The sequence below is a fragment of the Theropithecus gelada genome, chromosome 9, assembly GCF_003255815.1.
Source record: "Theropithecus gelada isolate Dixy chromosome 9, Tgel_1.0, whole genome shotgun sequence".
Classification (NCBI taxonomy): Eukaryota; Metazoa; Chordata; class Mammalia; order Primates; family Cercopithecidae; genus Theropithecus; species Theropithecus gelada.
Window position 1 is genome coordinate 72,333,660 of NC_037677.1, and position 144,179 is coordinate 72,477,838.

The 144,179-nt window shown below is 35.8% G+C and overlaps 1 protein-coding gene across 2 annotated transcripts; it reads right to left on the reverse strand.

Moving 5' to 3' along the window:
• Positions 1 to 12,055: 12,055 nt before the first annotated feature.
• CABCOCO1 (ciliary associated calcium binding coiled-coil 1) lies at positions 12,056 to 116,368 on the reverse strand. 2 transcript variants are annotated; one of them, XM_025397150.1, is made up of 8 exons: positions 116,265 to 116,368; positions 106,965 to 107,068; positions 98,914 to 99,083; positions 93,480 to 93,624; positions 88,784 to 88,856; positions 18,661 to 18,783; positions 17,839 to 17,979; positions 12,056 to 12,888 (listed from the first exon to the last, which is right to left on the reverse strand). In XM_025397150.1, exons 1-8 carry the CDS (start codon positions 116,337 to 116,339, stop codon positions 12,814 to 12,816), a joined length of 906 nt encoding a protein of 301 aa, XP_025252935.1. In that variant the 5' UTR covers positions 116,340 to 116,368; the 3' UTR covers positions 12,056 to 12,813. The 2 variants fall into 2 exon arrangements, with proteins under 2 accessions (XP_025252935.1, XP_025252936.1); XM_025397151.1 differs by lacking the exon at positions 106,965 to 107,068 and having other exon boundaries at positions 12,494 to 12,888; positions 116,132 to 116,351.
• Positions 116,369 to 144,179: the final 27,811 nt, after the last annotated feature.

Below are 144,179 nucleotides of genomic sequence, written 5' to 3' on the forward strand. Positions count from 1 at the left end.
TTTTAGGGTTTTGTATTCTGTTTCATTAACTAGGTTTCTATTTTTTTGCACTAATATCATACTTTTAAGTGTTTTAGCTTTATAATGGTTTTAAAACTGAAAGCTGCCACACTTTATTACTCTTGAGCTTTTCAAATATTGAACTCTCACTGGTTCAATATTCATGTTCACCTCAGACTAACATCAGCAAATACAAAAATGCTTCCTGAGATTTTCAGTGGAGTTACTTTTAAAACTTGACATCTTTCCTATATTTAAACTTTGCATCTAGCAAAATGTCCTTTAGAAGAGTTTTATAATTTTCTTCAAACAGGTCCTTTACATCTTACTGCCACTTTAAGTATTCTGTATGTTTGTCACTCTTGTAAGAGATTTCTTTCCATTATATTTTCTAACCATTGTTAATTTATAATCTATTTTTTTTTGAGATGGAGTCTCACTTTGTCACCCAGGCTGGAGTGCAGTGGCACGATCTCGGCTCACTGCAACCTCCACCCACTGGGATCAAGCAATTCTCCTGCCTCAGCCTCCTGGGTAGCTGGAATTACAGGTGTGCACACCATGCCCGGTTAATTTTTGTATTTTGGGTAGAGATGGGGTTTTGCCATGTTGGCCAGGCTGGTTGCAAACTCCTGACCTCAAGTGATCCTCCCATCTTGGCCTCCCAAAGTGTTGGGATTACAGGCGTGAGCCACCAACCAAGCCCGGCCAGATAATCTATGTTTTAATATTTATTTTCTCATTTGGCTTCTTACTGAAATGTTTAGAGTGATTTTCTCATGGGTTTTCATTGTAGATAGTCTTACAGTCTACAAACAATAATGATTTTGGCTTTGTGTTAATTATACTTTTAAGTCCTACACGCTGTCTTATGGCAGTGGTAGAAAAATCAAAATACTGTTGGTGAAAACAGCCAACCAACCAGTGTATCAGTCTGCCTTCTGCACTTTCTTTCACAAGAGATTTACAAAGTACCTATTCTGCACCAGACACCGTGCTCGACCTTGGAGATAGAGCACCAAATGAGATAGAAACAGTTTCTGTCCTTCCAGAGCTACAGCCTAAGCTGGAGACAGACATTAAACATGGAATGATACAATTACTTCAAATCACAACCCTTATCTCATTCCTGATTTTAATGGGAATGCATCTGGTGTTTCAATTTTTAGTCAATTTGAGATATTCTTTAAGATGCATTCTTCTAAGACTAGTTTTCTAGTTCTTTTTTTTTTTTTTTTTAAACTAAAGTCAGTATGTCTCTTGACTTTTAGGAAAAGATTTCTCAGTGTTGCCTCCTTTCACCTGTTTTCAACTTCATGCATTTTATAAACAATAAACCTGAAGCTTAGTTGGGGCGATGTGACAGGCCCACCATTATGAAATTGATTTCGACTGAATCCTTGCTGGAATCCATCTTTAGAATTTATCTCAGTACTGCAAAGGCAATGTGCCTATTTACCAGATGTCATGAGCCTGTCAATGTGTCTAACTTAGATTGGAAGCTTTTCCAGAACAAAACTGTTTCTGGGATGCTCTTTGGGCTTCCCTGGGTCAAAACAGTGCCTGCTGCATTCTAATGATTGCTACTTTTAATCTCCAAGCTTCCAGTGGATTGATCTGGAGGCTGGCAAATGACACTGAAGGCTGGGATGCAGCATACGCCTGTCAGAAGCAGTGGTTAATTTTTCTTATTCATAAAAAGTCAATATAGAATGCATGAAAAACACAAAAAGATTTTTTAAAAATCACCTGTAGTTTCACCACTAACAGATAACCCTCCAATTTGTTTGAATTCTTTTTCTTTGCCTATCAATGTTCCCCCACAAACACAAGTCATATTAAATGATAGATTTCACCCTTTTATCATTTGATAGTAGATTATAAACAATTTCCCAAATCTGTAATTGTCTTATTATTTTGTTTGTTTTATTTCTTCCATTTAGTGCTGTGCAGTGCCCTGGTGATTCATCTGTCTATTCATTTTGAAATAGTTCTAACAAATAAAGGAGCCTATGAGGACACCTTGAATAAAGACACTTAACTAAATCTGAAATAGCCACACTTGGTTGAATGAGTGATGACCATGTCATCAAAATTTCAGCAGAAAGGAAATGGCAATAATAATTCAATATGAGGCCAGCACCCTAAGAACTGAATAGACTTGGTTTCAAAAATTTCTAGCTATTTTTCACAGACATGTTAGAATGCAGTAGGTTTTTCTATGACAATTATTTTTAAACCACACCCACACATAGAGATAATAATTAGCACCAGTAGCATAATCTTTGAAAAAGAAGAAAATTTCTATCTATTTATTTATCTATCTACCTATCTATTATCTATATCTAAATTTGGAAATGAAGAATGAAGAGAATGTTAGGTCATTTCAAGATATGAAATATTATAACGGGAAGATCACTTTGTGGAGTAGAAATGGCAATTACCTGCCCAATAGCTGTTCTTTTTTTTCTCTCTCTAACAGAATCCCAGTTTTGTTCAAGTATTGGCTGACTCTGTTTTTCAGGGCCATCCTCTAGTCCTGGTTAGCAAATGTTAACCCACCTAAATCTATCATGAGAATTCTACTTCGCTTATCAATATCTGGTTTAGGGTTCACCATGTGACACAATTCTGGCCAAAGGGACACAGAAAATTCTCTTGGCAGGCTTTGGGAAGTTTTTCTTGTTCTTAAGAAGAGATATAAAAGAAGAAAAAAAGTTTCTTAAAAAGAATTTTTTTTTTTGAGTATTTAGTCCTTTTGAGAGGATATTGCTGCCATTTTTGGACTGTAAAGGAACAATACTGGGGACAAAAGCCAAGGTGCTGGTGAGGGCACCACAGATAGAGAAATGATCTGGGTCCTCCATGACGTCATGAAGGGTCTCTACATCTTTTTTTTTGTTATTTTTTGAGTCATTTTAGGTTTAGAATTTTGCTTACTTGCAGCCAAGAATATGCCAGCTGATTCAGGTGGTACCCATCACAAGTGGACAACTACTAACTGAGCATGTTTGCAGGAGGGAAAAACAAAGTTCTGTTTCTCTTTCCAACTCTGTGTATGATCTCACTGTGCCTTTTATTTTAACCTATGGAACTGTCTACTATCCAAGCCAGATTAATACTTCAGAAATACATACTAGTGTTTAGAACTGGATGTAGTTAATATCCGTAGCAGTCAACACATCAATATTGGCTCTGCTGAGGGACTTAGCTGGGTTCTTGGAGTAGGTATTTAGTAAATAATTTTTAGTGAATTAAAGACTATATCAGCTGAAAATATGACCTTGGCCTAAGGGGAAAATTACTAGCAAATTAATAATTTAGGGCCTTGTTTTTTACATTTCTTATTGGAGAAATCCCAAGCCAATCATAGACATTTTAAAAATTACTAGCCTCACTTGAAGGAGAAAGTAGTTAAGGTGTGGACCCTGGTAGAAAATTCCTAAGTGTGCAATTCATCATACTTGTGAAGCTCAGTCAACTATTTCATAGAATGCCAGTTTAGGAGGGACTGTGGGCTTATATAAACTAAGAAGTAATTACCTTATATAATAAAACTATAAGCAGATCCCTAGTTAATGAATTTGCTAGTTGTTTTTCCAGTTTATAGACATTGACCCATATGAGACATATTATGTATGCATAACATAGAAAGACATATCGATTGAGTTAATTAGAACAGGCTAAATTGTTGTAAAGAATAGACCCAAGAATGAAGTGGCTCTAAGACGTGGAAGTTTATATTTATTGCTTGTCAGACAGTCTGGATGTGTGCTCCAGGTTGGTGAGTTTCTCCTGTCATGTGTTTATTCAGGAACTGAGGCTGGTAAGCGCACTGTTACCTTCAAATTCTCATTGTCCTCACTGCTATGCAGCCAGCAGAAGATGAGAGAAGAGAACATGCAGGAGGTGTTGCCTGGTCTTGAGCAAAGCCCTTAACATAGCCAATTTCACTTCTGCCCACATTCCACTGGGTAGAACTTCATTACATGGCCATACCTAACTGCAAAGGGATCTGGGAAATGGAGTCCAGCCACATGGTTAGGGAGAATGGGAAAATGGATTTTGGTGGGCAGATTCTGACACATATGTAGGGTAATAGAAAGAGCACTGGGCTGGAAAATATCCTAATTGGGGTGACCCCATCCTCCCAGGTCTCTTCTTCATTCTCCCCACTGCAGCTAGAATAATCCTTGCATAGTGCAAAATGCCTGTCCTTCACCAACCACCTCCAAGTTCTGCTTAAAATCTTTTAGTAACTTCTGATTGTATTTAGGACAAAGACAAAACTCTTTACTCTGACTTACAAGGTTCTGCATTATCTAATCTCCACTTACCTATTCATCCTCAACTTTGAAAATGCTCTTACTTAGAGACTTCAGCCACACAGGCCTCCTTTCACACGCTCTGCCTTCCATATTTTATTTCCACAGGGATTTGCACTTGCTGTTCCCTTCGCTTAAAAACTTCCTCCTCTCCTTAATGAGTGCCCAATTCATCCTTGACATGTGCCTCTTCATTAGAACCTTCCTTGATTTAGTCAAATTTCTCTATGTGAGCTCTTGCTGCAGGGTATACCCTTTTTCATAGAATGCATTATAGTTTTTAAAAACTAATTGTTTATGTGATTGATTAAAATCTACCTCTCTCAGTAGACTATAAACTCCATGAGGCAGTGGTTTTATTTGTTTTGCTGATGTATGCTTAGCATAGCTTCTGACACACAGAAGACACCCAGTAAACATTTGTTGAATATAACCATGTTTGAATGAATGAATGATAAGGTGGATGCTAATTTGGACTTTGCCATAAATTACTTGTGTTATTACAGTGTCTTTTCACTTTCCTGGCCCTCAGTTTCTTTATTGTGAAAGGGTTAAACTAGAAGATGTTTAGGACTTTTACCACCATGGTCCTACGGTAGTACTATTTTTAAATCGAATCTTGTTGGTCATGGATTTTGTTCGATCATTCAGTTATGCATACTAAGCAAATGGAACAATTCTGGCTCTGGCAAAATCAAGTGAGAACACTTTTTATTTGGAATTTTTGACTATTGCAAATTCAATGCAAACTTTAAATTTATCCTAATCCATAAAGTCCAATAACAACCCAAAAAGGGACTGGGTAGAGTTAATGAAAAATTATCATATCAATTTTTATACTAAAAAGGAAAAAAAATCCATATTTTGTTGGTCATTGTAACAGTTTAACAACTCCCATGTGAGGTTGGAAGATGAGTACTATGTTACTTTTATTCTGGTTGAATTTGGGCCTTGGTTTTGTGAAAGCTATACATGTATTGACAATGCATTAATATAAAATGTCACTGGTATAAAAACAGGGCCTAGGGGCCGGGCGCAGTGGCTCACGCCTGTAATCCCAGCACTTTGGGAGGCTGAGGCAGGTGGATCACGAGGTCAGGAGATCGAGACCATCCTGGCTAACACGGTGAAATCCCATCTCTACTAAAAACACAAAACATTAGCTGGACGTGGTGGTGGGTGCCTGTAGTCCCAGCTACTCAGGAGGCTGAGGCAGAAGAATGGCGTGAACCTGGGAGGTGGAGCTTGCAGTGAGCCGAGATCTCGCCGCTGCACTCCAACCTGGGGGACAAAGCAAGACTCCATCTCAAAAGAAAAAAAAGACAAACAACAACAACAACAAAAACAGGGGCTACTTTTTTCCTCTTTTTGATTTTGAGATGAATATTCAATGAAAATATTAATAACCAGGCTATTTTGATCTCTTTTTTTTTTTGGTGCCAGGATGGCAGGTGATATGATTATTACCAGGCTTGATTTTAAGTAGCTGGATAGCATTTATTTGTTTATGTATTTACTGTGTTTTCCATGTTATATAAAACAAGGACTGCTCATTTAGAGAAATCTTAGCAGAATCTAAAGAAGCCTTACCTCATTGTGAGCTGCTTGAGAGACTGGGGCCATTCTATAAATGGTTGATTTCTCTCTCTGTCTCTCTCTCTCTCTTTTTGCTTTAGAGATGGGGGTCTCACTCTGTCCCCCAGGCTGGAATGCAGTGGTGCAATCATAACTTACTGCAGCCTCGAATTCCTACGCTCAAATGATCCTCCTACTTCAGCCTCCCAAGTAGCTGGGACTACAGGCATGTGCCACCAGGCATGAATAATTTTTAAGTTTCTTTTGTAGAGATGAGGGTCTCTCCATGTTGCCTAGGCCGGTCTTGAATTCCTGGCCTAAAGCAGTTCTCCTGCCTTGGCCTCCCAAAGTGTTGGGATTACAGGCGTGAGCCACTGTACCCAGCCTGGTTGATCTCTCTATTTAAGATCAGCTGATAGAACACATTATAATGTTGTGTTATACAACAAGTTTGGTACTAAAAGAAATCTATGTTCTCTGCTTTTATAAAGTATGCATATTTTTGGAAAAGTTTCAAATTCTACTATGGAACTAAGAAGGTATGAATAAGTCCAGAACGGTTGAAATTTACAATTACCTCTTTAAAATGGGATGTATTACTTTCTCTTTTTTCTGAGCATATTTTTTCTAATTTGCAAGATGACTATATTTGATTTTCCATGTGACATTTGCAAAGGGGTATCATTTTATCAATAGTGACATCTGACTGTGGGCATTTTTTCTTCTAATTAATTTTGTTTTGACTAAGATTCTTTTAAAAAATTAATAGATTTTATTCTTTTAAAACAGTTTTAGATTTTTTTAAGGATAGTTGTAGATTTGTAGAATAATTGGGCAGATAGTACAGAATTCCCCTATGCTGTCCCCACTCCAGCACTGCACAGTTTCCTCTTAGTATTATTATTACTCTTACGTTAGTATAGTACATTTGGTGCAGTCCATGAACTACTATTGACACATTTTTATTAATTGAGATTCATAGTTTATTCATATTTTTTAAGATTTCCTTTTTCTGTTCCAGAATCCCATCCAGGATACCTTATTACATTTTAGTTGTCATTCTCTTTAAGCTCCTCTTGGCTGTGACATTTTCTCACACTTTCCTTGTTTTGATGATTTTGGCAGTTTTGAGGAGTACTAATCAGGTATAGACTGTTCCTTTTTTGGAATTTGCCTGATGTTTTCTTCATGATTAGACCGGGGTTTTAGGTTTTTGGCATGACGATCACAGAGATCTTCAACATTTTCACCTCATATCAAGGGTACATGAATTAACATGATTTATTGACTGTTGATGTTGACCTTGATAACCTGGCTGAAGCAGTGTTTGTCAGGTTTCTCAACTATAAAAGCATTATTTTTTCCATAGTATATTCTTTGGAAGTCACTATGTACAGCCCATACATCAGTGGAGTTACACTCCTCCTCCTTTGAAGTGGAGTATCCACATAATTTTTTTGGAATTCTGCAAAGAAGATTTGGACCAACATTATTTTAAGTAAGTGGGTTTATATGGGTTTGAAGATTATCCTTATAAACATTTTGTGATTATAATTCTGCATGTTATTTTGAAAAAATAATTCACTTGCGTGTCTTCTGTCTCTAGATTATAAACGTCATTAATTCCATGGACTCTCTCAAGTTAAGGACCTTAATTGTCTTCTTTCATTGTGGTACTTAGAAAGCCCAGAATAAATTACAAGCTAGATTAAAAGGAAGAAACAAACACCAAAATGACCGTTGAAGACATTTTCAATGAACATTCTCTGAAGCTAAAAATTATATTAACATAAAACACTTTGGCAGCTCTGACAAATAAAATATGATAAACCAATCTTCTTCACTGAAGGTACTTCTGTGAAAAGGAAAGTCATCCTGAAAGCAAAAGGAATTTTTAGTATTCTCTCTTTGGTTTGAAATTATTTTGATCTGGATGGAATTATTTTGATCTGGATTCGTTTTTCTTTGGAAACTTAAATTAATAGGTATTTTGGCTGTCACGAGGGGGTCTTGACTTCTCTTATTTAACAAATGAATGTCCAGGAAACAAATGACTTTCATGTCCAGAAGAGGGACATCTTCCAGAGGCTGAAATTTGAGATGTCAGAAGTATTTCTCTTCTACAATTGTTGGGAAAAGGAGCACATTTATTCTCTAGGGGAACTGAAACATAATGAAATGCAATCTAAGAACATGCAAACTTATTATCTACCAGGATGATTGAATGGTTCCAATCAAATGAAGGATAGAAACAGGGGCTTTATATTCAGATTTTGGAAAAATGACTCCACAGTTATATTTAGGCACAACAGTGCCTGCAAATACCTGAAATAGTGGCAGTCTGTGGCTTGTTTATAACATAATGAATATATTTGCTCTTTGAAACTTATCATGGGATCTATGCAAAAAGTTTTCCAAATTATTCCTGCAAATAGAAGAAACATACTTTATCGTGGATGACGAGAGAAAAGCTGCTCCTAAGTGATAGGTTGGTATTATTTTTAAACTGGCTCTTCAGAGGGCAACCTTTATGCCAAAGAGTGCTTAGAGTAGGTGGACTCTGTCACTTTAAAAAAGTCAAACATTTTCTTTATTTCTCCCTCTCTTAGAAACTGCTATGAAGTGTTGCTATGACATCATTAGCAGTAGGACTCTTTTTATAAGAATATTCCCTTTTCCAGGTCTCCACGGCTAGAAGTCTTGGTACCAGAGAGATGACCTTTTTAAAAACACAAATCTGATGTCACTTGCTACTTAAGGTTTGTCAACAATGAGTCATTGTTTTTAAGTTAAAAATAAAAATCTGTGGCCAGGCACGGTGGCTCACGCCTGTAATTCCAGCACTTTGGGAGGCCAAGGTGGGCAGATCACGAGGTCAGGAGATCGAGACCATCTTGGCTAACATGGTGAAACCCTGTCTCTACTAAAAATACAAAAAAATTAGCCGGGTGTGGTGGCGGGCTCCTGTAGTCCCAGCTACTCGGGAGGCTGGGGTGGGAGAATGGCGTGAACCCGGGAGCGGAGCTCGCAGTGAGCTAAGATCACGCCACAGAACTCCAGCCTGGGTGACAGAGCCAGACTCTGTCTCAAAATAAATAAATAAATAAGTAAAATAGAATAAAAATAAAAAATAAAAATAAAAATCTGTAATGTGCTCCACAACCCCACAACAGCGTTGGCTCTGGACAATTCTTCAGCTTCAGCTTGTGTCCCAGGGACTTGGCACATGCCTCGTTCTGTCAGAAACACATCTTCCTTCACCTTCTCTTTGGTTAAATTTTCTTGGGCCCAGCCCTGATGTTGATACCCATAGGAAGATTCTGTGACCTTTTAGATGCCACCAAGCTCCTTTGCCCTATATTCTCCTAACTCCCTGAGCTTGTCTTTATCACAGTTACTATTAACTGCCCCCACTAAGTTATTAGGGCAGATACCATGTCTATTTGGCTCACCACTAAATGCCCAGGCAAATAGAAGGTGCTCAACGAATACATCACAATGAATAGATGAATGGAAATGAGTTATATATTCTATCCTTGGATACATTTTTCAAAAACTTAATACACTCATTAGCAAAGCAAGTTTGTTCCCTTATTATAGTAATAAGGGAACAGCAACAAACTTGCTTATTCTAATACTACTATCATATAGTAAGGAAAAGGAAAGGTCAGCTTTCTCTTTATTTCATGTCAACTACGAGATGGCTAGATGAAGATAAAGGTTAAGCACTTGGGTTTTGTGATCATACTGGCCCAAGTTCCAAACTTTATTCTACCACCTGCAGGCAGTATGATCATGGAGAGTTACCTAAACTTTCTCTGTATTCCAGTTTCGTCATCTGTAAAGTAGGTCAGACTCGGTTTGGAAGCCCCATCCCACCAATCATTAAATGTGTAACTCTGTTTAGGTTAATAATCCCTCTAAGCTTCAGGCTCCATAACTATAAAATGAGGCTAACTATTAAAGACTAATAGTATCTATCTATCTATCTATCTATCTATCTATCTATCTATCATCTCTCTCTCTCTCTCAGGGTTATTAGGAAGACTAAATGAATATAGTCTTCCTAATAACCATAATATATATATATTATTATCACACATTATATATGTTAAATGAATATATATATATATTTTCTTATAAATATATGAAAAGGTATTCAACCCATGTGGAGTAAAACAATAAAAGCAAATTAAAGCAATAGTGTGACATTATTTTCTATCAGAATATCAAAGACAAAAAATTGACTAATGTATGTTGTTGGTAAAATGTAGAGAAAGAGGTATTCTTTTTTTTTTTTGAGACGGAGTCTCGCTCTGTCGCCCAGGCTGGAGTGCAGTGGCCGGATCTCAGCTCACTGCAAGCTCCGCCTCCCGGGTTCACGCCATTCTCCTGCCTCAGCCTCCCGAGTAGCTGGGACTACAGGCGCCCGCCACCTCGCCCGGCTAGTTTTTTGTATTTTTTAGTAGAGACGGAGTTTCACCGGGTTAGCCAGGATGGTCTCGATCTCCTGACCTCATGATCCGCCCGTCTCGGCCTCCCAAAGTGCTGGGATTACAGGCTTGAGCCACCGCGCCCGGCCGAGAAAGAGGTATTCTTACACACTGTTGGTGGGCATACAAAATCGTGAAATATCTTTGACAATGTCTAAGAATATTGGAATGCACATACAATTGGACCTAGGAATTCCACCTCTAGAGTTTTGTCCTACAGGTATAATCACACACATTCACAAAGATGTGTGCGCAAGGGTGGCCATGCAGCATGGCGATAACAAACTGCTGGAAACCAAAAAGTTCAGCAGGAGGACCCATCAAAAAATCATGAAATTGATATAATGAAATATTACATGGTTGCTAAAATGTACTGATAGGAAATTCTCTCTCCGATATATTACTTGCTGAAAAGGAATGTAAAGAGCAATATTAAAAAAAGACCACTTATGCATGTATCCAATTGTTTGAATGGGCAAAAAATACTTTTGCAAGTTGTGGTTGCTCTTACTCCTATTATTATTATATCTTCAAGTTGGGTTGCCAGAGAGATCCCTGGGCTTCTCCACCATGGAAAATACAGGAGAGCAGAGTGGCAGGGTGGCTACCATGGGATGACTTCAACAGAGGGAGAGGACATGCTGCCCCACAGGTGCCAGTGGAGAGACAGAGAAGGCTCGGAATTCTGGCAGACAGCCTAATCAAGCAACTGGGCAATGGCTATTAGGGATGGGCAGTGGCATATTGAGTCCTCATAACCACTTCAAAAAAAGTATTACTTCCAATTAACAGATGAGCAAATAGAAGTTGAGTAGCCTGTCCAAGGTCACACACTCACCAGTGTGAAGCCAGTATCACACTGTGGGAGTCTCAGTCTAGAGACCACAGCTTTAGGCATGCTTACATATATTGTCTCTATATGGTGTTTAGGGATCCTAGTGCTATTTTGGTTCAGTCTTAGAGTCCTGATACTTCTGACTGATATCCTTGCTCAGATAAGCACTCTTTATTGGAGATGCAGGTCTATTCTGTGCCAACGATTGCACGTGAAGCTGTTTTTGGTGATTTCTGGAAGCTCCTTTATTCCACATTTGCAGTCTCCCCAGTTTCAGTTTGTTCTGGAGAAAACACCGCCTGATGGAATCCAGACTTCATGAGCCCTCCTACTGATCTGCAGCCATCAACGTTTTCATTTAGGAAGGACAGCTCAGAGAAGAAACACATCTCCAGGCCTTTTAGTCTTGGAACTGCAGGAACAATAAACATTGTTTTACCTTAAAAGGTACTCTTACTTCGCTGATCAGTGTAGTTAGAAAATTACCAAATGCTGTCAGATCTGCCTGTGCCCCCAGTGAATATATTTTGGGCAGTTTCTTTGAACTGATGGAGAAAGTAGGGTTAAAGCTGATATTCAATAAAGTGTCACCCCGACCAAAGTACTGTATAACCTAGAAAATTTTTGAGGAAACTGCTCTCCATTCCAGCATACTCTGACGTATAAGAACTTTGGAAAAGAGTTTGGTAGTAATTAATTAATTTGTCCAACTGGGGACAATCAGCTGGCAAGTTGATATTTTTTCTTTTGAAATTATATTTTAATAAAGGTATTTAAAGACTTGAGATTTTAAAAAAATCATTCCACTGCAATATAATGGTTAATTTTGGGAACTCTATGAGTTTGATTTGTATTTAAGATTTTTACAATCTATATATAGGTTGGTCTTTAATAACCATTTATACATTGCTTCTTTTTATATAGGTCATGTATTCTCCTGGGAGAGTAACAAGATTAGAAATAACAAATACAGTACAGAATAAATTAAAGTGCTTCAAACTGCATTATATAATTTCAGAAAATTGGTTTCACACTGAAACGTTTAAATAAGAAAAACAAATGATTTCAGTAAAAAAAAAAAAAACAAAAAACCCTCGTATATGCACTTGAATTGCTATTGTTTAACAAATTTTATCCTCAGTAGTGTGGTACTGGTATCTTTTCACAGTGTTCCAGTAATGTGGCAGTTCATTTGGGTCAAAATGGATAAAGTTATTATCATTTTTCTTTATTTCTGGTTATTTAAAAAGTTGGCTTCATTCTCCTTGAAGATGAATAGCATTTATTAGTCAAAACGTCAAAGGACTATCATAAAAGTAATTGTATTTTTATATATAATTCTCCAAACTCTTGTATACAAAATATTCTTATTACACTTGGTGCAATAAATTCAGAGGCTGTTATGGGATGGGAGACAGCAAAATTGGGACCAATACTTTCCTAATTACTTAGGAAAATAAAAAGTGGGGCTTGGTTTTCCTTTCACAACTAAGTGACGGAGATACGACGCTCCAGAGAGTCTATTATTCTGACTGGTTTTGTTTGTTTCTGTGAAGTTTAGCATCACTCTCCTTGTACCGAGTCCTCAGGCCTTTTTCAATTTTTCTATTCGTGCGTTAAAGGCCTCTTCCTGTATTTGCAGTTTTTCGTTTATCTCGGTCTGTGAAGACAATCATAAAAAACGTGGTTATGATGGAGCTATCTTTTGCTGCACATTGTCTTTGTGGTTTTGACATACTATAGTGCCTAAAGACAGACATTATCCCTCACACACCTTCCTGTTTTGCAGACATAGCTGTGTTTCAGCCTGTAGTGATGTGATAACACTTTATCATATTTCTCTGCACATTTCCAATGTATAGCATGTCTGCTATGAACAGGAAGTGGTATTTGGACGGCCATTTTTCACATAGCCTTGTGTTGGAAGATAGGATAATTTATCTGTATTTTCAGACAGACTTTACCAATAAGCACCGAATCAGAATAACTGCTTTGGGCTCAGTTATTGCAGTGCTGTGGGTCCCTCCACCCATCTGCAATGGATGTCTGTGTCTTCTGTGTAATACATTCTAAATGAGATCCCAGGAAGCTTCTGTTGCGAAAAAACAACACAAATAATCTTACAATTAGAACAATTCCCATAATTAAGAGTATTCATCATACATTAGAACTCTTGGAATGATGCCACTTTGTGGTATATTTTTGGTAAAAAAAGTAAGCAATTACTCTCAGGTTTTGTGATTGCCGAGGTGGTGATAGCATTTTGCCTCTGGCAGTGATCTTCTGTGGACTCATATTGCTACCTGCACAATTCCATAAATACTTTCACATTATCTAAACATTAGTAGCCCTGGAAATGTCTTCCCTTTTTCACAAGGAATAATAAAATTAGGTACAGAAAAACCAGTGGTGGTTGACGTGGCAAAATTGGTGTTTTTGTTCTTGTTTAGGTGATTTAAAAAATGTCTACCACTGTATAAGGAGTAGCTTATACACATCTGTGTTAATAAACTAAAAAAGTTACATTTCTAATAACTGTAACATTATTTGAGGGCTTCAGGGTAACTGTACTTTGCAAACCTTTTATTATTTTAATTTAAATAGGAGACATTTAAAAAAATCAAATACTGTTTTAAGCCCAGATATAATTTTTCATATTTATTTACAAGAGGGTAACTATAAAAGATAGTTTTGAAATGTCCATGCTGCCTTATCTGATGAGATTTGATCTCATCTCACAGTAAGATATGATATTTCTGGAAAGATCATATATGTGCCAACAATTCTGGGTTCAGAATTCTCATAAGTTTGAGTCTTTTCTGATTCAAGCTTTAGTAAGCCTTGGGATCAAGCTCTGGCCTCTAGTTTCTTATCTTTTCCTTTCTTGGTGGTTGGGTGGAGGAGGCAAGGAGGGATGGAACTGTCCTCCAGGTCACAGAGGAACTTTTTCTTTAGGGTGTACTGACTCTAAAGAAATCATCATCTACGCATGATTTTAGGTAGGGTCGAAAGGAGCACTGGTCTCGGACTGGGACGATCTAGGTACTAGTTCAGCTATGTCGCCTTAGGTAACTCACTTCACCACCTGGATTTTAGCTCTTACCTTAAAAATTAAGTAGGGTAATAGGATTATGTTAACATCACACTTTAGTTTTTGGATTCGTAATTCCAACTTCCAATTTTGTGATATACTTCACCAATGTTATCTTTCATTGTTATGATGTCATGAAATACTTAAAAATCTGTTACTCCTGCCTCATTAAAATAAATTTATGGCATACAACATATTGGACCACATAGGGATTAAAACGGTTTGAAATAATTTTACCACAATTTCAAGGGATTGGGAAGAATTGCTCCACTCAAACAATTGATTCTTCCCACTTTCAATTAATGTCCCTCTATGCCCACCAGTAATCTCATTTCTTTTCAGCTAAGGATTAATGTGCTTATCATCTACCAGTTTCTGTTTCACTACTGCATAGAGATTTTACATTCACTTGGAGGCCTTTCTGGTATTTTACTGAGACAGAAATTATCAAAACAAGTGTAGGCCTTGGGAAAAGGTTCATGAAGGTGCACCTAAAAGAGTGGCATACTGACAAAGGTGAATAATGTTTCAGATCTCCAGACTTTAGTGCTTAGTACTTTAGTTCAGTCACAACCAGCGGAGTTTGGATCTAAAGGCTCTACTTCTAGTCAAGAACAGGCTGCCATTAGCCACTTTTCTTTATCATTCTTCAGAACCTTGCTGAACAGACAAACAATCCTGCAAATACTGTGGTTGGGTCTGGTTCTACTTTTTTTTTTTTAAGGAAAAAAAAAAATAGGTTCAGTAGTCTCTCATTGACCACTTCTTTGAGATGATCTCACGCTCAGCTTTTCTAACCTGGAAAATTCAAGTTGACCTAAAAACATCTAGCGTCCCAAGATGGCAAACTTCCCTCAAAGTTTTTACATTATTTTACCCTATTGCTTAGACAGGGCCAACAGCCAACATGTAATGTAAGAATTTAGTGTTAGCATTCATATTTCTCTGAAACGTAGTTCTTTAAATATATTTAAGTTTGCTCCATTGGGTATAATTTTTATTACACAACTCAGGGCCAAAATAATTTCATTTTGAATGTATCTTTAAAAGTAAAATACCTAAACTATACAGGCTTAAAATGTTTGCTCTATTCAGTATAATTTTAATTAACATCTCAGGGCCAAGATAACTTCATTCTTAATAAATCTCTAAAACCATAAAATGAGTCAATGGGAAAATAAGTGCATTAACATAAAAAACTTATGGATTCATACTACATTTTCAGAAATTTCTATATTAGAGAAGGTCAAATATGCCTGAAACCACATAGAAAAGGAGTTTTGAAAAAAACTGTACTTAAAACATGAATTATTTACTGCCAGTTTTTTTTTTTTTTTTGCAAAAATTGTAATAACAGTATGACCTTTACACAAAGAAGGAGAAAAAAAAAACTGTGGGAAAATTTAAAACATCTCACAAGCAGTAATTCATTAAATGTTCCTACAGCAGGTCAATGTATTCAAATGGCATATATACACTGACCACTGACACATAGCTACCTTTGAAAAGGGATATGGCAGTTCTTAGAGCAAGGAACACTGGAAGGCAGGTTTTAGAAGTGGAAAATAACTTATACATCTAAAATAGGAGGAGGAATTTAGGTAAGCAGAGAGTAATTACCCAACTTGGAATCTGACCAAGACGCAAGGGTAAACACGGAAAAAGTGCCACACCACGGGAGTATTAACATCCAAAGTAGTCTGGTTGTGATATTAGAAGTTATGTGGTTTTTGTGGATAGCACTGGAATTAGAACTAGAACCCAGGTCACAGCTCCCATTCAGGGTCTTTCATCAGTTGTCGACCCTGGGAACTCTGCACAAATAACTTAAGTCTTTCTGTGTCCCATTTTTCAATTTATCAGGGGAAGTGTCTGCCTCACTCACATGGAGTTTACTAGGATTACTGAGAAAAAATACATAAAGGGGTTTGCCATCTCGAGCCATTGTATAATTCCACATCATCATGCTATTTCATTGAAAAATTGGCAGTAATTTGGCCCAGGCTGATATCTACAAATCCACTTACTATGGAAATGATTGTGGCACCTAGCGGATCTGCATCCCTGTCCTCTGGTCCATGTCCTCTCCGTGCTTAATTACATTTAGGTGAGCAAGCTATTGAACCTCCAGGATGGCTTCAGGCCAATGGGAAGATAACATACAGACACACAGCTATCATACAGAGTAGGGGTATAAATGCTGTAGACTGTAATATTTAAAATAATTTCAATGAATAGTTAAAAACATACTGTTCACTGCATGGAAGACAGCTTTGGTAAAGACGTTTTCGATTTTTTGGGCCTGCAAACAATTCAGTTACTGTCTAGTAGTTCCTCGGCAATAATTTCAGAGCTGCAGGATTGCAAAGGAGCCCAGAGCCATGATTATACATAAACTATATTTAGATGAAATGTTATCAAATCTAAAAAGGAGATATGTTCTGAACTCAGCTTAATTCAACTGCACTCTGCCCTTCTACACAATAACCAGTTATTACATTCATGGGGTTGTTAACAATAAAGCTTTGTGTAAAACGTGTTCTTCCACTATTTCTGGTAAACACTAAACACCCCTTATTAAGCTGAGGACTTTGGCTGAGCCTGTTGGCACCAAATCATTAAATGTTCGTGTAAATAGTGCAATAACATTTGATGATTAAACAAGTAACAAGGTATGTTTATGCCAAGCTAATCTTGTGCTCTTTTTAAATTAGTTGTTAATACAGTGGGCTTTTAATATATGGTCTCATGTTCAGATGACAACTAAATCTTCTCCGGAGGTGCATTAATATTTTAAATATGCACTAGGTTGCCCTCCTGATTTATAGTCATTTCTAAAGAAATTGCAAGTGTACTCAGAATATGCATTTTACTTATTTAATCATTTGGCCTGAAAAATTATGTGAATTCCTGTAAGTCTTTGAGTTGGGGTAGAAATGGCTGTTTGTTTTTTGAACAGAAATGAGAAAGAACTAAGCATAAACCTAAGCCAGTTAATAAATCATTGGCAGCTGCTATTCATATGGCTGCTGCCATCACTATGTTCGTGTAGTTATTGGTGTAAACTGCTTAGCCATTAATGATAGGTGAAAAGGAACAAACTGTCTGAGAGGCAGTTCAAAGATCTGAAAGTCTTTAGAAATTTGGGGAGAACACTTAGCTAAGGATTAAGGTTTGATCTTCAGTGTTTACCATTTAGAAATGCACTCCAATTCCTTTTGCATGAGCAACATTTACAGTTTGACAAGATATAAAGCCTTTACCATGTTATTTTTCGGATTTTGTCGTTGATTTTGTTAACTGATAACATGCACCACACTAGATGCTGTTGGAAAATCTATTTTGTGATCTTACTGAATCTCTGATGACGCAACTGAGAATTACGTGAAGCTGTTAAATTGAACTTCACCATAAGCATCACTCGTGCTGGCCGTGTGGGAAGTGTTTATAGACATTAAAGTTAAGGTTGGCTAATTAACCAGTAATAAAGTAAGTGAGCATACTATCAATACTGAGTACCTGAATGCTGATTAAAATGTCATCTGTGACTTGATCCAGCACTGATTTTATATCTTCAATGGTGAATCCAACTAAAGGATCCATGTTTGAGGTGTCAGTTTCTGGCTGAGACTCCTCAGGACTTTGTTCTTGATCCAACCCCTAGAATATTGAAGGTAAACAACACTCAGGTGATTTCTAGAGCATTCATTGATTTATATGGAATGTAAAACTTCTTGTTTTAAATTTATTTTATTTTACTTTAAGTTCCAGGATACAAGTGCAAAATGTGTAGGTTTGTTACGTAAGTATACGAGTACCATGGTGGTTTGCTGCACCTATCAACCTGTCATCTAGGTTTTAAGGCCCGCATGCATTAGCTATTTGTCCTGATGTTCTCCCTTCCCTTCCTTGCCCACCCTCCAACTGGCCCACATGTGCGTTGTTCCCCTCCCTGTGTCCATGTGTTCTCACTTGAACCTCAAATTTCTATTGGATACTTTTCTAGCAGAAACAATGTCAATCTGGAGGGAGATTTTGATTTGATGTTACTCTGCATTTATATTCCTATTCATAAGGATTATGACAGATCAAGTCATGGTATCAACGTGGTGCCTAGGGGAAAGTGAAGGTGGAGATTAGGAAGGGTGGGGTGCAAAGGATTAAAATTGCTGAACTACCATCAGCGGACTCATCTTTGAATTGACACTTTGAGAAATATTTGTATTTGGTTGGGAAAAATCAGAGGCAAAGAAAATGAAGAAAACCTTTAGTTCGTTTCCTCCCACCCCAAGAGAATATAATGATGAGGTAGGGTGAATGAAAAGACAAAAAGAAACATACCTTCATTTCTGTATCCAATGTTGTGGGGGGCTCTATGAATGCTGAATAAATATCAGATGAGATTCCTTCTTCCAGAGGATTTGGGAAAGGGCTACATGCAGACTTGACAACCTCTATTACTTGCTGATGGGAAGAAAAAAGTTGAATTATGACACAGCCTTTGGTGAGCAACCATAGTTTCGGTCAGTTCCGTTACATATGTACCATAGTTCCAAGTCTGTTATCTTTCAAGTGCCACCTCCTTTGAATTTTTGATGCCATTTTCTTGGTTCTCTAGTGCTTTTTGAGCTCCATTTCTCAAAATTAACACTTTGTTTGCCCACTGTCTCATTCCCTTTCTATACTCTGTGGTTTATGATTTCATGTAGTATCTCCTCGATCTTAACTGTTTTGTGCTTCAGTATCCCCTTTCTCCTGACTATAAGCCCTCTGTAGGTGGAGAACGAAGTTTTAGATGCTATGTGTATCTTCTCTAGTTCTGGCAGAGGATTAGGTGTTTAATACACTTAATGACATCCTGATGGGGACTGCTATGACTCGGCAGAATGTAGCTGCTGAAGTGGCCATCAAGAACTTGGTGATGAAGACGATAAGGGCTGCAAAGGTTAATATATGAAGCCGGTAGACCAGGGAGGAGATTTGCCAAACACACAGAGGGCAAGGCAAGACTTCACTATGAGCATTGAAGAATTCTTTAGCAGCAGCGTGCCGCTCAGAAGGAGGCTGATGGTTGGTTAACACTGGAAATGAAGGGAAAGGAGAGTCAAGGAAGCCAACTTTGGCAGTGCCCATCTCACTCTGTCTCAGGGGAGGGAAAGGGGAGATGAGGGTATTCATAACATTAAACATTTGATTCATTTAATTAGGTGTTGTTCTAATTCCATGTTTAATAAGCAATATTTTGGTTATAATTTGAATTCCCATCCCAGTTGATCTGTAGAGACATGCCCACTTGAGGGTTCTCGTTTTCACGCCTACTACATGCCTCATTGTAAATTGATAAATTGTTTTACTTTATAGGAGCCTGTTATTGTGGCCCAGAGATGAAGTCACCCACAGTATGCTGACAAAGTCAGGCCCCAAGATTAGAGCTTCAAATGTAAGTTTGAAGACAAAAATTTGAAAATGCATAAATTCGCCAAATAATTATCATCTTGTGAAGCCTGAAAAAGAAAAACCAATGAAATAATCATGAATTCATTTTTAATGTCTCCACGATATTTCAAATGAATTTGTATGTTACATGTCACCATTTAAATATTAATGTTTTTGATTTAGATAGGTTTTGGAATGTACTGGCAGCTAAGTTTTATTTTTGGTCTTACAAATGCTTATGTGTTTTGCATTGAATTAATATTATTAATTTTAACTTGATTTTATACAAAGTTGCTGCTTAGTGTAAATATATAGAAGCCCCAACGTGTCCTAACTTTATAGGCAAAAAGATTTGGAAACCAAGAGGTTAAATGATTGGCCTAAGGTCAAATAATTACTTCTTGACAGGGCTGGGAGTTAAACTCTGGTGTGCTGACTTCTTGTCCTTTGTGGTTTTCAGTAAACTGTAATACGTCATTAAGTTGCCATATTTGGAAATTACTGCTATTATCAAGCACTTAATTTTTATTCTGTTAGGTGACATCATTCCAGATTGTTTATCTTAAGTCAACTAAATGTTAATCAAAATAGAATATTTAGAAAACATATCAGAACGGTTCTTTTCTCTTATGCACTTCCACGAGCCATTGCATTTTTCGTAAATGGGGCATACAAGAATTTCATCTTCCCACAAAATGATTTGTACCTTTTTTCAGCACTCTTGTTTTTCATCCTTCCTTTACCTTCTATTGCTCTTTATCTTACCAAGCTAGGAAAAGGAGACAGCTAAACATATTTTAGTGGCCTCTGAAACATTATAGGTAAAATAAATAAGCTGCACATGGGAATCAGAGACAAGGGAAGATGATGAGGTATTTACTTAGTGGTATAGACTTTAATATACACTGAGGAACAGGAGTGGGGGTGGTGGGGATGAGTGAGATGGCAAAAAGAAGGGAGAAAGGAATTGAATGGAGTTTACTGAATTTACTGCAGGCACTGAGATAATCTGCAAGGTAAAAGTGTTGTTTTTAAGGCAGTAGAATTTTCTCTGGTCTACTGTCACCATATTTGTCTTGTTGCTGAGCTTGGCCATACACAGGCTAGGCCTTCCTGCTCACTTGCCCTCACACCCTGTGGAAGTTCTCAATAGGTTGCCTCTCCAGCCTGGTAGTAGCAGATTCTACCATCGGCCCTTTTCTACTTGTACCCATTTCCCCGTCAGATTATACACTTAAATGTAAGCAGGTATTTGTGTCCAATTCTCTCATTTCTTTCTCTCACATCCCTGTGCTCTGGATTTCTTTATAAGGCTCATCTGAATGACTCACCAACTACCCAGTTTCCTGGTCTTTGGCACCGTGTGTGTGTGTGTGTGTGTGTGTGTGTGTGTGTGTACTGGGCACACACTTGGAAACTTGGAACTTCCCAGCTTCCACATCATCATTTCTTTGGTGGAGTGAAACTCCCAAGAACCTGAAGTTCTGACTGAGAGTTGAGCTTTTCTTTGCCCTCATTTTTATGAGTGTAGCCCACATAACTATTAATTTGATTTAACTGGTGCACAGAAACTAGGGGGTGAGAATTTCTTCAGGGTGTTTTGCATACTATTAGTGAACCAAACCCTAGCTCTGTTTTTCTTTTTTATGAAGAATTACGCTTAGCTGTGTTAGTGAGATACTGCAAGGGAAAGAAATGTCCCAATTTCAGCAGAGGGTAAATATAAAGTCTTTTCATTAATAATAATAAAGTGCATTGTCAAATATATGGTTTGAAATAAACATAATGCCCAGAAGCATCACAGTGATTTTTTTCACATTAAAAATGGTAGCCTTTTTAAAAAGCAAGTTTAAGGAAAATTAGAATCAATAATTGTGGTGAGAGCCCAGAGCCAGAAAATATGTTTAAATGAAACCGTCTGATGCAATAGTTTCTTTAAAAAATACAATTAGGCCTTTGTATTTTTTTAACAAAACCTCATGTTTTACAACATCGCTGGTTCTGTAATAAAATCTATTTAAAAACAGAGAGACATGGTCAGCTTTATTAAGTTAGATTTTCTGAAAGAACGTTATAATTTCCTCAAGTCTATGAATAGTTGAAGCAAATTAAATAAAGCTAGTTTTATAACTATTTTTATACATTCCTGCAGAATTGTAATTGTCTCATTTTTTTTTTCCTCAAAAGTCTAATATGTTACCTCTTAAATCTGGAAAAATAAAAACAGAAAAGGATCAAGAATGCTTATTAAAAAAACACTCCTATTTGGTACCCTGATTTAGCAACCTCCCTTTTTCTATATGAGAATAGCACCCATAATCTTCAGATCAGGAAACAAAGGGAAGGCCTTTAAGTGAGTTGCCTGAGGCCTAATGCTGAGATTAAAAATCAGGAGTTTCTGATTATACACATACATCCATTTGGCCAAATGATTGGTTTTGCTTGACTTTCAAATACCCCCTAAATATTACTTTGAATGTAAAGCAATAAATGTGTTTCTCTTGCCATTTTTGAATGCTTGAACACAAATGGATATAATAAAAACAATCACGTTGTTCCATGTGAATGCCATTTATATTTTTTTCTGATAATGAGCAGACCATTTGAACTAAGGTGAGTACATTAAAAGCTCTAATAAAGAAGAGAATAGATTTCTAAACAGAATAATGGACTGTTAAGTGAACATACAATAAATAACATCTACAGATGTGGTTGCTAGAAAATTAGTTTTGCATAACTTGCCAATATACATTTCCCCCAGATGTTATCTGTTACATGAAAATTAAGTTAGTTATATTGTTCATTACGTGCACATTGCATTAGTGTTATTTAAGATGGTTTACATCTTTACCTGACTTGTGCTATGGTATTTAAAGTTGAATTGTGCTTTAAGTTGAATTGTGCTATAGTATTTGAAGAATATCAAGTAAATGGCTTTTTGGCATAATTTAATACTCATAAGTATAAAATTTCATTGCCAAACATTATGTATCTTAAAAAATCAAGGTTGTTATTTACAAGCCAAATAAAATCATAAGAAATCTTTTAAAAATTTGCATATTCAAGATGAAATGGACATCTGCCATGGGAATAAATACTAAGAATTTTGAACTCTCTTGGAACTAAGTACAGGGTCAGTTTGGATCTAAAAACATGCTTATAGAAATTAGACTCTGTTTCTAGATCTTACTGTGTCTGAGAAGTGGTATAAAGATTTTATCTGAAAATTTGATCACTTTATGCTTTCTTTTTTCTACTTTCTGTGTTAACATTATCAATAGTATGAGCTCTGATGTATTGTTTTACTTTAGTAATGCTTGTTTGGAGAAAGTATAGTGATTTGTGTGTAGTGGTTGTGCCACTGGAATCTATGACTAAGGGGGTAATTATTACATTATTAAAATCTATTATTAAATTTTTAAGATATTAAATATGCAGTTAAGATTACATCTTTCCACTATTTTGAATAGCAGAAAGCAAGATAAATCTGCTCAAGCTTTTTTGAGACACAGGCACATAGACAAAATACTGGTTTGCTTTGTAAAGACATTTGTTTGGAATTGTCAGATGATGACTTCATATGTAAATCAGAACTTACTATAAAATGTCAAAGTTTCAAAAAGTAAACTTTACTGCAAACTTTCCTGACTATTAACTAAGGGAAAAAAAGCACAGAAATTCCTGTAATGTTTTAACGATTTCCCCCCCTTGAAGAAAGGCATTACTCATTTGCAAGTCTAATTAAGAAGTACTTGTGTGGTTCTGGAAATTTTTAACAAAAACTTGCAACCCATTGCCCACAATATATGGCACATAAAGCAACAACATATGAATGCCACCTGCAAAATGCAATAAACTCTACTAATGTCATACTGAGGCCATAAATTTTAAATGAAAAGAGGAAATTCAAAAGCCAACATTATCAGAGAAACTAATTAATCCATTTTTAAAGTATTTTTCTTTTGTGATAGGGCCATTACAATCTTCTTAATATACTCTGTAAATGTAGAATATCAATTCTACTAACAAGAGTCCTCCTCCTCCTTTGCATTTTTGACTTGGAAATAAATTTGCAAATGCAGCACATTAATTTTCTTTCCTATGCTTAATATGCAGTATTTACATTTTGAAAAGGTTCAAAATGTTGCCAGGCTTCTGCAGAGTATGAATAGACATCTAATAGCAAGTTCTATTTTTATCCACAGCATACTGGTAGTTTGAACATTTATAACTTAATAGAGCTTTGAGACCATCAGATCCACACATGCTAATCACCTAAACAGTGAACGGTAACACAGTACAACAAGTTAGGACAGGAAATGAAGATTACCCATTCCAGCTGAAGCTGCAGGGAGAAATTTAAGTTGGCAGGCCACGGTAAACCAATTTGCAATCTGGCTAGGACACTCCAGTTAACACCTTGTGTCCATTTTTATTTATCTCTTGATTTGATCTTGTTTCGCTTGGGCTTCAAATAATAATTTTTTAAAAGTTAGATAATTAAAGTAACTGATTCCAGAGTATTTTAGATATCTTTTGAATTTTTAAGTGTACTCCTGCTTAAGGCCAATATGACAATTTGGAAAGAAATCTGAGTATTCCTATTTTAATGACCTCAGACAATAAAATCCTCTTTCATGAATCAGAAAAGGAGCATCTTCTTGTAGTGTAAATGCAATTTAAAAGGAAAAGATGTTTTGATCTGGCCGTGGTGTAAACATTTCCTGAGGGGTAGAGCAGTGCTTCAGATACCCAGATATTTTCTAAAGATGCAATAATCTGGAAGATAGATCACGGAATTATAGGCTTTACACTTGGCTCTATTCCTAACTGTGGGATACTAAGAACAACCCTAGGCCTCAGTTTATTTATCTGTAAAAGGAGGATAATGATAATTGCTACCTGGCTACTTCATCGAATTGTTTCAAGCACAAACTAGATAATGTGGATGAAAATACTGGGAGTTCTTCAAAGGGAAAGCATTATTAAACCTCAAGGTGTATTATTATTATTACTTATAATTACTGTTATTATTGAAAGGATCATCTTTCTAATGCCATCATTGAAAGACAGACTAGAGTAGCCATATTGAGGACGCTGGTCCATGCTATTTTTATATGTAATTGTTAACATTGCCCAAGCAGCCCAATTAACTGGGAAGAATTTGTTAATGAGGACATGCCATCACTGTGTTTCCATATAGTGACAGTCTTTAAAATATCAAACATATATTCAATACCATGTTATTTGAAGAGTTCCTTGGTCCCAAACAATTTCTCTTTTGAGGCCTAGATAGGATGACATAATGAGGTAGATATGTAGCATGATCAGGAGTAGGGCAAGACACCTATTTAGAAAAGGAGAGTGTTTACACCTAACTTTCCAATTAGAGAATCTGCCTCTCCCCTTCCCCCACCCAATTTATCACTCTCTTTATCTTTTGTTTTTCAGCTTCAAATATGGCCTGTGGTTGCCCTGATTGCATTCATTTTTAAAAGATTGCCTTTAACAAATTTTGTCAAAAGTAAAGAGTCAGGGCTTACAGGGCAAACTTTCAACACGTCTCTCTTGTGAAAATGAAATACTGGAGCTCAACTACTAAATTCAGCATTGTACTTTTGATTCTTAGATTGACCTTACCTTGCAACTTCCTCAGGGTGAGAGATGGAAAAGTATGGTTCAATTATAAATAGTTTAAAAAATCTAATGCTTTTCAAAATATTTTTTAGAAGCCACTCAGAGTATATTTGTTTAGCTTACTAGGTTATACTCTAAAAGGCATACCCTTGAACTCAGTATAAAATATTTCAAACAATTCTAAGCATAGATTTTTGTTTGGTTTCTTCTAGAGTGTTCTATTTAAAATTGAGGTTTTTAATATTTTAAAATTTTATTTTATGGAGATTGCATTTTCATTACACATTATGATAGCTTACAAGAAGATGAAGCTATTTCAAGGCTCTCATATTATACTCTTTTTGAATAGGCACCTATAATTTGCAGAAATCATATGAGATAATAAATTATAATGGTTAGAACAGAAAGAAACTACAATGGAAGAATGCTAGGTCCTTGGTTCGAGTCTTTCTTTTTTTCGTGCACTTCCTGTTATGTTAACAGTTGAAACTACCTGAATAGGAGGAGGCTGAAACTATTTGGATAAAGCTATCATGTAATTTACTTAACTTCAAAGCATACTGATTGAACTGCACTTCAGTCCCGAAGTCTGCAATTGAAAGGTGGGGGTGAAATTTCTTAAGACCATATTCAGTTAGAAATAAAAAGTTTTTGGTGCTAAATTAGAATGTTTGTAAAGTGCTATGAAATCTTCAGAGAAGTCAACCTAATATTATTATTTCTGACCTCTTAGAGCCAAGATGTCTATTTTAAGTAATCTGACATTAAAAATATGCTGACAAATATAGATTTAAAAAACAACACAGGAAGTTGTAAATCAGTTGGTAACCCTTAGCATCAAGGAAATAAGAGACCATGAAAATGTAGTCATTTACTTTAGTCAACCTCAGCCTTAATTTTTAACTAAAGAAAATTTGCAGAAAGCATGATGTTTACGTTTAGATATTTTATTCATAGTTTGTGTGTTTCCTTTTTCTCCAGTAGGCTCATAAATTATTACCAGGAAACATGTTACAGTTCTCAATATTTCCCTCTCTGCTTAGCTCTCCCTAGCCCCTACCCTTTTTTTTTTTTCTTTTTTTTAAAAAAGTCTCATTTAGTGATTCTTTAACCGTATTAGGCACTTTTCTCTGGTCAGCAGGCAGGATTTTCTTGCTTGGGAGGAAACTACTGCCAATTAGTTGTATGTGCTTAGCATTCTAGAAACAGGACACTTTCAGTGAGCACCCAAGTCCTTCCTCCTAGGCAAGGCAGCTTTTTATTCCATACATGGCAAATGTCATTATTTCAGTGACCTAAAGAAGCATGTCTTCCCTTATAAAGAATGGGTCTAGATACTCTAAGTTTCTCTGGCTTTTCATGAAATCTGAAATCTCAGAAATTAACTACAAAACTGATTTTGTGGACAAAGGTGTACATAGCAATACAAGTTCTCAAAAGAGACCTCTCACCTACAATCTGCGAATCACACTAGTTTAGTTAAAAATAAACAAACTGAAATAGCAGCAGCTCTGAAAAATCTAGGTGGTATCTTTATTCCAGATTTGAATGTTCTAAAAATGTGGATTTTTTTCCCCCTTAAATGTGTAGTCAGAGTTCTGGATTGGCTCTGCTGCTCAGTCTGAGATGTGGTTTCTTTGTTTGTAAAATTAGGGAGTTGGACTAGGTCATCTCTAGTCCAGCTACAGATGTTACATCTTATGTTACTAAATTTCAAGTGGCTTTTTCTCTATTTAGACAAAAACTCAAAGTTGCTTGCCTGTGTAGATCCCCAGATTCAGTATTTTCTCTGTCACGATGTAGAAGAATATTTGGATTACACATTTAGTGCTTACTGGAATCACTGACAGGCTGAAGCTTGTCCATTTATTTTTCCTTAATTACCTTCCCCAAACCCGCTCCTCCTCCAATTCCTTTATCTTTTGGTGGCATCACCAGCTTCTCAGTTACTGGACTCAAAGCCTTGCAGCTGTCTTCAGCCCTCTCACTCGTCCCTAACATTAAGTCAGCCATAAAACTCATTGGGGGCACCTACTGATGCAGGTCCCACTTGCGCCCTTCTATTTTTTGAAGCCTTCAGCTCCATGTTCTTGCCTTCACAGATCTTGAGCTCCAGCTGTACTAGACTACTCACTCTTTTCCTGCTTGCCCAGTGCCTGCAGCAGAGTGGATGCTCCATAATTGTTATATGGAAAAAAAAAAAAAAAAAAAAAAAAAAAAAAAAAAAAAAAAAAAAAGGCAAAGCAAAACAGAGCAAAGCAAAGCAAGGCGTGGAGGAAGCTGCGGTCTCAGCCGCGTCTTGCCTGTGCTGCTCCCTCTGCTGGGGGCGCTTTTCCCCCACATCCTGCCAGCCCATCTCATCCATCTGGACTTCTCACCCAGCTCAATCACCTCTGCGACGTTTCTCCCCATCACCCTTGTGCTCTCAGAGTTTCTTGCTTATTCCACTTCATAGTATTTGTCACATTGGCCTTGAGTGACAGCCAGGTAGAGTGATCTCTTGCCATTGTGTGGAAACAACTCAAGGACATAGGGCACGTCATATTCAACTTAAGGACCCCTACCTAGCTCAGGTCTTTGTACACAGGGGGCAGTCATTGGATGTTGAGTATTTCATCAGAGTGTCCATTCATTTAAAAATCTTTGGGGCTGCCTAGTTTGTTAGACCAGCTACAGATCACTTTAAATATTTGCCTTGAAAAATGGTTAACACTTGGAGAAGCAAACCTAGTCATTGTATTGTTGCATCAGGTGCAACTGTCTGTATTTCGTATCAGTGGAGCCCTACAGTATTTGTTTGATTAGCAGAATTCTAAACAACCAAACAGATTCTCACTGATTTGACTTCATTGATAGTTCTTGTTATCATTTTTTTTTTTTTTTGAAACCGAGTCTTGCTCTGTCACCCAGGCTGGAGTCCAGTGGCACGATTTCGGCTCACTGCAACCTCCACTTCCCAGGTTCAAGCAATTCTCCTCTCTCAGCCTCCCAAGTACCTGGGATTACAGGTGCCTGCCATCACACTAAGATAATTTTTGTATTTTTAGTAGAGACAGTGTTTCAACATGTTGGCCAGGCTAGTCTCGAACTCCTGACCTCAGGTGATCCACCTGTCTTGGCCTCCCAAAGTGCTGAGATTATAGGCATGAGCCACTGCACCTGGCCTGATAGTTATTTTTAACTGACTTATAATTAAACTGTTTTATAGACACAGTGTAGTTTAAAATCATAAAGAGTTCTTCAGAGAACACACCCCTCACTTAGCTCCTGATGAAAGTAACATCAGGAAGTGAATTTCTAGGAGGGCTGACAAGTTGCCTGACTCTAGGGGCCATGATTCACATCGCTTTCCATGAGCCTCCTCTGGTCCCCCACTTACAATACAATGTGAAAGGTACCCAGTGGAGGTGTGCAATGGGGAGGCCCTAGGGGCAGTGCTGGCCACCATTCGGGAAAATAAAGTGTGATGATGAAAAAAAAAAAAAAGCAGCTCTCATTTATTGAGAACTTACTCTGTGTCTGGCATTGGGCTGGTTAGAAAGCACGTTATAAATAGTATAAAAAGTCATACTGCATTTGGAGGAAAGGTTTTATTGACTTCATTTTTTTGATAAAGAGCCAAAAGCTCAAAGAAGTTAAATAACTCGGCCAATGCCCCACAACTAAAAAATGGAGAATTCTTTCAGAACTTGAACCCGGATCTATCTGACTCTGAAACCCATGCACCTAACCTTAGCGGGAAGGGGAACCCCAGTAGTTCATTATGGATTCCAAAAAATGTTTATCTCTAGTTTATAAATGAGGAACTACAGGTTCAGAAAAGTAAAATGACATGTGTATACTAGAGCTGTGAAAGCGGGCATTCTCTGGTAAATTCAGAAAGAGAATTTGTTCACTGGCTTTACATCGTGTTGGCACCAACTACAGTGCATTGTTGCAAAATAAGTCAGTGAAAGTCAGGAATGAGGGGTTGAATAGGTTTTAAAGATGGCAAGATATAAAAAGCATTGCGTGTATAAAGAAAGCTGAGAACACACTTAGTTCATTTGTGTAAACAGGAAAGCATAGGGACATCAGTTTGCTTTTGGCCACTAAAACTGCATGTTCCTGCTCAAATGGCAATTTGTCCTATTTGTTATAAGTGTAATTACTGTTTTCACTGGAATCACAGTTTTCTCTAGGAACAGGCATGCAGAAAAACAACCAATAACCTAGACAGTTAAAAAATACATAGAGAAATGAGGATGGTCATGTGACCTGAGCCCCTGTGATTATTCTTCCACTGTGCGCTGTAATGTGCTTTAAATCCATTTCCATATTTTTAATTAACACTTACTTCCAAAAAAACTTTCTGGAGGCCATTTAAATCACAAATGGGGAAAAAACAAATTTACTTTATCAGAAAATTGACTATAGACTATTTTGGTGGCTTTTATTATTTTTACATACGAATGATTAAAATTAAATATAGTCCGATTGTTCACGACAGAAGGCAGTGAAATAATTTTCATGGCTGATATAATTTTAAAGTCAAACCTGGGTGAATAAGATATTAGTTCTGTTGTGGATGAGTCTCATTGTCCATCCCACGGCTCTGATTCCTGATCAGACCCATCCATTTCATAAAAGGAATTATACAGCTGTACCAAGTAACTCTTCTAACAGAGACCCAGGGGTGCATTGGCGTTTTCTCAACAATTGTCCCACAGGGCCTAGAGTGCTGCTTCGGCCCTATGGATTTTAGGCACCTATTTTCACGGTTTGAATAATTTATTTTCTTTGAGTGGGAAACAGAGAATGCCATCTTACTGCACAAATACTGTTTTAAAACTCGAACACCAAAAAAGCTGTATCATCTGCTAGGTCAGAACACTGCCATTGTCACCAGTCAAAGGCATAACTGCAGCTCTCTGAGGATTCGTGTTCATTCACAGTTCTCCAGCAAGGGTCACAGTTTCCTTGCCTAGAAAATGGCCATAACGGTGGTTACCCACTGCGTGTTTTCTTCAGAGGACTAAATCAATATGTGGAAGGTACTCACACAGTGCCTGGCATGTAGAAAAAGCTTAAAAGCGTGAGGCTTTTTGTTTTTTAAATTTCCACGTCACATATTTATGTCTACAACAATGCTAAACAAAGCTCTCTGAGGGCAGGGACTTGGTCTGTTTTGTTCCTAACTTCACTGCCTGGCAGGTAGCTAAGAAACAGTGGGAAAATAAATAAATACTTACTGAAGAATTAAATGTAGGAAATAATTGTAGTTTTATATGGTCAGTAAGTCACTATATATTGCGATTGTCCCCTTTATAGAGTCTCTTGATTAATAGTGCCAAATTTTAGGGTTTTGTTTTTCTCCTGTATCTCCCCCCACTTCACCTCCCCAATACAACCTATACATCAGGCTGCTCCTCAGCTGGGTGTCCAATCTTGCTTCTTGGCTTTTCCATATTCCTCCTATGTTAATGGTCTTCCAAAAAGTGTCCATGCTAGATGAAGTTGCGTAGAATGAACTGATTGTGGTGATAAGACCGGAATATTAGGATGGGTATAGCCTTTTACCTGATGAGAGAATTATTCCCGCCAAGAAAACCTTATAAGGGTCCTTCTGGTTTTCACACTTGTATGAAGACAGCCTTGATATGAAGGTTTGCTAATGAAGTCGATGAATCTGGCCCAGTATGTTAATTTACTTGATCCAGGGAACTTTCCAGTATTTATAAATTAACTCTGTACATTAAGCAACTAATATTTACATAAGAAAATCAGAAAACAGCACGTTCTGCAAAATAGCACTTCAACAGATTGAAGTATCAATCGACTCTAGCAAAGCTAACATCGTTTAAGTAATCAAAAACAAGCAAGGACAATGAGCTACTGTTGGGAAACTCTGCTAGAAATAAGAAACCAGGGCTAAAAACATTCAAATAATAAAGGAGCATTGCAAAACCAAGCCATAGCATTAATTGGTTTAATCTAATTATACAATCTACAATTAAGCCTTAACATATTTCAGATTGCTAGTGTCATTGGAAACACCAACCCACTGATTATCGTCATTGCCCCAGGAAAAGATGAAGGTTGTACCTTTGAAAGATCTGGTGTTCAAGGTATGTTTTGAAGAACAGATAGACTATCAAAATGTTATGAAATGACACACTCTGTTTCTTTAGCTTCTGTTTGTGTTAGAAGCTTATTATTCTCATTCTACTCAACAATGCTGTGTAAATACTAAGAAGTGACTGGGAAAGTAATGTTACTACACGAATTCTTTATCTAAAAAATACCAGTTTCCTTGCAGTGTATTTTGTTATAATTGGTATATTTATCTACTTATTGGTAAATAATTTTATTTTGGTTTTAGACACAGAAATGCAACATTATAACTAATTTATTCTTTTGTCAGATTGATTTTTCTATTGGTAGATCATAAGACATTTTATTATTTTTTCAAGAATTTTTTTAAAGCGTTTACTGTTATATCTCTGAACTTCACCATCTCACTAGCATCTGTCAGATTTAATCACCTACAGAACTACCTTATAAAGATTACCTTATCAGAAAAAGTGTCATCTTGTGAGCTTAGGTGTGAGAATTGCAAAATAAAGCTGAGCTACACTAACAACTGCTGTGCTAATTTATTGTAAATTATGTTTTTTTTGTTTTTTTGCAGAGATAAGACATGAGAAGTGTTTCTATTTAAATTCATTTCCTATTATTTCAACATATACAAAACAGCTTTACAAAAAAGAGTGAGAACAAAGAATATTCCTTAAATAGGCTCTAGTGACAGTGAAATTTATTTTCTAAGCTATTAGTACCAGTCATGTCACACCATCCTAGGTGCAGAATCAGACAGAACCATTAAGACAAAACATGGATGCTTAGAACACGAGATGGAAATTACTGATTGTCATGTGAAGAGTGATGATTTATATGATATGAACTGGAAATAATTGTGTGGCAAGCTGATATACAGCAAAGCTTTAATTCACTGGGCTGACACTGTAAACTCATAATCCGCAGACCAAGCACCAGCCATGATAGATTACAGCGGTTCAGAATATATAAGCATGTCTTTTTCATGAACATTCTGGAAACCATAGTTCAGATAACCCCAGTAAAAACAACTGCAAGGTTTTTAACCAAGCTGGTTCCCTAAGAAATGTAAAAATCATAATGAGTCATTGTATTATGAAAGTTCAGAACTAGGTGGTAGTGAATCACATGAAGTTATCACCTTTAAATCACCAAGGAGAGCATAAATTGTGTCCTATAAAGCACTACGATTTTCCGTGCATTTTAAACAAGATGAACCTCTTATATAAACATGATTTTATTATTATATTTATTGTGATTATTATTAAAACTAGAGTAAAATTTAGTGCATATAAAAGTGAAGGGCTAATGTTGCTGACCAGAGCCAGGAAGAGCATAGGCCTATATTTGTAGACTTCTTTCTGTAACTCAGCCAATATATGTTGACCTATTCTGTTTTTTATGAGTACATGATAAACATGGGAATTTGTGTGATCCTTGAAAAATGCATTAGCAGATAGGGTTTGTGGTAAGAGGCCCTCAAATCCATCTTGGTTTTTAATTCGAATTAAGATTTGAACTGTAGTCTCAGAGAACCAGTTGGGTCAACCCAACTGTTCCATCCTTTCCTTTTTAAAGAACACTTGGGGTCTTTCAAAGAAAATGGAGTTGAAATACATTTGAGAAAAAAGTGAAAAGCCATCTTGCTGTGACCCTCTGCCAGTAAGCTTTATGCTACAGCACATCACATGTTTAAAAGAAGAGTCTTGTTTTTTGCGTAAGATTTAGATTTTGGTTCAATTCAATTGATCTGTGTGCCTTCCATGTGCAAAACATGTCATAGGCAGGATTTCTGCCTCAAAAGAGTTAAGGTCTGAAGGTGGAGAAAGAAGGCAGGGATATAAATGCCTGTACAATTCATTGTAACACTATTTAAAAATGGCTACAGTTGGGTCATAGGAGTAGAGGACTGTTGGGTGAGACCTTGATTTTAGCTGACAGCAAAACAATGTACCTGTTAGGGATGGGCCAAAGAGAAGAGCAAGGACAGGGAGGGCATAGTGGGGTTTGTAGGTGGATCTTGTCAACTAGCTATGCCTCATGATAGTTACCCAAAGCCAGAGGAATAAGTGGCATTAAGTGACCTGGAATATAAAAACATGTCAAAATAAACTTGGCTCTGGAAGAATTTGAGTATAATTGTTAACTTCTGATAAATATTACTTTGATTATAAAGAAGAACAGAAGAAATACTGTTTTTGGTCAATGGTTATTTTTACTTAAAACGTTTATACTTAGATGGATACAAATAGACCTCTGGTCATAGATTATGAAAAACACATTTGATAGTAGATATAAAAATCCTAATATTAATAACTACTGACATTTATGTAGTCCTTTCCTCCCAAAGCTCTTGACAAACATTACTGACTGTATACACAGAGGAATAGCACTGAAATGCTGCTACCCTTTCAAAAGACTAGACATTAATTCAAGGAAAAAGTAGCAAATGGAAATATAGGTCTGCAGAACATAGTGTGCATTTGGAAATGAACTCATACCATTTCATCTTGCTTGCAAAGTGTTTGCCATATTTTATTTTTATTTTATTGAATTGCTGGTGTTATTTAAGTTAATTCTCTTACTAAGACCTCTATGGTGTCATTTTTCTTAGGTAGGGCCTAAGCTGATTTATGTTACAGTAGGGCAGTAAGTACCAGGGCTGATGATGGCTCCTTTCTGAGGACAATAGGTCTGACTCGCTAGCACCTCCTAGTGTGAGGAGGGCTATTATGCCAGCACAACATAGGAGTGCCATGTACTGAAGGACTAGTTTTATTTCATCACAAACCGAGATTGTACGTGATTATCTGAGAAATATGAGAAATACCACCTGGCTCAAACAAGTTTAATCATATATTAGGCCAAATGAGTTGCTGCTGAGCTGCTTGATGACCTGATTAAACTGATGCTATGTTTGTTCATTTGCTTGAACAAAGTGTAAATTACATGGTAGTAATCATTTTTAAAAGCCAGGAAACACGAAATGTTTAATGTACACGTTTAGAGCCCTCACTACAAAATACGAACAATTTTACTGCATTCTCAAAGTACGACTGAAATAATAGAAATATAAATTAAAGTTATTTACATTTCTTGTAATAATGTTATACTTTGGAAATTTCAATTCAATTCAGGGTTTATTTCAAATCACTTGTTTTAGATTTTAACATTCCTCCTGCCTTCTTCTATAAATCCTGTGTATCTTCAAAAGTTAAGGTCTCAGCAATTATTTAAAGCTTTCATTTTTTTTTTTCCAGAAAACAAGGAACTTTATATTTTATAAACTCTCATTTATATTATCATTTTCACCTTCACTGAACATGCACTCCAAGCCACGTACTGTACTAGGTCGTGGGGATTCAGAGACAAACAACACATAGTCTCTGACTTTCGAGGAGGTCTCAGTCTATAGTGTGGGTGGTGGGGACGCTTGGTAGGAATAACATAATTTGCAGAATGAAACAATTATTAGAAGCATATGTAGAGTGTTCTAGAAATACAGAAGAAGGATAGCCAATTTATTTTTGGTGGGAGGGAAGAGAAGAACAGATTCAGAGAAAGCTTAAAAAGGGAAGTGGTGCTTGAGTTGAATCTCAAAGGAGAAATAGGAGTTAGCATGCAGATGGGGTTGGATAGGGAGGGAAAATACCAGATAGACAGACAGAGGAAGTGGCATGTACAAATGAATAGATACATAAGGAGAGCATTTTAGAACAAAAGATGTGTGTGACATTGGTGAAAAGCTAGGGTCAAACAGGCCTGGGTTCAGCCCCAGCTTTGGTATTTTGTAACTACAAGACCTCTGGGCAAATCATCTAATCTCCTACAAGCCTTGGGTTTTCTACCCGTTAAATGGGAGAAATGACCTGCTGATTTGGTAGAGCCAACTTTCTTAGAAACATATTTAAAAATGCAAAAATTAGAAAAATGGAAAGGAAAATTAAAGTGAAATTTAGTCGAGTGCTAATGCTTTAAATATTGAAATGTAAGTGTTTTAAATTTAAAATGTGATTTACAATCTTTCAGAGTAAGTCATGCCTAGAAGTAAGTATCTGTTTGTCTTTTGCTATGGCTACATTGAAAGATGGAGAAAAAAATAAAAAAGAAATCAAGGGATTTATTTTCCATATGTCCAAATAATATTCAGCTATTTAAAAAACAAGTTTAGCAAAAGTTAAGACAATGTATTTCCCTCATCATTTGTTGAGAGGAAGCCTGCTTGATTAATGTAATTAAAGGGTTGCTTGTAACTCAAGACTCAATTAAAAAAATAAATTTGGTCTTATTACTTTACTTCCAACTGGTGGTTTTCCTAGTGTGATTTTTGAGCTAAAATCTGCGGCTGCTTTGTTCATGACACATGAATTGTTTTAGCACATCCTTTCCCCTGCTGTGCATATGATTAAGAAAGCAGAGGTTAAATAGTGCAGTAAAGAATTGGGTAAATTCATTCTATTTTTGCTCATGGTGCCTTTTAGTCCCCTTCCTCCTTTTCAGGACTAGAAGAATACAGAAACCTATTATCTTCTCCTGAAATTATTTAAGATATGTTCTTATGCTGAAAAAAATAACTTCTCTCTCAGCATTTTCTAGTACACTGATTTTGTGATGTCTGTGCTATAGATATTGTCTGTATTGGCAGGGAAACCAAATGCAAGTACATCCTACCATTTATTGAGTGCTAATGTATGCTGGGCACTGTAATAAGAATTTTGCACACATTGTTTTATTTTTACTTTGTGATAATCCTATAAGACAGGGATAATCATTCTCATTTTTAGACGAGGAACAAGAAGCTCTGAGAGGTGATGTTACTGTTCCAAGGTCCCACAATTAGCAGGTGACAGAACTAAGGTGCTAAGTCTGGTCTATCTCATTCCAAATCTGGGCTCTTATCCACTTGTCTTTTTTTTCTTTGTAGCTTGAGTTTGAGTCAAAGGATTTGAATCTAGTTCTGGTGGAGCATCTTGCTATAGTTGGTGCAACACATGTTAAATTCAACTGAATAGAAATCTTATGTCATGAGTGTAAAAAGCAGTCAGTTCTTGCCCTCTTTGAGTTTATAGTCTAATGTGGGTGGCACTATAAAGTACAATACATTAGGCAGCATGGAGAAAACATGACAAACTCAAGGTCCAGGGCAAAGAAGCTTTTTTTCTTCCCTTAGCCCTGTCTCCTCCCCAGTCTTTCAGCTACTCAAACTAAATCCTGGAAGGCATTCTTAATTCCTCCCTTTCGCTCACTCTTTGCACCCAATTCTTTGACAAGTCCTGTCATATATGCTCTGAAATGAAACTGAAATAGACTTCTCTCTACCTTCCATGCCACCATTCTGTTCCATGTGACTCAGACCACAGCCATTACCTTCTACCTGGTCTCCCTGCTTCCCCACATTTGCTAAGAAACATGTACAAACAGCAGCCAGAGAAGATTTTGTGAAGCCTGAAGCTAAATCAGGACACAAAATTAGGTACAGAAGTGAATCTATAGAATTCACAGAAGTGGGTATACAGAATAATAAAAGAACAACAAATTACTTTTATTAAAAAGCTAACAAATTCCAAAAATAGCACAAAATTAAAAATTAAATTTAACAATTAAGTGCTTAACCTATCTCAATAATACACTTTACCCTACTTTTTTGGGCTTCATATTCTAATCTGCTCTTCAGGTACAACAATATTAGGATATTATTTTCCTTAGAAAAAAATAGAAAAATTAGTCTTTCTTCTAGCTTGGTTAAAGGATATGTTTTTAAGTTATTAATAGTTTAGGAAAACTTCAGCCTCACGATTTATTTTTGGTAACATCCTGTAGATTTTAGCATTGATGTCCAATTTCAGAAAACATTTAGCAAGTTTTCTTCATACATTAACTACAAGATTTAAGCTTCTTTTCAGGTTATTTTATGCAGGAAACAATTTAAAATACTCTTTACTCCTTAAATAGGTGGCACTCATTAACCGAGTTGTGTTGTTGCCCTCCTTGTAAAGTCATATTGTACAATTTATGCTACCTTAATCAATACAAGGTTTTTTTTGGTAAAAAGGCAAGAAGCTTAAATCTATTTTTAATGTTGTCATATTATTCACTTCTATTAATTGCGTTAGCAATCAATAATAAGCAGTGTAGAAACTTATTCACTGCTTCCATTTAAAATGTATTTCTTCCTTTTATTGGATTTTTGAAATTTATTGTTATTTATTTTATTTTATTATTTTGTTTTTTTCTTTGAGATGGAGTCTCACTCTTGTCAACCAGGCTGGAGCGCAATGGTGCGATCTTGGCTCACTGCAACCTCTGCCTCCCGGGTTCAAGCAATTCTCCTGCCTCAGTCTCCCGAGTAGCTGGGATTACAGGTGCACACCACACCCAGCTAATTTTTGTATTTTTAGTAGAGATGGGATTTCACCGTGTTGGTCAGGCTGGTCTCGAACTCCTGACCTCAAATGATCCTCCCGCGTTGGCCTCCCAAATTGTCGGGATTACAGGCGTGAGTCACTGCGCCCAGCCCTCTTATTGGATTCCTACTTTAGTTATGACCTCAATTTTGGGGGGTTATGATTTACTTCTTGATGTTAAATTAATTTCTATTGATTTCATTGCTCATTTATATTGCTCTTGTTTCACATTCCACTATATTTTAATTTTTTTCTCGGTTCTCAGTAAATAAGTCAATTTAAAGATGACAAAAGAAGGTACTCTGCATATAATTCCAAATCCGAAGTTGTAATTTCTCACTTGTTGAACTAAAACATTCCAAAAGTCTGCCCAAATTGCAGTTAAAATGGTATATTCAAAATTTACTGAATAAAATGTTTGCATTTCATTTGCACTTCGGTTTTTATTCCAAGTCTTCAAAAATATATTTTAGAGTTCTTAAAATGTCACTTAACTCATGGCAAGACTTGAATAGCTTTTTACACAGCTGATGTTTAGATGAATATCCCGTAGGCTTGCTGCTTGCTCCATACATTTCAAACCTGGTTTCCCCTCCATTACTCACACATGTCCAGAGCCTGGCCGCAAAGGACACACAGTCACACTGCAATATGGCAGAACCTGGTACCTTTCTATCATGATGTCACAGTTTATGGTATGAGAAGCTGTATCTACACAAAGATGGGTATAGATTATTATGCAAGAGTTCCCTCTCCCAGTTGAGTCAATGACCTAATATACATATCCAGTCCTATCTGTTTGTTGGAAGTTTATATTTTGTCATTCTAATATCACATTAAACTTAATGTATTTAAAACTAAACTTGTATTCACATCTCTTACTATTATTATGAAAATTTGGCTTCAAATTATGTTAATGGCTATGTTAATGGCACAATTTCTCTTTTAGATCCTGTTGTTCAGATGTGTGCAAATTTTGGTTTGTCTTAACTTCTCAGGTCTTTTATATCCAAGTGATTACCAACGTCTATGTTAAATTTCCTTTATTTTTTTTTATTTTTATTTTTTTGAGATAGAGTCTCGCTCTGTCGCCCAGGCTGGAGTGCAGTGGTGTGATCTCTGCTCATTGCAACCTCCGCCTTCTGGGTTCAAGAGATTCTCCTGCCTCAGCCTCCCGAGTAGCTGGCACTACAGGCGCGTGCCACCATGCCTGGCTAATTTTTTGTAGTTTTAGTAGAGAGGGGGTTTCACCGTGTTAGCTAGGATGGTCTCGATCTCTTGACTTCGTGCCTCAGCCTCCCAAAAGTGCTGGGATTACAGGCCTGAGTCACCGCACCCAGCCAATATATTTTACATAAGTCAATTCCTTTCCATTACCATTGCTATATGCTAGCATTAAAAAAAAATAACTTAGCAATTTCCTAATTTTCTAATTAATCTCTCTGTCCCTAATCACTTTTCATTTCAAAATGTTGTTATAACATTGCCAAGTTACTTTGCTCAAAATACTGCTGTTATACCAGTCTCATGCTTAAAACTTGCAATCTAAATTGCTGTTTATAACATTTACATGAGAACTTTTACCAAAGATATAATTTTAAAAATGAACTCAAATTTCTGAAGAATTAAAGCTACTTTCATATCTAGTAAATATTTTTAATTTGGATGAATTTGGTGGAAAGCCAGTCTAAATTTGAGAGCAGTCTGAATTATAGAATATTTCTAAATAAAACTTCACTTTCAAGTGGTAGCAATTCTCAACCTCTCAAGCAAGATTCCTAGAGAATTTATCCCTCATGCCCAAGGCATCAACTTTTGTAATGAGCTAATTTCTCTCCTATGCATCTAGAATCTTACTAGCTATGCAACCATCCTTGAGAAAATTCAGAAAATAGTCATTTAATTGTTTTCCGTAGAATGTAGTTCTGTTGCAGATCCCTAAAAGACTGGTATAGTAACTGACAGAGCTAATGAAAGGTTACAAGTTGAGATTCTGGATATACCTTAATGACTTAAGAAAGAAAAAAAAAAACCTCACTTATAATTAGCAATGTCCATTTGCATATAAACAACAAATGCTGCCAAATTCAAACTGCTCTGCTTAAGAGAGCAAGAGCTGGTTTATAAACAGCCTCCATGTAATATTCTCTAAATTATGAGTGTCTTTGTTCTTTTATAGACCAAAATTTACTATTAGTGCAGGCCAAGTTGATGTATTTGAAATTCAAAGTTATCTGTGTTTGATTTAATATAGTTTTTACTGTGCATAATTTGCAAGAAGGTTCAAGCCACTACAACATTTATTGTATAATTGTTAAGACATAATGTAGACTACAATAATATTTAGTTACAATTATAAGAAAAAATTTTTTTGAGAAGACAAAATATGTTATAATAGAGGTGATTCTGGACTTATCATTAAGATGTTTTGAATTTAACTATTTAAAAATGAAAGGTGGCTAATTTTTGTTTACTAGTAATATAATATTTGTTTACTAGCAAAAATATATTTATTAACCAGCAATATAAAGTAGTGATATTGGTATATTTAGATGGTATTATATTTAGCTGTTAAAGTGACAGAAAATCCAAAATTCCAGCAGCTTTGACATGATAGTATTTTATCTTGCCTTCACATAAAAATCCAGAAGTAGGCAGTACCAACCTGTATGGTGGCTCTGCTTTTCACAAAATCTTTTGGGATCTAGGCTCCTGCTACCTTTCTGCTCCTGTAACTGGCCTCCATTTCTGTCTCTTTGGGGGAGTGGATGGTAGATGAATGTATGCTGGCAAATTATACACAGTTGCAGCAAAATTTAATTTGCTGGTTTTCAGCCATTGGTTGTGCGTTAGAATCTCCACAGAGCATTTAAAAACTAGAGATGCCAAGCCCTATCCCAGACCGATTGAATTAGAATGGTGGTGGGGGAGGTGTTGTAGTTTTTTCTAAAAAATATTTTATTTATTGTTTTTTGTATACTCTTTAATTGATAAGCAAAGATATTTGCTTGTTTTTCCCAGATATCATTTAAAAAAAATTTTGTTTTAGGTTTGGGGGTACATGTGGAAGTTTCTTACATATATAAACATGTACCACAGGGGTTTCTTGTACATATTATTATATCACCCATGTATTTAACTCAGTACCCAATAGTTATCTTTTCTTTTCCTCTCCCTCCTCCCACCATCCCCCTTCAAGTAGACCCCAGTGTCTGTTGTTTCCTTCTTTGTGTTCATAAATTCTTATCATTTAGCTCTCACTTATAAAGAGAACATGTAGTATTTGGTTTTCTGTTCCTGTGTTAGTTTGCTAAAGATGATAGCCTTCAGCTCCGACCATGTTCCTGCAAAAGACATGATCTTGTTCTTTTTTATGGCTGCATAATATTCCATGGTGTATATGTACCACATTTCCTTTATCCAGTCTGTCACTGATGAGCATTTAGATTGATTCCATGTCTTTGCTATTGTGAATAGTGCTGCAACGAAAATTCGCGTGAATGTGTCTTTATGGTAGAATGCTTTATATTCCTCTGGGTATATACCCAGTAATGGGATTGCTGGGTCAAATGGTTACCAGTTCTGCTTTTAGCTTTTTGAGAAATCACCACACTGCTTTCCACAATGATTGAACTAATTTACACTCCCACCAACAGTGTAGAGGGGTTCCCTTTTCTCTGCAACCTCACCAGCATCTGTTATTTTTTGACTTTTTAATAATAACCATTCTGACTGCTGTGAGATGCTATCTCATTGTGGTTTTGATTTGCATTTCTCTAATAATCAGTGATATTGGGCTTTTTTTCATATGCTTGTTGGTTGCATGTATGTCTTCTTTGGAGCAATCAGGCAAGAGAAAGAAATTAAGGGCATCCAAATAGGAAGAGAGGAAGCCAAACTATTTCTGTTTGCATATGACATGATTCTTCCCTATCTATAAAACCCCATAGTCTTGGTGCAAAAGCTCCTTCAGCTGATAATCAACTTCAGCAAAGTTGCAGGATACAAAATCAGTGTACAAAAATCACTAGTATTCCTACACATCAGCAACAACCAAACTGAGAGCCAAATCAGAAAGGTAATCCCATTCACAACAACCACAAAAACACAATAAAATACCTAGGTAAACAGCTAATGAGGGAGGTGAAAGATCTCGACAATGAGAATTACAAAACACTGCTCAAAGAAATCAGAGAAGACACAAATAAGTGGAAAAACATCCCATGCTCATGGATAAGAAGAATCAACATCATTAAAATGGCTATAGTGCCCCAAGTAATGTACATATTTAATGCTATTCTTATCAAACTACCAATGACATTCTTCACAGAACTAGAAAAAATTATATTGAAATTTATATGGACCCATGAAAGAGCCTACATAGCCAAAGCAAGCCTAAGCAGAAAGAACAAATCTAGAGGAATCACATTACCCAACTTGAAACTATACTACATAGCTACAGCAACCAAAACAGCATGGCATTGATATAAAAACAGGCATGTAAACCAATGGAACAGAATAGAGAGCTCAGAAATAAGGCTGCACATCTATGACCATCCGATCTTTGACGAAGCTGACAAAAACAAGCAATGGGGAAAAGATTCCCTGTTAAATAAATGGTGCTGGGATAACTGGCTAGCTGCATGTGGAAGATTGAAGCTGGAACCCTTTCTTACACTATATATAAAAATCAACTCAAGATGGATTAAAGACATAAATGTAAAACCCAAAAGTATAAGAACCCTGGAAGACAACCTAGGCAATACCATCCTGGATCTAGGAATGAGCAAAGATTTCATGACAAAGACACCAAAAACAATCTCAACAAAAGCAAAAATTGACAAATGGGATCTAATTAAACTTGAGAGCTTCTGCAAGCAAAAGAAACTATCAGAGTAAACATACAATCTACAGAATGTGAGAACATATTTGCAAACTATACATCTGACAAATGTCTAATATTCAGCATCTATAAGGAACTTAAACAAATTTACAAGAGAAAAATAAATAACCCCATTAAAAAGTGGGCAAAGGACATGAACAGATACTTCACAAAAGAAGGCATACTTTCGGCCAACAAGCATGTGATAAAAAGCTCAGTATCACTGATAATTAGAGAAACATAGTTTGTTTTTAAAGCACTGCAAGTGATTCAGCTACATGGTCAGGTTTCTGAGCCACATTACTTCAGAACTGCTATGGGAAGGAATTATAGGAAAGACTGAGTGAGAATTGTGAGCACCTCTTCAAACCTCTCTTTCTTCCCCTCACTTATCAGACTTGGTTACATATTCTTCTCTTCTCCAACTCTCTCAAGCCTTTGGAGCAATTTTTGCCATGGCTCATGTGACAGAAGAAATAGGGAAATGAAATTTAGGATTAAAACAAAAACATTCCTGAAATAAACTTAGGTGATAGATAAAAGCTAACATTCACATCTGTAAGGTGAACTCCTTGAAAGCAAGGCCCTCATCTTTTTCAACAAGACCTCCATTGGACAGCAGAAGCTCCAGAGAGGTTGGCAGGGGAATAAGCTGTATTGGTACTAGACTGTAGCCCTCTGTCTAACTTTGGTTGCTCCAGGGTGGGAAACTAGGACTAAAGATGTAAGGGTTCCAGCTACCTCATCTTAGATGATTTCACCTCAATGACTTTATCTGATTTTATTGATAGAAAACTGCTCTCAGATCTGCATGGAGCCTACAAAGAGAGCAAACCAAGTTCTCGATGATACTAAATTAGATTTCTGGAGAGGATGTGTTCTGAGCCCCACACATTCCCTTTTGACTATGAGCCCTGTGATGCTTACTTACTTTATAAATGGCTTTTGGGGGTTCATCCTGGATCATTTTGAGGGATATTTTCTAGCTGACTCCCAATTTTATTCTCTTGACTTGAAACTATTCTAAAGAGGTATCTTAGATATCACCTTCACTCATTAATGGAACTTTATGTATTCCTGGCCTTGGAAAAATCTCATTCTTCTAAATTCTCTTTTGAACACAGAACAATGAGAATGCGCAGTACTAAGCATATTTTATTTAAAATTTTAAGGTTACTTTCAGGTTAGGTTGAGTTTCTCAGTTATGTTTCTTATCTAATCTGGTCCCACAAATTAAGCCATTTTTACTAAAGGAAATGAACACCATCTTCCACCCTGTTCTGCATTTTCTCATCCTATTTCTGTTCTTGTTTTAAGATTTTATCCAACACTTCTAGTTTGGATGAGCTTACTTACAATCTCTTTGATCATGGCCATTCCTACAGAAAGCACTCCACTTACTTCTTTAGTTATGAACATTGCCAGTTAGTTAATGGTCTGTAATTACAGACATTTAAACTTTGAAAAACCAATGTTTTCTCCTTCCCATTTTCAGGAGACAGATTTAAAAAGATTTACATGAAGAGACAAAAATCCATTGTATTTCTTGTTGACATAAAATGCTGCATATAACTTTCTGGTTTTTCTCTTAAGTCTTTTTAGTTTCTTTTTTCCCCCTTCCTACTTCTTGAATAAAGTCTTAATTAGGTTCTATGATTCTTAACACCTGTTTAATATCCCATTGAAGAGTGAAGGTGGGCTTCAGGTTTTCACTACTTAACAGGCATCCCTGGCAGTCACAAATTAGAAAAGCTTGGGTGCTGGAGCACTTGGCTGGGGAGGAAAAGAGGAAATGCAAAAGGAAATACCTAATCCATTGACCTGAGAATTTTGTATACATTGAAACTTAATTATAAAGGTGTACAAAGGATAAATGTGTAAAGAGGTCTCAGGGCATATATGAGTGTGCACGTGCCACATACGATAAAATTCACATTTTCATATCCTTGAAATTAAGGGTAAAAGGAGTTTTAGGGCAGAGAGAAAAAACAAATGAACCAAATTATTTTGACATAAATAACTAATAAGTAGCATTAATTTATCTTCAGAGAAAACATTAACTCTTTAACTGGGGGTGGGGAGTAAGCGGGGGGAAGTATCACAGTTTGAAAAAGAAACACTTTGCACATTTTTTGATGAATATAAATGAGTGTATAGCCTAAACTTTTGTTGCTATTTTTTGTTTTGTGATTCTACAATATTATAATCTTTATGCTTTTAACAAGAAAACTATTTTTATTACATAAATCTATAAATAGCTTAAAAATCCACTAAAATAAAATAAGAAATGTAGATAAAATGCCGACAAGTCTCAATTTGTATTTTGAACTGCAAATCTTCTGCACTGTGAATGTTTCTTGTATTTTAAAAGTAATTTAAAGTCTAGTTGCAAATGAAAAAAAATGACCAAACTATATTGAACTTTGGCAATTCTGAATGTGATGACTCTGTCACTTGGTTTGAAAATCATTCTCATGGGCACAAAAATGAAGTTTTAACCAAACCTCCACAGGAGGGCACTATAGTGTGACTCTGGTGTAAGTTGCAGCCACAGCAATTCATTCTGTCCTTCTCCAGCTCTTGGTTAAAAACCTTAAACAGTGAGTCCTTCTCTTGGATTAGAAAAGTCTAGATTTCAAAACTCAAGCTAGGTAGATTTCATATATGGTAAATATTTTTTCTTTGCTAAAACATGGCTATAGGTAATTTAATCTTTCTTTTGAGGCATATATTCAACATAAAATCTTATCTCAAAAATACAGCAAAAAATGGCAGGATGCATGCTCTGAGTGAAATAAACTGTAAGTAGGTTAAAATTATATAATGCTTTAAAATAACAGAAATAGTTTAGAACATTTGGTTAAGCAATCAAAACCAAAAGACATTACAACAGATAAATGCATTTATTACTTATAAATGATAGTATGTATAAAAAGCACATATAAATGGTATTACTTAAACATGGTATATATTACTTGCAATGGTGTGTCTAGCTAATTAGATGGTAGACAGTTACATAAATCTTAGTAAATGTAGAAACAGAATCAAAACATAAATACCAAAGCATTTACAAACTGGTTCGCCTGATCCCAATAAAAGCTCTAAAAACATTCACTGTAATGATAAAGATGGAGATTAAGGACATAAAGATGGCCAAGATTAAGATTTAATAAGTGTTTCTCATCCTAACTTTCAGTTTCACTGGTTTATTTTCAAGTTGTTCTTCAGGAGATAACATATTTTGATATTTTACTAAAGTTTTTAAAATCAATATAAAAGTAATTGTAATCTTGGCAATTGCCATCTGTCTTTATGAGACTTGCCTTATTATTTTGAGGACTAACAGAGCCTTGCAAATCCAAGAAAGCTGTATCGAATAGACAGTTTCATTAAATTTGAAAAGTCGCAGGAGCAGTAGTTATAGATACAGATTATATGGTTCTAATAACTGTTTACATAGCAAATCTATTTCCAGTAAGGAAACTTTTCATTTTTCAGTTTTGCCAAAAGGATTTAGGTAAATCCAAGACCGGTACAAAGTTAAAGTGGGCTATATCAGCAGGGCTTAACTTTTGGGTGGTAGTTGTTGTCTTTACAGTCAACTATTGATAGATTTAATGTTCTGGGAATTTACAATTGAAACAAAGTAATGTAACCACAGTACACATCTGACAGCTTTCTGAACCTGCATTCTAGATTAGACATTGATGGCATCATGTTTTCCTAGAAATGAAAAGTACTTGCTTAAAGCAAAGGAGTTCTCTAAATATTTGATGGTTCACACCTGGATTGAATAATTAAATTTGTTAGTAATTAAAACGCTAGTTCATCACTCCCCTGGGGAATCCAGGCAGCCTGTATTAATTTAAATATCTTTTCTTTCAGCTCATACAGATCTTTATGCCAATAAAGGATTCAAAAAGTAGATTTAAAGAAAGACTTGGGTAATCTGCTTTCACATAATAAGATTACTTTTAAATATTGTTATAAAAAACTGGCAACTTTTATACAGTCACACAAACAACAGAACCATATACAATCAAAATTTTCTTTTACTTTAAAATCTGGAATCTAGTTAATCAGAACATTTTAATTATGAGATTCTTCATTGTTTAGAAATTTTAGAACAGGTAAATTGTAATCAAATGACTTGATATCAATCACTCAAAATAATGCAACTTCTGGCATCTATATTAAGGGTGAAGCAATTTCTACTGGATTTTATATGATTTTGAGGTACTAAAAGATCTCCCTTTACAAAAGAAACTTTCCCCTCCTTCCCTCCCCCCCCCCCCCCCCCCCCTCCCCCCCTCCCTCCGTCCCCCTCCCTCCCTCCCTTCCTTCCTTCCTTCTTTCCTTCCTTCCTTCCTTCCTTCTTTCCTTTCTTCCTTCCTTCCTTCCTTCCTTCCTTCCTTCCTTCCTTCCTTCCTTCCTTCCTTCCTTCCTTCCTTCCTTCCTTCCTTCCTTTCCTCCCTCCCATTTTTAATATTTTTCCAGTCAGAAAACTGTGCCAACAGATTTTTCATAAAATATCATATGTCAAAAGCAAATTTTGGTTAAGCAAAATGCTCCATACTAATCAAAATTTTGCTGCAAAATTCTGTTTAATTTTCAAGTTTGACTCCTTGAAAGTATTTTGAGGGGCAACTGTTGTATTTCTCTTAAAACAAAAAAAAAAAAAAATGAGAAAGTGAAATATGAGATTTGGTAAATACTAAAAACCTCTACAATGCAAGGGAGATAAGAGGAAGATCCTGGGTTTTATGTGGGTTTCATCTTCAGGTGAAGGACTGAAAGAACCATGCCTCCTTGGGGAGGATTATGTAACAAAACCAGCGAAAACAAGAGCCAGAATGTGTGGAAGCAGCTTCTCCTGATAGCTCAGATGAACATTCCTAGAATTCCCACGACCTCGGGAATTCTGTTTGTCTAATTTTTTTTGGAAATAACGTCACATTTACATATAGTTAGAGAAATAATAGATAGTGCTCCCATATAACTATTGAAAATAAATTGCAGACTAATGCAGCATCCCTTTTCATACTTCAATGTGCATTTCTTAAGTACAATGACACTTTCCTACATAACCAGAAAACAGCTATTAAAATTAACTTAGATCTAACATTGCCATATGATCCCTCTACTGCAATAACATTTACCAGTTATCCCAATAATATTATTTATAAGTCCAGTATCCAATTTAGGAGCATGTGTTGTATTTAAATATTCCTTTAGTCTCTTTCAATTTACAAGAGTTCTCAGTGTTTCCTTATTTTTCTTGACCTTGACATTTTTAAAGAGCCTACAACAGTTACTTTTTAGGATCTTCCTCTTTGGGTTTGTCTGATGTTTCTTCATGATTTATGCATTTTTGACAGGAATATCACAGAATTCATGTTGTTTATCTCGATGCAGTATATGAGGAGGAAACAATGATAATTTGCACTATTACTTACATTATGAATGTTTATTACTTAGATAAAATGGTATCTACCAAGTTTCTCAACTGTGAAATTAATTATTCAGTACATTATATTTATTACTTAAACAATTAATAATAATTTTATGGGAAAATACATTGGCACTCTTTAAATATTTGATTCCTTACCAAACTTACACCTACCAAGTTTAGCACTCTTTGATCATTCATTCCTAAATCGATTAGTGGGATGGTTACTAAATGACAATATTGTAACTGTATTGTTTCTTTTGGATTTATTGGTTGTCATTCTACTGATGCATCTTCCTTCCTCTTCATATATCTTTTTTTTTTCATTCACCTATTTATAACTGTAGTGCTTCATGGATATGTATTTTACTCAAATAGTTACAATTTGTTCCTATCATAATTTACTTGGATGTTCACATTGGCTAGTAGGAGACCCTTCAAGCTGGATCCTGTGTCTTTTGGGCAAGATCCCATCATTCTTCTTCACTTTTTGTCATGATAACATATTCCAGCCCCATCTAATTTTTTCCTTTCCCAAACCCAAAGTCAGGCATTTCTTAAGAAGCCATAGTTTCTTTCATTGGACAACGGTATTTAGAAACCAAGAGCTGGGTGCTAAGAGTGCTCATTGTTTTGTTTTGGATGGTGTATTTTACTTTTAGTGGTGAGAATGCAACGTGAGATCTATCCCTTTAACAAATTTTTAAGTCTACAATACATCATTATTGACTGTAGGCACAATGTTGTGCAGGAGATCTCTAGAGCTTATTCATTTTACTTGACTGAAACCTTATGTCCATTAATCAGTAACTCCCCATTTTCCTCTCCCTGCTGGCCTCTATTTTAGATAACTGATATAAACGAAATCATACAGAATTTGCCTTTCTGGAACTGGCTTATTTCACTTAGCACTATGTCCTCAAGGTTTATCCATGCTGTCCATATTGCAGAAGTGTCTTCTTTTTAAAGGCTGAATAATGTTCCATTGTATGTATACACCACATTTTAAAATCCATTATCTGTTGATGGGCATTTAGGGTTTTCCACATCTTCACTACTGTGAATAGTACTGTGGTGAACATAGGAGTGCTAAAGTCTCTTTGGGATCTTGATTTAAATTCTTTTTGATAAATACTAAGAAGTGTGATTGCTGGATCATATATGGCAGTTATATTTTTAATTTTTGAGGAACCTCCATACTGTTTTCCATAGTGGCTAGAAATTTTGCATTCCCACCAAAAGTGTACAAGTGTACCAATTTCTCCACATCTTCACCTTGTCTTTTGTTTGTTTTTGATAATAGCCATCCTGACGAGTGTGTGGTTTTAATTTGCATTTCCCTGATGACTGGTGACATCGAGCATTTTTTTCCCATATACCTGTTGGCTATTTGTCTGTCTTCCTTGGAGAAATATCTTAAACTGGATTTACGATTCAATGAAAGCACAACAACAGCTACTAGAAAATGAAATAGTACATCGTATATAATCATAGATAATAGTAATCAGAATCTCAAAGTAAATCATAATCCTTAAGTTTGCTAAGTTTGCTCATTGCTAATGAGGTATCATTGTTCCAGCCCTCTTAGAAGACAAAATTAGAAAAAATATTATATTATGTCTTATTATACCTATCTGTCTATTTGTCTTAAAACCCTTAGTTCACACTGATACGTCTAACACCACATGGTTTATTCTAGTCTTCCCCGTTACCACAGATATAACTCCCTTCTACAGTCACAAAGCTCATTGTTTTTGATATATTTACTTATTTGCCCAGTTCCCCCCATACGTAACCACATTTCAAAGCCGTGCTATGACAATCTTGACTGTAGACATGCGCTGCCATTACCCTCTCTCCAGTATCCTGGCCATGACTTCAAGAAGGAGAATGGAAATGGGATGAAGAAAGGAGGAAGAAGGAAAGGCTTAGAAAACTTGCCTCTGGCTATAGCAGTCTCCTATACTACTGCCGGTTGTGTTGACTCAAAGGTGGCCTGTGGATGGATAAGCTCCATCTAGCTAGCCTCCTTCTGGTTGTGCTGGCAGAAGCTTAGCTTGGTCAAAATTTCTGAAAATTCAAATTCTGAAGTAATCTTTTGGGATCTATTTAATATTAATTGAAACACTCAAATTGCGTATGTATGTGTATTTTTAAAACTTGTAATTCCTTGTACTCTCAAGGATTCAATACATTTTTCACCTTTAAGGAAGTTATAAATGTGAAGAGATAATACAAATTATTATATCTTTGTAATTGACAAGAAGAATTCTATTGAATTCACTTATGAGGATTGATATGTTTTTGCCCAGAGATCTACAGGGGCTGGGTGATATCTGGTGCTGCTTTGCAAAGACTGACAGGCCAATTGTAATGCTGGCAGGTCTGTCTCCACAATTCCATATTTCAGGAAAGGTATTTTGTTACCGAATATCACAGAACTGACATGTCAAGTGTTAAAGGCCTTGTACATAAACGTAGGTAAGAACTAACTTTGTATATTTAAGGGAAAAACAAACAAAAAAGTAGAAAAACCAACAATACACAAGAAGACTTACAGATCTAGAAGAAGCTAAAGAAATCAGAAAGAAAGATAAAAAAATCAGAAAAATATAATACCCATATCTTTATATGTTTTCAAACGCATGTTGAAACAAAGGTTCAAAAATGGGTTTAGTCCTTTGAAATTACAGTCTAAAAATACTGATGTGTGTAACCCACAGGTTTTAAGGATCTAGAAATAAAATTTAAAACCAATTCTGTAACAGATGCTAATGTAAATGATGCTTACAGGCATTGATAAAACACTTTGCCTTCCTTCTACTAACATATTCCATAATTATACTGTGACTTAAATAGTTTATATATAGAGGGACGAATGTGGAACAGGAGAAAAGTATTCATACATTAGCATTCAGAGTAAGTAATTCAAACATCTAATTGTTCCAGCTCAAGGAATATTTAAAAATATTATCAGTTAGGTGTTCAAAATTATTTTGGTCTATTTTGTATTGAGTCATGCTGACAATTTGCAAAATTATAAAATGTTCCCAATCAACATAAATACATGCTACAGAAAATACAGAAAAGGAATAGAATGACAATTATCAGGAAAATATTTCTGCTTTTCTTTTATCCTAGAAACATGCAAAAATATTTCTTGTTCCTTAACCAAGCTTCTGCTATTTGAAGACAGTTATGGATGAAAACAGACATTTCTAGTTTTTTCTTCTTTTACAGGAGAGAAATTCTGTGTATAAGGGTTTGATTATACATTCTTTGAACTCTAGAGCTCTTTCAGATGCATTTTAATTAACTTAAAACAATTTAAATCTTCAATATTCTGAGAATATCAGTGAAAATCTTATTAATGTAAAACTATTCTTGAGATTTATGAAATGAACAATTTATACATCTTTCTCTTTGTAACTAGATAAATTTGAAATTCTTACATAATTGAAAATTCCAGTTTTATTAGTGTAGGTATAGAGATTATGATGGATTTTTTTGGTTGTAGAGTATAATTGGTTCAATTCAATAAGCATTTACTGAGTACTTTCCTATGTTAAGATCTATGGGAGTCTAAAAAATAAGAAATAATCCAACCTTCAAGAAGTTTATAATCTAATAGAAGGTGATAGCTCTAAGATCACATTTTATATTTTATCTCTTATTATTATAATTGTGTGTGTGTGTGTGTGTGTGTGTGTGTGTGTGTGGTAGGGTCTTACTGTGTCGCCCAGGCTGGAGTGCAATGGCACAATCTCGGCTCACTGCAAAGTATACCTGTCAGGCTCAAGCAATTCTTGTGCCTCAGCCTCCGTAGTAGCTGGGATTGCAGGTGTGCGCCACCACACTTGGTACTTTATTATTATTTTTTTTTGTAGGGACGAGGTTTTGCCATGTTGGCCAGGCTGGTCTCCAACGCCTGACCTCAGGTGATCCATCCGCCCCCAGCCTCCCAAAGTGCTGGGATTACAGGAGTGAGCCACTGCACCTGGCCTTATTATTATAATTTGTACAAGTGCCATAAATGAAGGCTGTAGGAGTAAAAAGGAGGTCATCCAGTTCTGGGCCATCATATATGATTCCATGAATAATAATATTTTCTAACTATTATGAATGCACAAAGTAACCCCTCTTACAACATTTTCCCCACCAGATAAAGGGGCTTTATTGCTTTTTATTCATAAAAATAAACAGAATCATTGTAAAAGAGTTCAAGCAATACAAATAGTAAAAATATTTTTAAAAAACAAAATCACTCCAAATCCCATTGTAAATAATTAAACATTTTCCCAGATATTTTGCACTGTAATCAAGTAAAAATATAGCCTACATGTTTTATATTGTGACACTTAATATTATATATGTACTTATTTTAATAAATAAGATACCATGATACAGGTATTTTGTAATTTTGTTGTCAATCTCCTGTGGAAATGCACAAGCTCATAATTTTTAATCGGTATGTAGCCTTATGTTGGATATATGTACAAATGTGTGCTTAATCGATTTCTTATTGAGGAATGCTATTTTCCAAATTTTCATGATTGTCATAAATAACACTAGAACAGAAGTCTTCATGGACATATTGTTACACATATTGAATTATCTTCTTGGAACAAAGCTTTGAAATTAAAATTGCTGTGTCAAGGGGTATGCCTTCCTAAAATTTTGATAGATTTTAAAAAATTGCACTGTAGTGGAGTCCCAATTTAAGATTCCACAAACAGTATGAGAGTTTCTCTCACACAGGGATAACATACAAAGTTGCCAATCTGATATAGGAGGGATAGTGTCCTACTATCTTGTTTGTATCCCTTTTACTATTAGCAAGCCTGAATATGTTTTTCATATATTAGGGGACATTTTCTTTCTTCTTTTAGGAGATACCTGTTCATGTTGTTTATTTTGCTGTTGTGGTGTTTTCCTTTCTCTTATTGATATATGAGATGCTGATGATGTTAACCCTTTAACATGTGTTACAAATAATATTTCTTTTTTAAAAAAGTTCAAGCTTGTTTTTGGTGCCTGATTCAATTAAAAATATAATTTTGATATTTTACAATTATCCATTGTTTCCTTTGTGGCTTATGAGACATTTTCAAAGGACTTCCCATCCAAAACTATAAACAAATTATGAATGTTCACTTATATAAAATCTACTTCTGGTATCTAATTTTTAGATATGGGAGTGTTTTCCCATTTTCCATATTTCAATCATTAATTTCAATGCCATGTTTATCAGATATTAAGATAAAGAAAAGGCTCACAGCTATTTCTAAACTCTTTATTGTGCTACAGTGATCTGTTGGTCTTTTCCATATCCTGTATAATTGTATACGGTATAGTCAGCTTTTCTTTATTACATCATATGTTTATTTCTCCAGATGAAAGAATAATTTTGCAATATTCTCTATTCTCAGTCTACATATCCTGAATGGGTATACTCCAGTCAAAAATTTTGTTAGAAAAAAAAATTGTTTTTGATTAGAGTTTTGATTGGCATCGCATTGGATTTAAACATTAAGAAAGGGCTTGAATTTGTATAATATTGAGTATTTCTATCAACGAAGAAAGTACGCTTCTTCTGTTAAGGTCTTCCTTTAGTTTTTTCAGGAAAGTTTATAGTTTGATCATTTGGGTCATTCTTTTGCGATTTTCATAGCTATCTAAAACTTTTCTTACTTTTGTGAATGGACTTTTTACTCTGCTATATTTTCTAATTATATTGCTTAAACATAAAAATGCTACTGACTTTTGTGTTTTGGTTTTTAAAGCCAGCATACTGAATGCTACTTTTTTTTTTTTTTCCCTCAGAATTTTCAATTGATTCTCTGGGCTTTTTCAGATAAATAGTTATACAGTTTAAAGGTCATAACAATTTTACCTTCTTTCCAGTATTAATACTTTTTTTTGCCATGATCAGTTGTGTTCCCTCCAGCCTCAATTTATATGTTGAAACCTTAACCTCCAATGTTACTGCATTTAGCATAAGGAAGTAATCAAGGTTAAATGAGGTCCTAAGGGTGGGATCCTGATCTGACAGAATTAGTGTCCTTATTAAAAGAGACACTAGAGAGCTGGCTCTTCCTCTTTGCCCTGAGAGGACACAGTGAGAAGGTGGCCATCTGCAAACCAAAAAGAGACCCCTCACCAAAAGCTAAGCATGCTGGCCCCTGGTCTTGGGCTTCCAGACTCAACTGTGAGAAAACAAATTTCTTTTGTTTCCATCACCTAGCCTGTGGTGCTTGGCTACGGCAATCTGAGCACACGAATACCCTGCCTATTTCCATCTCTTATTACATTGACTAGTAAAAGCCAGTCATGTAAATGTTAAATAATATAGGACCTTGTCTTAGCATCATTTTTAATGGGAATGCTTCTAGTATTTTATATTTTCACTTTTGATTTGGGGACTGTATACTATAAAAATATTAAATATCCTTATATTCGTATTTTAGTAAAAGCCCCTATCAGTAATGTGTGAGAATATTAAATTGTATCAAGTGTTTTTTAGTGTTTATCAAGAAGATATCAAAATTACAACAGTTTTTTCTTCTTGTCCACCAAGTGGTGACTTATGTCAATGAGCCATCCTTGCCGTTCTGCAATAACTCCACTTGATCACGATCTGTTATTCTTTTAAAGTGTTGCCGAATTCTACTTGCCAACATTTTAATTAGGTCATTTATACCAATATTCAGAAGTGAATTGTTTGTAGTTTGCCCTTTTAGAGTACTTTTGACAGGATTTGAATCATTATTTTTCATTTATAAAAAATGTGAGCAGCTTTTCTACTTTCTCTAGCCTTGTTAAATACGTGTCAATTATCAATTATTTGAAGGTTTAAAAATTTCCCTTTGAAGACTTCTTTGTTTTCAGTTTTTCTCCCATAGGTATTGGTTGATTAAGGCTTTCAATACAATCTGGTGTCTATTTTGATAATTTTTACTTCTCTTTCAACCACATTTCTCTGTGGTGATCTATGGCCATTGCTGCTTTCTAATTTATGTATTTTTTGTATTGGTGCTTATCCTTTAATTTTCTTTGTAAAATTTAAACTAGCTAGTATTTTACCTAGTTTTTTTTAGAAGAAGCAATTCTTGAATTTATGAGTTCTACCACTTTTCTTTAAAAAATTCATTTATTTCCGCTGTGATCATTAATGACTTTCTTCCGATTTCTTTGCTGTTAATGTTTTTTAATAAACTCTTGAGTAAATGCTTTATTAATTTTTGTACTGTTTCACACTAAAACAATTTTAGGGGCCTGAGTACAGCTCTGGTTGTGTGTCATAGGTTTGGCAATTAATTTGTAGATTGTTATTTTTCTAACAATTTTCATTTAATTTACTTTTTGGCTAAGAGTTGTTCCAGTAAATTAAAAAATTTGCAACAGCTGTTGTGTTGTTTCTTTATACATTTGTTTTGTATTCCTAACTTTAAAGCATCATTGTCAGACAGTTCATTATATACTATTTCTAATATAGGAATTTATTGAGGTTTATTTTGTGGACAAAATATTACATTAAAAAATTTGTTATGGCTGCTTAAAATGATGTTTTCTCCATAGGTAAAAAGAGGAAATATAGTTTGTGTGTATGTATATGTCACATGTTAATGCCCACCAGAGACCATTCACCACAGAAGAACTAAACAAACAAGTATACAAAGTGACTCATCCAATTGACAACAAATATCTTTGGCCATCAGCCTTTTTCAGGGCTGTCATGATGGGCACATGGCTGAGCATTTTGGCCCTCTGTGGAAGATTTTTATAGATAATTCTTAGGTCAGAGCTCCCCAGTGGACTGGCTAAGGTTTTCTAGTTCATTGTCTGCATAAGTACACGTTCAACATCTTTCTCTGTCCGATCCTGCTTCTTCCCCCTTCTCTTCACAGGTGTTGATTCCTAATAAAGATTTTGCACCCAAAATCTGTCGCAGCACTGGATAATGGGAAACCTGGCTTGTGACACTGAATTCTATGGAATGCATCACTCGTCAGTCTTCTGCTTCCAGCTGGATTTGGTGAAAGGGAGCCACAAGCAGTAAGTAAAATGGTGGGAGGAAAGAGAAGTCAGGGTATTGTTGCCCCACATCCGACTGCTTCATCATGGCTGTGGCCTATGCTGTACTCTGTGACTTCAGTTCCTCTTTTGTGGCTCCTCTTCCACGATTCCATCCCTTATTAGACTCTATTACACATTGCCCTTCCCTTTCCTCTTCAGGCTGAGGAAAGGTTAGATTTGCTGCTACAAAATTACTCCCAAATATCAATGACTTACAACTATTGTTTGTGGTGCATATCCATTACAGGTTGGTTGTGGTGCTTCTTCCTGATGTCTAGCTAGGGATTCACGTGATGGAGAAGCACAAACAAGCTTCAGAAGCTTCTTCCCATCTGTTTCATGACATTTCAGCTCACATTTTATTCAGGTAAATAGGCAAATCTAACTTTAAGTGGGGCAGGGAAGTATAAGCCTTCCCCAGAAAAAGCAGAGGTGGGGCCGGGCGTGGTGGCTCACGCTGCCAATCCCAGCACTTTGGGAGGCAGAGGCGGGCAGATCATGAGGTCAGGAGATCAAGACCATCCTGGCTAACATGGTGAAACCCCATCTCCACAAAAAATACAAAAAATTAGCCGGGTGTGGTGGCGGGCACCTGTAGTCCCAGCTACTCGTGAGGCTGAGGCGCCATTGCACTCCAGCTTGGGTGACAGAGCGAGACTCCATCTCAAAAAAAAAAAGGCAGAAGTGGGTGACCAGCAATACAATCTAACAGAAATATTATGCTTTCCTACTACTGCTTGTACATGGGTGCTTACCAGCCCATGGAGGTTCACTACTATATAAAGAGACCGTTCTTTAAGTCTTTTTGAAGATGCTGTTTCATGCCCAGAATCCTGGTAGATACTGTGGTATTCTCTGAAGGTTTTGTCCTCATTACCACACCCCCGACCATATGATGTAGTGTTTCTTTCAAGAATTAGAAACATTATACCATTTTACACTGATTAGTTGTTTGGCCTTAATTTTATGTTCAACTGAATTTAATAATCTGCCATTTCTCATCCTGTGACTTTCCCATTCCTGTCGTTTTTATTTGGATTAATCTGTATATTGGCTAGATTGTGACAAGTAGATATTTTTAGAAATGCTAGCTGGATATGTGGGAGATATACTTCCTCGGACTTTGTAAATTTGAGATCATTTCCTATCATCTGGACATTTAAATGCCAATTTGACTAAGTTTGTAATTCGAATCTCTTTTCTTCGAAAATCCTGTTGATATTGTTCCACAGTTTTTTTTGCATGTAAAGCTGCTAACATGAATTTGTAAGTCAGTGTTTTTTTATTCTTATTTTTTATTTTTTACCTCTTCCTTTGTTGGTGACGCATTTTTATTGCTTGCATGCTTAAAAAAATGACTGAGGTTCAATTGTAAGACAACATCTCAGAGTGTGTCATTTATCTTTTTCTTTTAGAACAGTGGCTCCTTTTGTTCTTCAGATCCTGCGTGTTTCTTCTTTGCCGAAATGTTATTTCAATGATGTCTTTGAATGATTTTTTATTCCATTCGTTCTACTGTTTCCTTCAGAGACAGCAGTCCGATGCATGTTGAATGGCTCTCTGGCAATCCTTGTTTTCCTTGTTTCTATGTCTATTCCCTCACAGTTTTTGTGTGATTTTCTTTGCTTTTTTCTTTGTCTATTTTTTCTTTTGAGATGGAGTCTCGCTTTGTCGCCCAGGCTGGAGGGCAGCGGTGCGATCTCGGCTCATTGAAACATCTGACTTCTGGGTTCAAGTGATTCTCCTACTTCAATCTCCAGAGTAACTGGGATTACAGGCACCCGCCACCACGCCCAGCTAATTTTTTGTGTTTTTAGTAGAGACGGGGTTTTACCATGTTGGCCAGGCTGGTCTCGAACTCCTGACCTCAGGTGATCCACCCGCCTTGGCCTCCCAAAGTGGTGGGTTTACAGGCATGAGCCACTGCGCCTGGCCCGATGACACCACTCTTAATTAAAAGAACAGGTCAAACATAACAAGATGCTGTTTTGAAAAGTCATTTCCCATCTTGCTCATCAGCAGTGCAAGTGTAGACCCTATGCTGAGTATTTTCTGTGTTTTTCAAAGCTAACCAAAAAAATGTGTGTGTGTGGAGGGTGTGGGGGTGAGTATCTAGATTTTTTTTTAAAATCATGTGTAACCTGTAACTATATTGTGTTCATTAACTGGAGAGGTTAAGTTAAACTAGCATATCAGTGTCTACTCTCAATATTGTCTAACTAATATTTACCTAATAATTGCTCTTTGGAGTTTATAAAGTAGGCCTAGCCTTTCTTAGTTTAAGTTGGAAATCAAACAAAGCAGTTTTGTAACCATGCCCTTATGTCATTACCTTTCCAAGAAGTCCATTATAACTTTCATAATTTGTTTTTCTAAGACTCAAGAAAGCAATAATCAAACTAAATGTTTGTTTTAAGATACAGGAAGCAGGGCCTTATTAATACCTTCCTGAAACTCAGAAGCAAATGATATATTGGAATTATTTTATTCCATTAGTAAATGTACCCAAAAAGTGATTTATGCAGCCTAATGACTTTCTGTAAAATTAACAAAGTGTTTTCAAAGCATGTTTATAAAATAAAAAGTAATTGATGAAAGCTTTTCATTTGACAATTTTACTGGATTTTTTATTATGAATTGGAAATCAATTTCTAAGCACCTAGAAGATATAGGTATTGGGTAGAAATGAACACCTTCTTGTGAGAAATTTGTCCCCTCAGTTTAATCATATTTATTTATATAATAGAGTGATAAGCTGTTAGATATGGTAAAATAATAGATACATTAATACCTTTCATTAGGTAAACTTAAGGCAACTTTTCATAATGAATTGGTAAATATTTTATTTTAAACTTAATTGCTTGAACTTTTTCCAGTGAACTGTCTACTTTGTAGACAAGGACAAAGACCAAAATGACAACTTGATTGGTTGGCTTGGCCCCTTGCAGTCCTAATCTGCCTCCTAACCCCCACTTAGGAAATTAAAACACAAACACACATGCATATAAACACAGCCAAATTCTGACCTTTGCTGTATGTTTAAAGAATAATATCTTTATGGAAAATTATGCATATGCAAAATTATTCATACCTTTTTAAAACAAACTGTGGTTGCTTTTTACAAACAATTCATAACTATTTTAATTTACACTTAGTTGATTGAGCATTTTCCAGTGAATTGACTACTTTTTGGACTGAAACAAACAGCTTGATTGGTTGTCATGACACCATAGCCCTAATCTGCCTCCTGACCCTGACTTTGGAAATTAAAACACCTACACACATCATAATGTTCATGGACACAAATACACACCCAAACTCTGACCTTTGCTTCGTGTCAAAAATAATAATCTCTTTATGGAAAATCATACTGATTTTATGGAAAACAAGTAGGAAGATTTCATTCCAACTACGCTTTGGGAGGAACTTTCCTATGTTAAAACTCAGTAAAGGTCCCGTTAGTACATTAAATACTCTCACAGTCAGGGATGAAAACGGCCTCAGGTTGTTTTTACTGTACTCAGCCTGAACCACGCTGACCAGCATCCATTCAGAGCTTGTCATAATCTACCTTACCCATTAGATTCTATTTTCCAATAATCTCAAATACATAACCCTGCTCAAGATGAGTCATCTCTTCCCTGCTATTGGGTTAAAACATTACAATCATTCTTGCCTCTATGCCCTTGCTTGTGCAGTTACTAATTTTCACCTTCTCAAATCTGGAATATTCTTTGCTAACCTTTCTAAATTCTGCCCTTCTCTGAAAGCTCACCTCAATTCCCAATGCTTCCAACAAAAGTTTATTTTGCTGTTATATTCCAAAGTGATTCCTCCCTTTCCTGACCTCTATCTTGTTTTTTAAACTAAAGCTTTCCCGTTAATTTCCTAAATATTTAATTCTATCTTTTCAAATAGATTGCATAATTCTCTGATGTCGGGTACCATATTATACTCCTTTTCTGTTTTTCCACCATTATAAAGCATAGTACTGAACAGGCAATACCTTTTGGTTGTTAAATAAAAGTATCAGAAATTTGTTTAATTTTGTCTCATTGTAGTTGTGGATCTCCAGGTACAGCATCAGTTTTAAAAACTAAGTCATTATTAGGCTTTTCTTTTCCTGGCAGTTAAAGATGTTAACATTATATTAAAAGTGAAGGTAATTTGAAGACCTCAAAGTTCCAATCGCCAGAAAATTGATGTATTTATTTTCAAAAATAAGAATTCATAAAATAGTACTCCATTAAATATGGAAAGAATAGATTAAGTCATAGGAAAAGTGCCCTTTATTCCAAAGTTCTTTCCTGTGTGTGTTCTTAGAAGCCAGCTTCCCTCACCATGTAGCCAACTTATGTCAGAATTTCAGATGTTTTGGAGCTCTTCAGGTCTATAGGATATTTTTTTCTGCATCTTTTGTTTCCTTTGTTTTGCATTCCTTGGTAATTTTTTCCTTTTCTTCGAAACTTTGCAGGATGTTAGGAGGATGAAGTCTTTAGAAACGTGCCTGACACATAGTTAAGAATTCAGTAAGTGTTCGCCATTACACTATTTTCTTTTTCTTTTATTCTCCCCAACGTAAGTCGGGTAAAATACACACAACTATTATTCAGCTTCACTTTACCTATCTGTATTTAAAAATATATGATTAGTATACAGAAGAAAGTTACAAGCCAAACAATCTCAGACATACCTAGTATTGACCTATTAGAAAGTTTGGATTTTATTACAATCTTCACTTATTAAATGTTTATCAAGCATCTCATATTTGCAAAGCAGTTTGAGAGAGGTATTATTCAGAAATGAACCTTGACAATTTTCTACAATATGAGTTTCTTATTTCAGTAACTAGAAATAAATGTTATTTAAAATGTAGAGGAGATAAGACTCATATAAATAATTCAAGATTGGAAGTTAAAAGTGCCCCAAGAAAGGTAGAGATAAAAATGAGAGTTCACAGGGGAAAATGGAAGAGCTATTTTCAGTTTAGGGGTTAATAATTCATACGAGAGAGGATTTGAAATGAACTTTGGTGATAGAGCTGGTTTTGGACAAGCATAAATTTGAGAGAGGTGGGAAGATGTGATGAATTGTGGGTGCCTGCTAATTCCCTGTCACTCCCCCCATTGAAAGGTGGGGTTTATTTCTGCTCCCCTTGCGCCCTAGCTGACTCTGTGACTGCTTCAACCAATGCAACAAGACTGAAGGGACACTGTGCCAGTTCTGGGCCTGACTTCCAAGAGGACTGGCAGCTTCTGCTTCCTCCCTGTTGCAACTCTCACTTTTAGGATATACTAAAATGTAATTTGTGTATTCATAAGGAAGATATGTCAGTAATTTTCCCTTCTTACAATGAATGTCCTTGTCATGTTATGGCATTATAGGAAATATAGAAAAAATATTAAATATTAAAAATTTATAGGAAAACTTCATATAATTTTATATCATCTTAAATATGAAGCAACTTAGACTGGGAAGTTTGCTTGTGGAAAATATTTTTAAATATTATAATTTAATTCCATTTATTTTAATTCCACAAAGATACTCCTCAAGAAGAGCAACCCCAAGAAACCAAGTTAGAAAACACTCTTTAGGATATTATCTAGGAGAACTTCCCTAAACTAGCAAGGGAGGCCAACATTCAAATTCAGGAAACACAGAGAACAGCACAAAGATATTCCTCGAGAAGAGCAACCCCAAGACACATAATTGTGAGATTTGCCAAGGTTGAAATGAAGGAAAAAATGTTAAGGGCAGCCAGAGAGAAAGGTCGAGTTACCCACAAAGGGAAGTCCATCAGACTAACAGCGGATCTCTTGACAGAAACCCTACAAGCCAGAAGAGGGTGGGGGCCAATATTCAATATTCTTAAAGAAAAAAATTTTCAACCCAGAATTTCATATCCAGCCAAGCTAAGTTTCATAAGTGAAGGAGAAATAAAATCCTTTACAGACAAGCAAATGCTAAGAGATTTTGTCACCACCAGGCCTGCCTTACAAGAGCTCCTGAAGGAAGCACTGAACATGGAAAGAAACAACCAGTACCAGCCACTGCAAAAACATACCAAATTGTAAAGACCATCAATACTATGAAGACACTGCATCAATTAATGGGCAAAATAACCAGCTAACATCACAATGACAGGATCAAATTCACACATAACAATATTAACCTTAAATGTAAATGGGCTAAATGCCCCAATTAAAAGACCCAGACTGGCAAATTGGATAAAGAGTCAAAACCCATCAGTGTGCTGTATTCAGGAGACCCATCTCACGTGCAAAGATGCATATAGGCTAAAACCAAAGGGATGGAGGAAGATCTACCAAAAAAAGGGAAAAAAAAAAAAAAAAAAAAAAAAAAGCAGGGTTGCAAGCCTAATCTCTGATAAAACAGATTGTAAACCAACAAAGATTAAAAGAGACAAAGAAGACCATTACATAATGGTAAAGGGATCAATTCAACAAGAAGAGCTAACTATCCTAAATATATATGCACCCAATACAGGAGCACCCAGATTCATAAAGCAAGTCCTTAGAGACCTACAAAGAGACTTAGACTCCCACACAATAATAATGGGAGACTTTAACACCCCATTGTCAACATTAGACAAATCAATGAGACAGAAGGTTAACAAGGATATCCAGGACTTGAACTCAGCTCTGCACCAAGCAGACCTAATAGATATCTACAGAACTCTCCACCCCAAATCAACAGAGTATACATTCTTCTCAGCACCACATCACATTTATTCTAAAATTGACCACATAATTGGAAGTAAAGCACTCCTCAGCAAATGTAAAAGAACAGAAATCACAACAAACTGTCTCTCAGACCACAGTGCAATCAAATTAGAACTTAGGATTAAGAAACTCACTCAAAAGTGCACAACTACATGGAAACTGAACAACCCGCTCCTGAATGACTACTGGGTAAGTAACAAAATGAAGGCAGAAATAAAGATGTTCTTTGAAACCAATGAGAACAAAGACACAATGTACTAGAATCTCTAGAACACATTTAAAGCAGTGTGTAGAGGGAAATTTATAGCACTAAATGCCCATAAAAGAAAGCAGGAAAGATCTAAAATCAATACCCTAACATCACAATGAAAAGAACTAGAGAAGCAAGGACAAACAAATTCAAAATCTAGCAGAAGGCAAGAAATAACTAAGATCAGAGCAGAACTGAAAGAGATAGAGACACACACACACAAAAAAACCCTTCAAAAAAATCAATGAATCCAGGAGCTGTTTTATGAAAAGATCAACAAAATTGATAGACCCCTAGCAAGACTAATAAAGAAGAAAAGAGAGAAGAATCAAATAGGCGCAATAAAAAATGATAATGGGGATATCACCACCAATCCTACAGAAATACAAACTACCATCAGAGAATACTATAAACACCTCTATGCAAATAAACTAGAAAAGCTACAAGAAATGGATAAATTCCTGGACAAATACACCCTCCCAAGACTAAACCAGGAAGAAGTTGAATCCCTGAATAGACCAATAGCAGGCTCTGAAATTGAGGCAATAATTAATAGCCTACCAACCAAAAAAAGTCCAGGACAAGACAGATTCACAGCCGAATTCTACCAGAGGTACAAAGAGGAGCTAGTACTATTCCTCCTGAAACTATTCCAATCAATAGAAAAGGAGGGAATCCTCCCTAATTCATTTTATGAGGCCAGCAACATCCTAATACCAAAGCCTGGCAGAGACACAACCAAAAGATAGAATTTTAGACCAATATCCCTGATGAACATTGATGCAAAAATCCTCAATAAAGTACTGGCAAACCAAATCCAGCAGCACATCAAACAGCTTATCCACCATGATCAGGTTGGCTTCATCCCTGGGATGCAAGGCTGGTTCAGCATACACAAATCAATAAACATAATCCATCACATAAACAGAACCAATGACAAAAACCACATGATTATCTCAATAGATGCAGAAAAGGCATTCAACAAAATTCAACAGCCCTTCATGCTAAAAACTCTCAATAAACTAGGTATTGATGGAATGTATCTCAAAATAATAAGAGCTATTTATGAAAAACCCACAGCCAATATCATACTGAATGGGCAAAACTGGAAGCATTCCTTTGGAAAACCAGCACAAGACAAGGATGCCCTCTCTCACCACTCCTATTCAACGTAGTGTTGGAAGTTCTGGCCAGGGCTATCAGGCAAGAGAAAGAAATAAAGGGTATTCAATTAGGAAAACAGGAAGTCAAATTGTCCCCATTTGCAGATGACATGATTGTATATTTAGAAAACCCCATCATCTCAGCCCAAAATCTACCTAAGCTGATAAGCAACTTCAGCAAAGTCTCAGGATACAAAATCAATGTGCAAAAATCAATGACAAGCATTCTTATGGACGAATAACAGACAAACAGAGAGCCAAATAATGAGTGAACTCCCATTCACAATTGCTACAAAGAGAATAAAATACCTAGAAATCCAACTTACAAGGGATGTGAGGGACCTCTTCCAGGAGAACTACTAAACACTGCTTGACAAAATAAAAGAGAACACAAACAAATGGAAGAACATTCCATGCTCATGGATAGGAAGAATCAATATCGTGAAAATGGCCATAGTGCCCAAGGCAATTTATAGATTAAATGCCATCCCCATCAAGCTACCATTACTTTCTCCACAGAATTGGAAAAAACTACTTTAAAGTTCATATGGAACCAAAGAAGAGTCCGCATTGCCAAGGAAATCCTAAGCAAAAAGAATAAAGCTGGAGACATCATGCTACCTGACTTCAAACTATACTACAAGGCTACAGTAACCAAAAGAGCATGGTCCTGGTACAAAAACAGATATATAGACCAATGGAACAGAACAGAGGCCTCAGAAATAACACCACACATCTACAACAATCTGATCTTTGACAAACCTGACAAAAGCAAGAAATGGGGAAAGGATTCCCTATTTAATAAATGGTGCTGGGAAAACTGGCTAGCCATATGTAGAAAGCTGAAACTAAATCCCTTCCTTACACCTCATACAAAAATTAATTCAAGATGGATTAAAGACTTAAATGTTAGATATAAAACCATAAAAATCCTAGAAAAAAACCTAGACAATACCATTCAGGACATAGGAATGTGCAAGGACTTCATGACTAAAACACCAAAAGCAATGGCAACAAAAGCCAAAATAGTCAAATGGGATCTAATTAAACTAAAGTGCTTCTGCAAGGCAAACGAAACTACCATCAGACTGAACAGACAACCTACAGAATGGGAGAAAATTTTTGCAATCTACCCATCTCACAAAGGGCTAATATCCAGAATCTGCAAAGAACTCAAACAAATTTACAAGAAAAAAAACAACCCCATCAAAAAGTGGGTGAAGGACATGAACAGACACTTCTCAAAAGAAGATAGTTATGCAGCAAAGAAACATATGAAAAGAAGCTCATCATCACTGGTCACTAGAGAAATGCAAATCAAAACCACAATGAGATTCCATCTCATGGCAGTTAAAATGGAGATCATTAAAAAGTCAGGAAACAACAGATGCTGGAGAGGATGTGGAGAAATAGGAATGCTTTTACACTGTTGGTGGGAGTGTAAATTAGTTCAACCATTGTGGAAGACAGTGTGGTGATCCCTCAAGGATCTAGAACCAGAAGTACCATTTGACCCAGCCATCCCATTACTGGGTATATAACCAAAGGATTGTAAATCATGCTACTGTAAAGACACACATACGCGTATGTTTATTGCAGCACTATTCACAATAGCAAAGACTTGAAACCAACCCAAATGTCCATCAATGATAGACTGAATTAAGAAAATGTGGCATATATAAACCATGGAATACTATGCAGCCATAAAAATGATGAGTTCATGTCCTTTGCAGGGACAAGGATGAAGCTGGAAACCATCATTCTCAGCAAACTGTCACAAGGGCAGAAAACCAAACACTGCATGTTCTCACTTATAGGTGGGAACTGAAAAATGAGACCACTTGGATACAGTGCAGGGAACATCACACACCTAGACCTGTCAGGGCATAGGGGGCTGGGAGAGAGATAGCATTAGGAGAAACACCTAATGTAAATGATGAGTTGATGGGTGCAGCAAACCAACATGGTATGTGTCTATCTATGTATCAAACCTGTACGTTGTGCACATGTACCCTAGAACTTAATGTATAATAAAAAATTAAAAAATAAAAAGGTAGTATTTTTAGATATTATAATTTAATTCCATTTATTTGATAGAGAAGTTTTCAAATTTTATCATTTTTATGTAGTATGAAAATTTAGACACGATATTATTCATATTATCTTTATTTTATGTGATCTTTAGAGACGCCTCAATTTATTACTGACATTGTATTTTCATCTTTCTTTTTTTATTCTTAAAATCTTACTAGAGGATTATTAATTTCATTAGCCTTTCTAAAGAATCACCTCATAGCTTTATTTTCCTTATTGTATATATTTTCTTTTTCTTTAATTTCTGCTCTTTTTATTTACTTTCTTATCCTTTCTTTCAGCTCAATTTGAGAATATTGAGTTTTATTTCTCTAACTCTCTCTGACTAAGGAGTCTTGAATCTTCTGCCAGTATCCACAAGACAGAGACAGGCTAACCTGTAAAATAGGTAAAATCTGACTCTTCACAGTTTTTGACAATAATAATACCTTATTATTCTGTTTATATTTGTAGAAATTTTAATAATGTCACCACTCTCAATCCTGATTTTGGTAATTTTGTCTTCTCTCTCTTTTCCTGCTTGGTCTTGATATTTATTAATTTAGTTGATTTTAAAATAAAAAGCTCTATTTTTATTTTGTTTTTATTTTTTTTGTGTTATTTGTTACTTCTTTTCTTCAGCTTAATTTGTGTTTAAACTTCTCTGTTAGCTTCTTAAGGTGCAAGTTGAAGTTAAAGATTTAAGACTGTTTAGTGCTATAAATTTCCCTCAAAATGCTGTTTTAGCTTTGATATTTTGTGTTTTCATTTTCAACCCATTCAAAATGCTTTTTAAATTCCTTTTTTATTTCTTCTTTTATCCATGGGTTATGGAGAACTGTGTATTTAGTCTGTACATATTTGGGATTTTCTGTTACTGACTTCTGAAACTCAATTTTGATCAGAAAGCATACTTTGTACGATTTGAATCTTTTGAAATTAATTTAGACTTGTTTTATAGTCTAGAATATGAACTAACTTGTAAATATTTTTTGTGCACTTAAAATGAATGTGTTTTCTGTTGTTTTCCTTATATAAATGTCAATAATGTCAAATTATTTGATAGTCTTGTTCAAGTTGTCTATAATTACTAACTTTGTCTTTATTAATCGTTAAAAGAGGGTGTTGACATTTACCATTATAAGAGTAAATGTGTCTATTTTCCTTGCAGGTCTATTGACGTTTGCTTCATATATTTTCAATCTCTGTTAAGTATATAAACATTTAGGATTGTTATGTCCTCTTGATGATTTGATGCCTTTTTCATTAGGAAGTGACCTTCTTTCTCACTGGTCATATTCTTTGCTCTGACATCTATTGAGTCTGATACTTATGAAACCACTCCTGCTTTTTATGATTGCTGTTAACATGGTATACATATTTTCCATAATTTCCTCACTTGTAAACTGTTTATGTCCTTATTCTTGTAGGGATTATATAGTGGGTCATATAGTTGGCAATCTGATCATCTTTGCTTTTTTCTTTTCACAAGGGGTGTTATGTTTAATGTGATAATTTATATGGTTAGGCATACATTTCTTTTTAGTGTGATAACTGATTTAGTTCAGTTTAAATCTACCATCTTCACTATTTGTTTCTATTTGTCCCATAACTCCTTTGTTCTCTTTTTTTGCCTTCTTTTGCATTGAGTATTTTTGTGTTTCATTTTATCCCTTCTGTTTGCTTTTTAGCTATAAGTTTTTGTTTGTTTTTGGTGATTGTTTTGGGGTTTATAGTATACATTTGGGTCATTTTCCCACCATGGCTTAAGAATCAGCAAATGCCTGGAGTGAAAAGCTGTCACAGAGTATCAGGTTCACTTCTGTGTAACCCCTCTTCTTCCTGTAATCTTGTCCTCTTGATCCTGGCCACCTTGACATGCTTATATTCAGAGTTTTGTTTTCTAGTCTTAGAAAACTGTCAAAAGTTCTATTGGCTTCTCTGCTTCTTAAGGACTGTCCTCCGCTTGCTTCTCAACTTCTTGCCTTGTACTTCCTAAAACTCAACAAATTCCCCTAGAGGAAGAGCAACACAAATATTGGGTTCACTTCAAAAATCTTCACTTCTCTCTAGGATTGTGGCCTCTTAAATCCTGACTACCTTGGAAAATCTACAATGCCTTCAAACTTACTTTTAAAAAAGTATCCACTTTTTTATGTGTTCTTGATTAGAGCATGATTTCTTGCAAGGTAGTCCATCAGAGCTGAAACCAGGTGGACCAGCATCATTAGTTTTTGGATGAAGCATTTTTCATATTTGAAAGATAAAATTATTTGTAAATTTTATGCTTTATTGTTAATATATTTCCACTATTTTAAAAAGTGGAATATTTTGTGTTTACAGTATATTCGGAGAATATAAATAGCATCACAACTACTTTAGAATTCAAACTGTGTTCAACGAAAGTTAGGGTTTCTCCAGTTAACTCTAAGAGCTCCCTAAAGAAGCTATTACAATGATGTCTCTGTCATTATCTCTATATTTATGTCTCTACACACACACACACACACACACACACACACACACACACACACACCATTAATTCAGCATGTCAAGTCTCCAGTCACAAAACTGTATGTGGAAATGAGAATCTGTGGCACAGAATAAAAAGTTTCCATCAGTGATATACACACAACAAACTCACTGGAAAAATCATTTAAAATAATTTTAATCAGTAATCAGGCAAATTTCTTCTTATTTTTGGCAAATAAAAGCATTATGTTTGTAAATCATTCTGTCTACATTTTGAGGTAACAAACATTTAAATTTACAAATTATGTAAAGTGTTTATTTTTATGAAGTCACTCATGCTTTAATTCAAGTTGTTCCCCCTCTTAATTCATTTTATAGTTTTGGAATGGCAAGTAGAGCTAATGTTACCACAAACATTTCCATTAATCTGAAAAATGTGTTTTTTGAAAAGCTGCTCAGCACAAAAAAGGCTATAAATAAAGCTTCTTTTGCTAAATAAGTTTAAATTAGTTACATTTCAAATAGTGATAGAGTGCTGGAACCCTACGAAAAATGAGAGAAATGAGGGGAAACACCATTAAGTTGTTGTCTACATATATACATTTTTTTTTTTTTTAAGGGGAAAAGTAAGTCAGGCCAATAGTGATTTAAATGATGTTAAAAAAATTTTCCACTTTTTTGCCTTTTAGTTTTAGTGATTTAGTGGTTATTGGCATTTCTTTTAGTATGAAAAATGAATTTGTTTAGAGGCACTGATTTTGTGAATTTGTGTGAAGGGACTAGGCACTTACTGTGAAATTTTAACTGAGTTTTTATGGTTGTGGCATAAAGCTAATAAAACAATCCAAACATGGTAGCCATAATTTAATGAAAGGTGACTCTCTTAAACTGACTTAGTTCCAAATGTCTGGCCTTATTTTAATTTAATGGCTCTGTTTCTAAGCAATAATCTAATTTTAAGCTTTTTGTTTATTCCAAGCAAAGTCAAACAATATGTACATTTGTTAGGAATAATCTTTGGGTGACACTTGAGTTGATGTATCCCATTAAAAAGGATTTGGGGAGACTCTTTTGAGGAACCTGTCCAAACTGTTTCTTCTTATGGTTTGTAGAAATAAAAGGGATAAAATCAACTACATGTCTCTTACTCAAAATTAACCGTTGAATGTTAAATATTTTCCACATCTATTCATTTTGGATTTATTGAAATAACTTTCAGAAGTAGGACTTCTTCCAAATTCTTAGAGCATTTTAACCATAAAAGGCATAAAAATATTTTGCAATCCCATGGGCAGTAATCTGATATTTGGGAGTTTTTTTTTAAAGAAATGTACAGTGTATAAACTTTCCAAATTAGAAGTTTATGCGTGGTCCATAATGGACAACATTTATTTCAGTGTCTGTAATGTGTTGAGTCCTTGAAATACAAATTGGACAAAAGAAAGGAAAATAAAATGTATGGAGTACTCCCTATTTTGTAGGTATTTAGACTGTTATCTAATTTATTTCACAGCATTGCTACGAGGGTAATAGGTTGCTATGGTCTGAATGTTACCATCTCCCCAACATTGATATGTTGAAACTTAGTCCCCAATATATGGTGTTAAGAGGGGTGGCCTTTGGGAAGCAATTAGGTCACGATGCCTCCACCCTCATAAAGTATTAATGCCTTTATGAAAGAGGCCAAAGGGAGTTTGTTCACCCCTTCCACCAAGTGAGGACACAGTAAGAAGGCACTCCTTATAAAACAGAGAGCAAGTCTTCTCTAGACACTAGAAATCTGCTGGCGCCTTATCTTGGATTTACCAGTCTCTAGAACCATAATAAATAAATTCTTGTTGCTTATGAGCCATCCAGTTTACATTTTTGTTATAGCAGCCCAAATGGACAAGAGAGAGATGTCATCTCAATTTTAATGAGGAGAAACCTACCGCAAACCTGCAGTTAAATAAATTGTCCCTGACTATAAAGGCAACAAATGAAGAGGTGAAATGTAAACACCAATAGAGGGAAGGAAAGAAAGGTACACCTTAAAGTAACCACTTGCATTGCATCCTCACAATAACACATTCATGAATTCATTCAGTCACCCTCACTGGTTAGGATCTGGTATGCTTCTGTGAAATAAGCAGTTGTGGAGCCTCACCTCAAGGCTCCAGTATAGGATGTAGTAATAGATTGCAAATGCCAACGAGAGAGGAATGCCCAAGGCAAACTTACTTTGCCCTGTTAGTTGAGATGCTGTCCTATGCCAGGCCCTGTCTTGTTTATCCCCACAACAATGGGAGACAGATATTAGTTCCCTTATTTTGTAGATGAAGAATCGAGCTTCATAGAGATTAAGAAAATAGTTAATGGTAATCCAAGTACTTGCGGGGGGATGCTTACCTTTCAACTAAGCTCATGTATCAGCTTCTGTTTTTACCTTGTGCAAAACTTGAAATAACTCTCCACACTTTTTTGTGTCAATTATACAGAGTACATTCATGCAAGCATTAGTGAGCAGTGTATATTTTCAGGAGATTTCTTTTAAAAAAGTTCCATTACTACACGTTTTTCTCACTAATACTGAAGATTCATTTAGTGATTAAAAACCTATAAGCTTGTCATTAGAATGGTGTGTGTGGACTGTTCACTTTAGCAAGCTCTTCATCCCAAACATAGTTCAAAGCATCTCACGCCTCTGATTAGAAGTCAGCCTACTGAGAATAGCCACTACTGGGGTGGTCAGTGATGATGGAACGCTCCCCAACAAGGGATTCCCGAATGCCTGGATAAGAGGAGTGCATCCTCTGGACATTCACAGGGATGATAAGTAGAAAATGGCTAAACGGATAGTACATTATTTCATCTCCCTGCACTATCAAAATCCTTTCTTTTCTTTGCATCCTGCCAGGGAAGTTCTGCCACAACAACCTAATTGACTGTATGGCAAGCCTAGCAGCCTAGCAGACTCTTAGTGTCACTCCTGGGTGCTGGAACTACATTCTCAAGTAACAAATCCTGAGTGCACCCACATCAACACATTCGCCTGCTCAACTTGCTATTTGATTATCTTCTGTTGGATATCCTTAGAGTCAATGCTCAGTCATGTTCCTCAGTGTTGCATCCCAATTTCTCCCTACACCTATTCTTGCCCAGTAAGCTTTCTGGACACCACACACATATGTGAACAACCCAATTCAGAATCTCATTTGAGGATCAGTTTCCTGAGGCCATTCCTGGTATCAATTACTATAGAGTTAGAGTTCTAAGAGAAAATAGTGCACTGAAAATGGATCATTGAGGAGGGTTTAATAAAAGGACTTTATACAAAGGTGCAGGCTGGTTTGAGGGAAAGTAACGGGGATGGCACAGCACCCTACCTCTGTTATCCCTCGGGTGATTGGGAAAGAGGAAGGAACAGTTTCCAGAACGCAGGGAGAAGAGCTGCATAGACAGGACAGAAACTATAACCTGTGAAGGATGCACCCAACATGTAGTGATTCAATGCGGAGGGAGCTGGGAATGAAACCACCTCAGCCTTGCGCTTTCTCCCACCCAGGCACCCTGCTGGCACAGGTAGAAGCCCAGGAAGCAAAGGAGCCTCTGGATGGTTTCCATAACATTAGCATTCTGAGGCACGTGGTAGGGTAGAGAAAGGGGTCTGGAGAGGCAAATACAAGATGTCCAAGCAGTAGGCCAAATATTTAACATAGGACTGTTTATGTTATTTAAAATGCATTTGAGAAGCAGCTATGTTCAATTATAATTGTTTTTCCCTAGATAACTAATTATGTTGAATAGGTGACTGCATTCATTTTGTGAAAGCGGAACAATTAAATATTCAGAATTCAGCCAAAGAGTTTATCTTAAGGAACATTTCAAGTTTTGAAAAATTTACATTTATATCAGTTATGCTCATTTGCATTTAATGATCATATTATTTCAAAAACATTCATTATTTAACAAAGAATAATGAACTGCGTTCCCTTCTCTTTTCTCAATTTTGGCTGTAATTTAATACACGGTACAGTGTTGGTTTTCATAAACTGCACATAAACTGAAACATATATATTTGGTTAGCAGTATTTATTATATAAAAAGAGCATCATGGGGTTCTTGGGTAGAAAGTATAAAGAAATGGAGAGGGTTGTAAAAGAATAATTGAAAATAACTTCATTACACTATTATTTATATCATCCTTTATTCTTTTAGAGTGCATGTTTGGAAGGCAGTAATTTAAACTAAGTTCTATTTTGTTTGGGTTTTAACTGTTGAAACTTCTGTAGGTAATCGATATCACATGCTGCTTAACTGAAAAATGATCTAAACAGTCTTTTTCATTCAAGGTTGTCTTTGATACTTTTAAGGGTTAACTCAAAGTCTTTGCAGAGGAAGCTTGGGACAGCAGTTAGGCTTGTGGAGATTAGTCATAGATTTCATGTTTTTAAAATATGGTTGAAGAGGTGTTCACCCTCTATGGTTGTTGTGAAGATTATGTGTGTGTGATATTTAAAGTGCTTAGTGCCTAGAATACAGTAAATGCTCAACTAACTCCACTTCCCTTTGCCCTACACATTTGCCTGGTTAACAGGTTATGCCCAGACCTCTTCACAAAGATAATAAACTCAGAGGAGCCTTCCTTGATCCACTGATTATAAGAAGCCCTCTAATATATCTCTTTAGAGTAACCTCTATTTTTCCTTTACAGTACTTGGTTTGTGATTATATGCCTGTGGGTTTACTAAATTAATGTCTGTTTCTCTTGCTAGGCTCTTAGCATTTTGAAACTGTGTTTGTTTTTCTAGCCAGTGTCACACGATAGCAGTAAAAGTAATATTTGTACAGGAACTTACTGACTGACAGAAAGTCTCCAGAGTACTTAGAATGCTGGTAGGCATACTGCATTTGTTCGATAAATACCTTGATAATCAGGTGGCCACAGACACTGACCTGTAAAATGCATTTAGAAGAAAATGATCTTGAACCCAGAATTGTTCCTGAGAGGAAAGTACTTGCTGGGCTTTAACTGTACAGCAGCTTTGATCATGTGAAATTAAAATGTATGCTTCTTCCTGTTCCGGAAGCTGAAGAAGCCAAAGAGTACATAGAGTCCAATGTCTGTCTGGCTCAGGTACTAGATAAGGTTTTAGAGTTATCAGTATTGAGTCTTGCTCACAAAAGGCTTAGCTTCAAACACTGAAGCACCTCTCTCCATAACTTCAGTCTCAATTGTGAAGAAAATATTTTTCAAATGAATAAATTTTGTTTGCGCAAGTCAAAAGAATTTGAAGTTTCCTTATACTATGAACAGATATTTATTAAGCACCTATTATGTACAATGGTTTGGGAGACAAGCCATTCATGGAGGAGAACTGGTTTTTTTAAAACCAGAAATCCAAGGGGACTTTTCTGAAATTGAAGAGCAATAACAGGAGGCTAGAGTGGGTTGTGCAAGGAGCAGCCAGACAAAGGGGAGGAGAAAACGAAAAAAAAAAAGAGAGAAAAGTAAGCATTTTGGGGATGATTGAAATATGGGGCAAAAGAGAGAAATTTCAGCTGCTGTTATGAATGGGAAATGTATTGTTACCTATTGCTATGTAACAAATTACCCCAAGCCTGGGCTCTTAAAACAGCAAATATTTAGAAATACACAATTCTGTGGGTCAGGGATCTGAGCGCAGTCTAGCTATGTGGTACTTTCTCAGGGTCTTTCATGATGTTTCAGTCAAGCTGTCAATCAGGCCTGCATTCATCTTAGGGATCAACTAGAGGAGGATCTACTTCCAAGCTCATTCAGACATCTGTAGGTGGGCCTCAGGCTCTCGCCTTGTGGGCCTCTCCAGATGCTGCCGAGTGTCCTTGTAGTGTAGCAACAGGCATCACCAGTGCAAGAGAGGGATCAAGAGAGGAACCAAGATGGAAGCCACAGGTTTTTTATAGCCTCATCTTAGAAGTGGTATTCTGCCATTTCTGCCATATTCTATTCACTAGAAGAAAGGCACTAAGCCCAGCCCACTTTCAAGGGGAAAGTTCTAGAACATTTGGAAGAATTTGGGCATATATTTTTATATGTGTGTGTATGTGTATATGTGTGTGTGTGTGTGTGTATATATATATATATATTTAGACAGGGTTTCACCCTGTCACGCAGGCTAGAATGCAGTGGCACGATCTCGGCTCACTGCAACCTCCACCTCCTAGGTTCAAGCGATTCTCCTGACTCAGCCTCCTGAGTAGCTGGAATTACAGGTGCCTGCCACCATGCCCAGCTAATTTTTTTTGTGTTTTTAGTAGAGATGGGGGGGGGGTTTCACCACGTTGGCCAGGCTGGTCTCGAACTACTGGCCTCAAGTGTTCCATCTGCCCACCTCGGCCTCCCAAAGTGTTGGGATTACAGGCGTAAGCCACTGCGCCTGGCCTTTGCACATATTTTTAAAACTAACAGAAAACTTAGGAGAGTATCCAGGTCTCTGTGTGATGCCCTATGTATCATCTTTGGGCTAAGCTTTTAAAGAAAGCTAAAGATATATAGTAAGGAGTCACCATTTCCCTCAAGCTCCTAGGGATCAGTTGTGTGTAGGGGGCAGCAAGAGGAGTTTATGTGAGTGCATATGTGAGAGAGAGAGAGAGAGAGAGTGTGTGAGTGAGAGAGAGAGCGTGAGAGAGCGCGAGAGAGAGCAGAGGCAGGCTTGAAGGCCGCCTGGCTAAAGTCAGATTACATATAAATTGATACCAAAAAGCACAGTGCCTTAGTTCAAATCAATGGTGGTCTACAGGAGGGAGGATTCAGCATGGTCTACAGAAGTCAGAAAAGTCTTCATAGAAGACACATGAGTTGCTCCAGGTCATGAATATTAGTATGTTGTATTTATTTAATGTATTTTGCTTATTACTGAGGAAAATATCATTCAAGTCAGATTTCCACTCTTTAAATGAAGCAAAATAACTGGGTTCATTTGTGAGCTTATATTATGTCTTTTTTTCCAATCTAAAATACTTCATCTTTTTTATATGAAAGTCCCTTATTCTTTAAGTTACTGTGTATTGAATAGGAGCAGAAAAAAATTCCTAGAATAATGGATGATCTATCTCTTTGGTCCTCCCACTGTTTAGAGTATGACATGTGTACGTGTGTGTGTGTGTGTGTGTGTGCGCGCGCCTCCTCACAAGCTTTGGTACATTTATATGATACTGTATGTACCAGGCATGCAAATCTTGAAATAAGGGAAAGTAGGTTGCATCTCTCATCTAAATTCTTCTTAGTCCAAAATCAGTGCTCTGGGAGCTATGACACTCCATATTCATCAGTCAAACTTGCCACTTGTGCTGTGGTCATTAGTGGTTCAGGCGAACAGAAGAAAAAGCAACTTCCCTCTACCACATCTCCCCTTATATTATTTCCTTGATCGAGCACAGAGCTATTTTGCCACAGAGAACTTTGTTGTTTTTTTTCCCTCTTCACTCCTATAATGTCAATGGTGCCGATGCAGCTGCATAATTTGCATAGAAAGTTTCTCAATTCTGCCATCAGAATACCAATCAGGTGGCCTCTTTCTAAGCATGTTTATTCTTTCTTAATTGACTCTTCACTTGCATGCTTTCCTGCACAATGCATATCTGCTTGTATATTCTCAGCCATCTGTCAAACACTCACCAAGCCTAAAGAGTGGCCTCATAAGCCAACTTGAACACTATGAAAACATTAGTATGTGGCCCAATATTATAGAACTGTGATCAAAATCTTCTTTTTTTAAAAAAAAAATCAATAAAAATATATCACCCTAGAGTCTTGGTTGACTTACATTGACATGTAAGTCTGCATTCACCAAGATAGAGCCAGCTACATATTTATGGTAAGTGACCTTTTAGTTATAAACAACTGCATTTATCCACTCCAACTGTAAGCAATCCTACATGATTTCCAACCCATAGAGAGGAATTCACTTTGTCATTCTATTAGTAATTGCTACCCAGAGTAAGACTGGCTGATCATAAATTTTGTACTTTACTAATGAGAATAACATTTGGAAGTATACTCATGGGAAGAATAGGACAAAATAGTTTAAATTGAAAGTCCTAAAAAATCCTAGAAAAATCTGGGTGTGATGGTCACATACTCATAGATCATCTAGTTCAATTTTCCTTCTAGTGCTTTAAACAACTTCAGAAAATATCATTCAACAAAAGCCATATTGCTAAACTTGAAATATATTCAATGAAGATGTAACCTATTACCTCTCAATTCATTCCAACAAACTTAAAGTGCCATCTGTCTGCCAGGACCTGTGCTGAGAGTTGGTAGTGTAAAACTGAGGAAGGCCTAAGCCTCTGCCCTCCCACATTTCATCCCTTCCATTTCTAGATACTTCTATATTTAGAAAGGGATTGCATTTATTTAGTAAAAATCCTCCCTAGAAGATCCAGCGATCTTTGGTTTGCCATCTGGGAGTTATGCAGACAAGACAAATCTCTTCTTTATCTTGCTAGTCCTTTAGATTTGAAGACAGTTATTATATCCACTCTGAATCTTTTCTTTTTCAGAGGCCTCTGGTCCTGGAAAATCCAGGTTATTTTCCTTTGAAAACATTTGATTTGAAAATGTTCACTTCAAAATGTGGGTTGCTGAACCTGATAGAGTTTACTTTAGGCATGCATGTCTGGGCATCCTAAAAAAGACTGAAAAGAACACTTTAAGCCAGAAGTATGGATTATTAATGGATTCTGTGGGTTTGTAATCACAGAATGGAAACACAATTTTTCTTAGACTGCATTCATCCCCCCAAGTCCTGCCATCTATTGGCCAGATAGTATCATAAATAGCAGAGTAAATCCCCTTAGCTAAAGCCCTTGTTTTCTAGGTCGTATTGTTATCACCCTGGACATTTTTTATGACTTATATAACTCATGAATAATAACATACTCATCCTCGAGTAATAATTAAATCTTCATTTGCAATAGAACCTTTTGCTTTAGGGAAAAAGAGCACTGCCTAATCACATAAACATGAAATGCATCTGTTCAAAATAAAACAGACATTTTTATAATGTTATGCATTTTTTAAAAGTTAAATAAACAAGAAAAAAAGAAATAATGCTGAGTAAGGAAAATAAAAGGGAATGGAGTAAAACTTTGGTAGTTTAAGCTGTTACTTTTTAAAAACAAGAACATGTATATATGCTATAATACATGCTGATTGCAAAAAATAATTTCAGAAAAATAATTTCATAAAGACAAGTACAAAGGAAAGAGAAAGCGAAGATTATCTGGTATACCATCGACATCAAATGCTCTTCATCATTTTCTTGACAACCCAGGACTACTGCTAACAATTTGATGTATGTCCTTCGGGACTTGTTCTCTCTCTCTCTGTGTGTATATATATGTATACATATACATACACAGATGTGGATGTAAAACTATAAATGTATACATATACATATGTATATGTTCTTTCTCTCTGTGTATGTGTACATATACATACACAGATGTGGATGTAAAACTATAAACTGCATTCACAATGGACACAATTTAGTAGCTTGTTATCAAATAATTAACACAGTGTGAATAACTTTCCATTGTAAGTACAACACTATATGAATACTCTTAATGATGACAGAATTATATAGAGGCACCATAAGAATTTTAAACTTCCTTCTAATAACAGACATTTGGCTACTCCACAGTTTTTTTTCCATTATAATCAAATATATGCACCCATATTTCTGCCCATTGTCTGATTATCTACTTGGGATAAACCCAGTGAAGGACAATCCTTGGCTCAAAAGGTAAATACAAATAAAAAATTTGATATATCTTGCCAAACCACTCTCTGAAAAGTTTACCAATTTACATTCTTCCCAGTGATGTATGAGAATGCCATTCATCACATTCTCACAAGCCAATGGTTTCATTTTAATTTTCGAGAATTTGATTTTTGTTGAATCTACGTTTCTTTGGGTACTTACTATAAAGGGTGAAAATCTTTGCATAAGTTTATTGGCTATTTATATATTTTCTCTTGTAAATATGCTTTGTTAATTTTCCCATTAGTGTGGTAACCTTTTTCTTATTGATTATATAGAATATTAAGACTATTATGTCTTTTTTGTCATTTATACTGGAAATTTTATTTTTAGAGTTTGATTTTTAAATTAGTTTATGATGTTTCCTTTCCTTCCCCTAGAATAGAAATTTTAAATTTTGATATAGTCAATAATATTAGTGGCCTCTGGTATCTTACAGTCTTGACTTACAGTGGGCTATAGTTAGCCATTTCCCAAGGTGGTCCATATAAGGCAGTTTATAATAAAAAACATGACTAATATAAACATGTGTTATTCTATTACCAGCTTTTAATTTCCTGGTCATGGACTTAATGATTAATAATTTAAGAGATTGATCTAGCTTTTTCAGTCTACACACCAAAATAATATTTTCCAAACATAACTTTGTGTAACTAATCAATAAAATAAAACGTTCCTCCTTTACATTAATTGATTTAGTAAACAGTTATTGAACACTAGGTGAATGTATGTAATTCCTATACGCAGAAAAACAGGAGAAACAATAATGTCAGTTACCCGGATCTCATGGAATTATAGATAGTAATTGGTTGCTTGAGGTATCACTTTATAATTAGAAGTCAATTTCTAGGAGCGTGTATGATGACAATGTTTTTGAACAAGACGTTTAATGTTGGGGAAATAACAAGTAAAAGGTAATGTAAGAGAAAGTACTTTGTATTCCTTCCTTCTTTGCTCACTTTTTTTTTTCTGTAAGAAAAGTGTCTCTCAGACGAAGCTATGAGGGGATAGTAGGCATGGGTTGGTAGAAAAGTGTTGGAGAACTTTTCAGGCAGCAGTAAGAACAGCCTCATACTGCAAGGCAGAGGGAAATGAGAAAGCTGTAATTACGAAAAGGCCAACCTAGCTCAATCAGAGAACTGGTCACAGAGGAGCTAAGATTGATGCTCCTGGGGCAACAGATGGGAAGACTTGGGTGACAGACTCAAGAGTTGAGATGCCATGTGATCTGTGATGGAAATCATCTTTAAATTATGCTCCTGCCATTTATCAATTATTTTGCTGGAGACAGATTCCTTGAATTTCTCTTAAAAGATTTATATTTAGAGAGGGATGATTATTTTTCTGTGCTTTGGAGAAAAAGGACTGGAGTGAAGTTTGATAAATTGTATATCCAAGAATCAACCATTTTCTTTAAATGATAGATTCTAAAGTCAGTTAGTCACACATGCCAGGTAGAGCAGGTAGAGTTATTTTAACACAACAATTTCTGATTGATTTTCTATAGCAACACCCAATGTGAGTAGGTCAAACTACAAATTGTGCCCTGTATGATTTTCCCTTCCAGTAGTTTGCTAATAGGATCATCCAACAAGAAAAAAGCCTTTTTCAAGATTAAAAACATCATCTGGATAAGTTTAGATTATTTTGATAGGTACATCTCAAGGGTAAACTGAAGAGAAAAAAGGTATCTTTATGGCTATGCTTCAGTTGCCTTCCTCCTTTCCAAAATATGATCTAATGTGCAATGCTGTTTTGGTCCTTTTTTTTTCTTAAAAGGGTGAATGTTTACATAAGTCTCATAGTTTGTTTATTCAGGACACTATAACCTTATAGTTTAAAGAAAGAAAATAAAATTTATGTTTTTATATGGTTATTTTCTGCCACAAAGCTAACGATGTTTAAGCATAGTGTCATTAACACCCACAATCTGTGTGGGTTTTGAAATAAGGAAGGGAAAAGTGTTTTATTTTGTTTTTGCTATAGGAATAAGTGCTCAGAACATGAAATTATATACAGTTGACATTCACTGACTTTAGAGAGGTACATTTATTGACCTTAAGTGGTATTATTTCGGGTTATGAAAGGCTGCCAAAATGTGACTCTAGTCAAGGTAACCACTTAGGCATGTTTATGATTTTCTTTAAATATCCTTCTAAATATATCATATTTATTATAGTCAGATTCTGCTACAGAACCGCTTTCGAAAACAGGGCCTCCACCAATGACTGCATGGTCTGTACAATGCACAACGCCATTAAACACGTGGACTGCAATGTGAATGGTGCCCCTGGAGCTGTGCAAAGGGGCTTATGTGAAAAATGTCCATGCTGCAAAATAAAATCTTGAAACTGAGTGAGTGAGTTGGCTTAAATGGTTACAAATAAAGCTATACCTATCTATCACATTTTGTAAGTTAGAGAAATTATTAAAGCAGATTTATTCTTATGTTTTTATATCCAAATACAAATGCGTATATGTGTGTGTGTGTGTTGAAATGCATACATAGGATATAACCTTTGAAAATAAAAATGATCTAAGATTTGATATGTTGCCACTTTGGTGAAATTAAGCTGAATAAATATTTTTACAATATGATAAATATGCATAATTCATGATATAAATTTTATTTTCTTGGGGAAAATTTGGGATGTTATAGCACAACACCAGATTTTTACTCTATAAATGACTTTTTAGCTAAACCTAGTTTATATTGAAAATTTTAATATGGTAGCAACACACTTGTAAAGCACTTAATTTTATGGATTGAGAGTTCACGTATTTTTTCCCATGCAGCCTTTCATCTTGTAAAAACCCAGATGAAGTCACTCTATCAATATGTTAGTATATAAGCTTGTTTATATGCTGCACTTAATTCACAAAATGTGCCTTAGTACTATACTTCTCGGGAATGAACTAGGGAACAATTTTATTATTGTACAAAAATATGTGAAGACATTCACATTGTAAAAGCCTAACATTAAATCTGAAATATACAGAATAAAATGTCCCTTTTCACATCCTATTCCATTCCTATTTCCACCCAACTACCCAAAGGTAAGCCATATTAATTGTTAATATAAATTCTTTTGGTTTTTATACAATCACTTACATGCATATACACGTCTATATATTTTCATTTTTATTTGCTTTTAAAAATAAATGGGAACACTATTCATATTGTTCTACTTCTACACTTTTTAAATTAAGAATATATTGTAGAGATATTAATATAACCATACATAGGAATCTACTACATTCATTCTAAAGACTTGATAGTTTTTTATAGTGTGACTGTACTTCATTTTATTTAAATGAATGTACACATGAAGTATTTATTGAGTACTTCATTTAAATGAAGTATTTCCCTTCTGATTTACCTTCTGCAATTTTTAGCTGTAATAAACCATGCTTTGATGAATATTCAGGTATGAATAGCTTTATATAATATGAATACATATGTCTATAGAGAAGATACTTTGAATTTAAGGAAGAAAGATATTCACATTCACAAAAACTTTATAGATTTTGCCAATCTTCTCTCTACAGTGGCTTTACAAATTTAACATTGCACCAACTAAATATAGCTATGTTTTCTTGCAGCCTCATTTACAAGATATTAATCCATCCTTTTACTATTAGCCAATCTTATATTTAAGAAATACATATTTTTTGCAGGTCCTTGATAACTATTAAGGTTGGATATCTTTGTATCTGTTTATTGGTAAAGTATGTTATCTGTTCATATTCTTTGCCCATGTTTCTGTTGCCTTGTTTGCCTTTTTCTTATTTTATCAAAGAAACTATTTGTGTATAAAATATTTTTGGGCTGGAATTGGTGGCTCACACCTGTAATCCTAGCACTTTAGGAGGCTGAAGCTGAAGGATCTCTTGAGGCCAGGAATTCAAGATCAGCCTGGGCAGCAAAGTGAGACCTCCATCTCAACCAAAAAAAAAAAAAAAATTAGCTGGGTATGAGGGTATGTGTCTGCAGTCCCAGCTACATGGGAGGCTGAGGTGGAAGGATCACTTGAGCCCAGGAGTTCAAAGCTGCAGTGAGCTGTAATCATACCACTGCATTCCAGCCTGAGGAAAAGAATGAGACCCCATCTCTAAAACGATAAAAAAAAATTTTTTTTTGACCTTCGTATGTTAATTTGCAAATGTTTTCTCCCAATGACTTAACAAAATTTTATTCACAGTATTTTTCATCACATGTTTAAAAAATTTATATAGCCAATTCCACAATTAAACTATTTTCCTTAATATTTTTCTTATATTTATTACTATAGTTTTGCATTTTAAATTTAGTACTTCAACTGATTTTGTTGTTACATCTTCCTCCTCTCTTAGCTTAGCATTATCATTTATTCAATGCTTACCCCAAGGATATAATATGCATCCTCAACTTATTAAATATTTATAAATAAGTACTTTTACTTTCCTCAAACAACAGGAGGGGCTTAGAAAACTGACTCACTTACCTCGCTCTCAACTTATATGCTATTGTCATTGTGTATTTTAAACCTCACAAAACATTTTGTGTAACACGTTTGATATTAATTTAGATTGATCTATCTATCTATCTATCTATCTATCTATCTATCTATCTATCTATCCATCCATCCATCCTAATCTGTCCCGTTTTACTTGCTCTTCATTCCTTTCTATTTCTCTCACTTGCTGTTTGGAATCATTTTCTTTATGCCCAGAGAGCACCTGTTAGTACTTCCTTTAGTGTGTTTCTGTTTGTAATAAATTTTCTTATTTTTTTAATCTAAAAATCCCTTTATTAAAATCCTCATATTGTCTGTTCATATTCTTTGCCCATGTTTGCGTTGCCTTGTTTGCCTTTTTCTTATTTTATCACAGAAAGTGTTTTTTCTTGGAATGAAGTTCTAGATTGACAGTTATTTTCTTAAGACGATTTGGAATTACTTTGTGGTCCTCTGGCTCTCATTGTTGCTGTTGAGAAGTTGGCTGTCAGTCTTACTGTTGCTTCTCTGAAGGACATATGTCTTTTGTTTTCTATGGCCGGTTTTAAGACTGTCTTCATCTTTCGTTTTTAGAAATTTTACTATAATATGCTTAGGTGGGGATTGACATGTATTTGAGGTTCAAGTAAATCCTAAATCTGTGTCCTAATGGTGTTGACTAGTTCTGGAAAATTAACTCTTCACATATGACTTCTATATTCTCATTCTAGAATTGACTTTTGTTCTCTCGTTATACCTTTTACTATATCCATACTCTCTCATCCATTTTCTGTGTTTACCATGCTTTTGCATCCCCATGCTTTATTTTAGATTTTTTCTTTTGATTTATCTTCCAGTTTACCAATTTTTCTCTTCAGCTATGGACTAACTTGTTAAACACATCCACTTGGTTTTGAATTTTTATTGTATTTTTCCATTTCAGAACTTCCATTTAATATTGTAATCATTTTTATCTGCTAAAATTTATATGTTTTATTTTCAAGAATATTTTTTAGAATATTTCTTAAGGATAATTATTTTCAAGTACATGACCAATTACTCCATCATCTGGAACACTTGTGGTCTATTTTTGTTTTCTGTGTGATTTTTATTATGTAACAGACATTGGTTATGAAACACTGTTGATACAATCTGGAGTGTAGAATGATTTTATTTTACAGAGGAAGTTAACAACACTATACACAGCTAACCTGAATCCACCAGAAATGGAGAAAATTTGGAATTGAAGTTCAGTCCATGGTAGTTAGGGCTGATGTCCTAAAATGTGGTCTTGTGCAGACCCAACATGCTACTTGTAAAATTTGCTATATTCTCTTCCCCCTCCAATTTTTGTTCTCCTAGCTCCATGTGTCTACCAAAGCTTCACTTCTCAGCTTTTAAGTTTCTTAGCCACCTTTTCCAAACTTGTAGATGCCTATAGGTAGAAAGCATTTGTGACTGTCAGGCTCATAATCTTTTTTGAGCTTGCTAGCTGAGCTTTCAAATATTTAAGTCTTAAAACAATCTTGTCCAGTTTTTCCAGTTGTTCTCAGTGGAAGTGTTGACCAAATTATAGTTTGCCATTAAGGAATATGTCTTCCATTACGGGAAATGAACCTCTTAATAAATTGGATTTAGTTTTAAGTTTGGTATAAGGTAAAAATCTAATTTGTTTTTAACAAAGACATAGCCAATTATCCCAAGTAACTTTACATGCCAATTTACTAAATATTTGTATATGCCACATGCTAAAAATCCACATATGCACAGGTTTATTTCTAAATTTCATATTTAAGAAAAATGAACAATAATAATTAAGGATTAAAAAGAACTATGAGAAGGAGGTGACAAGACAGTTGATAAAGTTGTGGCCTCTTCCTCCAACTTCCAGGCCAACAGTGTGACATCTTCAAATCTCCCTTTTTCTGACTCTGACCCTCCTGTCTTTCTCTTTCTCTTACATGGAGATTACATTGATCCCACTTCAGTAATCTAGAATAATCACTCCATCTCAAATTCATAAACTTAATCAAATCTGCAAAGTCCCTTTTATCATGTAAAGGAATACACTAACAAGTTCCAGGAATTAGTAACAGTCATCATCAACTATGTGGCCAATATTCAAATACTTCGATGGTCTCATAACTGTTTTGTGTTTGTGGTTTGGCTTGTCTATCTGTCTGTTTGAAGTAGGATCCAAATAAGATACCTACATTGAATTTGATTCAGTCATTTTTTAATCCACAGGTTCACCTTTTATGTTTTTGTTATTTCTTTGAATATTTATTTGTTGAATATTCCATGTCTTCTGTCCTATAGAATCTCCTATACCCTGGTTTGCTAATTGCCTTTTTGTGATATCCTTAACATATTCCTTTATCTTCCATATTTCCAGTAAATGGGAAGTTAGTGTTAGAAGACCGACTAAAAGACTATCCAGTTCAAACTGCAAGAGCAATTTATATGGGGTTTTGTATAATTTTATTAACAAGCGAGTGATGTCTGGTTTTCTTTCTTTTTGTGATGTCAGGAGCTACTCATCATCATTGCCTAGATTATTTTATTAAAGGTTGACAAATGGTGATATTCTATTTCATCATTCTGTTCTCACTTATGAAATGGACACTTCTATGATTAGAGGGGATTTATGTTTTTTTCTCATCTATCCATGATTAAAGAAACTAAATTTCATCAGTGTTATCTAACTTGAATGCTTGCCTAAGAGTTAAATTTCAAACATTCGTGTGTTTGTCTTGTGGCCATTATTTGGTCCCAGAGCCCTGATATCAGCATGAATAATCATATTACTGGGGCAGGCCCCTACCTCCTCCATGAAAGGTTGTTAATTAAAAAACAGATATTTGTACCAAAGGTTAGCAAACACTTCTAAAATGTCATAAAATACTTTCACTAATCCTTTAAAATGCCATGAGGGGCCTAATTCTTAAAGACCCAACATCATTCTCTTAAAGATTTTTTTTTTATTGCCCTGGTCAGCCTGGGGAAAATACAAATGACAATGGAAAATAAAGCAGCCAATCCCTGTCTACTTTCTCCATTTTATCTTTCCATAGTGTAAATGTCACCTAAATATATCCTTACAATATAGAAGAAAGGCATGATTGTGTAATTAACAAAGGAAAAGGGAGTTCTTTCTGAAATTTTTTCTTGATCACTCTAAATGTCTACTTATGCTGTTATTGAAGCCACTATCATTTCCCCAAAGTTTTGCTTGAATAGATGAGATAGGATTATATTCCAAACTGATAATTATTGCAAGGGCTGTCACACGATATGATGTAATTCTGAAATGGAAACGTTTTTCAGTGAAACTTTGTCAAGTGACACCTAATTTAAGCTACAGTATGAGGAGACTGCAAAGAAGTAATTTTTAGGAAAGTCAGAAGCAAAAAGGGTTCCTTGTTTTCTGGCAGTTCACTTTTAAAAGGCTGGCATTAGAACAAGTACCCAAATGAAGAGTGAGGAATGGTGACTGAGGTGTTTATGAAGCAAGTAATTTATAAATTCCAGAATAACAATACCCAGGAAGTCAGAATAGCTGGCATGTTCCATGTGTTTCTTAATATCAGGAAAATTACAAAGGTAATGTGAATATCCCCTTACTCATTGTTTATTTCTGATTATTGCCACTCCTGTCCCTGGTACTTCTAGGAGGCAGCAAAGCCCCCTAAAGTAATTGAGGACCTACAGAAGCACTATTTTTTAATGGCATCTTTAGTCTCCTTAAAATGATTTCCTGGAATCTACAAGGAACTTAAACAAATTTACAAGAAAAAAACAAACAACCCTGTCAAAAAGTGGGTGAAGGACATGAACAGACACTTCTCAAAAGAAGACATTTATGTAGCCAAGAAACATATGAAAAGAAGCTCATCATTACTGATCATTAGAGAAATGCAAATCAAAACCACAATGAGATACCATCTCTTGGCAGTTAGAATGGCGATCATTAAAAAGTCAGGAAACAACAGATGCTGGAGAGGATATGGAGAAACAGGAATGCTTTTACACTGTTGGTGGGAGTGTAAATTAGTTCAACCATTGTGGAAGACAGTGTAGCAATTCCTCAAGGATCTAGAACCAGAAATACTATTTGACCCAGCAATCCCATTACTGGGTATATACCCAAAGGATTATAAATCATTCTACTATAAAGACACAGGCACACACATGTTTATTGCAGGAGTATTCACAGTAGTAAATATTTGAAACCAACCGAAATGCCCACCAATGACAGATTGGATAAAGAAAATGTGGCACATATACACCATAGAATACTATATAGCCATAAAAAAGGATGAGTTCCTGTCCTTTGCAGGGACATGGATGAAGCTGGAAACCATAATTCTCAGCAAACTAACACAGAAACAGAAAACCAAACACTGCATGTTCTCACTCATAAGTGGGAGTTGAACAATGAGAACACATGGACACAGGGAGGGGAACATACCAGGGCCTGTCGGGGAGTGGGGAGTAAAGGGAGGGATAGTATCAGGAGAAATACCTAATGTAGATGACGGGTTGACGGGTGCAGCAAACCACCTGGCACGTGTATAGCTATTTAACAAACCTGCACGTTCTGCCCATATATCCCAGAACTTAAAGTATAATAAAAAATAAAATAAAACAAAATAAAGTAAAAAAAATGTTTTCCTACTCAGGATTCATTTCTAGGAATTACAAATATATGACTATAAGAAAGCCTGTTTGAAAGTGTCTCCAGATAGAACTTTCATTGTAGAACTGCTGTCCTAGGCACTGAATTGTTTATGTAGCATTAATTGAGGGGTTACTGTATCCAACATTGTACTATATGCTGTAGCAGAAAAGCAGCAGATATCCTTGTCTTCAGGAAAATTACTGTTGAGTTGTACTGACTATATCAACCCACAGGAAACAATTAGGAAACCATATAACACGGTGAATATTGATATGCTTATTGGTGCGACAGTAGCCCAAACTCAGCAGTAAGAGATCAGTTGGCACACAATAATAGGATTGATTACAGAGTTTGTCTAAACCTTTTGTTTGGGATTATGATACAATTAAGGTAAGTTTGATTCATTGAGGAAGTGGGATTTAAATTAGGTCTTAAACAATGAGTAGAATGAAAAAGAAAGCGAAATTAGAAGGGATTTCACTGAGTTATCATTACATTTACTTTGTATAATTATTCTTTTTGCAAATTACTAGTTTATCAGTTTTTCTGATTTTATTTTTATGAAGACATATGTACCTTATCCAATAGAACTTTGTCAAATAATCCATAAATACACAAAGTATAAATGATTAACAATGCTTTTAATGCCAAAAGACAGCTTATTTTCCTAATCCAAAGATCGCTTTATACAATTATTCTTTTTGCAAACTACGAGTTGGTTATATTAACACTTGAATAATCTTGACAAGAAGTTGCTTTAAGCAGTTAAAGATCCAGATGCTGATCAGCATGCATTAAGTGATTCTGCTTAATTGGTTCCATCTAGATAAATTACTTACCTCAGTTCCTATCACAATTTCTTCCCTGGCAGAGAAGAACATAAACTCGTATAGCTTGTAGTGTTGAAATAAGCTGAAATATAAAATAAATGTGCACTCTGATACATTGATTTCAGGAAAAAAAAAACCCCACAATATGTAAAGACATTTATTAAAGGAAACTTCATATTGACTAAGCTAATGCTATCAAACACCAAAATAGAGTTAGTACCCTCCTTTATTCCAAAAGAAATTGTCTGGAAATGCTAAGAAATTAAGAGTTTTAGTTTTTAAGGAGATGACAATATAACACAATACCTAGAATAATATCAGTAAATCCATCTGTAATGAGTGGGTAAGTTAGAAATAAGGGAGAAATTGGATGGCATCTTGACTTTTCCTAGCTTAAAAGCAAATAATGCACCATTCCTAAATAACATGAAACTTCACATTATTTGCTATGTTTTGCTGCAAACAGGAGTCATTTTCCTCTGGAAAAATGGCACTGAATTATATAATCTACCTCTATATCAATTACTTCTCACATTCTCAAACTGTTTCAATGTTACATTAATCTCTAATAATACCTGAAAAATGAGGGCGCATGAATTAAAATCCATTTAGAAAATGTCTGAGTTTTCTGCAGAATATTCGGTCACACGTGAAAGGGAAACATTAATTTAAGAAAGATAATTCCTTCATGCTTATAATCCCAGCACTTTGGGAGGCCAAGGCGGGCAGATCACAAGGTTAGGAGATTGAGACCATCCTGGCTAACATGGTGAAACCCCACCTCTACTAAAAATACAAAAAATTAGCCGGGCGTGGTGGCAGGCGCCTGTAGTCCCAGCTACTTGGGAGGCTGAGGTGGGAGAGTGGCCTGAACCCAGGAGGCAGAGCTTGCAGTGAGCCAAGATCTTGCCACTACACTCCAGCCTGGGCGACAGAAAAAAAAAGATCATTTCTTCAGTTCTTACCCTAAAGACTAGGTGGTCAGCATACAAAACCCTATAAAGAACCAAAGGATAGGAGGTCCTTAAAATAAGTATTCTAGTAAGTTTAAGGAGCAATGCATTATTAAGAGTTAAAAATTTACTGAAGGGCTGACTTCTAATATCCTGTTTGTGATAATATTTGAATTTTTCTAGTTCTCTTCCTGCTGGTTGAGAAAATTAATAGACTCATAATACAGCAAAATGCCCAAGAACAAAAAATTGTCTTAGTGGTTTCTCTCTCACTCTGGTGCCTTTTGCTATTTAAGGAAATTGATTTTAATATAACTGAGAAATTAACATTTGCAAAATGTAGCTACAGAGCATGTATAATAATGGCTTCTCCTGGATGTTGTAATGGATCAAAGTTTCAATTCATTTGAAATCAATGAAGAAATCCTCAGGCAGCTGAGTCTCTCTGAGTTATATTAGCAGTTGATCTCACTAGTAACACAATCCATTAAAAAGTGATGGGTGTGCAGACTCTGTCATGGTATTATTTGGGGGAAAAAACCTCTTGTACATTCAAATTACTCATCAATATTCAGAAAAGTAACTTAGCTTTTGACATTACTTTGATTTGTTGGCTAGAAAAATACATCAAGATTAGTGAAGTCTGATAATTCAATGACACAAAATAAATTCAAACTCTCCCTAACTTACACTGGTTATCTAGAGAAAGCCTTAAGGTCAAAAATATTACACTGGCAACAACCGATTTTAAGTAGAAAAATTAAAGACTATAGAGTATTTTGGAAACAGCTTGGCTTCCTCTCAGTGAACCAGCATAAAATTTCCCTTTCTCTATCTTGTGTCACACAAAGAATTTAGTTCATAGATCTTCCTTCCTGAAATTTCATAATCTTTCAGGCTTATTCTTTTCACTGCATATAGGAATTAGGTTGTCCCATGCCAAGAGGGAAATTCACTTCTTAACACTGAAAATAAAATGCGTGATTTGGATGTGGTGGTCAAAGGTGCAGATTTGGGGGCAAGGCCAGGACTTGTCCAGATTTACCAGGAGCGATTAGGTAGTGCTGTATGGGAACAAAGTGACACTTCAACTGCGATAATGCATTTTCTTCCTCTTCTGACTGACTCAACCTCCTAGATTATTTTGTCAAACATTTAGTCTTAGTTCTAAATTGAAGAGAGATGAAGTGAAAATAATTCAAGATGTCTGGCTCGATGCCTGGAAGTGCAATACCCTGTGGTTTACAGAGCGGCAGGGTTGATTTTCTTATTTTGGGTACCTGCCTCTTATATTGAGTGTACACCTGAGATTACTATCGCCTAATTCCCATAAATAGGTAGACTCCACAATGACAGACGTGTACTTGGGCCATATATATGTAAATGATGTTTTATACTAAAAAGCTGCAGAAGTATTTATATTTGTATACATTATACAATACATTGTACAAATGTAAAACTAGATTTGTACAGCTAGATTTGCCAGTACTTACAGTCATGTAAGGGAGGAAATTTGGTATTAGTTTTTTTCAAATCACAGACACATGACAGAGTGTGTTAAGGGCATCAAATGAAATTTCAATTTTATCATCAGTTAAGTTTCATGTGCTATAGGTCATGTTCTAAAAACTGCTCTACCTCAATTGACTAGGGCTTTTACTGGTTGGGAAAACTTAGTATCGGGTTAAATTCAAACACTTATACTTTTGATAACTGGGTTGCCTTCATATTTATAACATTGCTTTGTAGTAATCAAAATGAAAAATATTATATGATTTCGTTGTTATTAAACTGTTTTTTTCCTTCAACTTTTCACTTTGAGGGTACATATACAGGATGTGTAGGTTTAAATGGGTGCCATGGTGGTTTGCTGTAGAGATCAACCTATCACTTAGGTATTAAGCCCAGCATCTATTAGTTATTCTTCTTGATGCTGCCCCTCCTCCCAGTCCCCCCTAAACTCTCATTTGTGGACTTTTGAGGGATTCTCAACAGGTGTTGTAGAAAAGCATATTTTCTTTTACACAACTTCAGAATCAATTCCAGATATCCTACTAACTGATATTTTATAGTTCTGTAATAGGGATATTTAAATTGCATAATTTCTTTGAAATAACAATATGAAGACTTAACAGCATCAACAATTGTTGTGATTTACTTTGACTAATTTCTTAAATACTACTTTTCGTTTTATTTTTAGTGAAGTAATAATATTAGGGATTTATAATATGCGAAATTACCCTGGTTAGGATCTAAAGGTGACATCCTCTCTTAACTTAATTGTTTTCTGAAGGACAATGTCAAGAAATACGTCAATGAACATTTGCCCAGAGAGACAAGATGAAGGGGAAAAGAGCTGCCATCCTTTACCTTCTAGAAGGGGTCATTATGGCATGGGTTTTGTGGCCCTGGTTAACTATCAGTCCCTGTGCCCATTAGAAACTTCCTGGGCTAGCTCAGTTTTAAAAATGTGTTCTGCAAGAGAAACTGGGATTGTTCAAATAGAGAAGGAAAAGAAGGATGCTAACACAATGTGCAAAGTAGAATTCCTCTTGCCCAGTGATTCCCAAACCCTGACGGGTAGAAAGACCTTCAGGAACAGGCTCTCCTCCAATTCTGGATTGCCATCATCTCCCCCAACACAAGGACCTTGCCTTACTTTAATTGATATGAAAACTACTTCGGCTTTTACTGAGAGATGCCCCTTAGGAGCTCTGTTTTAATATTAAGAAACCACATTATATCAAATGCTCTTACGTAAAAACCATATTATATCATATGACATTATTAATTCATGCCAGAAACCAATATATAAACTTTATCATATTAAACACGCTAGCATTTAAAAAGCTTTCTAGATTTCAGCTAGAATCCTTGCCAAGCAAATCATGAGCATGTCTAGGATATCAGTCAGCACTCTTATTTTAGAATTTTAAATTTTAAAGTTGAAAAACACTGGAGTATATAGTATAAGAGAAACAAAAATATTATGCAGAAGCTTTCAGCTTGACAAAAGATTTTAACCTACTCTTGTTTGAGTATTTGCAAACTCTAAAAATGTCCCTTTAGAGAGATGCATGACTCTACTGGAGACCTTGTGACAGATTATATAAAAAGACAAATTTCTTAGTTCACCAATGAAGAATCACTGTAATAAAAATACTTTTCCTTCCATCATTTTCTAAGCAGTAAGAAAGACTTAATGAGTTTAATTGGTCAATATTACAAGATATTTCAGGGGATGTAATAAATTTGAGGAAGTATATTCATAAATCTCTTCAATTTCTAATACGAAGCATTCAAAATAAATATTTAAATAGCAGTGAATGTTGCTCTTCAAAATGTAGAATCAGGTAGTTGGAAAGATCAACTACCTAAAATATAGAGTCTATTGTAATTGCATCTGATTAATCTGAATCATCCTATTAATAAATATTAATTAGAGATGCAAAGAAAACGGAAATCTTAATTTATTTTAATTCTAGATGAAATTATATTTATCAAACGCAAACCTTTTTTTCTGGGAATGCAAAGTTAGCCAAACTAGTCACTGTTCTGACTTTTAGTTATTAGATGAAAGATTTGAACATCTAATTTAAAGAAGATTTAATTACCTAATTATTGGTTGGGCTAATTACAGCATAAATTCTGTAAATATCTGAATTTGCCAAAAACTGAATTACTTTTTACTTAACAGACATTTTCCAGAAGATGTGAAATGCAAAATAAATGTTACTGAAAATAATCCATACCTGATTTTTAAGTAATCAATGATAGCATTGGCTTGTTTTACATCAAAGATATTCCAGTCCTCACTTTTTTGTGAATGTGTTGGTCCTATTTCAGCCATAACTTCTCCAAGCCATTTTATGCTGTCCTCTAAGGACATGTGTAGTGCTGAAATAAAATCCAGAGAGATCTTAAGTATTATTTTGTTGGATGTTTTCAGAATAAGATAATCTAAGATGTTTTTAATGTGCCAAAATTTACTTTGTTAAGTATTTGTGAGGATAAATGGTAAAACTCTTGTTTCTTCTTAACACATTAATACATTTTATGCAGAAGAATAGCAGCTGGCTGGACATGGTGGCTCAAGTCTGTAATCCCAGCACTTTGGGAGGCCAAGGTAGGTGGATCACTCGAGCCCATGAGTTAGAGTCCAGCCAGGGCAACATGGCGAAATCCTGTCTCTTCAAAAATTCCAAAAATTAGCCAGGCATGGTGGCACATGCCTGTGGTCCCAGCTACTTGGGGGGCTGAGGTGGGAGGATGGCTTGAGCCTGGGCGGCAGAGGTTGCAGTGAACTGGGATGGTGCCACAGCACTTCAGCATGGGTGACAGAGTGAGACTCTGTCTCAGGAATAGCAACTGACCCCGCCCCAACATTTGTGAATTACTATAATGCTACACAATTGTCTGTAGAATTTATGATTCCATTTTAGGATTAAAAAAAGAAAAATGTTCAAATTGTACTTTAAAATCTTTAAAATGAAAAGGGTTTGTTTTTTCTTTTTTCTACAATCTTAGAATAAAAGCATGAAAACTACAAAAAAAGATGTTTGACAGCTGGTGAGGAATGGAAGACTTAGATGGGAGGTTCAGTTACTAGACAGCAGAACTGAACTTAGAGCTGAAAATGTAAATGAATGGAGTCAATCAACACCGGGCTTTAGCCAATTGTTTCCATGTGTAAATCTGGGTCTGAAGATTTTCAATGGAAGTCAGAAATATGGATTTTTATGTAAAACATCAAGTTTTTTTTTTTCTTTTCCACAGCCACAGACTTATAACTCATGTAAGCTATTTCTCAAATGTCTGCCCTGTGGTGCTGGTGAGAGCCGGATGAAAATGCACAGAGTGACACAACCTGGCCACCACCACCAGAAGTAAACAGCTCAGTGATTCTCGTCTATTCTCTCACAGCTACACACCAGCGCAAACAAACACCCGAAACTGTCTTGTGTGGCATTTGTCCAGTTGAAAAAGAACACCTTAGACTTAACTTTTAAAGTGTCTGTAATAAAAACATAAACTTCCATTTTCTTTTCTCATTTGGTTCCATTATGCTCAGTGTTACTTGTGACAGATAAAATATTATTTACAACCCACACACACACTATCCACCCTTCCCCGGGAAGATGGAGTCAGGTAAGTGGACTGGCCAGATTGTCCTATGTTTGCGGAAAAGCGATGGGTATGTGGACATAAAACCGAGGATGCTGGAGGTGGAGAGTAGAAAGACACTAAAGCCAGGCTGGACTGGCCGCCTGGGGGAGGTGAATGTCAGCGGGGAGCCTGAATGTGGGATCTGCGGGAATTGTGCTGCTCAGTGTGGACCCCACCAACCAAATCCCTGTCTCTCTCTCTCTGAAGTCATCAGTCAACATTACACTTGTTGTAATGGAGTTGATTTGGAAGGGAGGGGGTGGAGATTAAAAGAAGTTACGAGAACATAGGCTGATTGCTGGACCAGGTATTTCTGGATTAAACAGCTGCTCTTTCCCACTGGGGTGTAAGTGCTCTACCCTAAATACCAAAATTACTAATAAGGTGAAAGGAAAGTAATTTAAAATATTAGGAAGACACTATAAACACGAACTTGTAATTTGTTTAGTATAGCTTCTTTTCTACTTACAGGAATTAGAAAGAAGCATAAAAACTACATACAACAATTAAAATCTGGTTTAATGAATTACAATTGGCTCATTTCCCATTGCCTCCCTCCAGATCATCTTTTATGTATGTCAGATACAGTGAATTATTTCTGGATAACTAGGTTTTCCTATATCATTCGAAGTGGAATTCAATTATTATTGTACATTTCTCTCTCCATGATAAACTTCTTTTGATAATAGTGGAAGTAGCTTCAGAAATGAAAAATCTGTTGGATAAAAGCAATTCATAAATAAATGGAAAATCTGAATCAGTTTATTAATCAAATGATATTAATTAGAGATGCAGAGAAAAGAGAAATTCTTAGATAATTGATTATAATTCTAGATGAAATTATACTTATCAAACAAAAATAATTTATATGACTATTTCCTTCTGAAAATAGTTGAATCTTTAAAACTGTTTTTCTATGTCTAATGTCTTTCTGTAGATAATTGCTTTAAAAATTAGAGAAGTTATAATTTCATTTATCGAACTGAAATATTTGCTCTTTTAAAAATCACATTTAGTGATGTGATTAAATATAAAAGATTAAACCACTCAAATAGCAAAAGCTTCTAGAAACAAAATGTATTCTTGAAAATTTAGAGTAATGAAAGAACATACCAGACTTAAAATTAATTGGAAAATGTAGGATGATACCTCATAACTGACCTTTACTGTTAGTAGTTAGGTGACCTGAGTCTCTTTTTGTTTATTTATTTATTTTTGGAGACAGGGTCTTGCTGTGTTGCCCAGACTGGAATGCAATGATGCAATCATGGGTCACTGCAGCCTCAGCCTCCTGAGCTCAAGCGATTCTCCCACTTCAGCATCCCAAGTAGCTGAGACCACAGATGTGGGCCACCATACCCGGTTAATTTTTCAGTCTTTTTTTAGATATGGGGTTTCTCCATGTTGCTCAGGCTGGTCTTGGACTCCTGGCCTCAAATGCTTCTCTTGCCTTGGCCTCCTAAAGTGCTGGGATTACAGGCATGAGCCACTACATCTGGCCTCATTTCCTTTCTATGTAAAATGAGAATACTGCAATACCTGTTTTCAAAATTATAGTGCCGTTGTGAGGATTAAATAAGAAATTCATGGCCGGGCACAGTGGCTAACGCCTGTAATCCTAGCACTTTGGGAGGCCAAAGTGGGCAGATCACCTGAGCTCAGTTCGAGACCAGCCAGGCCAACATGGTGAAACCCCGTCTCTACTAAAAATACAAAAATTAGCTGGGCGTGGTAGCGCATGCCTGTAATCCCAGCTACTTGGGAGGCTGAGGCAGGAGAATTGCTTGAACCCAGGAGGCAGAGGTTGCAGCGAGCAAAGATCATGCCACTGCACTCCAGCCCGGCCAGGCGACAGAGCTAGATTCTGTCTCAACAAAAAAGAGTTCATATGGAACTCCTGGTACTATTACATGTGTATAGTGCTTTCTAGATTTAGCCCGAAGCCAGCACATTTGATGTAGTATTTAAGAGGATGGGCCTTCACTTGCTAGTGTAGACCCTGTGTGACCTTAAGGAGTCACTGAACCCCTCTGACTCTTACCAATTTCTCTCATAAGGTGGCATGTGAATTAAATAAGACAATATTTTTAAAGCAATCGACACTGTGACTGGCACAAGTTAATCTACATAAATGTTACCTGAATTTGCCGTTCCTATTGAGGGGAAAACCAATTTAGCATCATAAGAACTAAAAAATATTCTACAGTTACTTGCAAACATTCACATCATACAGAGGGGAGTCCATCTAGGCCTATGGACCTGGCTGGAGGCCCAATATCCAGTCTATCCAGTACTTTACAGTGGGAACGTCGAATCTTTTAGGTTCCCTGGGCCACACTGGAAGAAGAAGAATCGCCCTGGGCCACACATAAAATGCATTAGCACTAACAATCGCTGATGAGCATAAAAAAAATCACAAGGGAAATCCCGTAATGTTTTAAGACACTTTACGAACGTGTGTGGGGCCGCATTCAAAGCCGTCCTGGGCCACATGCAGCTTGCGGGCCATGGGTTGGATAAACTTGCTCTACAGCTTATGTTCGGTCAGGTCCTAGAAAAACCAGACCTCACAATATATACTGTTAAGACGAGTCTCCAAATTCTGTGTCCCATATTTTTTAGCTGGATCTAATTTGATTCCAGATGGGTTGACTGTAGAATGCCTGGTAGATAAGCAGCCAAGTTTGAGACAAGGATCGATCAGAGACTGAGCTAGCATGAAATGGAATTCCCACACTGGACAGAGTACACCCCTGCCAGAGGCCCAGAGTGTGCGCTTTTGGGCTTTTTCTATTATGACGTTGCTGAATGGGAGTGGTGGCTATGTGCTCAGGACTCTACTGCTACCTAGTTGAAGTGTAAACATACTTTACCTTTTTCCTTGGCACATTTGGCTAAAATTACATTCTTTCCTAATGATGACTATAACTTTGTTCAGTTTAAAAGTGTGGAGGGATTTTTTTTTTTTTTTTTTTTTTTTTTCTGCCAGAAGGTAAAACTAGATTCCTTGCTTTTTTTCTGGTTAGGTTCTACATATGTACTTTCTTTCTCATGGTTTATGAGGAGCTGGAGGGATCCTGCTCAGGTTTTAGAAATTCATTTTTGCAGTAATATCAACAATATAAAGTTTCATCTAGAAAAAAATGTTATTGAGTCAGTTATAAGTTACGGGAAAAGGTTAAAAAAGAAATATGTTCTCAAATTTGGGATGTGAGGTCCATGAAAATTTTTACTTTCCTTTATTCTATTTCTAGTGTATGAATACTCAGCTCAGAAGTTGCCAAAACTTAGGACTGTCCATGTTACATATTCTCTTTTAAAATTTAATTTTTGCATAAGTGATGTATTCATATTTCAAAAATACAAACGAAGAAATCTTATGAAAAGACTTCCTCCAATATCTGTTGCCCACATGCCCGGTTCTTACTACCATTCACCCCAGGGAATATCTATTATTAGTTTTTTTCTGTATCTTCCAGCATTTCTTTGTGTACACACAAATAAAAATATGGATAGATTCTTGTTTTTGCCTCTTTTATAAATGAAAGCATGTAGTTCTGCACCTTGCTTTACTTAATAACTATATATTGCTTCCCATATAGTACACAGAAAGCTTCTTCATTTTTTCCTTTTTATTGCTTCCTAGTATTCTATTCTAGAGATGGCTAATCATTACTGATAAACTTTTAATTTCAGTGTAGTTTTAAATTTACGGAAAGGTTACAAGAATATCACAGAATCCTCAGATATTTAGAGGGTGAATGACACTGATACAACTTTAAAATGAAATTAACATATCTTTGGCAAATTGACTATTAAGAAAACTGTAACCTTTGTTAAGTATTACTTGAGGTTTTATAACTCAATGGAGATATGAACTATATATTTGCTATACTCAGAAAGAACCCTTATTTTTCATTAAAGAAATTACAATAAAATCTGTAACTTTTGCTTAAGAACCTCAATTTAGATGGTAAACTGAATTTGTTTTACTTAAAAAAAGGAAAATAATGTACTTACTTTTAAGATTTTGAAGTAACATAGCTAGTAAAGTCATAAATTTTGAATACTGAATAATAGAAAAATCCATTCCTCTAGCCCACAAAAATCCAGATACATAATAATCTAGTAGAATAGCATCCTTTAAACAAGTTTCAAGGTTTTTGAAATTCAAAAATGTTCCCAGTTTTCTGTAAAATAAAAGAAAAATCCACACATTAAGTCAGATTAGATATAGAACCATTTCTTTTCCTACGTTTTGAAAACAGGTCTTTTTCTTTAATGAAAATTCTATAATGCCCATAATCTGAAAATATTCAGTTACATCAAACTTCATAAAACCAAAATGACATTCAAAAAAGAAATAGAGAGAGACAGAACGAGGAGAGGGGAGCAAACTCTATTTTTGGTCTCCTGCCTCCTCTTCCTCTTTATTTTCTGGTTCTCCTCAGTCTTCCCCCTTCCCTTTCTTTCTTCCTTGTGTATGTATAGCAATTTTACTAGTATTTTTTTCTCTGAAATTCAATGTCTTTTTGCATTTATAAAATTAAGTTTATTTTATTTCTGAAAATGTTCTGGAACTAAATTGTTAAATATTATGATATATATACATATATATACACACACACATACACACACACATATATATACACACACTTTTTTTTTTTTTTTTTTTAAGGCAGGGCCTTGCTCCATCGGCCAGGCTGAGTGCAGTTGTGTGATCTTGGCTCACTGCAACTGCTGCCTCTCCAGTCCAAGCGATTCTCCTGCCTCCGCCTCCAGAGTAACTGGAATTACAGGTGCCCACCACTGCGCCCGACTAATTTTTTTGTATTTTTAGTAGAGAGGGGGTTTCACCATGTTGGCAAGGCTGGTCTCGAACTCATGATCTCAAGTGATCTGCCCACCTTAGCCTTTCAAAGTGCTGGGATTACAGGCGTAAACCACTGCACCCAGTTCATTCTGCTATATTTTAAAAAGAATTCCAATTATGTATATTTTAGTCATTTTTTTCTAGAGTTATAATTTTCTCCTCAACCTTAAAAATTTTTCAAGTCTATTTTGTTTTCATTTTGGATACTTTTCTCATTACCGTCTTCTATGTGTCTTAGTGTGTTTTCAGCAGTGTTACTTCTTCTGTGGGTGGCTCTAAATTTCCCCCCAAATTCTGCAAGATCTTTCCTTTTCTACTCTTTCTTAAAAACAAGTTTTATAATCTTTTATTTCTTTATCTCTTCCTTGAGCTTTTATATCTCTGTTGTATGCTTTTTGTAATTGCTTCATATGTTTTAAAATTCATGATAAAATAGTTGATTATCTTTTTTGTCTGCTCATGGTTGTATCTTTCTGGTGTGTTTGATTTGCTATTTCTCTTTCCTGTTCCTCTTCTATTTTTTCTTGCAGTGTCCTGGAATGCATATTCTTTGTTTACACCTTATCTTTGGATGAAGTGAGTTTTTGTCCTTGAATACCTACTTTTGGGAAGTACACTGGAGGTGGAGACCTGGCCAAGTTACAAACTAGTAGGCATTTTCTGTATGAAGTAACTTTGTGTCATTTATTCTAGCACTTGTTTTTTTTTAATTGGTAAGGAAAAAGAAAGAAAAGAACAGATAGGCTCTCTTGATTATCATATAAACAGTCAATTTCCTGTGCTACAGAAAGAATCTGCTCCAAGCCTGCACACCCTGGTCCTGCTATTGCAGATAAGCGTTCCTGGAATGGTACTTTAGGGTTTCTCCTCCTGGGAGATTAGCAGATAGATAGGTAGATAGATATAGATATAGATATAGATATAGATATAGATATAGATATAGATATAGATATATAGATATTAGCTCATTCTAAGCTCTGTGACTATGAGCATCCTTCCTTATATTTTCTCCTGCACTTCTGGTTGATCTATAATGACAGTAGCCATTATCTTTATATTTTGTGGTTTGGACCATTAGCATTCTCTTGGTTTTGACAAAGATGAAGGTGGTATTTCCTTGTTGTTTTTATGTGATTTTGAGAGGGGTAATACGTGTGTGACAACTTTTTACTGCCATCTTCAAAAATGGAAGTCCTTATTATTCTTAACATCAAAATAAATGATATAATCAGATTAATAAATACAGCAAGATTAAACAAGTTTGGGAACAAATAAAGCTGATGTTGATATGGGTCTATTTCTTCAACATCCATTTCATCTACAGTGGTTATCAGGGTAGACCTCAAACCCAAAAGCGAGTTCTGATTATTCTAAGCTAATCATGGTAATTTCACCCCTTGCCTTAATGCCATTTGGTATATGGCATGTCTGAATAATAATTGTTGTTCTATGATGGGCACACTCCTAAATTATTCTAAATAATTCATAACAGAGGATGAAGTTTCTTTTTTCCTGTTGAATAAAAATAAAAAAGAGCAAATAAGTGGCTTTAGTTGCTACTGCCAGTTATCTTGTAACCCTAAGAAAAATGGGTTCTAAGATTAAGCCTCATTTCTCGATGATACTATTTAGACCTTGAGTCAATTAACTTTGAAGTTAATCTATCTCTGAATTTCCTGTTATGTCATACATATGTACATATATGTATATATGTGAACATTGTATATTTTTAATTTTTAGGTCAATAAGGTCAGTTTTTTATATTGCATGTCACTATGCACTTTGATACATTTTTTCAGGCATTCGATTCAAATGGCAGATACAGACATCCTGATGATGGTGGTGGCAGGGTTTTAGTCTATTAGCCAGGGAACTTTAATTTGCACTGGACATTACTTGGCAAGGTTTATTTCTCAATGTTTAATGTACAGTATCATTTACTCTTAAGTGAAAGTCAGTATGAAAACTTCCACAATAGTGAAAACTTGTGGTATTGTTATGAGATAAGTAAGTAGGCCAGTGGAATATGTAGAAAGTCCAGAAACAGACCCAATACATGTGGGAGCCTGGTATATGGCAGAGGTATTATTTCAAATCAGTAGAGGAAGTATAAATTCTTCAAAAATGGTGCTGAGAGAATTGGTTATCCAAATGGAAAATAAAATAAAATACCATCCCATACAATACATTAAAATAAAATCCAGGTGGGTTAAAGATTTAAATGGCAATAGCAAAAATTACAAACTTTTAATAAAAAAATATATTACTGACATTTGGATAGGCCAAAATTTCTTAAAAGTGACACCACAAAATACAAACCATAAAGAAAAAGACTAATAAGTTGGTCCTTGTTAAACAAATGAAACACTTCTGGAGAACCAGAGACAATCTAACTACATTGAAAGGACAAGCTGCAGACGGGGAAAAAAATTGTAATGAACATAAAAGGATTAGTATTCAGTAAGGAAGGAGAAGTAGGAAGCCTTCATACATTCTTAAGTCTTATCAGTAGGAGAGAGGTCTAAATACAGTTAATAATAGATCAGAAGTATGTATTCCCAAATTGGCTTTGATGTCCTCCATTGGTTAAGAATCCAAAGTAAAGAGAAATGATCAGTTAAGATCTTTCCAAAACTCCAATTATCTTTTGCAATAAACTCCTAAAATTGGGACTGCTGGATTATATTGGCCATGGTGAGATACGCTGCTAACCCTCCCTCCAGAAAGGCAGTGCCAAATAGGTCTTTCATCAAGACCACACAGAAAAGTCCACTTCTCTATACTCCAATCTAGTTTGGATTTTGTCCATAATTTACTAATCTAATCTAATAGAAAAGATTACTTTTTTCTTTTTTTTTGGAGACAGAATCTCACTCTGTCACCCAGGCCAGAGTGCAGTGGCACGATCTCGGCTCACTGCAAGCTCTGCCTCCCGGGTTCACGCCATTCTTTAGCTTCAGCCTCCCGAGTAGCTGGGACTACAGGCACCTGCCACCATGCCCAGCTAATTTTTTTTGTATCTTTTGTACAGACGGGGTTTCACCATATTAGCCAGGATGGTCTTGATCTCCTGACCTCGTGATCTGCCCGCCTAGGCCTCCCAAAGTGCTGGGATTACAGGCGTAAACCACCACGCCTGGCCAAAGATTACAATCTTATGTATTTCTTTGCTTATTTACTAGATTGGATTTCTTTTTAATGTCCTCTATTGGTTACTTTTTCTTGTAAGTTTATAAAAGTTTTTTGCATACTTAGGGATATTAACCCTTTAGATTTATGATACAAGTTTTTAAAAGCATTTTATTATGAGCCATTTCTTAAAGCAATTTTCTTGTGATTTTATGATTTTTGTAACACTAATCCTGAAGTATTTGCAATCACTCACTTTCAATTTAAAATAGCATTACTGTAAATAAGGGTCATCTGCTTCAATTCGGTTTTATTTTGGTGAGAAAAGGAAATTCAATTACCTTTTTTCTCATGTGCTTGTCTATTTTTGTTGACAAGTTCTAGAATAACTATTTCAGTCTATTATTATCATATTGGATTTTATTTTAATTTTAAATGACCCGTACTTACTACCAGGCTTCTTATATCACAATTTCTCATTGGCAGTTTTGTTGTTTAAAATTCACAATTTATCTTTCAGCTGGGTTATGAAGTAAATTTTTTAATAAGACCACAGGAATACTGTATTTTCTGAGTTGTTCTAAATATTGCAATGTCTTGTTGCCCCTATAACTAAACATCAGACAAAATTAGTATTTTATTTTGCAATCATACTCTTTTGACTTCCTAAATTTTGGTTACTTGTTGCACCACTGATTTTTGCAGACTAACCTTGCTAAGGAAAAGTCTGAGGCCTGTTATTTTCCTCTTTAGGTGACTTGCTTTAAATTTATCCCACAAAAAGGCAATTCATGAAGTTTTATTCTACTAAAATATTAAAATCAAAGCTTTTATGAAGTGTAGATTATTTTTTTCTGATTGACTATATTGAATGTATATTCTAACTTCTTCAAATAATTGCTTTAATCTAACACTTTATGTAAGTTTTCTTAAATTTGTCTTTCATGTTACTGACTTGATTTTCAGCAAGGTAAGTTCTACATTGGTTTTACTCTTAGCCTTAGTTTCTTGCCTTAGTTCTAAAAGCTACTTCTCTATATATTTTACCATGTTTTTTAGTTTTTGGTCTCTTGTTTTGTGAAACTGATGCCCTTTTTAATTATTAGCTTCAACCTAACATTTTCTTCTGTTTCTAGCAGTTAGTTTTCCTTCTAAGTGTACTCATCATCTGCCATCTGCATACTATGTATTTTTAATTAAGTATTTGCCCTGAATATTTGCATATGTTCTTTGCTTTTTATTTTTACTTTTCAATGTTTAGCAGTGTTTGAATGACAGTAACTACTTGCCAAAGAATATTTTGGTGAAATCTCTTTGACCTTCTTCACTTTTGCTGTCCCCGACACTCTCTCCACCACTTTCCCTAATACCATTTGTCTCTTCCCTTTTAACTGGAACCACAGGGCTAAGGATTTATCATTTCCATTCTTTGCTCAGTCATTTCACTCCAAAGATTATGTAGGGAGGCATTTGGAGCAAGATACTGCTACGGTTTGAATGCACAGTTTCCAGTATTTTACTGGCAAATACGTAAACTTTTTCTCTGGGAATAAGGGGAGCTGCAACAGGGGAGAGGGGAGAGATGGCTACAGCTGTAACATGAGAGAATGTAGGGAAAGAGAAAGATGATTCACTGTGTTTTAGGAAGTTTGGTATAGTGATGATGGGTGATATACCGATCTATTTTGTCTCACCGAGAATTTGGGTAAAAATATTACATTATTCTTGCATGTTCTGGACAATGGGGTGCATTTTAATTCTTAAATATGACATGCAGAAATAAGCCTCAAGGCAAGAGCTAAATAGCTCATGGAGGCCCAGTTACCGAAAGGTTATTAAAGATGTCTCAGTGTTATTTTTGTGTTTATATAGTTACTTTCATTTTAGTCCTTATTCTTTTTTAAAAAGATTGAGATGGATCTATAAATAAAGTCAAGGTTACATTAAAATATTTATGATGGATAGCAGCTAAGGGATCATGAGAGATGTACCCAGACATTTAACTGCTTACAGTGAATTTCAGAAATATGTTTTAATGATACTTTAATGTTTCATTTGGTTGGCTGCTTTCATGGAGAGCAATTTTTAATTTTAAGAGGTAGGGAAATGTGCTGATTTCTTCTAACTTATTTAAATAGGCTTATAACTTTGTAGACTCTATGATTTTCACATACTTCTGTCACTTGGTGATAGGATATTTTAACTATATTTCTGTCATTTTGAAAAGCATATAACCCCCATTTATAATAATGCTATTTTAAATTGAAAGTGAGTGACAGATTGCAAATATTTCAGGATTACTATTATAAAAATCATGTAAAAAATCTCAAGAAAATTGTTTTACAAAGAAATGGCTCCTAACATAATACTGACGTTATTTATCCAAAGATGATGTCTTAAAATTTGAGGTCACTTCAGGTGATTTCTACATTAATGAGACAGTCTAAAAAGGTCAACCCGCTATTGAACCTGGCTGTTGTTATACCACTAACTTCTGCAACACCTTCTGTATCATTTACTGTATCCTAGGCCTTACCCCCTAAAGATTAAAAATATGTTCAGAATTTAGATTTTCAACAACAAAGAGAGCCTATAATTAAAAAAAAATCATCACACAAAGTATGATACATAGCAAAATTTACAACGTGGGAAGAAATAATTCTAAAAAGCACTTATTTGCAATATGTTTTATTTAATATTAATTGTATTTAATATAATATCTTTTACTTGACATTTAATATAAATACATTATGAACTGTATAAAATGTGTGCTATTTGCATTGTGCTATTTTGCCTAGTATCAAACACCTATTGTTTTGCATTGCAATGATCAATAACATTTGGGGTTACCTGGAAAAGTAATACAACATTTTACGTAAAGACATGATCAGTGGTATCATGGATCAATTCTTACATTAAGTATCAGAATTCCTAACAAATCTTAATTTCTATAAAAATGGTAAAAATCATCAGAAGATACTTGCTTAAAAATCTGTGAAATTTTAAATTCACTCATGCTTGTAGAGATGCAGATAGTAAGCGGTATGGCTGATCACAGATCATCAATTTCCAGCAGAGGTTGCCAGCGCTGGAGCTGAGAGTTCGGGAAAAGCCCTGTCAGTATTATTCACCCGTTCTTGATAAACCTTCCCTTCTCGGATTTTTCTTCCAGCCAGGACATCTGTCATATTCCCTTCTCAGTAGCAAGTCATCTTTATGCTATAACATTTGTAAGATTTGTCAGTGATAACCACTGACAGAACCATTTTCTATTTGTCCGTTATAGTCCACGACACCCTGCTTGTGTCCCAAGGACTGGCCTGCAGAGACCTGATACCAGGATGCTAGTGCATGACATCATCCCCACTCTCCACACATGATGGCCAATTAGGCTTCCATTCTAAATTAGGATCATTTTTTAAATGGGTGATTACTAAAAATACCTTTTAGGATATTATGTTGTTGGATAGATGTGACAAAAGTTCTAAATAGATGATCTACTATAGAAATAAATGGCCTAAAGAGTGAGATGTACATATATTGGAATTAATGACTATAAATTCCATCGTATTCACATTTTTAAGTAACATTTACTCAATCAGAGTACTTAGTATAGCATTACTTCTGATGAAAATCACAGGTGGATGGCAAATACTCAAGATTTCCAAAAAATAAAGTGTATTGGCCATTATCATTACAGAAAATACAACTTACTTTTCTTACAACGAGGGAGAACATCCTTTAAGTTAATGTGCATACTGACAGTTTTATGAATGAAAGAGAAAAGAAGATGGCATATGCTAGAGCTTGCTTTTATCAACAAACCTCTGCTCTTGGTATTAGTAAGTATTAGTAAGCTGGTTTGCAATACATTTTCTTTATAAAGGAGACTGTTGAGTAGTGCAAAAAGTCAGTTATTTGAGAATTTTTGTGTTTCAGAGTCCAGATATATTTCAGCGCATAATATCATAAAAAATATTTTGAAGAAATCTTAAATACGTAATCACAATGGTTTACAGATGCAAAACTCGAACTGTTCTACATATGATTGTAATAGTGAAGTGCTTACTCTTGAACTCCATCGATGTCCTCCGTTAACAAATCAGTGATTTGTTCAGCTGAAAGAAAATCTGGAGACAGAATCTTTTCATGCTCCTGGAATTCAGTGTCTCTCTACCAAAACACAATGCGGAGTGAGTTATTGCAATCGTACATTCATATATTAAACCCAATAAATCAAAATTGATTCTTCTTATGGTCTAGTTGTTGTCAGGACAAACATTTAAAAACAACAACCTTCGAGATGACATTTTTTCTTTTCCATATTATGCAATGGTACCTTTTACCTGAAAAGTCAAATGGCTAACAGTCAATCTGTCTTTGGGGCATATGTACAACTGGGCGATGGTTTCCAATTCAACAAATATTTATTATCTGCACATTCTTCATTGAATCTAGGGCTTATGAGGAGGCAAATATAAACAAGAAAGATGTGCTAACCTCAAGAAGCTTAACATCTAGTGAGAGAAACAAGCCTAGGATGATGTTAAAAGAAGAAAAGAACACAAATAAGCCATAATAAATGCAGCATTCAGTCTAAAAGAAAGGACAAGTATAGGCAAAAGACAAGCAAACTCCACAGAGAGGAGTTCCAGGAATAGGCTTTGGAGGGTTGGGTGTGGCCAATGAATGCCCCATGTGAATGAACCAGAAACACCGAGGTTATGAAGATAGGATAGTTAGGAATGAGTTCTGTAAATATCAGCAACTCACAATATTACCTAGGTTACATGAGGAGGACTAGTTGGACTTAGGTGGAAGTGGGCATTGGAAAGGTATGGTGGGCGATCTTAAATTTAATGATTCAACAAGTGAGCGCTCACAAAATACAGGACATTGTGAAGGCATCATAGATATTTTAGACCCTGGCTGGTTGAACAATGGTAGTCTGAGAAGTTTGTTTCTGGTAACACAGCTAGTAGCGCTCAGAACCATGAAGGTTCTGAGCAGGTAAATGACAAGACAAAACTGTGCCTTAAGGAAGGGTAATCTACTGGAGGGTGAAGGAAAGACAGGAGCAGAGGAAGAGTTAAACAAAGAGGTCATTTAAACAGTGCAGGGATGAAGCATTGCACTGCTCTGATCTCCTTGGCAGTGTGGATGAAAAAGAAAGTGGTGAATGTAGTCATGTTATGGGGGCCTAAAAGAGGGGAGAAAGAATGGAGATTCTGAGTTTCTGAAATAGGTGAGTTGGAGAAAATGGTGGTGATACTAATAATACATACGCCACCTTTATGTGCGTTAGACAAAGGTATCCTCTTTGGGTGGAGGAAGTGCTAAAAAGATTTCCCTAAGGCTGACACAGCCCTGTGTCCAAGTATATTGCCTGTGAATAGAGTCTAGTTTTAGACCCCATTCACCCCTCAGCCAAGTGCTTTTGTTCAGAGCACAACCTGCATAACTGTACATGTCAACTTTTTTTTTTTTTTTTTTTTTTGAGACGGAGTCTCGCTCTGTCGCCCAGGCTGGAGTGTAGTGGCGCAGTCTCGGCTCACTGCAAGCTCCGCCTCCCGGGTTCACGCCATTCTCCTGCCTCAGCCTCCCGAGTAGCTGGGACTACAGGCGCCTGCCACCACGTGTGCCTAATTTTTTTGTATTTTTAGTAGAGACGGGGTTTCACCGCGTTAGCCAGGATGGTCTCGATCTCCTGAACTCGTGATCCGCCTGCCTCAGCCTCCCAAAGCGTTGGGATTATAGGTGTGAGCCACCGCGCTCAGCCAACCCTTTTTATATGCTAGAAATAGAGTGTTGGAAGATGATGCTAATTTTTAAATAGCAAGATGATGAGTTGATTTCAGTGGCTGAGTTTAAGGTGGAATACCAATAGCGAGAAAGAAATGTTTAGAGTTTAGTTAGAAAGGCTGGAGTCATAAAGGTCAAGTTTACAGACGTTGGTTTAGGAGTCAACTGCAACGGTGACAATGGATGAGACTGCTCAAAGCCAGGACATGTAGAGAAGAGCTGTGAAGGGGAGACGGAATAAGAGATTGGGAAATAGAGGCAAGACAGCAGCAGCTACACAAAAATAAAAAATTATGAGACTTTGTGGGGAAAGAGGGCAAATATTTCTCAGTTCAACAAATAGTTATTGAGTGTTCCATGCAACTGAATTCTGATAGATAAGGGCAGCAAAAAAAAAACAAAAACAAAAACAAAAACAAAAAAAAAACAAAAAAAAAAAACTGCCTTGCTGTAGTTTACCAGATAACATACCAAATTCTTTTTCTTTTTCAAGAGTGGAAAAATATCAAACCTACCACTTATTGGTAATGGTAATTGGCTTAATGTTTGTAATTTAATGTTAGGTTATTGTGCTATGTTTTTATCTTTGAAAATCTAATTTAGAAATAAAATATGCTACATTATTAGCCACTTTTTTTGTAAGCTAGGGTGGGTCAATTAATCTAAACTAGGTCATATAATTAGATTATAAACTCATTAAGGAAAAAGTATTTTAGTATGCTGCATCTAGTAGGTACTCAGATACTTACAAATTGAATTAAATGCACCCAGTTTTTGTTGAGGATACTGTTTTGATCTATAATATATGGTTATATATTTGTTTAAATGATTTTGGTTATACATATTTTTATTAGTGGTAAAGTATAATTATTCCTATGGTGTCAATCCCATTAGATTGTAAATTCCTCAGGGACAGTCATTCAATCTTTCATTTCTTTTTAGAATTCCGCAGTTCTTGATATGTCAACATAGGTTGCTAACTGACTGTCTAAATTCATCTTCATCATCTGATGACATTGTTAGATAGTGGAGCATGATGAAAAGCAGGACTTAGAGGAACTCCAGATCTCATGATAGTTTGACTACTGATTAATTTTATGACTCAAGGCAAGTCATTTGAACCTAAATTTGAATTCATATTAAATATCATTTTTATGTGTTTTAATACACACAAGATTACCGTTATATTAATAATGAATAAAGATATACATGAAAAGTGAATTATACAGACATTCAGATCAATTTATCTGATTTGAAAAATCTCTGGATAGGAGAAAAGTAGGTCACACAAGAACTATATGAAAGAGAATCCAATAATCTTAACCTTTTGGACAGTACTAATTCTAGCTAAGATGCCTAATATTAGAGCCTCATTCCTTTACTAAAATTTGCAGGCTTCATATAATCATCTTTTAGGGGAGTTTGCCTCTGGGTTTTTTCTTTTGTTTTAAATTATATTCCTGGACCTATTTTAAACCAGACTGCTTTCTTGTTTGTTTATACAGTGCCTTGCATGAGAAAGATATCAGATGGCTAAAAATGTTTAATCTTTCAACACATACATTCTGCTTTGTAAAAATTAAAGATATAATAGAAAATTCATAAATAAGCTAAAATATGTGCTATGTAATTGTGGCTTTCTCTGTAAAATTACATCTCCAACTAGGAAAATATGTAAGTTAAATGGCACTGTTAATTCATTTTACTCCACCACCTGGTGGATTTTAGGAGTTATTCCAAGAGCAATAAAACTATAAGCCTGATACTATCTGCCAGATAATGTTTTTCTCTAATTTTTTCCCCTCTCTAATGTCAACTAAACTTTTCACATTTGTATATATTTTTTCTTTCTAGAATGTAAACTTTTAGGGACATCTTTGTATCCATCACTGGTGGTGCTTTATATTAAAAAGATTCTTAATAAGTATTCATCAAAAGAAAGATAACAGATTTCACCAAGGATTACGAAGGAGAAGTTTCCTAGTCACAGAGGACATAGACTGGTCTGCAAATTCTAGACTTGGAATGTGTTTTTGTTGTTGTTGTTGTTGTTGTTGTTGTTTTCAAGCCTGAAAGTAAATGAACCAAGGAGCAGGAGCAGTGCTGTGCTAAGCCATACTGGAGCTGAAGCGAAAGGAAAAGTCAGTAATACAGATCTGGTCTTTATTGAAAAATTTAATCCACCAGGGATTTTTCTGGGGCATTAGGTTTGATGTTTTAAAGTATTGCATTAAAATACAACTTATCTTGATTACTGAGTATTTTGGTACTTCCTTCAATTCCGTGCCCAAGGAGAGTGCCTCATTCACCTTACCATAGTCCTGGTATGAAGCTAAAAAGCCAGTATTTTAAAAAACAATTAAAAAAAAGTGAAAGAAGAATAAGTAAAAGCAAGAGCTGATTCCTTAGAATAGTTAATAAAATGGGCAAATTTTTGACAAATGTGACTAAAACATAATATAAATTTTGTCACATTCAGGGGCAATATATTAGAAAATTGTAAGAAAGTGGGTGGTTTCCTGGGAAAATGTTAAGTTCTCAAAATTGATCAGGGGTAGATGACAAAATTGATCTGATCAAAGATGAACTAAACTGGAAGTCTGCTTTCTAAAAAGTCACCATGCCCAGATGGTTTTATACTTGTAGTTTTACTTATTAATCAAAGAACACATAAATTCTATGTTAGCCTAATATTTACAGACTGTAGAGAGTTCACTTTTAAGAGGCCAGCATAGTCTACACACAAAACCCTGAACTAACAAAAAAGGAAATTATAAACCAAAATCACATATCAATGCAGACGCAAAAATTATAATTAAAATACATCTTAGAAAATCAAATCTTAAAATGTACTAAAACAATTACAAGGTATACCTATGACCACATAAAATTAATTTTAGAGATCCAAGGATGGATCATCATTAACAGGTCTAATATAATTTTTATGTCAAATTAAGTGGTGCAAATTTTATGATTATTTAAATATATAATAAACTTGCACTTACTAAGACTCAGCAGCAAAACTCCCAGTAAAATATGAAAAGAAAAAAATGCTAAACATGAAAAAGACTATTTGGCAAAATCATATTGCAAGCATCATATTGAATAGTGAAATCCTAAGTCCTTCTTACGAAAACAAGGAACTAAAAAAAGGTTATGGATGCTAACATTATTGTAATTCAATACACTATAGATGTTCTAGCTAATACAATAAGAAAACTAAATATGTAACTTAAATAGCAGAAATGAGGAAATTTAAAAATCCTTATTTGAAGATTACAAGGTTGCATACCTAAGAAAGCTGATGTTGTACTAACAAAAAAGTTATTGCTAATAAAAAATTTGGCAAGATGGTTCTATATAACATAAATATATAAAAGTCAGTTTTCTCCTATATAAGAGGCTAATTAGAAACAGAAATGGTAAAATCTTGATTGAATTATACTTGGTTATAAATATAATGAGAAAGGTAGAGTATCTATATAAATTATAAAACTATCAAAAGTTCAAGAACAAGACTTGATAAAAGAGATTTATTAAAAACTTTCAAATTCAAAGAACTAAGTCCTTCCTACATTATAAATGTAATGTAATGACAATCTCAAGCCCCAATGAGATTATTCTGGAACTTTACAAAATAACTTTTTAGTTCCTATGGAAGAAGACATACTTGTCAAAAAAAATAGAGTGAACTTTCCAAAATAGATTTTAAAGATGAATATAAAACGACATGATATTGACACATTAATGGACAAACATGTGAGTGGAAAAGCATAGAGGATCCAAAAATTTATTTTATATAGATAACCATGTGTATATGTATGCATATATAAATTTTTTTAAATAAAAATGTATATAATAAAATATATAATTTATAATTATACTTATATGTAAAATGTATATGTAATATATAATTATACTATATATAGTATATAAAATTTATATATAATGTAATTATATTTATATATAATATATAAAATTATATATATAATATACACCCATATTTTGGGATTTGCTATTCTCTTCTGCTGCCTATTTTGTCCATTCATATATATGTATAATGTGATAGCAACAGTCAGTCTATTCTCAATAGGAAGAGACAGGATAGTTTATTTAGTAAATGAAGCTGACATAATCGGTAATTCACTTCTAGAAGGAAATAAAATTAGATCCTCATTTCAAATATAAAAATATTCTAGACTTGCTAAAGACCAAATTCATAGTAAAATACAACTTTAAATATTAGAAAAATTTTGAAGATGATTTGTGCCATCTAGGGAGGAAGACAAAAGGGAGAGGAGGAGCCGGACTTCCTAAATAAGACAGTAAACCCAAAGATTGACAGTAAGAATGACAAGCCTAAGTGTTCGTCAATATCTCCATGCTGCAGCCAGAATTTGCTACAGGTTCTAAGTGTCTGATAAATACAACTACCATGTACTCACATTTTGAGTTCCATTAGTACTGTTTTCTCAACAATATTTTAAGTGACGTTTTTGGCATTTTCCCCATAGCCTGCATAGGTTGATCTGTACGATGTGATCACAACGTGTTCACTTACATTGACTTATTCATAATTTCAAGGAATACTTCTTGAATGACACTGATGTTGCAGGAAACTGATACTTTTGCTGCTCAATTGAGCCCTGAGTTTTCTCTGTAATGATGGAGTGGGGTCTGTTTTCTAAAGTCTTTAGGGACCACCCAATGTAGACAGAGTTGTCTATGGCCTGCTCCAAGACATGTTGATGATCTCCTAGACAGGTTACATCATCTTGCCCCTCAAAATGATGTAAGTGTCCTATCCTGATAAAGCCGTGAATGCATTAATTGTCACCTATTGGGTGATGTGGTCATACTTCAAGAGACACTATTCAGAAGCAGCAATTGGGAAATAATCATTTGTGTTTTCTTTGAGGTCTCTGATGTAAGTTGAAGTATATTCCTTGTAAGTATACTACTTATGATTCTATTCCCTAGATATTTTTGAAGATATTAAGAAAGTCAGTATATGAACAATTTATTAATACAAGATTGATCACTGAATTCCAAGTGCACATTTATAAACTCCTTTCACTTACAGGTCTATTCATAACAAACATTTATTTTCAGATTTTTGTCATTTTTTTCTGTTATGCACTCATACAGATATCTGCCAAAAGTTTAGTTTTACCATGTAAAGGGAGGCATTTCCTCCAGTATTACTAAAGAACTCGGGATGTTGAATTCAGAAGGCTGGCAAGCAGGACTTATTCAATGCCACAGAAAAAATTAGTTCTCTGGATCTGCACCTCATATATGCTTGTTCACAGTAACTCATAGAGTAGATTTTAATCTATGATAACCACCTTTCCTAGCATGCCTCAGACCATCCATGATTTTAATTAGTCATAATTTACTGAGCGCCTACTATGTGATTGGGATAATTACTTCTATTCTAGATATTGGCCACAAACAACAAATGGGAAACATGGGACTACTGAAAGCTTATGCTTTCTTTCTGATGCACTTGGCAAGAAAGGAACTAATTCAGTACTGTTTGGCTCAGTCGACTACATGGGCTATTGGCTAAGTCATTTTGGATACAGAATTTATTAGAAATGACACCATAAGTGATTAGCTGTTGGGGGATCAACACTGCAAATAATCTGATCTGAGAAGAACGTTTCAGTATTTACCTAAAAAGTGGTGGCCTTGGGAACAGACCACAAGAGAGAATCTTGCCATCTTTTCTAGCTAACATACGACACCCCCAACCAGCACAAATGGGTGGCAGGCAGGACTTGTTTTAACGAATGACACAGCTCTGTGGATCAACTATATTCCCCATGAACTACAGGAACTCTGCTTTCATTAAAATGGAAAATGGAGTTTCCACCAAGCAGCAAATTAGTGTGTTATGTTAGTAAATGAGCACTGCTAATTGAGTCTCTGTTTCAACTTGATTTCTTCTGTTTGTTACTAAGTGATTGAGCACATCCTGAATTGCATGTCATGAGAATACCTGCCCCTCCAAGAAGTTGACAAATGTGCAAGCTGACAATCCTAAGACGGTAGATAATCATGTAAGGCCTGTAACTAGCTCATTCATCTGACTCAACCATTATCAAATGATGTCTTTTCTCCCGAAGCATAGCACTTCTTTACATCTTTTAAAAAATTATGTAATTTTTAAAGTCCAGATTCATTAAGACCCCAAATGATCAGTCTTTTTGGAAAGGACATGATCTACATGGGTGAGCATGTGTATGTGTACACTGACAATTGTGCATTGTCTTAAGCTTGGTATATATTTAAATAACACAATTTAATTGGAAAATTTCCTGTGCTACTTTTGAAATTGTATTACTTACATTAGCGATCACAAGGGAGTAATAGGCTTAATAACCAGTTTATCACATTAAAATGTACTTTAATGTCTGCTAATTTCAAAAGGCTCATATGAGAGTCCGCATGCCTTAGCGGTCTGCATTTGATTTTGGTAGGAATCTCGGCTGGGAACAGCTTACATATCTCTGAGCAAGGCATGGAATTATTGGCTCTCTGTGTTTCCTCATTATAAAATTGTAGCTAACACTTATCTTCTGCACAAAGAATGTTGTTTAGAACAACGAATAATGAAGACAAGCAATGTTAATTAAGACATGATTATTCACCTTTAGAGCCTTGATGGAAGAAAAACAACTTCCCAGGAACAATAATAATAGACTCTGTGTGCAAAGATTTAAACATGTTTTGTTTGTAATATCTGGCACGGCAGATGTGTTCTTAAAATCTCAGGATATTAAGTTTATGAGTAAAGTTACTTAAAACCCATTTATTATGGAGAGTTGGTGACGGGAGGGGCCTAAAGATCAACCTTTTGTCACACAGAAGGCCGCTGGTGTCCAAGGAGATTAAATAACATTCCTTAAAGTCAAGTTGATGAACAACTAAAGCCATAACGAGAGAAGATTTTCCAGCCAGTGTCCTTTGACCTGTATTTATTTGTTTAGAAAAAATGGCAAAATAATGGAAACACCAACCTTCTAATATTAATCAGTCCATCACCAGTAAACAGCTATTATTTCATGACATCTTTTGAGCAATCGCAACTGTAATCATTACAGAATTAGTAGCAATTTCAAAAAGAGACTGGCCCATTTAAAAATCTGAGATCACTTATTTTACTTAGAATTAAAACAAAAAGCAAAAAACAAAAAACAAAAAAAAAACAAAAAAAAAACCACCCAAAAAACAGAAAACAAAACCTGCGGTAGAAGCGCGTGGTTATGAGGGCGTTTGGGCAAGAGCCGTCCAATGGAAGAATTCATACATTTAGACCCGCTGGCACCGTGCACGGCGCGCCGGGGACGGCTGGGGGGCGCCGGGCAGCAGAGGGTGTCCGGGACCCCAGCGCAGCTCCCAGCCCCGCCGCCCTCCCGGGCCGCTCACCAGCCGGGGCCGGACGTGCGGCGCCTTTTCAGAGACCGGATTTGGCTCGGCCGCTGACTCCGCGGACGGGGAATGAGAGCTCGGAGGTCTCTGGTAGCGGCACTGGGACCGGGAAGGGAAAGGGGCGGCGTACCTCCGATTCGGGCGTTGTTCCCGCCGGGGTGGGCCCTGCTGGGGTCGGCCCCCAGGGAGTCGTCCCCTGCGACATCGCCGCGATCTCGGCCGGCCGAGAGAAGCGGCCCCTCGTCACCTAGGCAACTGGGGTGGGGCCGGCGTCCCTGGGCCTGGGAACAGATCCCAGCGGAAGGCGGCGCCGGGCCTGAGCCTCCTCCCGCCGGGTACAGGGCTGGGGACCGCGCTGAGGAGCAGGAGGCCGGGAGGGAGGCCGACAGCAGCCCGCTGCGGAGGCTCTGAATCCTCTTGAAGAGACAGAGTCGTTCCAGTTAGTAGGAATGAACGTGGGGAAAAGGCAATTCAAGTAGCAGTAATTTAAATGAAATGATATATGTCAAAGTACCTAATGCTAGCACATTGCAAGTTTCAACAAGTATTAAAGTAAGATATACTATTAGAACTTCAACCACTGAGTGATGTTTGATACTAAGCAATCATTGTAAATTCTAAAGTATCATGGTGGTATTGTGGTCATGTTTAGAAGGAAAAATATGTCTTTATCTTTTAGAGATACATGCCTAACAATTTAGTGATGATGAAATGATGTAAAATATGTGATTTATTCCAAAATAATGAGGGAGGGGCACAGGAAATGAGTGAAGGTATAGTAGATGAATCTAGATTAGGTATGTGAATGGAAGGGGTTCCGTCAGTGTACTATTCTTTCTACTTTTGTATATGTTTGAAGTGTTCCACAACAAAAACATTTAAAAACAATAAGAAATATCACATAGCAGCATGAGTATTCTTGACTTCTTTGGATGATCAACTCCTGCTTTGAAAATGAAATGTACTTGGCTTATATTTACCTGCATGGAGGTTGCTATGCAGGACACTTCCTGTAAAAATCAGACATTATTTAAGTGATTCAGTTTCCTCATCTGTTGAGTGAAATAACAGTGTTGGCCTTCAAACATGGCTATGAGGATTTAACAGGTTAATATATATATGAAAATGCTTATATCAGCCTTGACACCTAGTAGTGGTCTGTGTTTGATATTATTAGTGTTAGTATTAATATTGTGCTTCTCCTGACGTTAGTCCATCTTGTACACAGCTGCCAGGATAATATTTCATCATGAACCTCTCCTTTATGTTAGCCCATTGTCTTTTAGACCAAATTTAACACATTAGCTTTATATAACCTTATAACTGTGCCTTGCCTTCAAATTGTCTCATAGTTCAAATTATACAATTTGTACTGTCAACCTGTGTTTTTGAGTCGTCTCTAGTCTTGTACGGCCCATCTTTTCAAGTGGGTTTTACTGTTTCCCTTGATATTTTCACTTCTGAAGGGGCTAGTTTAGTTCTCAGTACAAAGAATGCATGCAACAATATGTTTATGACTTGCAACCCCATTATATAGGACCCCATTATATAGGACATTAATAGCACCATATTAAAACTTCTTCAATTGGTGAAAATATAGTCACTTTTTAGTGATTGCTAGAGTTAATGCAAAAGTCACCACCTTAGAAAGTCATTACAGTGCTTAATTTTTTTCATTACTTCCTTCTGATCACTGCGCCAAAGAAATTGAAGCTAGCTGGTCACCTTCTTCAAGGTAAGGACCCTACCATATTCCTTGAATTTAGTGTTTGGTGACATGGTAAAGCATTTATTTCTCTAACGTGGAGTTCCAGTGATCTCAAAGATTTGGCTTACTTTTCAGGCCTTTAATTTTGCTGCCATTTATTTGACAGTTTTTAGTTTTTCTTCTCCTGTTTTTGGTTTTGCACCCCAGAACCAGATGCAAAACTCCATTAAAAATGGAATCAATTCTAACAGTAATAGGAAGGTTACCTCAGGGAGTGGGGAATTGTTTTGTAGGAATTACAATTTTACTTTAAAAAATTCAATGTTGTAATTTGTTAGAGAAGTCAGTTTTGAGGAGGTAATTTAATTTTATGGGACACAAATGTTTTGCTCAGTAAGAAGTGGTGTTGAAAACCCATTAGCCTGAAGGTTACTTTTAATTTGCACAAGTTGAAGCTGATTTTAGCTTCCCATTTCTTTTGTAGATAGGTGCCAACAAGAAAGACAAATCTCAGTAGGTGATATGCTTTCTTACGTGGGAAGTCATTTAAGTCTTCCTTCCTAGGTCTCTTTTGAAGATACAGGCCTCTAACCAAAGCCTGCAAAATTCCATTTGTTATCTTAGTCTATTGTTTTAGGACTGGAAGAGAAAAGGAAGCATATGGGTCTAGTTCACAGTTATTTTTTTAAAAGACCACTGACTTTTACCCCATCACATTGAAATGTGGGGTAGCTTGATATTACTTGATCAATTGAATTCAGGTTCCTGTTCTAAAGAAAGTTTTCCAATCCATGTGTCCATAAACCTGTGAGTAGTACAACACTTTATAAATAAAATCAAATTCTCTTGAAGAGGGACATTTTCATAATTCTACCAGTTTAACCAAGTATTGGATGTTTAAAATAAAGCATACTTTTAAGTATCAGGAAAACGCTTAAGAAAGGGCTAGATAATTTTATAATGGATATCGACAGTCCAGTGTGGCAATATTTGGCAATGAATACTGACAGATTTTAACTGTATTCTTAGAGTGGGTAAACATTTCTACTCCATTCTTTGTGGTTCCTGTGTCTCTGGCTCATTTTAAATATGGTGAGGCTCTTCAACAATAAACAAAATAATGCCATTCATGAGATTAATGACATGTTAGTAGTTCAAACACTGTGATTCCTGAGGTCTTCAATCTATTAAGTGATAGATAATGATAATCTTAAGAAGATCAGGCAGGAAACAATTCAGTATGCCCCTAAATGGTAATGAGAGATCTCATCATTCTAGTGATCGAATTTAGACAGCGCATTGTTTCTTGCCTTGAGATCCGTGAAACTTGATAGATGCAGAATGAAAAAAGACTGAAAGCAATTTAATTTGTAATTGCCTTCACTCTGATTACATATTTTATTTTTAGCAAAGAAAGTATTCCAATAGTTAATTTTGAAATGTATTTAAAGTTTTCTTAACCTTTACCTAATACTTAAATCTGGTCTTCTCATTTCAACCAAGTACTATAGTCTGTTCAGGTCATATGTGAGAACATTGTGAAGTCTTACCTTAATAAAACACACTTAGAACATGATATAGTAAACATACTATAGTATACATTCTAAGAGTGAGTAATTATTGTACGGTGGGATAATGATTTCCAGAAAACAGTTGGTATAATACTATTTTGAGAATATTTATGTAACGCTAATACTTGTCTTCAAAACTCTGTCCTTTCCCATTTTGGGTCCATATGTTTGTCCCTCTTTCTGTAGTCACTCCCTTTACAATGGATCCTTCTGCTCTTCAGATGAAACTTAAGTCCTTTTTCCAAACCAGACAATACTATCTTTTCCAACTACAGAGATCTCTTTAAGATAGTTTTATGCCATTTTGCTTTCCTTCCTGATCAAAATACTGAAAAAATAGTCCCTCTCTTATCATCTCTCCTTACCCACTCCAGCTCTGTAATCAGTCTCTCATCTCCTTAGCTCTCCTAAGCCAACCTCCCCAAAATTGCCACTGGTTCCTGTCTTTCTTAGTATGTGGACACTTTCGCTCACCCCTCATATCCACTCTCTCCCCATCTCCGCTTGGTCTCGTGCCAACCTTTATGGGCCTCATCAGCTGATTTTGCCACATTCCTTGCCCTCTGACTTGTGGTTGGGTTTTGCCAATGGGAGCATCACCAGGGGTTTGGAAGGTGGAAGAGTGAGATCAGGGTATTTATTCTCCCAGTCCCCTCTCTGCAGGATTACAGATTAGAAGTAGCTGGATTCCTACACCAAAAGCCCTGAAGGCCACCTTCTGTGCTTCGGACCCCTCCACAGCTAGAGCCGTCTTGGGGTTTGGGTAACCATTCCTCCCCTCGCCCCTCCAGGCCTAGAGGTGGTAATGGCTTCCTCCTGCTGCTGTTGATTTTACTTATGGCTGCTCACCTGTTTGTGAACAGTTCCTTTAATAAGCTCTCCTCAGTTACCACATTTGTTCTGCTTCCTGATGGGACTTTGACTGATTTCAGCAAAAACTAACTTCAAAACATTTAATAAGGAAGATGTCTGGCTTGTTCAACACCGTTGTTATTGCCCACTGCTTAGTTGCTGTGCAGCAAGCAGTATTGTCTGTAAGTGATCCTGGCTACTTCTTGTGGATTTCTTGCACAATTATCTAGGTAGGGCTGCACCCCAGCCCACCCCTTTCTCCAGCTGGAGAGGCTGTACCCAATTACCCTCAGGACTGATGGCAGACAGTGGAGACTGTAACTACCCATGGGACCTGTGTTATCCCTGTCTTGGACAGCTGGCTGTCTCAAACAACTTGTGTAGATTGCTGGTTCCTCAAATCTTAACTTTCCAATGTCAAGCAGACTGTGTAGTATAGTCCCCCTGTTGACAAGACTCATTTAAAATTTGTGCTATAAAAAGTCAAAAGAACAGGTCCTGGGCCCTGGCAAGCCTTTCCATAGATGCTGGGGTGTGTTTGAGAAACAACAGTGGCTTCCTTTTTTGTTCTTGCCGATCCTGGCCTTGAAGCTTTGACCTCTCCCAATAAAACCTATCCCATGTCACAGGAGGTTGTGAATTTGGAAGCCAGGAGGATCATACCTGGCAGGGGCTGCTGCTTGTGAGAATGCGTGTCATTCACACATTCACTTGTCCCAGCACATTTAGATTCATAATCTGTATTTGCACGCAAGTCTTGTTAATTATTTCCATTTACAGATTGTTCTTTATGGCAGTATTTACGTTAGTATTTTCATCACTCCTTTTATGCTTCAGTGAACCACTTTTAGGTCACTGATCCATGTTTGTGAACTGGTAGTTTAATGCAAAAAACAAGTTAACCGTCCTAAGCAGGGACATACGTATTATGTGAAAATACTTCAGCTGAGGAAACACTGCACCCGATTTCCAGAATGTTAGCCAAGGTAGACTTACCCAAATTCCTAAAGCAAAGGCAGGATTTTTAAACAGATGATTTGAGCTAGCTATAAAGAATTTTTGTAAAAATCAAAATTCATCCTGCACTTGAAATTTGCAAAATATGTATGATCAAACGGTTTCACAGACTTTTTCTTTTTTCCTTCTGAAACTGCCTAAAAGTCACTGGGTGCCACTTAATTAATGGCAGGGGACTCCATTGCTCTTTGAAGACATTTTTGAGGAAACCTCTTCTAGGAGATTCTGGGAAGTGCCTCCACTGAACAACTATTGCCCCCTTCTCTGTACTACTTCTCACCCCCCTAACTTTGAAAAATAGCAATTCTAGTTTTACCTGTTTTACATAACACCTTCTTATAAATTTTGTTAGAAGGAAGCATTTTGAGCTTTAAGAAGTTTAAAAGCCACTAGATAATCTCCAAGGAAGCTTCATCTCTGAAAATTCTATTGTGATGTAATTTCCCAAAGAATTCATTGCCTGAGACATTCACCTTGGCAAATACAAAGCATTACTGTTATTAAACATTTCTGGTGTATTTGCACATTTATAATTCCAGGGAAATGAAATAACATGCATTATTTCATCTCATCACCAGACTTACACTAAGAGGCATATGGTATTATTTTTGTTTTGCAGACAAGGACACTGAGGTTCAGAGGGCCAAGGTAACTGACCTAATGTCTCATGGCTAAGTATGTGGCAGGCAGGCACAGGTATTAACTAGTTTCTATGATTCTGCAGCCCGCCCACTCTGCTCGCTATGCCGCACTACCTCAGCTGTGTGCCGTGCTCAAGACCCTGGCCGGGTCGATGAAATTTATCTCTGGAGCCGTTCCATTTCTCCTTCAGTGCCTCTCCTCTCACCACGTACTTCCCACTTCCCCAAGGTCTTCACAATAATTGCTAATCCATTTAGTGTGTTACTCTTGTAGGTTATCAAGCCAGGTGTATAGTCATAACTAAAGTATGAGATGATATGGCTTAGCTCTTACCAGGAGGCATTTGTTTTGTTTTGTACTAGGAGACACTTGAAGATGGAAAATTCTTTCGCAGCTCAAATGAACGAGGTTTTAATAGAGGATTGCCAACTCTTGGGGCTTATATTTTCAAAACAGAAGGTCTTTTCTGGTGCCTTCAAAGACTTCACCTGAGAGACAGCTTTATTCCACTTACTAGTGTCAGAAGCTGTTATGATGATTTCTTCTACCCTCCACAGAATCTGTTACAGTGCTTTGATAAACATCCAGTAAATGGTAGAGCATGATGATGAAAAAAAGCAAATTAATCAGTAGAAAATATCCTTGTAGCGATGGTTAATCCTGATTCGAGTGCACATTTTTTTTTTTTTTTTTTTGAGACAGGGTCTCACTCTGTTGCCCAAGCTGGAGTACAGTGGTTCAGTCTTGGCTCACTGCAGCCTCCGTCTCCTAGGTTCAAGTGATTCTCTCACCTCAGCCTCCTGAATAGCGAGGACTACAGGCGCATGCTACCTGTTAGCTTGGCTAGCTTTTGTCGTTTTTAATAGAGAAGGGGTTTCACCATGTTGGTCAGGCTAGTCTCAAACTCCTGACCTCAAATAATCCGCCTGCTTCGGCCTCCCAAAGTGCTGGAATTATAGGCGTGAGCCACTGAGACCAGCAGGAAAAATTTAAATATTATTTTTCTACATTGCTAAAAGGCCCATGTGCCTTCTTTTTGAATGAAATGCATTTCATATGCCTCAAAGCTAGGTTAAGCATCTACGTGAGAGAAATTCAGGGTGTCATTGTGCAGCTTTCAGAAGATTGTAACAAATGATCACAGGATTTACTAGCCATTTTCTATTTTATTTTATAATAATAGAAGTCATTGATTTTGGGAGGAAATAGGCTGTTTGCCTATGTGTGCTGGAAATCTAGGTCTGTAAAGAGCATGAGAAGATTATATATGATATTTCTGAAGCTAGAAATCATAGCCTCTTGATGGTTAATGGTTAGTCTCCAGCCTGTTATTTTGATGATAGTCTCATCATGTCCCTTATGGTGCCACCTCATGGTCACTGGTACACAGATAGGCATAGCTTTGGTGCAAGTTAGAATAGTGAATTCGGTTGAGGGATATTTTTGACCAGCTAAGAAACCTTAGGAAAAATTACTCTATCTCCATGTAACATTGATGATTCTTCTCAGAAAATTTTTAAGCAGTTCCTTATGCTAAGGAATACAAACTCAGAATGTTTGCACAGAAAAACAAAAGTAGACAATTGAAAAAGAGAAAAGAAGGGAAGGTGGATGGCAGAACAGAAGTGATGTTCAGATTTTGGAGAGAGAAAATGGAGTCAAACAGAACATCTAAGTCAAAACCACCACGACATGAGATCACACAGCTGTCATCAGGAGTCATATGAGATTAGGCCACAGTGTTCCTGTAGATTCTGCTTTGCTCAGGAATTAGCCTAGTAATTACTAGGAAGGTCACTAGGACAATGCCCTTTTTGGGACCTGCATCCTCTAGACAAATGACACTCTGAAATGAGTCTTTTTTTCCCTTTTGATCGTTAGACTTAAATTGATGCCATGGCCATAGATGCAAGTTGCATGACTGATGCAACTTGATTACAATTCAGCAGATGGATTAGGTAGTGGAGATTTGTTTAAACTTAGATTCTTAAAGACTTGGTGGGTTACTCCTGCCTGGGCAGTCTTCTCCTGAATGTCTGGCTGTTCTTGATGTGGCAGCCTTCCCATCAAATCTTGAGCCACACTCAAGAAGAGTCAGACTACTCAATGGACTCTATAAATGGGAGAGTCCGGTGGTCACAGGTCCAGGGTCCAAGGACAGCTTAAGATAGTAGAGCAGAGTATGCTTCCGATTTCATGTTGCTGTTGCATCCTCTAAAAACCGTTGGCAAAATTGCTGTTCCTTCCTTGACTGGACAAAGAAGGGCCCATTTTTCTTGTGGACACATAATGTTGGAATAATTTTTCTCTGGCAGCAGCATATGCTAGATGAAACATTGTAGACTTTAGCTTCTGTCTTTGCCCAGATAGCTGTCCCTTTCTTCCTTATGCAAACCCTAAATCCTGGGGGATACCAATGAAGCTGGCTTGGGTTGTATCCATATATGGAGAGTCAAACTCCTTATTAAGGCCTGGTTTCTAACTCCACCTTTAGTGATTAGTGATTAATTATACTATTACACTGAGAATCAGGAACAACAAAATGGAGTAAGGAATTTTTTTCCACAATTTAAGACCAGGTAAAATTGTTGAAAATGCATACTGAGACATTTTCCTATTATCATGAGTTCATCCAACGAATACTTATGGACTACTGTATAAGTATCCAGTACTATTCTAAGCATTTGGTCAATAAAAGAGGCAAAAACTCTGTCCTCTCAGAAATTCTATTCTGATGAGTTGAAAAAATCTACATTCTATCTGAAGATTCATGAACTTGCTAATTATTATTTTGGAAGGCATCCTGTTTTTGTGACTCTGAGAAGTTAAGATGTACAAAGAGCCTAATTACATGTGATTTTTTAAAAAACTGGAAATCCTATGGGCTGATGGTTAATAGTTTGTTTAGAAAGTGGGAAAAATGGGGCAGACTGAGGCGATCAGAAGTGTGGGGTTAAGAAAATCAAGGTGTGTTGCAGTCTTGAATAGGATAGTCAGGATAGGCCTTAGACAAAAGATGAGAATTGAGCAAAGTGTATCATCGCTATTGTCGTAACTAGCATTCTGGCTAAGTGCCTTTTGTGTGTTTCTTCCTTAAACCTTGCAACAGATGTGGTCACCGAGGCTTAAAAAAGTTAATTATCTACCCAGTATTACACAGCTATTTCATAGAGACAATAGAATTTTAACTCAGGACTCTCTGATTAAGAACCCAAGTTACGTACACTGTACTATGTCTCAAAGCAGTAGCTTACAAACTGTATTCGTATTTATAAATACAGATCACCAGGATATTATTAGCTTTTAAAGCATCTATTATTAACCATATTTTCATGCTATACTTAAAAGCACATACTTAAATATATTATAGTCCACATATTACCATATTGGAGGGACCCAACTTACTAAACTGTGTTAGGTAGGTACTTTTTGCAGATGTGCAAATGTTTTCTCATCTCTATGCATTTGAACAGTATGTAAATGTTTCCTTGGCTAGGAGTGTTTTGATTTTTCATGATGTAAAAAAAAATCAGGCCTTAGCATGCCTGTTTACATAAAATTGCTTAACAGCTCAAATATAGCATGGAGTAGAATCAAGTATGTCTGGTGGTTACATGTTCACATCGTAGTGGAATCATTGATAGCTCATTAATAAGGGAACCTATAACATATTTATGTAGTGTGATATTAAAGGTATCTCTAGTGTTATTAGGTTTAGGTGCTTTTTGCCTGCCTTATTTTGAGAAAAGCTGGGATACAATTAGTGATTAAACCTTGATTTTATTTTAAGCTCTGAATTTCCTAATTGAAGCATATCTTGAGACAACTAGGGAAGGTTTTTGTTTCTTTTTCCAAACCATCATTTGTAATTACTTATGTAGTTCAAAAATTTATTTTAGTACTATGAAACCAAGTCAGAATATTGAAATAAATTTGATGTTGAGATTGATGTGACTGGAAGAGTCTCATTACACTAGCTTTTACAATGACAAACAAATGTATGTTATAATAAGTAAATATATGTTTATAGTTATAATAAGTACATTAAAATATACTGTGGACAGTAATTTATCTAAATAATACAACACATTCATTTATTTACCTTTGAAGTTTAATTTTTTAAAAATTAGCAAGGGAGATGAATGGGGTAAAATCCAGTGATGTAAACATGGACATGGATTTCTAAAATGGCAACTGCAGTAATCCCCCCTTTTCCATGGTTTTGCTTTTCATACACGTGGTGCAGTGCAATAAAATATTTTGTGTGGGGGGGGGAAGAGAGAGACCGCTTTTATGTAACTTTTATTACAGTATATTGTCATAGTTGTTCTATTTTTTAGTCATTGTTACTTTCTTATTGTGATTAATTTTTAAATTAATCTTCATCATAGGTATGTATATGTAGGAAAAAACACAGTATTTATAGAGTTCAACACTACTTGCAATTTCAGCATCCACTGGGAGTCTTGGAATGTATCCCTGAAAATGAGGAGTGTCTGCTGTTCAAAACGAAATAGAAAACATAGACTGTGCACACATTTGCTTTAACCAAAGCTAAGGAATATTGCACGTTTTGTGAATATAAATAGTCTAATGACCAAAATAATCTGTTTTCTCGGCCGGGCACAGTGGCTCACACCTGTAATCCCAGCACTTTGAGAGGCTGAGGTGGCCAGATCACCTGAGGTTGGGAGTTTGAGACGAGCCTGACCAACATGGAGAAACCCCGGCTCTACTAAAAATACAAAATTAGCCGGGCATGGTGGTGCATGCCTGCAATCCCAGCTACTCAGGAGGCTGAGGCAGGAGAATCACTTGAACCTGGGAGTTGGAGGTCGTGGTGAGCCAAGATTGCATCATTGGACTCCAGCCTGGGCAACAAGAGTGAAACTCTGTCTCCAAAAAATAAAAAAATAAAAAAAATAAAAAAATAATAATAATAATAATTGTTTTCTCTCACCTATTTTAATCTGTATAATTGTATCATTAAAGGAAGTAAAATAATATGAAAACCTTCACAATTTCATTTCTCAGTCATTGACTTTAGATGAGTAAACTTGGGGAAGGGTAATTGCTGGAGTGGTGGGGGTAAAGGAAAATTCACTTGAGTTTAAGATTGCCACTGCTATGTACACAGAACCTGTCCCTTCCATTCACTTGCAGACCTACAACTAAAGGTCTTTCTGTAGAGTTTTTATTAGTTTTCTTCGCTTGCTTGTTAGTTTTTCTTTTTTCTTTCTTGCTTTCTTTTTTTTTTTCTTGCAATCAGTGTTAAGTTGTCATAAGTTTAAAATAATAGGTTATAAGATGTTATTTGCAAGCCTCATGGTAACCTCAAATCAAAAAACCTAGAACAGATACACAAAAAATAAAAAGCAAGAAATTAAAACATACAACCCAAGAATATCACCTTCACAGAAAGGAAGACAAGAAAGAAAGAATGAAGGAAGAGAAGACCACGGAACAACCAGAAAACAAATAAAATGGCAGGAATAAGTCCTTATTTATCAATAACGACATTGAATGTAAATTGACTAAATTCTCCAATAAAAAAATGTAGAGTTGTTGAATGGGTTAAAAAAAAAAGACCCAATGATCTGTTCTTGCAAAACCATACTTCATCTATAAAGATACAAATATACTGAAAATAAAGGGATGAAAAAAGATGTTCCATGCAAATGGAAACCAAAAAAGAGCAGGAATTGCTATCCTTATGTCAGACAAAATGGATTTCAAGGCAAAAAGTATAACAAGAGACAAATAAGGTCATTATATAGTGATTTAAGGGATCAATTCATCAAAAGAGTATAACAATTGTAAGTATATATGCACCCAACACTGGAGCACCCAGAGTATAAAGCAAATATTAGAACTAAAGGACAGATGATTGTATAGACCCCAATACAGTAATAGCTGGAGACCTCTACACCCACTTTCAGCATTTAACAGATCATCCAGACACAAAATCAACAAAGAAACATTGGACTTAATCTGCACGATAGACCAAGTGGACCTAAGACATGTTGACAGGACATTTCATTTGGTGGCTACAGACTACATATTATTATTCTCCTCAGCACACGAGTCATTCTCAAGGTTAGCCCATATGTTAGACCACAAAACAAGTCTTAAAAAATTCAGAAACATTGAAATTATATTAAGGATCTTCTCTGACTACCGTGGAGAGAAATCCATAAAACTGGAAATCAATTACAAGAGGAATTTTGGAAACTACACAAACACATGTAAATTAAACAATATGCTTCCTAATGACTAGTGGGCCAATGAAGAAATTAAGAAGAAAATGTAATCATTTCTTGAAACAAATGAAAATGAAAACACAACATACCAAAACTTATGCAATATAGGAAAAGCAGTACTAAAAGGAAAGTTATAGCAGTAAGCACCTACATCAAAAAAGTAGAAGAACTTCAAATAAGCAACCCGTGATGCATCTTAAAGAACTAGAAAAGCAAGAGCAAACCACACTAAAATTACCAGAAGAAAAGAAATGGCAAATATTAGAGCAGAAATAAATGAAATTGAAACAAAGAAAGCAATAAAAATAATGAACAAACAAAAGTTGTTTTCTGAATAGATAAAAAAATGGACAAATCTTTAGCCAGACTGAGAAAAAATAGGGAAGACCCACATAAATAAAACTAGAGATGACAAAGGAGACATTACAATTGATACCACAGAAATTCAAGGATCTTTAGAGGCTACTATGAGCCAGTATATGCCAATAAGTTGGAAAACCTAGAAGAAATGAATAAATTCCTAGACACATGCAATCTATCAAGATTAAACCATGAAGAAACTCAAAACCTGAAGACGAATAACAAGTAATTAGATTGAAACTGTAATAAAAAGTCTACCCGCAAAAAAGGCATGAGACCCGATGACTTAACTGCTGAATATGACCAAACATTCAAAGAACTAATACAGATCCTAAGGAAACTACTCCAAAAACCAGAGGAGGAGGGAACACTTCCAGACTCATTCTATGAGGCCAGTATTACCCTGATACCAAAGCCAGACAATGACATATCAAAAAAGAAAACTACAGGCCAACGTCTCTGATGAACATTGATGCAAAAATCCTCAACGAAATACTAGCAAACCAAATTCAACAACATATTAAAAAGATAATTAATTATGACCAAGTTGGATTTATCTCAGGGATGCAAAGATGGTTCAACATATACAAATCAATAAGATACATCATATCAAAAGAATGAAGGACAGAAACCACATGGTCATTTCAATTGATCATATGAAAAAGGATGGGATAAAATTCAACATCCCTTCATGATAAAAACCCTAAAAAAAAACTGTGTATAAAAGAAACATACCACCAGACAATGAAAGCCATATATGACAGACCCACAGCTAGCATCCTACTGAAAACTGAGGAAAACTGAGAGCATTTTCTCTAAGATCTGGAACAAGAAAAAGATGCCCATTTTCACTACTGTTATTCAACATAGAATGCGAATCCTAACTACAGCAACAAGAGAAAGAAATACAAGGCATACAAGTTGGAAAGGAAGAAGTCAAATTATCCTTGTTTGCACGATACAATCTTATATTTGGAAAGACAAAGTTTCCACCAAAAGAGTATTAGAGCTGATAAAAAATATCCAGTAAAGTTGCAGGATACAAAATCAACATAGAAAAATCGGTGGCATTTCTATATGCCAACAGGGAAGAATCTGAAAAAGAAATCAAGAAAGTTATCCCATTTGCGATATGTACAAATAAAACAAGATGCCTAGGCATAAACTTAACCAAAGAAATGAAAGTTTTCTATAATGAAAGCTATAAAACATTGATGCAAGAAATTGAAAAGGACACAAAGGAAAAGATATTCCATGTTCATAGATTCAAGGAATCAATATTGTTAGAACCACACAAAGGAAAAGATATTCCATGTTCATAGATTCAAGGAATCAATATTGTTAGAACGTCCATACTACCCAAAGCAATCTACAGATTCAATGCAATCCGTGTCAAAACACAAATCACATTCTTCACAGAAATAGAAATAATAATTCTAAAATGTATATGAAATCGCAAAAGACCCAGAATAGCCACAACCATCCTGAACAAAAGGAACAAAACTGAAGGAATCACATTACCTGACTTCAAATACAGAGGTATAGTAACCAAAACAGCATGCTACTGACATAAAAATAGACACATAGACAAATGGAACAGAATAGAGTACCCAGAAATAAATCCATACATCTACAGTGAACTCATTTCAACAAAGGTGCCAAGAACACACGGGGAAAGGATAGTCTCTTCAAGAAATGGTGCTGGAGAAAACTGAGTATCCATCTGCAGAAGACTGAAACTAGACCTCTATCTCTCACCATATACAAAAATCAAATCAAAATGGATTAAATACTTAAGTCTAAGAACTCAAACTATGAAACTACTAAAAGAAAACATTAGGGAAACTGCAGGACATTGGTCTGAGCAAAGATTTCTTGAGTAATACCCTACAAGCATAGACATCCAAAATAGACAAATGGGATCACGTAAAGTTAAAAAGCTTCTGCAAGCAAAGGAAACAATCAACAAAGTGAAGACTCAACCCACAGAATGGGAAAAATATTTGCAAATTGTCCATCTGACAAGGGTTTAATAACCAGGATATGTAAGGTGCTCAAACAAGAGGAAAAAAATTGTAATAATCCAATTTAAAAATGGACAAAAGTTCAGCCAGGCGTGGTGGTTCACGCCTGTAATCCCAGCACTTTGGGAGGCCAAGATGGGCAGATCACAAGGTCAGGAGATCGAGATCATCCTGCCTAACATGGTGAAACATGTCTCTACTAAAAATACAAAAAAAGAAAAAAAAGAAAAAATTAGCCAGGTGTGGTGGCAAGTGCCTGTAGTCCCAGCTACTCGGGAGGCTCAGGCAGGAGAATGGTGTGAACCCCGGAGGTGGAGCTTCCAGTGAGCCGAGATCATGCCACTGCACTCCAGCCTGGGCAACAGAGCGAGACTCTGTCTCGGAAAAAAAAAAAAAAAAGACAAAAGTTCTGAGTAGACATTTCTCAAAAGAAGACAAACAAATGGCAAAAAGGTATATAAAAAATGCTCAACATCACTGATTGTCAGAGAAATGCAAATCAAAACTAAAATGAGATCATCATATTCTAGTTAGAAAGGCTTTTATCCAAAAGACAGACAATAACAAATGCTAGTAAGAATGTCAAGAAAAAGAACCCTTTACGCTGTTTGTAGGAATGTAAATTAGTATAACCACTATGGAGAACAGTACATAGGCTCCTCAAAAAACTAAAAGTAGAACTACCAGATGATCCAGCAATCCCATTGTTAGGTATATACCTAAAAAGAAAGGAAATTAATATATCAAAGAGATATCTGCATGCCCATGTTTATTGCAGCATTGTTCACAAGAATCAAGATTGGAAGCAACCTAAGTGTCTATTAACAGATGAATGGATAAAGAAGGTGTGGTATATTCACGTAATGGAACATTGTTGTGCCATAAAAAGAATGGAATTCTGTCATTTGTAACAACATGGATGGAACTGGAGGTTATTATGTTAAATGAAATAAGCCAGGCACAGAAAGACAGACTTTGCATGTTCTCACTCATCTGTGGGAGTTTAAAAATTAAAACAATTGAACTCATGGAGATAGAGAGTGGAATGATAATTACCAGAGGCTGGAAAGGGTGGGGAACGGGGGGAGGGGGAAAGTGAGGATTGTAATTGGGTGCAAAAATATAGTTAAATAGATTAAATAAGATACAGTATTTAATAGCACAATAAGGTGATTACAGTCAACAATAACTTACAGTACATTTTAGAATAAAGGAATGCAATTGGAATGTTTTTCGCACAAAGAAACGATAAATGCTTGAGGTGATGGATAGTCCATTTACCTAGATGTGATTATTACACATTGTATGCCTGTATCAAGATATCTCATGTAACCCATAGATACATACACCTGCCATGTACCCATACAAATTAAAAATTGTAAAAAGTCCACTTACTTACATAGGTGGAATGTGGCTGTTTTTTGTCAGTGATACAAGGGGTGAGCATTCATAATATTATTTCCATAATTATTACTTTGGCCACTGGACAGAATTGTCTTCAGTGGCCAATTAATATATTGAGGATGGTTTCACTTGTATGGAAATCATGTCTTTTTATTTTTTTAATTGAGACAGGGTCTTGCTGTGTTGCTCAGGCTGAAGGACAGTGGCATGATCATGACTCACTGAAGCCTTGAACACCCGGGCTCAAGTGATCCTCCTGCCTCAGCATCCCAAGTAGCAGAGACTACAGGCACATGCCACCACACCTGGCTAATTTTTAAGTATTTTGTGGAAACAGGGTCTTGCTATGTTGACCATGCTGGTCTCGAACTTCTGGCCTCAAGTGATCCTCCTTCTTTGGCTTCCCAAAGTGCTGGGATTATAGGCATAAGCCACTGAACCATTCTGGAAATCATGTCTTGTTATGGGGCAATTAAGGCATAAAAATTTAACCAATTTTTGTATTACATTAGTGGAATTATTGAAATAAGTATGAGGTAATAAGAAAAAGACAAATCTCCTACCCCTATAGAAAAATAAGAATGTAAGTGAGTGTATCTCAAAAGAAAAGATGAGAAGAAAGACATGAAAAGTGTTCAACTTCACGAATGTTGAAAGAAATGCAAGCTAAAACAATCATAGCTCCTCTTGCCCGTCAACATTAGCAAACATGGGGGCAGGACAGTCTCATGCACTTTTCGTGGGCATGTGCATTAGCAGTATTTCTGGATGTTCGTATGACAATATGCATAAAAATTTTTGCATACTCCTTGACTTGGAAATTATATTTCTAGAAATGTGTCTTAAGGACATAATCATAAATGTCTGCAAATACACCTATAATTTTTAGTCTAACATTGTTTATAATTGTAGGGGAAAAGCGAGAAATAAGGTAATGTCTAGTAATGGGTTAATGATAAAGTAAATCAAGTCAGACTCATAAAATGAAATTTTAGATGGTTACAAAGTATCATATTTGAGAAGTTGTTAATGATAAATTAAGTGAATACATTGCCAAGTAAGATATATACAACATGATGCTCATTTGTGTATCTATCTGTATAATTATTATAACATATGTTTATTTAATGGAAGAACTAGAGGAATGTCGTCTAAAATATTAAATGTCTTTTGGTGATTTTTTCTTGTTTATTTGTACTTTGCAAGTTTTCTGCAATATATATGCAACATTATTTTTACTTCTTAATAGAAATTTACAAACTTAAGAATAGAGAGAGCAGTATAATGAACTTCTGTGTAGCTATTCCTCCCATTTCAACAATTATCTACTACACTTCTTTAAAAAGAAAAATGAAAATATTTTTTAAAAGTACAGTTACTCAGAAACCATTGTGCTCAAACCTCCTGGAGCAACTTATTAATTGTAATTCTTTATAAAGAATTTGTTATATTTTCCCTTGAAAAACGTCGTGTTTCCACTGCCAAAGTCCTGGTTTTCAAAGCTTCGGCCTACTCACCAACAATGTTTGTATGAGAAAGCGAAAAGCATTTCAGTGTTGTTAATGAAAAAAGTAAATCAATAATGTGATTTCTTATTTTTTTATTCCAGTAAAAAACACATAGGTTTTCTGGCAGTTTATTACTATTTCTTTGAACACATAAACAAGAAACGTAAGAACAGTAAGATCTAAAAGGTGATGTAGCCAGCCATGTGTGTGTGTGTGTCATCTCTTTTCATCTAGTTTAGGGATCAGGGCAGAACTTGGTAAAACACATTTCAGTAACAGGGCTGTCTCTCTGCTCTGCAATCAGTTTTGGGGGCACTTTCATTCTTGAGTTCAGAATTTGAAATGTAGTCTGTGCTGTGCAAGCAGATGTTTATAAGGAGCTTGTAGAAGAAGGTAAGAATCAAGGGTGCTCCAAAGGATTAGGTGCCTATATGCCCAAAAAAAAGGCTCCTGTGAGTTTAAGTATTTTCCTCATTGAAGCATAAAAGACACAAAGAAGTGCAACAACCACCATTCAGTGTATTTCCAACTAAAAACCTCACCTCTAGATTCCTGTGTTTCTACTGAGCTTTAAAGGCACATTTTTCACACTGTGTGTTAGTGGGAGTGTGTGCATTTTGATGGACTAACCCCTCTGGTGAACTTCAATGTGTGCTATTTTAAAAAATCCTGGATAACTTACTTTTGGAAAGTGGATATTGTTTATTTCTTTAATTTCCACAAGGCCCAATGCTGTGGTTCCAATACACTGGGTATAACTGGACCATAAAAATAATAAATGCATGACAATATGAGTATAAACATAATACATGTCCTGCATTCACATGGCAAATTGTCAATATCCATTGACATTTGTTCTTATGGCATCTATTAAGGCCACACCATATTTATTAACTTTGGTTTGATTACACTGCTCCATTAACTTGGTAATTTCATTACAGTTTAAGAGGGATTTTAGCTGCCGGATTTAGTTTAAATTTTATGCAAAAGTCCAGAAGTCCTTGGGCAGTGAACACATTTTATATAAATCAAATAAATAATTAATGAATGAGAGCTATTTCAGAGAAGCAGAAAACAACAGAATCAGGATCAGATAACTTTTTAATAACACATACTGAGAAACTGTTCATAGAGATTAGAATCCTAAAGCTGTGTCAGGTATATTCATATACTTGTTAGTCAAATATTGTCATGTAGAAATATCCATGTCAGAGGGAAACATCGCTTCAGTCACAAAATTGGTCTTCAGCTCACATAGACTGTGAACAACAAAGAGAGATGCTTACATGGGGCAATAGGATGAGTAAATTTGCTTGTTTCTGAACTCATTTTAAACACGATATGGCAGATATTTGATGAGTAAAATGCTTCCCTGATTAAAAAAAAAAAAATCCTATAAAAGTTGCCAAAAGAACTGGTTAGGAGTGAATATATTGGGTAAGGGCCTCTTTAGCATGTAGTCAGTCTCATCTGTAAAATATAAAGATGTCATTCTGTGTTATTTTAGTTACTATCTATTGACAAATCATAGATTACACCTAGGTTTGACCTTTCTGTTCTCAGCCCACTTATTTGTTTAATTTATTGTTCTCTTTGAAAGCCCTTAGAACAAAAAAGAAAAAAAATGTTTTCAAAGCCTTGAAAACAAATGAGTAAACACATGTTCTACTTATCATTTGTCAGACTGAACAAAGCTCTTTGGATGTGCTCAACAGCTTTTGGAGGAAGACAAATACTATCAGTGAAATAAATGAACAATTTCATTGGGATCAGAAAGTTTCAACAGAAGCTATTAATTTTTATGAGCATTAACTCTGACAAAAATCTATGTATCTGTAGGCTCCCCCACCATATTAACATCAAGAATAAAGAATCAGGCAATTCAGATGAAAACTGTAGCATATGGTAGGGTCTTTAAAATGGTGGGAAGATAGGCCAAAAATTATGTTTGTAAATTTCTGAAATGATTTCCAGAAACGCATTACAGGCTAAGTGCTTTATACAGTATGTATTGTTAGCAGGTGTTGTGAGCACTTTATTTCTTACACACAATGCTGACATTTTACTCCTTTATACTCTTTAAGGGAACAAGCAGCATAATTGGAATTCCTTTGAGAATGATTTGTTAGTTATTTTGGACCTTTACAGGGAGTAAATGGTAAATAAGAGCTGAGTTTTTGGACATTAGTATCTATTGGTTGAGCAGATTATACTGTAAATTTTAAAAAGGAAGGGCAATTTAGGCAATGATACTAACAGCTGCACGGTTATTGTGTAATAGTGGCCCACCTGGGCTGAATTGTGAATTGCAAAACAAAGCTGAATGCTTTCAATTCCATGATGTATTATGCTACGAGGGAAGCTCTCAGCTAAGCAAAATGTAGAGCTACTGTCAGACCATTCCTCTGCCAAATTACTACTGCACTGAAAAATGACTACAGTGATATCACTTGGTGAGATCATCACAGTCTACTTCTCTTAATGTTTCCATCATTTCCGATCCCAATTTTACATCTCAGTAATTTATCTTCAGTAATGAAGTGTTTTCTCCTCCTTCACTTTGGGAGAGCATATACTACATTTAAAAAAAACTTATTCAGCTATTTGAGAATGAAAATACATGCAGTTTCCTCCCTCCATCATGAGCAATGTAATAAGTGAACAATGTCTAGCTAATGAGTTACTTGTTATGATTTATACTGGTAATGTGCAATTATTTTAAACATAGAGGAATGTTCTTATAAGTGGATTAAACGCAGCGAACATAAGCCTTCTTGTACTTAAGTATTTACTACCAAATGATGTGACTGATTAGCTTTGTTCAAGTTTACTCACAAAGAAAAAAAAAAAAAGATTCCTACATCTCCATCAAGATCCTGACTTTTCATTTCTCTAATTTTCCTCCGTACTCTATAGTGTTGAAGAGAATAATGGAGGCTTCTCGAAACATGAATTCTTAGAAAAGGAAGGAGTTGAGACATAGGGAAACCATGTGGTCTTGCTGTGAATCATTACAGATATGAGCCAAAGAAAAGTTGGGCATGATACCAAGCATTGTTTTCTTTCCAGGTTTTTCTAAATCTGGCCGACTTTTACAAACACTTCAGGGGAAGTTCAGAGTTCTGCATTTTATTCCTAGATCTTTCATATGACCCTGAGAAGTCACTTCAGCTTACAGATGTGGGGGAGATGGATTTTAAGCCACCTTTCAAAATCGATCTGTAATAAAAGATATTCATTTGGATGCTTTCTCTTCGTACACACTCAGATGAATGCATGGAAACAGTGATATTGTATTTTGATGCAAAGAATAACTCAATTTTTAATAAAGTGAATGGCTGCCTGCATACATTTGTTAATCAGTTTTCTCTTTACTTGTTTTCTTCCAGTAATGTGGTTTCCATTATACATTTCAATTCTGCTTCATTGCTGGTAAGCATCTGTTTTAAAATACAGTTAAAAATTGGTACTCTTGGTCCAATTCCAAGGGGCAAAATCAGCAGGAATAAGTAATCCCACAGCCTTAAGAAGAACCTTCTTAACCATGGAAAGAAAAGCAATAAGTACTAAACTTTGAATAAAAGAGCCATAAATGAGTCTGGAAGCCTCATTTACATTGTAATGTGCATACCAGCATGATGTCATTATCAATTAGTGTGAGTATTTTCTAACAGCCATCTATTCGGAGTATGTAGTCATTTAGTTTATGGTTATGATTGTAGTGTGTGTGTGTTGGTATCAGAGAGAGAACACTAAAGCAGCAATGTCCATGGCAAGTAGTAATACTGAAAAAATTTATGCCAGTCATGAATCAGTCCTCCTTCATTTAATATTATTTATTGATAGGAGGTAGGTAGAGTACCTCAATAATCCATGTGTGTTGAATAGAATAATAAAAATCCAGATATAATTTAATCTTTCTACTGTATGAGTTAAAGCAATAAATAAATATATGTATATTCTTTTTTTGTCAGTCCTATCACAGTGTAATTTTTTTTCTTTGGGATTTTGGAAAGCTATCGTTATTGTTGAAACTAATATTTCATTCTCTGTGTTTTGTCTTGCTCGATCAATTTCATTATGTTTCAAGACTACTGTTGCATGGATTAGTGTAGTCTGAGGTGTGAGGTGAGACTGTTCTCTTGAGTTTTGGGTTTATTCTTTATAATTCTGTGAGAATAAAGGACATTTGCATGGACATTCATGTAGAGGTGTGCAGCGATTTTGATGGAGCAACTATGCATCCTAGGCCTGGTTTCTTGCTTTTAGACTGTCTTTTAAAATTAAATTTCCTTTATTTCTACTTCCTTCTGTACATATGCTCTGAAATATTCCATAGATTTTTTTAAAAATCCTGTTCTTTGTTGCATTTCCACATATAAATTCATCCCAATGATTATTAAATATTTTCTGATTTGTGAATTCAGAATACAACTATGATAGCTGAGACTCACGAATGAAAGGTATCCAGGTTGTTCATATATTTGTGGAGAGTATTTCTCAGTGATGATATTGAAAAATATAATGGGTTATCTGAGAAATGTGCATGTTGCTTAAGAAAAAGAAAATGCTGGAAAATGGTGCTTGGTTTACCTGTACAGTAAAGTACAAAATAGTAAACAAAACAAAGCAAAACAAAAAAGCAACAACACCTTCTTTCTGGACTCTGCTGTAAGCAGGCTTTTTTTTTTACCTGAAAGGCTGTGTGTGTGTGTGTGTGTGTGTGTGTTTTCGGGACAGCGGTATCTATCGGTCTCCGGGCTGTCAGGCTGGGGCTGTGGTGCTTTGCTGTGAGCACGCTGCAGTTTGGTGACCTGTGTAATGTTCTATGTCTTTGTTAATCATACAATGGAAGGACTGAATTTACTGAATCATGTGCTTTATTATAACTCCAGAAGTGCACCGTAACCGCCTGGTGGGAACTTTCTTGGAGGGAGTTATTCTGGTTGCAGTCACTATGTAAATACATCTCTTCAATTCCTGTAAAATGGCACCAAGACATTCTGCTGCAACCGAGTTAAAAAGCAAAATAACCCTTTTGATAAGCTTTCCTAGTGGAGGTTTTTTATGCTGCATTTAATACTTCATGGTGTTAGCATGCTAAATTGCCAGGGTGGTAATTGAATGAGATAATGTATGTAAGATCGCACCGGTACAGTGCCTGGGAGATGGTGAGCGCTCAACACATGCTAAATATCCCACAATGATGCTGGCGATCCACTGTGTTCACAGTGCGTATTAGGTTTCAAGTGGGCATCCACCTAACTGCTTTGTTCGAAAATTTGGATGTGCTCCATTTTTTCCCAGCACACGAATGTGTATTTTTTAAAAAGCTTATACACTTTTCCACCTGATTCCATTCTCTCTTTTTCCTACACTTTATCCATCAGAATCCTAACTCGTGTCCTATCCATCTCTCTTGCTCCATCGTCCTCTTTCCTGCATCTTATTATAAACACTCTCACGTTTCCCTCTAAGCCCTGCTCATAAAATCCTTCTTGATCCAGCCTTCTCTTTAAGCAATTAACTTAGGTTTATTCATTCCTTCCTAGCCAAACTTCTCAAAAGAGCTGACTACTTGATGTCACCTCCCAACTCCCGTATAATTCGAAAATAACCAGTGATATGGCAGAGTGAATATAAAGATACAAAGCGGTCTGTGCAGCATTTAGTGATCAATTGCAAATTGAGTGTGAATGAGGAAAAAGAAGATGCTTCCTCTCTAAGTCATCCTCCCAGTATTTACGTTGGGAGCCTGGATGGTTAGTCATTGCCTTACATACTGTGGGGAGTGCCAAGAGAGGCAAGGCATGGTGTCTATCTCCAAGCTGCCTATGAACTGCTTGCAGAGAGGACCCCATACATAGCAAGAAAATTGAGAATGAAAAGGAGTATCAGGTGGGCGGTCCAGGCAATGTAAGTCATGGAGTCAAGTGAAACAGGCTCCTTAGTGCATACGGAGGCACATTTGAAACTGAGGTCAGCGAGGATCATGAAGACAATGACTCCCGAGGTTAAAAGGCAAACAGACACCCCTTGTTTGGGAGGGGAATAGTGGCAATATTGGAGCTAGGTTTAAAGGTTGGGTCCTTTAAATGTGACAAGGTTGAGGATACAGTTCCGGGGGAGGGAATAGTATGTAAATATGGTAAATGATTTAATATGGTAAAATGTTTTCAGTAGTCAGAGAGGAACAATCTGGTTAAGAAAGACAATTCTTATGGGCGGGTAATGCAAGTCAGCACAAAAGTAGTACCTAATGCTCATGTATTCAATAAATACGTTTCCTGGAAAGTGAAATAAATAAGGATTAATGTATTTTGTTCTTTAGAAATCATGACACCTGGCTCTCTTGCCAGTGAGTGAATGCTCAGTCACTAGGCTGTCATTGTGGCCAGTCTTACCTTTACATAAATTAAGCAATTGCATTAACTCTTTCAGGTTTTGTGGGACTCTATCATTTGCTATGTGAATAATTAAAAAATGCCAGTTAATACACTTGATGTATTAATAATGGATGCTACCTACAATAGAGAGTGTTACTGACTTCCTGGATGTAATTTTGATAAATATTTGAATGTGATTAATGTCAGTGCATTTTTTACTATAAGTATCTCAAGAAATTATTGAGTTATATGGTACTCTGTGGGGCAAATTTAGGAAGGAATTATATTATGCTTATTGATTACCAGATACTTCACAGGTCTTAAGTCATTTTTAAATTCCACTAAGTTCATTATGCTCATAAGAATAGGGCTAAAAGGGCTCAATTAGCCCCACCTTTCCCAGAATGTAACTTACTCCTCAAAGCCACTCATCAGATTTTACATGGCCAGAGGTTCAATTAATAAAAAACTTTTTCTGTTAATTAGAAATGACCCAAGATACCTGACATTGTTCTTGTGGCTTCCAGTCACCCACAGACTTAATGTGCTTATTTATTGCTTAATGGCAATATTTTATTGGTATCTATATATCAGTTTGTCAGATTTGGTTATTCTGTGTAATGTTGCAAAATATTCCTTATTTTCTTCTCCTTCTGAAAGTTTGTGTTCCTCTAAAGAGGTTCTGTGGAATAACATTCCGTTAGTAATTTTGAGGGGTGCTGCCAGTGGGGTCTAGAGCTATGGGAAGTAGAAGGTGCAAACAGAATGCATTTGCTTGTTTATATACAACCTGGTGGATGTCTAAAGAAAATTGAGTATTATTATGATTGAAAACATTAAATCATGTCATCAAAGGAATTAAATCAGGTCATAAAAGGAATATCTACTTAATTATACAGTAGATGATTTTAGTCTCCTATTCAAAGACTACACCTGTAACCTCACATAGTGTTGCTGTGAAATCTTCCTCCGACAAGGCTCACTAGACACTAAGAGCTGAAAGGGAAGTTAAGTATTGTTCAGTTCAAATGCTCAACATGACTAATCATCAGGGTTTTAGTCTAATTAAAACCACAGTGAGATATCAACTCATACCTGTTAGAATGGCTTTTATCAGCATGACGAAAGATAACCAGTGTTGGTGAGGATGTGGAGAAAAGACGCCCCTTGCACGCTGTTGGGGGGAATGTAGTACAGACATTATGGAAAACACCATGAAGGTTGTTCAAAAAATTAAAGATAGGACTATCATATGATCCAGCAGTCCCTCTACGGGATACATATCCAAAGAAAATGAAATCAGTATCTCAAAAAGATACCTGCACTCCTGTGTTCATTGCAGCAGCATTCACAATAGTCAAGATATGGAATCAACCTCAGTGTCCACCAATGAATGAACGGATAAAGAAAATGTGGTATATATACATAGTGGAATACTATTTGTCCTTTCAAACAGTGAAATTCAGTCATTTGTGAAACATGGATAAACCTGGAGGACATTATATTAACTGAAATAAGCCGGGCATGGAAAGATAAATATCACATGATCTCACTTATATGTAAAATCTAAAAAATTAAACTCATAGAAACAATGAATAGAATGGTGGTGGGTGGTGGGGAATTGGGGAGACATTGGTCAAAGGATACCAACTTTCAGTTAGAAGAAAAATAACTTCAAGAGCTCTGTTGTACAACATGCTAACTGTAGTCATAAAACAATGTATTGCATGCTTGAAAATAGCTAAGAGAGTAGATTGTGGTAAATGTTCTTACCACAAAACAATTTTTTGGTAAGAAAGTGTGGTATGTGAAGTGAGGCATATGTCAATTAATTTTATTTAGCCATTCTACAATGAATATATATTTTGAAACATCATATTATACAACATAAATATATACAACTTCTATTTATCAATTGAAAGATAAATTAGTAAAACAAACAAAAAAGAATTATTTAGTTTGCCAGGCTATTTGCCAAATGAGGAGCCTGAGGCCCAGAAGGTAGCTGAATTACCCAACTTCTTGCATCTAGACCACATCTCTTCCTTGTACCACTCTGCCACTTACATGAGGGCCCTGGATTCTGAAAGTTCTCTGAGATTCTATGGTTCATTATTTTGTTGTGCTTTGGAATCATGTGGTTTTTTATTTTTCTTGTGAGTGCAGGATATATTTCGCTAGTAATACAAACTACTTTTTGTAGTTTAGTAAATGAAAAATATTTACATAGCTGGGCGCAGTGGCTAACGCCTGTAATCCTAACACTTTCGGAGGCCAAGGTGGGTGGATCACCTGAGGTCAGGAGTTCGAGACCAGCCTGGCCAACATGGCGAAACCCCATCTCTGCTAAAAATACAAAAATTAGCCAGGCGTAGTGGCACACGCTTTTAATCCCAGCTACTTGGGAGGCTGAGGAAGGAGAATCGCTTGAACCCAGGAGATGGAGGTTGCAGTGAGCCAAGATTGTGCCACTGCAATCCAGCCTAAGTGATGGGAGCTAGACTCAATCTCAAAAAAAAAAGAAAGAAAGAAAAGTATTTACATACATGGAGGATGTAGTAAAATTACTTTTCATTTACTAGCGTTTGGATACATGGTGGGTTCAGAGGCTGAGCTTTGCTGTCTGACTGGCATGGATCCAAGTACTGACCGTGCCACTTCTTCAGTGACATCTGATAAGTTACTTAACCGAAACCTCAGTTTCTTCATGAGCAAAATAGCATTTGTTTAGTTATATGAGCATAGTGAATAGTCAATAAATATTGCCCTCATTATCATTCAGTCAATACTTATTGATCAGTTGAATCCGGAAACAAAATTCAAGGGCTTCGTTATTACCTTTAAAAATGTTGCTCATTCCATATTTTTAAAAAAGTGATAGTGATAGTATTTAGAGACAAAATTTGTGAATTTGTTCAAGTATGTTCCTTATTGGTGATATTTCTAGATTTATGAACTTCATGACCTATGGGTGCTGAACTTGTCTGAATGACACAGAACAAAAACAACCCAAAAGGTAATTTATTGACTTACTGGTGAGTCAGAGGTAGGTCAGATTTCAGGCCAGGTTTGATCCAGAAATTGAAACCATGTTACCAAAGATCCCATTTACTTTCTGACTATCCTCTTTGCCTGCCAAAATGTCTACTTCATCCAAGAAAGGCTCGGTTTCTGGGAACTGAATGCTTCCTAATTCAGATTAAGCAGTGAAAAAGAGAAAATCTCTTTTGGTAGCTCTCAAAGAAGAGTAAGAAATTTATTTGTTAAAGAAACTCTCAGCAAAGATCTTCTTGTGTTTCATTGACCCCCACTAGGCTCTGCTTGTTATGTCAGAGATTGAATGTGTTAATTGGTTTGCCAGAATCCATTTCTGGTGTGGAGAATGGAGTCAGCTTTTCCTGCACTAAATACTGTGTTGGAGAAGCAAGGACACTCAAAAGAAAATTAGAGAAGGCTTACTAAGAGTGGACAATGGATAAGGGTAGGCCAAAATATGCACTACATATTCCCAAAGCTACTGGTGTGTCCCAAATTTGAGGTCTAGTGTTAGCTGTGACCACAGCTCTCTATTTTATATAACATCGAATTCTTTGCCCGTACACTGATTAAAACAGGCATTATGAACATAGCGTATTAGCATGGACGTATTTAAAGAATTACATCTATTTGTACTCAAACTTTCTCAATCTCTTCTCAAAACAGTGACCCACAGAAGAGTTTGCTATTCTTAGACAGGAGGTCTAGATTAATTATAATAAATATAGCACATTCTGAGCAATTCTGAATCTGGAGTGTGGTATTTGAAGCTTTGAAACCAAAGACAAATTACTGGCATTATTTTGTATTATCATGTAACTGAATTTTCATCTTCAGAAAAACGTCTTATTAAGCAAGATAGAAATGAGGTTGGAATGGATTCATTGGAATCATTTTGGCCAAAAACATATTTTCTACTTTTAGCAAATTACAGCATTATCAACATGTAATCCTTCTTATTTTCCCACATGTTATTTAACAAAATATTAGTCAAGTTGGAAATTATTTTTTTTTGTTGCTATCAAGGAAATGTATGCTCTCAGTTCTGGCATGCTTCAAGCATTTACAGATGATGCTTCACAAATGTCTGAGGATACAGTGTTTATCCAAGCTGCAGTAGACTAAAAATAATCATGGCTCCAAAGTGGTTTGCATCCCCATGGAGAATATATACCTCACTGACAGGAAAATTATCACAGAACCAAACGATACTAAGCACAACAAAGTGATGCAACCATAAACTCTCAGAGAATTTTCAGAATACAGAATTATTTTGG

Excerpts from the sequence above, each read along its gene's own strand:
- CABCOCO1 (XM_025397150.1), bottom strand. The coding sequence starts at position 116,339 with ATGTCGCAGGGGACGACTCCCTGGGGGCCGACCCCAGCAGGGCCCACC. Across the intron at positions 99,084-106,964 it reads GACATCGATGGAGTTCAAGA|AAAACTGGGAACATTTTTGA; the intron begins GTAAGCACTTCA and ends TTTATTTTACAG. Across the intron at positions 18,784-88,783 it reads AAATTGTGATAGGAACTGAG|CAAGTAATAGAGGTTGTCAA; the intron begins GTAAGTAATTTA and ends TCTTCCCATCAG.